The sequence below is a fragment of the Mus caroli genome, chromosome 9 (genome assembly GCF_900094665.2).
Source record: "Mus caroli chromosome 9, CAROLI_EIJ_v1.1, whole genome shotgun sequence".
Classification (NCBI taxonomy): Eukaryota; Metazoa; Chordata; class Mammalia; order Rodentia; family Muridae; genus Mus; species Mus caroli.
This window is the reverse complement of record NC_034578.1, coordinates 41,662,951-41,789,129: the sequence shown is the minus strand read 5'-3', so window position 1 is coordinate 41,789,129 and position 126,179 is coordinate 41,662,951. Positions and strand designations below refer to the sequence as shown.

At 45.9% G+C, this 126,179-nt stretch overlaps 4 protein-coding genes and 1 pseudogene across 15 annotated transcripts in view; 4 read left to right on the top strand and 1 right to left on the bottom strand.

Annotated features, from left to right (window-relative positions):
• Atp5mg (ATP synthase membrane subunit g) overlaps nucleotides 1–4,471 on the top strand; it is a 7,516-nt gene extending 3,045 nt beyond the window's left edge. The window contains exons 2-4 of one of the 2 annotated variants that reach the window (XM_021172335.2): nucleotides 2,848–2,925; nucleotides 3,022–3,104; nucleotides 4,274–4,471. In XM_021172335.2, the coding sequence (XP_021027994.1) occupies nucleotides 2,848–2,925; nucleotides 3,022–3,104; nucleotides 4,274–4,372 (260 nt within the window). In that variant the 3' untranslated portion in view covers nucleotides 4,373–4,471. Of the gene's footprint in view, nucleotides 1–2,847; nucleotides 3,105–4,273 lie in introns of both variants that reach the window. The other variant, XM_021172337.2, reaches the window with a different exon arrangement.
• A 14,972-nt stretch (nucleotides 4,472–19,443) lies between these two features.
• Nucleotides 19,444–19,561, bottom strand: LOC115032072 (annotated as a pseudogene).
• A 15,955-nt stretch (nucleotides 19,562–35,516) lies between these two features.
• Nucleotides 35,517–112,606, top strand: Kmt2a (lysine methyltransferase 2A). 4 transcript variants are annotated; one of them, XM_029481723.1, is made up of 36 exons: nucleotides 35,517–35,984; nucleotides 64,356–64,425; nucleotides 67,245–69,895; nucleotides 70,268–70,445; nucleotides 71,638–71,872; nucleotides 73,974–74,038; nucleotides 74,483–74,866; nucleotides 75,016–75,089; nucleotides 75,704–75,835; nucleotides 76,316–76,429; nucleotides 80,756–80,902; nucleotides 81,194–81,289; nucleotides 81,511–81,631; nucleotides 83,417–83,530; nucleotides 84,400–84,584; nucleotides 85,867–86,040; nucleotides 86,760–86,870; nucleotides 87,143–87,216; nucleotides 87,999–88,192; nucleotides 88,380–88,486; nucleotides 90,489–90,626; nucleotides 91,881–92,039; nucleotides 92,773–92,890; nucleotides 93,007–93,085; nucleotides 94,011–94,171; nucleotides 94,612–94,794; nucleotides 94,962–99,207; nucleotides 99,691–99,771; nucleotides 100,832–100,896; nucleotides 102,943–103,113; nucleotides 104,667–104,741; nucleotides 106,647–106,821; nucleotides 106,984–107,091; nucleotides 107,907–107,990; nucleotides 108,498–108,627; nucleotides 109,490–112,606. In XM_029481723.1, exons 1-36 carry the CDS (start codon nucleotides 35,556–35,558, stop codon nucleotides 109,763–109,765), a joined length of 11,904 nt encoding a protein of 3,967 aa, XP_029337583.1. In that variant the 5' UTR covers nucleotides 35,517–35,555; the 3' UTR covers nucleotides 109,766–112,606. The 4 variants fall into 4 exon arrangements, with proteins under 4 accessions (XP_029337583.1, XP_029337582.1, XP_021028093.2 ...); XM_029481722.1 differs by having other exon boundaries at nucleotides 83,417–83,539; nucleotides 88,002–88,192; XM_021172434.2 differs by having other exon boundaries at nucleotides 83,417–83,539.
• A 2,006-nt stretch (nucleotides 112,607–114,612) lies between these two features.
• Ttc36 (tetratricopeptide repeat domain 36) lies at nucleotides 114,613–117,984 on the top strand. The gene is made up of 3 exons (XM_021172431.2): nucleotides 114,613–114,981; nucleotides 115,891–116,079; nucleotides 117,648–117,984. Exons 1-3 carry the CDS (start codon nucleotides 114,873–114,875, stop codon nucleotides 117,908–117,910), a joined length of 561 nt encoding a protein of 186 aa, XP_021028090.1. The 5' UTR covers nucleotides 114,613–114,872; the 3' UTR covers nucleotides 117,911–117,984.
• A 78-nt stretch (nucleotides 117,985–118,062) lies between these two features.
• On the top strand, nucleotides 118,063–123,381 carry Tmem25 (transmembrane protein 25). Of its 8 annotated transcripts, none has more exons than XM_029481726.1 (9): nucleotides 118,063–118,200; nucleotides 118,622–118,715; nucleotides 118,947–119,258; nucleotides 120,532–120,822; nucleotides 121,019–121,150; nucleotides 121,434–121,464; nucleotides 121,636–121,736; nucleotides 121,869–121,955; nucleotides 122,108–123,381. In XM_029481726.1, the coding sequence occupies exons 2-9, from the start codon at nucleotides 118,646–118,648 to the stop codon at nucleotides 122,179–122,181; spliced, it is 1,098 nt and encodes a 365-aa protein (XP_029337586.1). In that variant the 5' UTR covers nucleotides 118,063–118,200; nucleotides 118,622–118,645; the 3' UTR covers nucleotides 122,182–123,381. The 8 variants fall into 8 exon arrangements, with proteins under 8 accessions (XP_029337586.1, XP_021027644.1, XP_029337588.1 ...); XM_021171985.2 differs by having other exon boundaries at nucleotides 118,619–118,715; nucleotides 122,108–123,379; XM_029481728.1 differs by having other exon boundaries at nucleotides 118,063–118,295; nucleotides 122,108–123,379.
• Nucleotides 123,382–126,179: the final 2,798 nt, after the last annotated feature.

The following is a 126,179-nucleotide window of genomic DNA, read 5'->3' as shown; positions in this document are numbered from 1 at the left end:
TTTGTAGACCAGGCTGGCCTCGAACTCAGAAATCCGCCTGCCTCTGCCTCCCGAGTGCTGGGATTAAAGGCGTGCGCCACCACGCCTGGCTTCCTGTTATTTTAATTGTACATTGCACTGGCTCTTTTACATTCACTTCATACTTGTATTTAATTCTGTGTCGTTTACTGCTGAGATTGTGCCCACCTTGGCAGTCTGTAGATCTTTTAAGTTGGTACCTCTGCCCCTTTGACATGTCTTCTTAGTTTTTGGTTCTACATGGTAAGTCATCTTTTTATCTTTTTTCTTTGCCCAGCCTTACTTAGCCTTGACCATTTATTTCTCCAAGGAGCCTTGGTTCCTTTTATTAAACAATGGAATTCACAAATTACCATCTAGGATCTGGGTTTGTTCCTTGCTGCTAGAGTCCATTTCAAAGTCCTCTCAGTGGACAGGTGTCTGAGTTTAGTTTCATTTGCTATGATAAAACACCATGACTGGGCTGGAGAGATGGCTCAGCAGTTAGGAGCACTGACTGCTCTTCCAGAGGTCCTGAGTTCAATTCCCAGCAACCACATGGTGGCTCACAAATGGGATCCGATGCCTTCTGGTGTGTCTGAGGACAGTGACGGTGTACCCACATATATATAAGATAAAGTCTTAAAACAAAAACAACAACAAAACCCACCATGACGAGAGGGAGGCAGTGTCGTGGGAGGAGTAGCATCCCCTGAGTGAGTTGGGTCCCCTCGCATCAGTCACAAAGGAAGAAAATGCACCACAGGCAGACCGGTAGGGCTTTTTCTCAATTCAGGTTCCTTTTTTGGTTTTTTGGTTTTTTGGTTTTGGTTGGTTGGTTTTCTGTGTGTGTGTGGTTTTTGTTTTGTTTTTGAAAGAGAATTTCTCTGTGTAGCATTGGCTGTCCTGGAATCACTCTGTAGACCAGGCTGGCCTTGAACTCAGAGATATGCCTGCCTGTCTCTGCCTCCTGGGCACCAGGATTAAAGATGAGCACCACCACTACCCAATCAGTTGAGTGAGGTTCCTTCTTACCAAGTGACTCTAGCTTTCATTAAGTTGACACAAAACTAGGGAGCACAGCAGGTATTCAGACATATATCTATAATTGCATGTTAGTCTATACATATAAATACTTGTTTCTAGGGCTGAAGAGATGGGTCAGTAGTTAAGAACTCTTGCTTAGGACCTAAATTCAGTTCTCTGCATGAGTGTGGTGGCTCACCACCACAGTTCAAGTTCCAGAGGATCTGGTGCCCTCTTCTGACTGCTGTGAGCACTACACACATACGGTGCATCAGACACAAAAGACAAAAATCTCTGTGAGTTTGTTTCTTTAAGATTTATTTTATATATGTGAGTGCACTGTTTCTGTCTTCAGACACACCAGAAGAGGGCATCCAATCCCATTACAGATGGTTGTGAGCCACCATGTGGTTGCTGGGGATTGAACTCAAAAAGACTTTTTCAGAGCAGTCAGACCTCCTTTTTTTCCCCTATATTTTATTTATTTGTGTTTAGAAGTTGCAGTTTTAGTACTATTAACGGAAAATACATAACAAAGCCTTCCTAAAAGTGAAAAAAATAATTATAAATGTTGGAAAAGTTGGCCTCATTAACATATTTGCAGAATTTTACTTACTACACACTCCTTTGGAACTCACTTATGACATTTTTACAGGTGTTATCACTCGAGTCTCTGCGTAGTGAGCACTTCAGCTCTTTACAGTCTCCCCGAGACTGTAAATAAATAAGCCAAATGGTGGCAGCAGAGGCAGGTAGATCTCTGTGAATTTAAGGCCAGCCTTGTCTACAGAATGAGTTCCAGGATGGACAGGGTTACAGAGAAACCTGTTTAGGAAAAAAAAAATGAATGCATGCATGCATTATTGTTTTTGTGCCCCCACTATATACATACATATAATTATAAAATCCAGCAGCATCCGATTCCTGCCCCCTCACCATACATCTCTGTTTCTATATTCGTTTCTGTCTCTGTCTGCTATAACTTCAGTCCAAGATCTTGTACATGTACTACCACTGAGCTACATCCCCAGACCCTGTGTTGAATTTGTTAATATATCTTCTGCTAAATTCATTGACTTAAAATAGTGACTACATCAAGGAATTTCAGTTTAAAAGCAATTCTTAAACTCACAGCCTCTGTCCTCAGTACTGGAGTTAAATTAAAGGCATGAGCCACCATAGTGCAGAATCTGATTTTGATTGTTCTTAACACTACATGTAAATTTTATTTGTATTGAGGGCACTGTTTGAAAGGGGAGCAGCTGTACTCTGGTAAGAGAGATTTAAGCCAGCACATATTGCTAAGGATACGAAAAAACGAACGGATACTAATTGGTGTAATTCCATCTGGACTTGTGGCCAATACTGTGATGAGCCTCAATCTTATTGTTAGAAGAATGCTATTCTACACAGCTTCTTCCCCTTTTGGACCCCTTCTCTTCAAAATCTGCTGTTTCTACAAAGGACAATACGCTTTTGTCTTTGTTTGCAAATCTAGCTATGAGTAACTTTACACTTAATTAGATTTGCCATTCAAAGGTGAATAACAGTACTAGCTGGCCACTAGTGAGTCCTGACATAATTAACAGCTTAGAGCTTCCTGCCTGGCTGAGTGTCCCTGTGACACAGGTGTTCTGCATCTTTAAAAGCTTCTTGTTACCAGGGAGCAGCAGCTCTGACTTTCACACTGGGTGCACATTCAGTCCATACAGTGAGTGGATGTGATACATGAATAAATATTTGTGTCCAGCCCACACATCTGCTTCTTTCCATCTCCAGTGAGTTCATCCTGGGGTTTCTGTTTTGTTTTGTTTTGTTTTCCAGCTGCCGTGACTTACTCGAAGCCTCGATTGGCCACATTTTGGCACTACGCCAAGGTTGAGCTGGTTCCCCCAACCCCTGGTGAAATCCCTACAGCTATTCAGAGTGTGAAAAAAATCATTCAAAGTGCTAAAACTGGTAGCTTCAAACACCTTACAGTTAAGGNCCCAACCCCTGGTGAAATCCCTACAGCTATTCAGAGTGTGAAAAAAATCATTCAAAGTGCTAAAACTGGTAGCTTCAAACACCTTACAGTTAAGGTAACTATGTGCTAAATGAAAAAGTATGTTTGTGATTGAAAAATATCTCCCTGGAAATATTTCCAGTTCTTTTGCTTAATATATATATTTTCCAATAAGGCAAAGTCCAACATAATGAGAGATTATCTTTTTTTGACTGCCAAGAAAAAATTTTCTTCTCTCATTTTGTCATCTGGATAGAAGTGATCCAGCTGTTGTTTGTCTTGGTCTAGTTGTGGTTGTAGAGCAAAAAGGTGAGTGAGAGCTGGGAACCTACCTCACTCTCCTTCCTGATGTCAGCAAGTATCTTATAATATGATACAGTTTTCCGGCTTTGTTTTCTTTTTAGTACTTGAATTATCTTCATTTCAGCTAATGACATCTAGAGTTATTAGGCAGAGCAAAAATGCCAAAATCTGGGTTTTCAGATTGCATGTAGATTAAATACCACAAGAGTTGAAACTTGACTTTTAAGTACACCGGATATCTAGTAACTGCTGTGGCCAGAGCCTTTGCCTGGGGAAGGGTAGCAGTCAGGAGACTTCATTAGCCTCTGGTCTACCTGAAGGAGGAAAATGACTTCCAAAAATGCTATTGTTGCTAGTAGTAAAAAGGTCCAGTTTGTTTATAGAAGGATTTTTTTTCCTAACTAGAATTTGTAATTCTGAGTTTGTGATTACATGAAACAGTGCTTCCTAGAACCATGTGTGGTTTGCTTTTGTTTTTCTTGTTGGTCAAGAATATGAAACGGATACTGAATATTTGGAAAAAATTAAACTAAATGATAGTGAAAGAGGGAAGAAGACAGAGCCCATCATCTTAGACAGAAGTATCTGTTCAGAGTGAAACCTTCCTATGAATGCCCCATCTAATATGTGAGCCACTTCCAGGATGTGGGGTGTTTTAGGACCCATAAAGTGTCTCATAAAATAATAATGAAAGGGTTAAGTCAGTTCAGGTCTTTAAAAAGCTCTTTGAAACAATTTATAAGCTCAGGTCCGTTTGCCTCACAAAATTGAAAGTTCAAGGCTCTCTGAATATCAGTAATTCCTAGCTTGGGCTAAAATTGTTCTGTAGTTTTAAATGGCCTCCTTACATTCTCTGAGAGAGAACAGTTTTAAATATGTGTTGGGTTTTTTGTTTGTTCATTTTTTAAAGTACCTTAAAGTTTCTGCTTTTTTCTTTTCCAGGAAGCTGTGCTGAATGGTTTGGTGGCCACTGAGGTGTGGATGTGGTTTTATATCGGAGAGATCATAGGCAAACGTGGCATTGTTGGCTATGATGTTTGAAGACCAATCTTAAACTTCTGATTTGAGTTCTTATTTGGATGTTCTTGGACCATGTGTAACGGGACTGCTGTCTGAATAAAATACTAGGTGTTGAAAACACTGCTGTGTTTTCTCTGTCAAATACTGCAGTCATAGTATTTCCTGAGAGTAAATTGAGTTGGCTTTGGCTTTGTTACATTGATACAGGTTTAAGTGTGTGTCTGTTTAACCTGCAGTTAGGAAAAACAGATGTGAATATATCAACCTGGTACATAAATACATGATGATTAAAATTTTAATTCAAAGGTTTAAATTCAAATCCAGGCAGTGGTCGTGGCATACACCTTTAATCCCAGCACTCAGGAAGCAGAGGCAGGTAATCTCTGAGTTTGAGGCCAGCCTGGTCAACAGAGCAAGTTCAGGACAGCTAGGGCTACACAGAGAAACTTTTGTCTCCTCCACCCACAAAACAAAACAAAAACAAAAACAAAATATGTCTGTAAGCCTAGAGGTTGGGAGGTAGAGTTGGAAGGCTCACTACATTTAAAGCTGACTTGATCTATCCACACAGTTTCAGGTCAGTAATGGTTTTACAATGGGAATACAAACTCTTATCTCTAAAAAAGAGAGAGAAGCCAAAACAGGTGTAGTGCATACACCCAGCAACAGAAAAGACTGATGGAAGATCACTTGAATCAAGGAGTTCAAGACCCGCCTGAATGTATAATGAATGGGACTTTGTCTCGAAAGGAAATATGGGGGAGGGGCAGGAGTTTAAGGCCAACTTGGGCTATGAGAGACCTTGTCTCATACACAGAAATTACAAAAAAAAGAAGATGGATTATTTTTCAGCAGTTGTGTAAAAATGTTGATGGTACGTCTCAAATTAAATATTTGCATCCTCAAGAAGGAAAGGGGTAGCATTCTCAGGTACATGATTATAACATCTTTGATAGTAGAGCAGGGTAAAAGAGCCATGTAACTGGCCCACACCTCTCATCCTAGCACTCAGGAGGCAGAGGAGAGGCAGGCAGGTCTCTGAGTTCAAAGCCATTCTGGTCTGCATATTCAGTTCCAGTATAGCCAGAACTACATAGACAGATCCTGTCTAATAATCTTGCCATTCGTCTGGTTTTGTGGTTCTTAGAGCTTTTCAAGATCCAGTAGCTAGTTAATGGTTACAGCGGTGTCATCCAAGGCTCTCACTGGGCTGAAATAAACAGTGATTAGCATCAGTTTGTCTTGTGGAGCGGCTCCTGAGGATGTTAGAAGAGGTACTGATCCAGTATTGCCACCGCCACAGACCCTGCAGTCTGGTTGGCTCAGGGGTGTGATTCTAACCATTCTTTATCTTTGCAGATGATGAGGTGGTTGTACATTTGTTAAAGTCATATGGTCCACAGTATAGTAGCGTTTAGTTTTTGTCCTTTTAATCCCACAATTGGAACACGGCTTCTATACCTTAATGAAGAAACTATAGCTCTTCTAGACATGAGCAGCAGGGTCTTTATGGAGACCGCTCCTCTTCTGAAATATAAAGAAGTGCTCAAAGGAGCACAAGTGATTAAGACTAAAACCTGTTTCTGGAAGTATACCACCATTTAAATTGCATAGCAAAGGACTGTAGAAATACTTCTATAACGATTTAGGTGGATTTCTTTTCCATGTAGTGCATGACTGTTAAAACTAACCAGGAGAAAAACATAACAGAGATAGGAATTTAGCCATGCCTGCTGTAACCTAAACTCCAGTGGTTTGTACTATGTAATGCTCCTTTTTAAAGCAACGGTCACACCAGAAGACAGTCTTCTCTACTATTTCCTCCTTCTCCACAACACCTCTGACTCACTGTGTCTGCGTTTTCCTAGATTACAGGAGCAGTGGGCTGCATGTAGTAATCCCTGCATTTCACCAGGCTTCTTGCCCCTGTAGCTTCCACACACCTTGCCTCCTAGTTTGGAGTTTCGTGGAATTTGTGAATACTGGTTGCTTGATTTTTGTTGTAGTTCAGGTGTTTATGTGAAGATCCAAGTATTTCCTAAGCATAGAAACCTGTTCAAGACTGTTCCCTGTTCTGAGAGCTCTGTCTGGTTTTAAGATGAGGACAGTGGAAGATAAAACTTGAAAGACGATAGCCCAGACTATGTTGAGAAGATGAATCAAAACAGGGTTTCTGGATATAACCCAAAGAAAACCTCAAGACTGAGGCCGGAGGTTCAAGAGTATGAGGCCAGTCTAGGTTACTTAGAGGATCCAAGAATGGAGTACGGTGTGGAACAACCACAAAGCTATTCTATGGAGGGAAAGACGTGTGCATGCCAGCAGGGAAAGTGAAACTGGATAGTCAAAGGTCAAGGCTTAAAGAGCAGGATCATCAGTTAAGAGCACTGGCTGTTCTTCCAGAGGACCCAGGTTCAATTCCCAACACCTACATAGCAGCTAACAATCATCTCTTTACAAGTTCCAGGGGATCTAATGCCCTCTTCTGGCCGCTGGACATAATGAACAGATACACAGGAAATGTAGGCAGAAACACTCATATACATTTAACTTAAGTATTGTGTGACAAACTTTTCATGGGGAGATGCAACACACATTTACTTACTGCAGATAGGAATTTCATGACAGACCCAAATAAAGATACCACTGAAGTCTAATAACTTAGTAAACCCCAAATTCTATTGGGGTTACTTATATGAGAAAAAAATGACTAAAAATGGCATCACCAAAGCCCACTGCATCATGGCTAACAGCTCAGAAAAGCTGGGGAACCTACAACATACTTTAACAGGTTGGTGTAAGTTGGTTGGTCTCATTTAGTCTGAAACTCTTCCAGGCAAGTGGTGGCCTGATCTAGGAGTCTTTGCAGTTCAGTTTCCTTCCCTCTGAGGGGCTCTCAGCTTTCATTATTATTAACTCTGGCAGGGAGAGGCCTAGTGAATCTGGTCAGTTTCAGGGACTTCCTGAAGCTATTTTAAGTTGTTTACCTTCCTGCATAAGGGGCTTCCCTGTAGGGTGCAGTGTTTCAATCTAGATAAAATTTCCACTACAAAAAAGCCAGGATCAGCCAGGCGTGGTGGCACAAGCCTTTAATCCCAGAGGCTGAGATAGGCAGATTTCTGAGTTTGAGGCTAGCCTGGTCTACAAAGTGAGTTCCAGGACAGCCAGGGCTACACAGAAAAACCCTGTCTCAAAAAACATTAAAAAAAAAAAAAGTCAGGATCATATTTGGTTATGTAGCAAGGAGACTGACATGAAAAGGTAACGCGCACACACACCTAAAATTTCTGTTATAGCGGGCATCCTGGAAGAACACTAGTATGTCTGAAGTGGTGGATAGGGGACACTGGTAAGATGATAGCCAGCATGTTGAGAAGAATATGAAGTATCTTTTATGCCATATTAAGAATTGCACTGCCTGGAACTGGGTATGATGGCTCACTTCTAATCCCAGCCCTCTCTAGGCAGAGGCAGGTAGATCTCTGAGTTTGAGGCCAGCCTGGTCTACAGAGTTTATTTCAAAACAACCAAAGCTACATAGTGAGACCCTGTCTCAAGAAAAAAAAAAAAAACAGAAAAGAGAGAAAGATTTGCACTGCTTGGTTATATACACTAGCAGGAAATGCTGAAGAGGCATAGGTGGCAGGATCATGACTTTGAAGCTAGCCTGGCTATACCATGGAGCCAGTAAGATGACTCTGTGAGTAAAGGTATTTGCCACCAAACCTGATGTCCAAGCCCTGAAATACACAGGGTTGAATGGGGAGAAGTAACTCCTGCAAGTTACCCCCTGACCTCATGTGCCCAGCCATACCCATCTGCCAACACGTTTTTGTTTTTTAAGAAAAAGGATTGAATAGGGACTAGAATGTAGCTCGGTTGATAGAATTCTTAACTAGCACACTCAAAGCCTTGGGCTCGATTCCCTGAATTGCATAAACCAGGCCTGTGGCCCATGGCCTGTAAATGTAGGCACTTGAGAGGTAGAGAGATCAGAAGTTTAAAGTCCTGCTTGGCTACATACAAAGTTTGAGACCAACCTGGGATGCATGACTCAAAACATTGAATTCAGTCAGGTGGGTGGCACTCTTGAGCCCATGGCTCAAGGCTGAGGGAGAAGGATCAAGAGCTGAAGGCCAGCTTAGGTTACCCAAGGGCTCAAGGCCAGTCTGAGCTACATGGTGAGACCCTTTTTCAGAGTGAAACTGTACTGTTGGGCTAAGAATGTAGTTTAGTGACAGTGCCTGCCTAGCAAACACAGCCGAGTTTGATCTCTAACACCAGAAAAAAGAAATCCCAGTATTTGAAGAACAGTAAAGACAAAATTATTAGAAGAAAGATTTTAACAAGCTGGAGTGGTGGTGCATGCCTCTTAGAAGACAGACATAAGTAGATCTCTGTGTGTTAAAGGCAGTCCTGGTCTATAAATTAAATTCCAGGGCTACATAGTGAGGCACTGTTTTTGTTTGTTTGGGGGTCTTGGTTTCTTGGGCTTTTTTATTTAAAAAAAAAAAAAGTAACAAGCAACACTGTGAGCAGGCAATTTCAGTTCTCTGTGACAAAAGGTAGGGTAGACAGCAGAGGGTGCGTGCCCCTTGTCTCCCAGTCTGTAAAGAGAAAACATGAGAGGGATGGTAGCTTCTGCAGTGCACACCAGTTACATCAGCAATGGTCACTCAGCAACACCTCCAAAAACAATGTCAGTAAACAGCAAAGGCTGTTTTGTTTTTGTTTTTTTTAAGTTGCCTTTTTTGGTTTTGCAGGCTTTTCTTTCATGTGTAGGAATGTTTTGCCTTCGTGTACTTATGTGCACCTAATGTGTGCCCCAGTGCTCAAGGAGGTTCAAAAGGAGCATCAGGTCTCCTGGAATTAGGGTTACAGATGGCTGGAGCCACCATCCTTGTGCATGGTACCAAATCCAGGTCCCCTATGGAATCAGCAAGTGATCTTTACTCCTGAGCCATCTCTCCATCCTCTGAACCTTTCATTATTTGAAGCTTAATATGAAGCCAGGCATGGTGCTGCACACATGTAATCCCAGCGGTTAGGAGGCAGAGGCCAGCCAGCTAGGAAATGAGACTGCTCGGACAGACGGACAAGGTTGGGTTACAGCTCAGTAGGAAAGAGCCTGCCTACTGTGAACCAGACCCTAGGTTTGATCGCCAGCACTCTCGAAAGAGACGGGGGGGGGGGGGGGGGGGGGGCGGGGGGGGAAGGGAGGGAGGGGTGTGAAGCTATTCGTGCTGTGTAGCCTCTACTTTGTGGTATCTCTTGTTTTCTTTGGGTAACAGACTGTTCTCACTTGGTCATCTCTTACACACCTATGTCTTCTGTGTATCCCTCACTCAATACATTCATTCATTTCTTCTTCTTGTTTTGTTATCATTTGGAGTTTTGTTTTCTTTTGTGGATGTTATTTTGTCTGTTAGATTATAGTCTCACTATATAGCCCAGGCTGGCATGGAGCTCACATTAATTCACCTCCCTCTGCTCCCGAGTGCTGGGATTAAAACTGTGTGCCACTGCTGCCCAGCTAGGGGTTTATTTTTTTTTTTTAAATACCCCCTTTGGGCAGTGGTAGCGCATGCCTTTTTTTTTTTTTTAAGATTTATTTATTGATTATATGTAAGTACACTGTAGCTGTCTTCAGACACTCCAGAAGAGGGAGTCAGATCTCTTTACGGATGGTTATGAGCCACCATGTGGTTGCTGGGATTTGAACTCTGGACCTTCGGAAGAGCAGTCGGGTGCTCTTACCCACTGAGCCATCTCACCAGCCCCCGGGATTTATATTTTTAAAGCACTTGTACTGGCCATCACAATTAGCCCTCCACTTTCTCTAAGGCATATCACATACAGGATTTACCCACCTAAAAGATCTAGTGCTGAGCAGGGGGAACAATGGGGGCTGGCTAGGACCTGTGGGGAAGGAGTGATGGAGCACACACAGGTGGAGTCCATGCAACAGTGCTGTGGTAGTCTGTGTCCCACCTTACCTCGGGATCCCCGTGCAGACAGCCCTGATGTGGATTCCCGCAGATCATCCTAAACTGCTTTCTTATAGTCTCAGCTCGGTTTGGTTCTACTCTCAAACCATGTTGATTTTCTCTTAGATAGTAACTTCCTAATCCTGAATACTGTAGAGCTTGGTGCGACTTCTTATTCCCTACTGTGTTGGCTTTTTACCTCTCCCAGGACTGTGATCACTCTTGCGATGCGTATCACCACAGCCTACCAGGGATAGGCTTTTCAGTGCGCCTACCTGCACCTGCTCCCCACACAAAAGGCTCCCACACTCATTAGAACACTCCATGCACGGCCCCTCACCATCCATCTGCGACCTTGCCTTAATCCCGTTTTGGCTACCAAATATCCTTTAGCCACACAGTTTCTAATCAGTTCTCATAAAAAAAAAAATCAGCTTTTAAATATCAGGTCTGTTACTCCCATGGTTGCCTACCAATCAGTCACCAGGTCACACTCCCTTTTATCTCTTGGCCATTTTTTCTCTTGGTTCACTGTCACTCTATAACACGGTGGTCCTCAACCTTCTAACACTGTGACGCTTTTATATACACAGTTCCCTCATGTGGTGACCCACAACCATAAAGTTCTTTTGTTGCCCCTTCATAACTGTAACTTTGCTTCTGGTATCAGTCATAATGTACATGTGATTGTGATATAGGATATCTGACCTGCGAGGCTCTGGGGGGCGAGACCCACAGGCTGAGAGCCACTGCTATAACACTACTCTGCAACATACATGCAGGCCATTGATTGCCAAAATTGCAGCATCACTGCCACTAAGGATCTTTGTAACAACTGCTTATTTTGTATGTGTGTGGGACACTTGTAGTGATCAGAGGACATGTGAGAGCTGATTCTTTCATAAGATATGGGTTCCAGGGATCAAACTTGGGTCCTCGGGCTTCAAGGCAAGCACCTTACCCGATAAGCAATCTTTCCAGCCCCCACCAAGGGTCTTAGAAATGTTAAGTTCCCAGTCCCATCTCAGTTCTCCAAACTCCCAACAACCAGCCTCCTACCTTTCGTTAGCACCGCTTCCTGTGTCCATGAAACCGGTATCCCTTCCTAGCTGCCTACCAGCCCAGCCCCCGAAAGGCACATCTGCGTTTATTTGAACACACACCGACCGACCATGAGCATTGATCCCCATAACCTTGACTTTCCCCTCACTTCCCAGACGTATTTACAGTCTCTAGTCTATGCTTATCATTCTTTGGAGCACACCTTCAACTTCCTTGCCTCTCACCATGGAAATTGCCAAAACCACATCCTTGGCTTACTCTTAAGTACTCTGTGCTTCACCCGTGAAGCTAAGTGAAGCTGGAGAAAACAACCCAGAGGACTAGTTTCATTTTATACTCGTAGTCAGAACCTTAAGACGGCACTCCATAAGACCTGCCAATCATATTGTAGTTCTTTTCCTTAGGCCATGATTATTTCTATCAACAGATGATCTTGCTTCCCACTTGACTAAGAAAATGTAAGCAGTTGGAGCGCTTCCACTTCAGAGACATCATCTGCACACCTACCCTGTTTGCACCCATATAAATATAGATGCAGGAGTGACTCAGCTGGCACCAGCTCGGGAGCAGTCTCAGCCTGCAGGCCTTCAGGAAGTGAGTCCCCCAGGCCTGCATCTCCCTCTGTGGCAGATTGCCAGCAAAGCCTGCTGTTTATCAGCCCAGGACCAAACACAGCAAGTGGTACACTTTGCCTGAACTAGCACCTCCAAGCACACAGAACTCACTTGTACAAACTGTGATGGGGAGAGTCCGCTTATCTATTCAGGATCCACATTTTATAAAAGCTTCTCCTCTTGCCCCTGGTCCTGGCCTCTTCTACCTGCCACATCTCTGTCTCCCTTTCTTCAGCTCATCACTTCTTTTGAGCAGTCTCTTCAAATTTTTCCGAACTGTATTCCTTGCCTTTAATGGGTGGCTGTACAGCCCACATCATTGTACTCTACTGCTACATTTACCTTTATTTCCCTCACTACGCTGCAAGTTGCTTAAGGAAAATATGGTGTCCAAGTCACCTTTGCAATCCTAGCCTATTCCATGATCTGGCTTATCTAGTAGGGTTTCAAAATAGGAGAAAAGCAAGCTCTACTTGCTGTGTTTGGTCCTGGGCTGATAAACAGCAGGCTTTGGTGGCAATCTGCCACAGAGGGAGATGTAGGCCTGGGGGACTCACTTCCTGAAGGCCTGCAGGCTGAGACTGCTCCCGAGCTGGTGCCAGCTGACTCACTCCTGCATCTGAACCTCCTGCGCTCAAACAGATTTGGATCCTGATTCATTGTGTTGCTCGGTGGCTGTTGGAGCAGAGATGCTTGTGCCTGAGGCTAGGAAGGAAGAGACAGGAGGTGGGCAGCTGAAGAGCCTTTACGGGAGACTTACGCAATAGACTCCTGAAAATCCCTGGAATGCTTCAGAAATGTACCATCTGAACTCTCTCCCTCGGACAAGCCTACAGTTCAGGGTACATCCTCTGTGAAAGCTGAAAGAACACCATAAACAGCGTGCTTTCCCTTACAGGGGTTTCAATAAGCAGCTCATAGATGAGTTTTGATAAGGATTATACCCTGGGCTTCTTGCATGAAGCAAAAAAAAAAAAAAGGTTATCTTCAGAAACTCCAATTCCAGTGTAGTCAAATCCAAAAGCAAAAGCAATTAAAATACTGTTGTGTGGTTTGGAATTACAGCTTGTAGTTAAAATAGCTACCATTTCCCCTAAGGACAGCCTGCATTTCTACCCCGATGTCACCTCACTCTGGGTCTCAAGAAGGTAGAGAACTCAACAGAAAAAGTTATTTAAGCCAAGCTTGATAGCACGCACTTATAATGCCAGGACTCCAAAAGCAGAGACAGGATTGTTCCAGCCAATCAACACAGTGCCTTCTAGGCCAGCAGGGCTGCATAGTAAGATCCTGCCTCAAGCAAAAATAAACAAGTGCTCTAAAACATCATCAATTAGAACACCATGGAAGAGTGGCCAACAAGTCTAGGGACACTCAAGAGTCGTGGAGAGCAAATGAAGGCACCAATGACTGAGCAGACAGGAGAGTGGGGCTTCCTCACTGCCTTACCATGAACCTCATTACAGCTTTGTCCTCTTAGTGTACATTGGTTTGTTATATAATACCCAAGTCACTACCACAGCCTACAACCGCAAGCTGATTTTCTTTCTCTTTCTCTCTCTCTCTCTCTCTCTCTCTCTCTCTCATTTTGTTTGTTTTTTGAGACAGGCTCTTACTATGTAACTCTGGTAACTCACTAAGTAGATCAGGCTGCCTCCTGCCTCTGCCATGTGCACCACCACATCTGGCAGCAAACAGATTTTCAGTTCTTGGATCCAAATTTCACCCCCACAGCACCGGAGGTAAATGCCAAAGCCACAAGGCCCTGGCTTTGGAGCCCTTAAGCTTGTTTGCCCAACCATAACCATCCAGCCCAACTGCCCCACAGCCACCCTTCCCAGGAGGAAGTGCCTCAAAGAACTAAGTAGTAACCGTCTCACAAGTTCTTGTGGGGAAAATCAGAAGACACAAATCAACAAGAAAATCCGTTCTTCCACTTCAAACATGTTAAACTCCCACGTTAAGGCAAAGGAGTCACATGTCATCCTTGCCTGACATCTCTGGCTGCCTTCTCTCCTCTCTGGGTGATGGTTACTACACTGGGAAGGACTGGAGTGGGGAGGGAGATGCCTTCCTTTCACATGTGAACCGCAGCCCACAGAGAGGATACCTGATGTCAGGTTGAGCCCGAGCAAGCAATAGCACACAACATGTGTCCTCTGTCCGAGCCCTGGGTAGCACAGTTTTCCCTCGGTCCTAAACAACTGGACAGGCTCTATGTTGGCAGAGAAGGCTCTGACCAGAGAAAAGAGTGAGGGAAAGAGAGGAAGACCTGAGCCTCAATAGTTTAGAAGTCCAAACAGCCTGCCATGGTTTAATGACCTCCTCTCTGCTCATATTTCAAAAGAGATTCTCCTTTGTTAATTTGCTTTTCTGTTTGTTGTGAGGGTCTCACTGTGTAGCCCTGGCTGGCCTGGAACTTGCTGTGTAGATGAGGCTGGCCTTGAAATAACAAAGATCTACTTGCTTTTGAGTGCTGGGATTAAACGTGTGTAACATCATTAAAACCTGACTCTGTTGTTGGTTTTTAAGTTTTATTTGTTTGTTTGTTTGTTTACTTATTTCCTTTTGTTTTCCAGATAGGGTTTGTCTGTGTTGCCCTGGCTATCCTGGAACTCGCTCAGTAGACCAGGCTGGCCTCGAACTTACAGAGATCCACCTGCCTCTGTCTCTCAAGTGCTGAGATCAAAGGAAATCGTGCCCCGCCATCGCCTGGCCTAATTTTTAGCTTTAATTGTTTTTACACTTATGTATTTAGTTACCACATATGTATGGATGTGTTTGAGTGTATGAGAGGGTGTATGTGGTATATGCACACGTGTGTGGGTATGGACGCCTGGGAATATTTGAAGGGCCCAGAAGAAGACCTGGAGTCCAGCTCTATCTCCGGTCACTTATTACCCTCAGAAAGGTTCTCTCACTGTACCTGGAGCTAGCTTGGCAGCTAGCAGATTCCAGCAATCCTCCTGTCTCTGACCCTTTCTCTATACTCTCTTCTCCCAGATTGAGGGTTACAGGTACATGACGACATGCTCAGCTCTGATGGGTTCTGGCTATGTCATGATACTCATGTCTTTATGCTTGCATAGTTACCCACAGCCTGTCCATTTAGATTTATTTTTTTAAATAAAAAAAAAGCATTTATCTCAGTTTTTTTTTTTTCTGAGACAGGGTCTCACTCTGTATCTCAAGCTACAGCTTTCTATGTAGATCAAGCTGGCCCCCAGTTTACAGTGATTCTCTTGCCTCTGTTTCATAGATGCTGAGTTTGCAAGCACAGGCCACCACACACACTCAGCTTTTTTTTTTTTTTTTTTTTTTTGGTTTTTTTTTTTTTTTTCGAGACAGGGTTTCTCTGTGTAGCCCTGGCTGTCCTGGCACTCACTTTGTAGACCAGGCTGGCCTCGAACTCAGAAATCCGCCTGCCTCTGCCTCCCGTGTGCTGGGATTAAAGGCGTGTGCCACCACGCCCGGCTCACACTCAGCTTTTTGTTGTCATTTGTCTTAGTGAGGGTTTCTATCGCTTCAACAAAATACCAAGACCAAAAAGCAAGTTGGGGAGGAAAGGATTTATTCGGCTTACCCTCCCAGATCATAGTCCATCACTGGAAGAAGTCAGGACAGGAACTCAAACAGGACAGGAACCTGGAGGCAGGAGCTGATATAGAAGCCTTGGAGGGCTGTTGCTTACTGGCTTGCTCAACATGGCTTGTTCAACCTGCTTTTTTATAGAACTGAGAACCACCAGTCCAAGGATGGCTCTACCCACAATGGTCTGGGCTCTCTTTCATCAGTCTATAAATGCCTTGCAGTTGGGTCCTATGGAGGCATTTTCTTCATGGAAGTTCCCCACCATCAGAAAACTCCAGCTGTGTCAAGCTGACCTAAGATACACATAAGCCAGTGCATCGTTGTCTAGAGATGGGTTTCTCAGTGTGTAGCCCGTGATGACCCACAGCAATCCTCCTCCCTCAGTCTCCCCTGAGATTACAGAAACAAGCCATCATACCTGGTGAAGCCTTAGAGACAGGGAGATAGCTCAATCAGTGAAGTGATCAGATGAAGCCTATAGTACTCAAAAGCCAGAATGCCAGGCGTGCTGTCACACACATTTGAACCCAGTAATGGAGAGACTGAGGTAGGCAGATCTCTGAATTTCAGGCCAGCTTCATCTACATAGAGTTTCAGATTGGCTAGGGCGACATAGACCTTGTCTCATAAGACAAATAAACAAATAACAATAGCAATAAAAACCATGACAATTAGGCCGGGCAGTGGTGGCGCACACCTTTAATCCCAGCACTTGGGAGGCAGAGGCAGGTGGATTTCTGAGTTCAAGACCAGCCTGGTCTACAGAGTGAGTTCCAGGATAGCCAGGGCTATACAGAGAAACCCTGTCTTGGAAAAAAAAAAAAACAACAACAACAAAAACATGACGATTTATAATCCTAGCACTGGAAAGACAGAGACAAGAAGACCCCTGTGACTCCCTGGCCAGCCAGCCTAGCCTACTTGGTTAGGTCAAGACCAGTGAGAGACCTTGTCCCAGAATTTGGTCGCTATTACTTATGATTTTGTCTATCTGGTGTTCTGTTTTTGTTTTTGTTTTTTGTTTTTGTTGTTTTGTTTTTTTGAGACAGGGTTTCTCTGTATAGCCCTGGAACTCACTCTGTAAACCAGGCTGACCTCAAACTCAGAAATCTGCCTGCCTCTGCCTTCCAAGTGCTGGGATTAAAGGCATGCGACACCACCGCCCAACTGTTTGTCTGTATTGTACTGTTTTGTACCAAAAAGATAAGTAGTGGGTATGTTTTTTTCAATTGTCTACTCCTGAATTTGTAAATTAAGTTATTTTGAGCTGACACATAAAAACGATAGGTATTTATAGAGTGCCATGTGATAGTTAAATATATGTATACACTATGCAGAGGTAGTAACTTTTTTATTTTATGTGTTTAGGCATTTTGCCTGCATGCATGTCTATGCATCACATGCATGGTTGGTACCAGCAGAGGCCAGCAGAGGGTCGAGGATCTCCTCGAACTAAAGCTCTGGACGGTTGTGAGCTTCCATGTGGGTGCAGGGGATCAAACTTCAATTCTCTGGAAAACAAGGGCTTTTAGCCATGGAGCCCACTTTCCAGCCAGACATACATTTTTTGTTTGTTGGTTGTTTTTTCGAGACAGGCTTTCTCTGTGTACCAGTCCTGCCTGACCTGGAATTTATTCTCTAGAGCTGGCCTCAAACTCACAGAGATCCACCTGTCTCTGCCTCCTGAGTACTAGAATTCAAGGCATGTGCCACTACACCCGGCTGAATGTTTTTAAAGTGGGCATTATACTATATATTCCAGAACATGTCAAGGGGCTGGGAATGTAGCCCTTTGAGCATGTGGGGACAATTGTGTTGTCCCTTGGTACTATGTTTAGTTAAGCAACGAAACCATGCCAAAGTACCTTTACCCAAGTGCTCTTGAGAACGATGGCTTTTGGAAACCCTTTCAGGCTGAAAAGGAAACAACCAAATCCTCCTTCAGTGGTCTTTTTTTAAATGACAAACTTCTAGTCACTCAATACTGACAGTGTTCCTTATGGACTACATCTTAGAACTCTAGAACTGGCAGCTTCTAATGCCTCTAAGAATGTCTGTCAATCAACAGGTTGTCCACCTAGCTAAGGGACAGCTCCCTGGAATTAAGACAGCAGAACCTAAGTTATAATTAACTTAGACTTCCTTCTCCTCTTGTACCTTGGCCATGACCTTAATCCTCACCTAGATTTTCCATCCCATCTACAGATAAAAATTTGTTCTGAATTAGATCAACTGAACTGCGGTCCCGGTAGCCTTAGAAAATTGGCTGGGTGGCTACAGGGAATCTTAGACCATACATTTAGACTTATTCATGACTTAACATAAACAGACAGACATCTTGTCTAGGGATAATGTTGTAGGGTAGCCCACGACTGCCTAAAACTCCAGCTCCAGGGGCATGTGATGACTCTGGCCTGTGTGACCACCCACTCTCATATTCACACACAGACACAGACACATCCACAATTAAATAAATATTTCAAAAGAAAACAAGTTGTGACTGAGGAGATCAGATAGGGTAGGGCATTAGACAAGTAGCAGTGGGCCACACTAACTGTCATTTAAATCTGACTTTGAATCCATCCAGCTGGAAACTGATCATTTCCAACGCCATTCACATTGTTTTTTTTATCCTCCATGCTCATCTTATTCCCCGCCCCTTTTAAACTCATATTAAAAACAAAGCAAACATTACTTGGTAAAGATATGTGAGCTTTGTTCAAGGTAATTTCTTGCACACGGAATGTTTCCAGTTCCTGGAACCACAGCAACGACACTACAAAGGAAGAATGGGCAGGGAAGATAGAGATATGAATGGCTTTGGAAGTGAGAAGTTTCCGGCTGAGTGGATTTAAAGTCAGATTTAAACGACGGTCAGCAGTCAGGAGCCCACTGCTACTCACTGAGAGCCCTCGAAGCCCTAGCCTATGAGATCTCCTCAGTCCCCACAGCTTAAAAAAAAATTACCTAAGTGTGTGTGTGTGTGTGTGGTGTATGTTGGTAGGTGTGTGTAGTATGGACACAAAGACCAGAGGAGAACATCGGCTGTCCTGCTTTCTCACTCTCCAGCTTATTCTCTTGAGATAGGGTCTCTCACTGAATCCGGAGCGAGGCTAGTAGCCAGCAAATTCTAGTGGTCCAGGTGTTCCAGCCCCCTATTGGGCTGGATTTTCAGGCCTATATGTAGCTATACCCAGCTTTCAGTGCTGGGGACTCTAACCCTGATCTCCATGCTTGTTCAGCGAATGCTCTCCCCCCCCCCCAGCCATCTACACAGACCCTTTGTAAGGATTTTTAAATTTTATTTATTGTTGTTGGGAGTGGGGTACACATATACCCTGATGTGGGGCGGGGCAGAGGACAGCTTTCAGATGTTGATTCTCTGCTTGTACCATGCATTCTGGGGCTAAGACTCACTAGTTTATTTAGTGCTGCATGGCAATGCCTTTACCACTGAGACATCTTGTCGGCCTCTGTTCTGAGTTCTGTAAGATTACCTAGCATGGTATGAGATGCATGCCTGTAATCCTAGTACTTGGGGCTATGGCAGGAGGATTGCTATGAGTTCAAGTTAGGTTTGGGCTACAGAATGAGTTCTAAGCCAGCCAGGAAAAGCTGAGATTCTGTGTCAAAGAACCAAAATAAATTTAAAAAAATAAAGGAAAAGTATGTTCCCTGGAAGGTTGCCAGGTTGCTTTCCATCTGCCAGGAATTGAACCTAGGGCCTTATGCTCTCTTATCAAGTGCTCTGTTACTGAGCTATGTCTCCCAGTGACAGCTGAACAATGTCTAAAACGGTGCAGCCCCGAGTCCAGGCATCTATTACACTGGGGTGGAGGTTCAGCAGTGGTTAGATGCTACAAAGCAGGCAACAATGCCTTAACTGTGTTATTAGACTCAGGGGCTTCTTCCATCTTTATAAAAGGTGGAAGAACTTCTTTCCTTTTATATGACACAGCTCCGTGTTTCCTATTTCTACGGGGCTTAAAGCCCAGTGGAAGAGATAGCAAAATAAGCAATCACAAGCCATACACAGTGCATGCTACGTCGAGGAGATCAACAACAGGAGTCTGCATTGCATGTGAGGGATGAACACCCAGGAGAGGCTGAGGAAGGCTGAGGTGTAGAAGCTAGAAGTCAGTCAAGGGGATACTAAGGGGTAATGAACGTATTAGACAGCAGGGATGGGCACTGAAGCAGGGTCAGATGGGAGAATCTGAACAGCAAGGCAGGGAGGACCACAGGGATGGATGTGTCATGGAGACAAAGGGCAAAAGAGACTTACATTAAATGATGAAGCATTTTAAAGATGCTAAGGAGAGTAAAGTGTTTGAAAGAGGCAAGAACTGCGGCCAGATTTCCATCTTCGGAAGCTCGATATCAGAGCAATTCTGAGCAACACTGTGGAGGGTGATGGTAGTGCAGGGCGGGGTGCCTAGGAGAGGAACAGCAGAGACAAATTAGAGCAAAGAAGCATTCAGTTTAGGGACAAACTGGAGAAGGTGCTCCACAAAGTACTGGGTAGGTGTGTCTGAAACTCAGAATGGCGTTTAGTGCTAGTATGTCATCTGGGGGAGTGGGTGGGACTGCTTGGGAAGAAATGCAAAGCCAAGTGAGTCCAGGGTTTGTTTATTGCTGTATCCCCAGCACCTGAAGCCTCCCTGGCAGTAGGAAGCATTTGGGGTTTGAATAAATGACTAAGATAATGAAAATAGAGGCAGTCTAAGAACATGGCTCTGAGAAACCACCATTTAGAGATGCAAAGAGGCTAGTGCAAGGGTTTCAGATCCAAGGAAGTGAAGGCTGAGTTCAATCCCCAGGACCCATATGGTGGAATCAATTCCCACAGGGTTGTCCTCTAACCAATATGCGCACGTGCACACACAACAATAAAAATGTAATTAAAAATAAAGAGAAGGAAATCACTGTTGTTTGAGCTGGCCATGGTAGACTACATTATAATCTTGGGAAGCTGAGACAAAATGACTGTAAATCCAAGGACATTCTTGGCTACATAGCAAGTACCAGGTCAGCCAAGGCTCTGAGGCCCCATCTCTAAAGACCCAGGTAAATACAATAATACAATAGAAAAGAAAACCCTGGTGTCTGGTGGTCATAGTCTCAGCAGAGGTGGCAGTGGCTATGGCTGGGAAGTATTTGGAAGGCTGTGACAGAGCAGAGGCTGTGAATTACAGCCCACTGTTTCCAGGAACTTGATCGTATCTTCATCTTTCCTCTTTGTTTTTGTTTCCTGTTTATTTTTTATTTTTTTGATTTTGAGATAGAGTCTTGCTCTGTATCTCAAGCTGGCTTTGAACTCATTATGTAACCTATCCTGGTCTCAAATTCCTGATCCTCCTTTCCAGCGCTGGATGACAGATGTGTTATCATCATGTCTGGTCCTCGCTTTTTCTTCAGTTTTTCTCCTCAAGTTTGGAGTTAGGCTTAACTCTCTTGTCTTTAAGTTTCTATTCAAAAAATGTTCTCTTCATTCTCATACTAATGTTCTGTCTTTTCTCTGTTAGTAAATGATAGTGTATAAAGATATCATAAGCCAGGCGAGGTGACACACGCCTTTAATCCCAGCACTCAGGAGGCAGAGGCAGGTGAGTTTCTGAGTTTGAGGCCAGCCTGGTCTACAAAGTGAGTTCCAGGACAGCCAGGGCTACACAGAGAAACCCTCTCTCTCTCTCTCTCTCTCTCTCTCTCTCACACACACACACACACACACCGATGTCAATTTATTTGCTTTTTAAAGATGCCTGAGCCTTTGTATTTATTTTATGTATAGGAGTTTTGCCTGCATGTACCGAGATGAACCATATAGATGCCTGGTGCCCACGAAGGCCAGAAGAGAGACCCAGATCCTCTGCAAGAGCAGCAAGTTTTCTTAACCAATGAGCCATCCCTCCAGCTCACTTACTCATTCTGTTATCTGTTCATCTCTGGTTCTACTCTTCCTCTCACTCCCTATATTTAATACTTCAGCAAGACTCACTCTAACTTCAAGGGCCTCCTGAATCCGGAGCTAGTGAGATAGCTCAGAGGTAAAGGCGCTTGGTGCGTTTTGCCTGATGACCTGGGATCTAAACCCTCGGACTCATATGGTGGCAACAAAAGGACTGAGTCCTCTAAGTTCTCATCTGACCTCCTCAAGCACGTGGTATGGCATGAACATACATGGATAAATAAATACATTAATTTTAAATTAATAAAACAGGGATGGCTGGTGAGATGGCTCAGTGGGTAAGAGCACCCAACTGCTCTTCCAAAGGTCCGGAGTTCAAATCCCAGCAACCACATGGTGGCTCACAACCATCCGTAACAAGATCTGACTCCCTCTTCTGGTGTGTCTGAAGACAGCTATAGTGTACTTACATATAATAAATAAATAAATCTTTAAAAAAAAAAACAGGGATGGAGAACTATTTTTGTGTTTTTGTTTTTGCTGTGTGGTTTTTTGTATTGAAGTCTTTTGTGTTCCTGAAGATGTCGGGAGTCATATCCAGCATCTGACACATGTTAGGCAAATACTTTACCACTAAGCCACACCCACCCACTTTCTTGATTCTTTTGTTTTTAGATTTTGCGTGTTGCATGTGTGCCTATTTGTTTGTATGTGTCTGCACAGACACCTGGAATCCAGAGGACAATCAGGTGCACTTCCTTAGGTAGCTAGAATCAAGTAGGCAGCTTGGCTCTAGAGATTGAACTCAGGTCCTTGAAGCTTATGTGACAAGCACTTTACCTGCGCTTCCATTTTTGTTTGTTTGTTTTGTTGTTGTTGTTGTTGTTGTTTTTGGAGTGTTTTTGGAGACAGGACCTTATTATATAACCTCGGGTCATCTGAAACTGAATATGCAGAGCAGTGTTGTGTAACAGTTTTCTTTGAGATTGAAACATTCCATCCTACAGGGAAGCTCTTTAAATAGGTAAACAACCTAAAGTAGTTTCAGGAAGTCCCTGAAACTGACCAGATTCACTAGGTCTGGTCCTGCCAGAGTAAGCTATAAAAGTTGAAGAGTCTGACATGAAGCTGAGCTTCAAAGAAGTCTCTCAGATAAACTGAGCTGCAAAGAAGGCTCTGAGGCCAGATCAACTACCCAGAAGAAGCAGCGACCAGCTGAGCTGCCTGGAAGAGGTGAAGACCAAAAGAGGCACCTAGAAAGAACACCCTCTAAACTGTTGAGCTGCCTGTAGGCTGTGGGTGTGCTCCAGGCTCCCAGATTTTGCTAGCTGTCACCCATGCTGCAGCAGGCTTGGGTGATGCAGCTGTCTGTTGAGGTTTGGTCTTTTGCTATGTATTGTAATACTAAATACTGGCCCCTATGGCCTGGTTGCCCTCAGTGATGAAAGAATCTGCCCATACACAAGTAATGCTATGTAATCTTGTCCCCTAAGTTATTCTTGATTGGTGAATACAGATGCCTACAGCCTACAGCTGGCAAAAGAGAGATAGGTGTGGTTTGGGTTCTGGGCTTGGGATCAGAGGAGGGACCATGAGGGAGCGGGAAGAAGGTGATAGAGGAGAGATGCCATGGGGTAGGTGAGCTATGAAAACTTGGCTGGCCAATTGGAGTTAAGAGCACCCCAGATGGAACATATCAAGTTATAACTCGGGATTATTGATAGGGAAGGAGACATAATAGCACAGTGGGTAGATATCTGCACAATGTTAGTGCTGATTAAGACTTATTATAAATATAAAAGTTGTGTGTCTTTTATCTGGGAACCGAATGATCAAAGGTGGGGTAGAACCCCTCCTATCTGAGATTAAATATTAAATACAACAGATTGGTGCCCATTTATTTTCCTATAAGTAATCCAAATAAAACTCATTGATTGACAAGTTGACTTTTGTGGTATATATCTACACTTAGGTCTGTTGTGGGCTACCTATCTGGCGTGAGAGGATGTGAGTCTCCCCAGGAGAAGTTCTGTCACATAACAGTCAGGCTGGTCTCTAAATTAAGGCTCTCCTTGTACCTCTACTTACTAAGTTCTGAGTTCACTGGTGTGTGCCACCAGGCCCAGTTTATCTCAGTGCTGAGGACTGAGCCCAGGGCTTCACTGTGCTAGGGAAGCACCTGGCCAACAGAAGGTTTCTCTAGCCCCTCTTTTGCCTGTTCTTGACAGCAGCCAGAATGATCCTTCAAATGCTGAGTCATAGCTGATCAACCTTCTCCTCAAAACTACACACCCTGGGCCTTGTACACGTGCTGGTTTGTGTTGGAATCCTCTTCTCTTTTTATTAAAGATTTATTTACTTTTTATTTATTTAAATTTATTTATTTATTTATTTATTTATTTATTTATTTATTTATTGGGTTTTCGAGACAGGGTTTCTCTATATAGCCCTGGCTGTCCTGGAACTCACTTTGTAGACCCGGATGGCCTCGAACTCAGAAACCCGCCTGCCTCTGCCTCCCGAGTGCTGGGATTAAAGGCGTGCACCACCACACCCGGCTTACTTTTTATTTATATGAGTACACTGCAGCTGTCTTCAGATACACACTAGAAGAGTGCATCAGATCCCGTTACATATGGTTGTGAGCCACCATGTGGTTGTTAGGAATAGAACTCAGGGCCTCTGGAAGAGCAGTCAGTGCTCTTAACCGCTGAGCCATCTCTGCAGTCTGGAATCCTCTTCTCTTAAAGCATCACTTGACTCAACTCTTCCTTTGCCCAAAGCCTGGCTATCCTTTCCAATGACTGTGGCACCTTGGCTTCTGCCAGCTCTCTAGTGTCTTTATCTCACCAACATAGCCCTCCTCTATAGCTGCTGACCTGTCTAGTTATTGCTTGCTTCCCTCCACTAGTCTGTGAACACTGGGAAGCAGACCTTCCAAGAACACCTCGCCTGGAGGAGCAGAGATAAAGATAACCAAGAAGCTATTCCTGCCCTTGAGGAACCCACTCTGGTGAGTCATGCGACCTAACAAGTAATTAGAATGGAAAGGCTTAAAGCATTTGGAAGCCAGAGGCCGAGACTCTAGGGAAAGGGGCTGTTTGAGATGACAGTTACTGATCTCTGCAGCCTGGGTAGTAGTTAAAGCCATGAGATCATCAGAAGAGAATGTAAGAAATGACAGGCACTCAGAGCCACCTGTGTCTAAGAGTGAAGGACAGAGAAATGGGCCCGGGTAGAACTATCTAGAAGATGGAGAAGAGACAGCTGAGCACAGCCACCCCTGACCAAGCGGCTAGATGGCCTTTTGGGAGCTGACTTTTTTATTTGTTCCAAGACTGGGTCTTGTAGCCCACCCAGGCTGGCCTAGAATTTGATGTTTCCTTGGCTGTCCTCAAACTTTTGGTCTTCCTGCCTCAGCATCCTGAATGCTAGGTTATAGGTGTCTGCCATCACAGTGAGCTAAACGGGCTCTATAAAATCTACTAACAGAGTTGGGGAAAGGTCAGTGCTAAAGCTATTGCCTAGTGTGCACATGGTCCTGGCTCATCAACAAAACCCAAAACCCTACCAAAAAATATACATCAAGGAGTCCCAACATTTCCTATGACAGTTATTACTATGAACATGTTATATAAAGCCATATATTAATTCTCATAAGAACCTAGGATTAGGTACTAAGATGACCTGGTTGCTTAGCAAAGGAGACCAGCTCACCTTCCCAAGTATATGCATCTACTAAGAAAATAAAAATCTGCTAGCAAGCCATGGTGTCATTTGTATTCCCAGCCCTTGGAGTCTGAGGCAGAAGGATCTTGAGTTTTTAGCTAGCCTGGAATATATAGGGAGTCCTTGTCTCAAACAGGAAAAATAAAACAAAACAGATTTGAACCCAGGCAATTTGAGCATGTAATGTTTTTGTTTGTTTGTTTGTTTTTTGTTTTGTTTTTGGGTTTTTGGTTTTTCGAGACAGGGTTTCTCTGTGTAGTCCTGGCTGTCCTGGAACTTACTCTGTAGACCAGGCTGGCCTTGAACTCAGAAATCCACTTGCCTCTGCCTCCCAAGTGCTGGGATTACAGGCATGTGCCACTACTGCCCGGCTGTTTGTTTGTTTTTTAACATTCTATTTATTTATTATTTTTTCAAGACAGGGTTTCTCTGTGTACCCCTGGCTAACCTGGAACTCACTTGGTAGACCAGGTCAACCTCAAACTCAAAGATCTGCCTTCCTCTGCCTCCCGAATGCAACAGCGTGTACTCATAACGCCATCTCTCCGTGATTTTTACCTATTTCACTAAACACCTATTGAGGGTCATGTCCTTGTTGTAACCTCTGAGTACAGCAGCTGGAAGCCCAGACCATCCATTCATGGAATTCCTCTCCTTAAGAGACGCTGACATTAAAGGAAGAAAATTCAGTCAGGTGAGATGACTCAGCGGAAGGACACCTGCTGTCAAGCCTGACAGCCAGGATCCCTGGGACCCACACGATGGGCGGAGATAACTGACTCCAGAAAGTTGTCCCTCTGACTTCTGCAGAAGCACATAATTTTAAAAAAATGTAATAAAAAAGTTTAAAATAAGCAAATCCATGGTGATAAGTGGAAAAAAAAATCAGCAGGCAGGTCTGTTGGTAGAGTGCTTGTGTGGCAGGCGTGAGGCCCTGAGAGGGACCCCCAGCACTGAGGAAAAACAGGGGTGGAGGTGTTCCCTGTAAGGAAGAGAGAGATGGAGACACATTTAGGAAAAAGAGATATGTCAAACTTTGTGGTGAGTAGGGAGAGACCTTGAAGGGGAAGGAGAGGGAGAGGACCTGCAGCAGGGGAATGTGAATTCTCAGTGGCCTGCCTTCTAGAAATAAGGCAGCATGATGAGAGCATTAGGGAGGGGATGGAGGCGGAAAGATCAGAACATTCAGGATCATCCTCCAAACCATAGTGAGACAGAGGCTAGCCTGGGCTATTTAAGCCTCAATTAGAAAGAGAAGGAGGAGGGGCACTGGAGAAAGAGCTAAGCAGTAAAGAAGCCTGGCTGCTTGCTCTTCCAGAGGACCTGGGTTTGATCCCAAGCATCCACATGCTGGCTCACAACCCTCTATAACTCCAGCCTTCTCCTAGCCTCTGTGGGCCCCAGGCAAATACTTGTGCAGACATACATTCAGGCAAAACACCTGGATACATAACTATTTTAAAGACAGAGAGACTGAGGAAAAATGCAGAAGGGCAGGGGATACAGTTCAGCGCTACCACAAGAAGCCCTGATCAGTCTCTAGCACTGTAAAAGGAAAGGGGCGGGGAAGAAGCAGTACATGGTATCCTGAACGGTAATGGTGTCCACTGAGGAGGGGACAATGAGCAGAGATACAAAAGAAGTGTGACAGTGAGCCAAGGGGGCTTCCGGTGGAAGAACACTCTAAACAGGGGGACAAGCAAGAGCAAAAGCCTTAAGGTATAAGTGAGGCTGACTGTTCTTGGAACTACAAGGAAGTCAAGTCAATAGGGGCAGAAGGTAGAGCTCTGGAGAGGCGGGAGATAAGGTCAGGGAGATAAGGGCTTCTGAGTTGTCTGAGAAGAAAGGACCGAGTGAAAAGGTCTGTGTGCTATAGTCACATCAGTTTAAAAGACATATATGCCCAGCACTCTGGAGGAAAAGGCAGGTAGATCTCTGTGAGTCAGAGGGCAGCCTGTTCTACATTGAGAGACCTCGTCTCAAGAAAATTATTACAAACAAGTGCATATTCATATATATTTACATATACACACATATTTGCATACTTACACGTGCACATGCAGTGTTAGAGGGAGAGCAGGAGAATATAAACCTTCCAAGTTTATGCCCTCTAACAATATTGTAAAGCTTTACCTTGTATATCTCAGTACAAGGTTACAGTAACCAAAACTTAGCTTAAAAAAAAAAAAAACTCCGTTGGAGAGATGGCTCAGTGGTTAGGAACACTTCCTGTGTTTGTCCCAGCACCTCCATGGCAGCTCACAACTATCCTTAACTCCAGTTCCAGGGGGTCCAAAGTTCTCTCCTGAATTTCTCTAGAAACAGGCATTGACATGATGATGCATATACGTATATGCAGGCAGAACAGGCATGCACAAAAAATAAGTCTAAAATAATAAAATAAAATTTTAAATAAACTCTTGAGGGGCAGCAAGATGGTTCGGTAGGTAAAACCACTTGTTAAGCCAGATTGACAACTTCCCAGAGTTCCCTGTGGTGGAAAGAAGCAGTGATTGCTAGACATCACCTTTCTGACTTCCCATATGTGATATGGCAGTATGTGCCTGCACTCTCACACACCTGCGCACACATGCAATAAAAAACAAAACATAAAATAATCTCTAGGGCTAAGGATGTGGCTCAGTTGGTAGAGGGCTTACCTCTCATGCAGGAGGCCGTAGGTCCCATCTCTCAAACTACATAAACCAGGCATGGTAGGGTATGCTTATAATTCCAGCACTGGGGCGGGATTGGGAGTTTAGTATTAGCCTCAGTGACATGGAGTGTTAAAAGCCAAGCAGGACTGTATGAAACTCTGTCTCAAAAACAAAGGCAGAATGCTGGAGAGGTGGTTCAATGGTTAAGAGCACTGACTGCTCTTCCAGCGGTCCTGAGTTCAATTCCCAGCAACCACATGGTGGCTCACAGCTATCTGTAATAGGATCTGATGCCCTTTTCTGGTGTGTCAGAAGACAGCTACATTGTACTCATATACATAAAAAACAAACAAAAATAGCCCTCTTAGCCAGGTGTTTGGAGGCTCCAGCTAAAGCCCCTTTCTTTCCTGTTACAGGTATGCCTCCTGAAAAAGATGCTTCCTTTTGCTCCTTCCTGCCTTCGTCACCAAGTCTGTCTTGAGCCTTGACATCCCTTGCAGCTCCTCCTACAGACATCACTTGTGTCTGTTCTTGAATACAATAATTACTCATGGCTTTGTGGTGCAATGGGTGTGCATTGACTTTACAATAAGCCTTTGTTTCTTCCTTATTCTTATTACATCAAAAATATTTATTTTTATTTTATGTGTATGAGTATTTTCCCTGACTGTATATATGTGTACCATGTGCCTGGTGCTCTAGGAGATCAGGAGAAGGTGTCAGGACCCGTGGGACTGAGAAACCTTTGTGAGCTACTGTGTGGACTAGAACTCCTAAGGAGAATCCTCAGAGGATCCGCTTCAGCATCTCTCTAAGCCGTCTCTCCAGCATCTTATGATTATAGTTTAAATGTATGTGTAGGTGTGTGCACAGGTGTAGAGATCAGAGGATAACTTGGGGGAGCTGATTCTCTTCTCCAACTTTGTGGGTCCTGGGGATTGAACTCAGGGAATCAGGATTGACAGCAAGCAGTTTTGCCTGCTGAGCCATCTTGCTTGCTCCTCCCACTACCTCATGAACACTTTCCACCTCTAGACTTGTTCTCAGTTCCTCCTATGTCTCTTCCTGCACTTTCCTCTACCCTTTCTCTTCTTCATTGGTCCATTTCTTTCTCTGTCTCCTGTGACTGGGTATTTTGGGTTCGCTTGTGCAGCAGACCATACCCGGGCCAATCGAAAGTCACCATGACTGTGACTTAGAGACATCTAGAAAGAGAGAGAAAGAAATCACTCAAGTACAGAATTTCCATTGAGCATCTTCACAGTAAAACAGTCATAAGCAAATAATAGCTACTCATCACTTTTCTCTCCTTGAAAATGTGAACTTTGATCACTGGTATAAATTTCAAATGGAGATAGTTTGACCCTGCCAGACTAGCAGATGCGATTGCCCGGATCCTCTGATAATACATCTGATGGTCCATCTCCTTGGATGACAACACAGTTTGGTGGGTAAGTGCACTTGCTTCCAAGAAAGAGAAAATCAGTGCCCACAAGTCATCCTCTGATGTCCATATACATGGCACGGCATGTGCCAGCCCATTCACATGCATGCACACAAACACATACAAAATCTATTAATAGATGTTTTAAAAACACCTCAATAAGGAAGATGACATGTTAAAGCCCTTTAGAGTGAGTCCCCAAATCTACGAGTGTGGATGGGAAAAACCATATACTTAGGAGACATTCATTGGACTTTATTGACTCTGTTTGACACAGCAGATGGAAGTAGGATAAATACATGGTTCCTGATGTTAGAAAGTTTTGTCTCCCAAATCAGTTAGACCTTGACTTGGAGCTGACTTACCCTAAATGTACGCCGCAAAGCCAGCTGCCATCTCTGCTAGATTCCGTAAAACATTTCCAGTGATAAATACAATTAGCTATGCCGAGGTCTTTTTCAAGTTAAGAAGTAAAAACTCAATGAACATGGGGATTGCAACTATTTACTCTCCTCCTCCTCTTCCCCCTCCTTCTCCCCCTCCTTCTTCTTCTCCTCCTCCCCCCTCCTCTTTTAATTTTTTTTCTTTTAAAGCTCAGGATTCTAGCCTTGAACTCAATGTGCAGACCAGACTGGCTTCACACTCTCTACCCATCCACAGCCTCTACCTTCCTAGTGCTGGGAATTCAGGTGTGCACCATACGTCCAGGTTGAACTGTTACCTCTGCATTATAAGGGCACCTTTATTAAAGAAGTTATAGATTTAGCCCTTTCTTTTCAGAAGAAAGCAATCCCAGTGATTATGAACAGTCCCCTGTTCTGTGATGACCTGGATATTTAAATGACTCCACTAGCTTCTTGTTTTAGTTCAAAGACCTTTGGGTCTACTGTACTGATGCACCATGTCTATTCGGAGCTCTTTTTGGAGAATGGAAATTGCAAGCACCAAAAGTGAGAAAAACCTGGGTGAAACACTGGGAAAGTTGAAGCAGAAGTTTGAGGAGAGCCTGGATTGTATGAAACCCTGTCTCAAAACACAGAAAAAAGGAGAAATCTGGGTACGCGAGCTTGCATGCGTGCGTACGTGTGTGTGTGTGTGTGTGTGTGTGTGTGTGTGTGTGTTGGGGGGTGTTGTTTCCATTTGAATAAAAAAGAAGATGCTTAGACTATATACTTTAACCTTCATAGGAATCTTGTGGAGTTGCTATTAATATTCTTATTTTTGCAAATGAGGAAACAGGCATATGGCTAGGTACCTGCAAATCAAGCCTAGGCTGGTGATTCTGAACCCATGTTAGTCACACCATGATACTGATTTGCAGTGAGGAGTCCTCAGGGTAGAGAAAAAGAGAGTCAACACCTAGGAGTCCCTTTGAAAGACATGTAGGTTTACTCATTTTATGTGGGAGTGCTTGCTTGAATCTATGTATGTGTTATCACTTGCATGTCTGCTGTTCATGGAGGTCAGATGGGGCACTGCATCTCCTGGAGCTGGAGTTAGGGTGGCTGTGAGCTATCATGTGGATGCTGAGAATAGAACCCAGGTCCTCTGCAAAAGCAACAATTGCTCTTAAGCTGTGAGCCAACCTCTCTGGCCCCCTTTAAAGCCAAAATAATTTATGAGTTCACAGAAACAGGCAAAATTTGGAGTTTCCTTCCTGAAAGTTTCCTTCTCTCATTTGAAAAAAAAAAAGTAAAATATGTGCATTTTTATTAGGTTAGCAAAGATCAAGAAGAAGGTTAGGACAAAGCTTTCAGAGAAGTTATGGAGAAAGAGGCCCTCTTCAGAATTGCTGATGGGAATATGAATTACTAGGATAACCTTTACTAGGGACAATTTGGTAATAGCTGCCAAAAATCACAAATGTCCATACTTGGAGTTCAGCAACTGCACTTCTGGGACTTCATACTAAAGGTATATCACACAAAGTGGTGTCCAAGGCTGTGCACCGTGTTATTGTGTGAAATTGAATAGAATGGCCGGGCACGGTGACTCACACCTATAACATGAGCATTCAACAGAGGTAAGAGGATTGCCTCAAGTTTGAGGTCAGGGTCTGGGCTACAGAGTGAGTTGCAGGAGACCTTGGGCTACACTGTGAAACACTGCTTTGTTTTGTTTTGATGAGATGATGGCTCAGTGGTTAAGAGCACTGGCTGCTCTTCCAGAGGACCCAGGTTTGATTCCCAGCACCCACCCATATGTAAACTCTCAATCATTTATAACTCCAGTCTAGGGGGAATTCTGCATCTTCTTGCATCTTCTTCTGACCTCCACAGCTACTGCTTGTAGGTAGTGCATAGACATACATGCAGGCAAAACACCCACCCACATAAAGTAAAAATAAAAAGATGAAGAGGAGGAGGAGGAGGAGGAGGAGGAAGAGGAGCAAGAGGAGGAGGGAGAGGAGGAGGAACAGGCCAGTCAGTAGATTGAAAGCCATATACATTTCCAGCGCATGTTTAAAAACTGTCCCCAAGTTTTTAAACACCCCCAAGAGTAACAAAAACAATTTCCCAGTTTTATTAAGTGGAACCACTGAGATGGCATATAAGACTTGACAGTCTTGTATTTATGGACAAAGTTCTCTATGAACTCACTTGTTTAGATATAGGTCATCTTTGGAAGTATTAACGTAACATTTGCTACCATGAAGGGAAGACAGAGATTGATGTCAGCAACGTGCTATCGTGCTATCTCAGAACCAAGGCAGTGGGGTTTTCAATTTCATTAACATTCTAACCATATGATGCCAGACATGCCTGCGATTCCAGTACTCGGGGACAGAAGCAGGAGGACCTTTTTAAGTTTGAGGCTAGGTTGGTTTACATAGCTCAGGACTAAACCAGTTAGACTCCATCTCAAAAAAAAAAAAAAAAAGAAAAAAGAAAAAAAAAGAAAGAAAGAAAAGGTGGGGTGTGTATGTTAGGGGACTGGAGAGAGAGTGCAGCAGCTAAGGGTGGGTGTGGCTCTTACAGCTCACTCAGGGCTGTTTCCCACCTGTGTCAGGTGGCGCCCAACTGCCTGTCACTCCAGTTCTAGAGGTTCTGATGTCCTCTCTTGTCCCCTGTGGTCACCTTGTGCTGTACATACAAACAAGGACACATAAATAAACACAAAGAATAGTTTTTTTTTTTTAAATAGGGAATGGGGATAGGGATGTAGAGAGCTTCTCATCTCGTAGTCACAAAACCCCGGGGCCTGATTGCCAGCAGTACATGAACACAGGCATGGTGGGACACACCTGTATTCCAAGCAGTCCAGAGGCAGAAAGTTCAGTGTCATCTTTGGCTGGGTAAGTTCAAGATCAGTCTCAAATAGCTAAGGCCATAGCTCCAAAGTAACTATTAAAAAAAATAGCCATATGACATATTGGTATTCAAGAGAAATGAGTTAAGATTTACAACCAAAAACTAAAGCACATGCACCTTACGGTACATGAGAAAGGTAAAAAAGAATCTCTCAGTGCCTCCCCCTCGGGGGGTGTGTGTGTCCCCTTAGGATCAAACCCAGGGCTTTCTTTCCAAACATTAGGCAAGCGCTCTCCCATTGAATGTCCCTCTGCCAAGATTGTCTTACTGGATTTTAGTGTTAGATCCCACTAAAGTTTCGGACCTATCCCTAAATATGTGGCCTAGGGCATTACTCTAAGACTCAGTTTCCCCACCTGTAAAATAAGGGTTATCTTCTATGATTAGTAAGAACTGAATGCACATAAAACATTTGGGAATCATAGAACGTACTCACTAAGAGCTAGTTATTTCTGCTCGAAAACATCCAGCCACAAACCAAATTCTGATCTATACCAGGTCGTTTTGCATCAGCCCCAGAGAGACCGACTAGATAATTTTCCAAGGAGTTCTCCCCGACTTCCCAGGCTCATGTCACATCCTGCAAATATTCTCCATTCTTGCTGCTGCCACCCACCCTGCAGACCTCCCACCTGTGCTAAATCAAGTGTGCTTGTAGGGAGAGGGTTACGCGGAATCTAACGGGTTTGTTTTCTCAAAGGTGGAGGGCGGGAAGAAATCCTGTTGACACAGTTATATAAAGCCTGTCACTCAGTCCCCTGCCTACTACCTCTGAAGGCCGTTATGCATATTAAAGAAGGGGGGCGGCAAATACAAAAGAAAAATAAACGAGAGAGAGTGAGAGAGGGAACAAATCAGGATGCTTGAGGGAATCCACGTGGTCGCCAATCTGTAACTGATCAGAGCAGCTATACTGAAGCAAAACCCCAGAGCCTAATGCAAAAATACATTGCAATAGAGAAACCGTCCACAATGGGGTGTGTTATGTCCTAAGCAGAGTCTTGGGGCTGCTGTTTAATACCCTTTCGCAGCTCCCATCCTCTCGGCGCCTAGTAAGCCACGAGAAGCAACAACGGAATCGGGTTGTGTGTGCGTAGTGTGAATGTGCGTTTTGCAAACCATCTGGGCTCCATCCTGCGTGGTTGGAACGATGATCGATCCCGGACGAGTTTGGGGAGTTAGGGCTTGACTATGTCTCCTCCCCTTCTCTGTTCCTTTCCTCGCTCCCCCCCACCTCCCCATTTTCTCCTCAGGCACAGACGTCTCTCCGTAGGAAGGACGTAGATTTTTCAGCACCAGGAGGCCGTGGACCTCTGGAGGCGTGCAGTACACCCTCCAGTGGGCTGGAGCTGGTTGCTACCTGCTTTACTAGGAACCACCCGGTCGTTCCCAAATCTGCCACCCCGGGAGGTCCTGGTTAGAGCAGCGCGGGGTACCGGTGCGGGAGACCTGGACGGCTGCATGACCTTCCTGCGAACTCCACCTCGGCTGGGGGTTGGGGGAGATGGAGGCTGCTCCGGGTCTGCAGGCAGTGTATCGATCCCTAAGCCTCAGCCAAGGCAAATTCTTCGGGCAGCAATCTCTCCCTCCCTCCTTGGCTTTTCCATCCCCGCAGGCTTCTAACGCCTCGCTGGAGGCGCCCTCTCCCATTTCCCCGCAATAAAGTAAATCCCGTGGATATTCACCCCACCATCAACCCCCGGCACTGCCCTATCCCTCTTCCCTCCCCCTCAGCTTGCTAACCATGAGTGCAGAGCTCGCCGGCGGCGGGCCCCTTCCATCCTGTGTATCATAATGCCCTACGCCAGGCTTCCCCCCCCCCCCCCCATCAGGCGAAATGTGCTGGCTAGCCCCCTCCCTCCGCGTGCATACATTAGGGTCTGCTTTGCATGCAGCGGCAGGCTGGAAGCGGAGGAAGAAGGGGCGGGGCGCCTTTGCCCGCCTCTTCCCTCCAGGCCCTGTCCGTTAGCCACCCAGTTTCAGCTCCGTTGTAACGCCAGGTCGTTTGAGGAGCGCACGCTGTGGCTCCAACGCCTGGACTGGGAAAATACACCCCAACTCCGGAGAAGGGCACGGAAGCCAGAAGCCCCTCACCTTCCTCCAGCGCACAGTGGAGCGAGGAGGTGGCAGAGGCCGACCACACGGTTGTGTGGATTTTGGAAAGAGCTCCAAGCGTGAAGATGGGAGGGGCTCCTTTTTTATTGGATTTTATTTTTTTAAGGCGCGTTCGCCGAGAGCCTTGCCATTTTTGCATAGAATCAATTGGGCGACGCTTGGGTTTTGCATGGAGTACAATGGAGCTTTCTGGATTCTAGAAGCGTTCTATAAGGGCTAAGCCCGCCGCTCTCCAAAGCGGAGGAGAAGGCTCGCTCCTCCGGGGACCCAGCAGCCGCGCCGCACTGGAAGCGGTTCTCCTGGGCCGCTCAAGTCCCTGCGCGTCCCGGGAACGTGTGTAATCGGCCTCTCGGCTCTCGGCTGCGGGCCACCCGCTCCCTCCGCCTCCATCCTCCCGCCGCCCTCGCCCCCTCCCCCCTCTCCCCGGAACCCGCCTCCGCTCCGGGCTCCAGGGCTTCCTTCCCCCCCCTCGTCTTCCCTGGCGCTGCCGCTCCCGGAGGGCGGGGCATGCACTTATCCAGGTTGCCGGGCCGGAGGAGCCGGGCCCGGGGCTCGGCATAGAGCAGCGGCCTCCGGGCGGCGGAGGCGGAGGCCAGGGGCTCATATGCAGATTGCAGGGCAGGCGGGCGCCACCCAGCGCTCGGCATAGCGGGCCGCGGGGTACGGCCATCTGGGCGGCGCCAGGCGGGTTAGGCAGGTTCCGGGGCCCGCCGCTCCCCCCCCTCCGCCTCCCCGCCCCCCTGTGTTGTCGCCTCTCCCTCTCGCTGCTTCACTTACGGGGCGAACATGGCGCACAGCTGTCGGTGGCGCTTCCCCGCCCGACCCGGGACCACCGGGGGCGGCGGCGGCGGGGGGCGCCGGGGCCTAGGGGGCGCCCCGCGGCAACGCGTCCCGGCCTTGCTGCTTCCCCCCGGGCCCCCGGCCGGCGGTGGCGGCCCCGGGGCGCCCCCCTCCCCCCCGGCGGTGGCGGCGGCGGCGGCGGCGGGAAGCAGCGGGGCTGGGGTTCCAGGGGGAGCGGCCGCCGCCTCAGCAGCCTCTTCGTCGTCCGCCTCGTCTTCGTCTTCGTCATCGTCCTCAGCCTCCTCAGGGCCGGCTCTGCTCCGGGTGGGCCCGGGATTCGACGCGGCGCTGCAGGTCTCGGCCGCCATCGGCACCAACCTGCGCCGGTTCCGGGCAGTGTTTGGGGAGAGCGGCGGGGGAGGCGGCAGCGGAGAGGTAAGGGGGCGAGGAACCCCAAGGTCCGGGGTCTCGACCCTCTGGAGAACCCCTCCCCTCCCCCATGCAGGTCTGAGGAGCATCCCAATTCTGGAAACATCCTGGGGTCCCTAACGCGGGGCAAATGGCCCTCCCATCTTAGGACCCCCGTTATGGGCTGCAGACCCCCCAGGCGCCCTTACCCGAGGGCTCAGACCCTTCTGGTTGAGGGCCTTTAGCCCCCGTCCCGCCTTCTTCCCCTGGACCCTTCCCCAAATCCCTTGGCACAGACCCCCTTGCGGGGGTTTCCCATCCCGGGACTGAACCCCTCCTCCCTTTCACAGATTACCTCATCCGAGCCAGATTCCTCCCTCCCTCTGCCAGAGACCTGATCCCGCCACATCTCCGCCTCCTTCCCTGGGCAGATGTGTTACTCCTAGGGCAGTCTTCCCCCTTGGACATCTCTCGGGTGGTGGCTTCATCCAGAGCCACGTTCTTATCCTGGCCCTTGGGAAATCCAGGTCCCTTCCTGCACCTTGCTTCTGAAAACCTGACCAACCCTCCCTCCCTCCCCAGCCAGGTCTTCACCTTGCCAGTCACTCCCCCTTGTCTCACCTCTACCACCTGCCCACTCCCACCTCCTGCACACCAGGCCTCCTCGTTCCGCCCTACCCCTCGGGGAAAGCTTTTTTTCTACCTAGTCGTTCTCATCTCTCCTGCGAAGATAACAGTGCTCTCCCCTGCGTTGTCTCTTTCCCCATCTTCCAGGGCTACGTTTCCTAGGCTGCTGGTGTCAGGGATTTACCTCCAACTCCACCCCTTTCCCTCCTTTAGAGGAAGGACCAGAGGTGTGTTCGAGGGAAAATGGTCCAGTGTCCCCCTAGGCTTGGAGCAGAGCTACTTTCTAGCATTCTCCTTGAGAGGAGCAGGGTTTCTCTCCAGCTCTTGAGAAAGGGGGCCCCCGGTGAGGGGTGATGTTTGTGGGGGGAACTAGGACTGCATCCTCCCAAGGGAAGCAGCTGCTCTCTTACCCCACCCACTGTGCCTGAGAGCTTGCAGCCTCTGGCCCTGGCTCCCTCCCGCCCTTCTCTTTTTTTCTCGTCATTTCATTATTGATCCACCTTTTCCTAGGCCAATCCTGGGTCTTGGAAGGGGGTGGAGGAAAGCCGGGTTGGGATGAGAGTAGATAAAAGGACAGTTTTGCCTTAGTGTGATGGCGTTGGTTGTTGATGCTTTGGGTTGGGAGAAAGAGGAGGATTATGAAGCCAAGTTAGTCTTTCTGCGATTCCTAGTGGGAGACTCAAGGTGGGCGAGGTAAAGGCTGAGAACCGGGATGCTCTGATGAACGGTATTCAGCCTTTTTCAGCGAAAAGGAAAGTTGCCATGGGAAGGGAAGTTGAGTTCAGGTTCAGTCAGTGTCGATGCGCATTTGTTTTCCATTGGATGCAGAAAGGGCAGTTTGAATCGCAGGGGAAGGGGGGGGGATGTGATGGGGGATTCTAGGAGGAGGAAGAGCAGCTGCCAGGGGCTGAAGTGAAGGGGGGTAGGGGTTTGCTGCTCTGGAGCGCTGTTGATTGAAACAGAAAGGGAAAGATAGCAACCAGCCGTTTCCTGCGTGCACTGCCGTTGGGGCACACAAAATATCCTGGGCAAACCCCTTGTGCCCCATTATGCCCCACATCCCTTTAGATTTAGCAAAGGCCTTGGACGAGGGGGGAATCCTAGGGACCCCTGCCTCTCCTTTCAAGGAGCTGGTCTTTTTTTTTTTTCTTTAAGTTTTTAGTCTTCCAGCCTCCTTTTAAAAATTGTTTCTAAGGCAGCTGGCTCAGGAGACTGACAACAACCGCCTCTGACAGAGTAAGGAGGACATGATGGGGGCGTGTTCCTTGCTATATAGCTTGCTAGCTCCAGCATCCTCTTTCCCTGCCTCTCTTCCCTCTGTCTCCACCCCCTTTTCCCAGCCTTCAGAAGGCAGCTGCAGTAAACAGGGTTGTTTGCGAGTATTGACTGGTTGCTGTAGATTATTGTTATGATTTTTGAAAGGCCAATTCTGTATTTTTTAAGCTGACAACACAGATCCCAGGTAGTTGGAGAACCAAAGGCCTCATACATGACATAAAGGCTAAGCCGGTCAGGTTACTTGCATGGAATTGGTGCTTAAATGTGAGTTGATTTTGCTTTTTTTTTTTCTTTAAAGGTACAGCAGCAAAACCAAACCAAACCACCACCTTACATCGACATATCATTCATCTGCATATTTTCAAAGCTGAGACTTGACTGGTTCTGTGTAGCATTCTGGTCCTGTGTCTGTCTGAGTAAACTAAGAAAGTCTGTTAGAAGTTGGTCTGCTTTAAGGGGATTCCTGAGCCGGCAGCATTCTGTTGCTTGGCATACTCATGCATTTTGTATTGAAGGACCATGTGTTCGAGTTCTAAATGTTCTTATCACATACTCAAAAGCAAAGCCGGCAGCTTCCAATCATAACTTTTCCAGAGACTGGTTAGGGAGAGAGAGAGGGACACCTGGATTCAGGGACCTAATGTCTGGGCATCAGAATATTTCATCTGTTGGCCTTTGACAGAGTACCAGTAAAGTTGTATTCAGGTACTAACAGTTTCTTCCCTGTTGGTGTTAGGAGAGGGTTGTGAGCTAGTTCTTTGGTTTGCCTTACTGGGAGTGAGGGGTGTAAAGCTTGGTCAGGAATTCCAGCTCCTACAAACGAGTGAGATCGAGTGTACTGGGGAGGTTGTCTCTTTAAAACCTGTGCTGGGTGGTAGTCACTGTTTTATCTCGAGCGGAGTGCTTGACTCCTTGCATCAGGTTCCAGTGTTACTATTTTTTTTTTCCTGAACTGGGCTTGAATGAGCTGTTGGTAAGCTTTCCGTCTGGTAGTTTGAAGCTGTCTAGCATGGGCCAAGAGTTATGTGTCATTCATGGTAAACCAGGGTGGCTTTCAGCAGAGAAGCCAAGTGTTTTGTGACATAGTCTTACACATCAGTGATAGTGTTCTACGGGACTTACTGCAGTCCGATACACTTACAGGATCCTAAAGGTTGCTGCTTAGAACTTGTTCATGCTTCTTAGGAAGTCTTGTCTGGCCTCTTGAAATGGTTACAGGACCCAGATGGATTCTAACCTCTTTAAATTGTGGTTTACTTTATGTGAATAATGACTCGGAGTTGCACATAATCAAAGCTAAGTTCTAACACTGCATGACGGCACTTCCAGATGCCCCTGTAGGAACCGTGCTGTCCACAGGAGGCCTGTCCTCCACTACCATTGGCTCTTTGCTCTCCTTGGATAGAAATCCCTCTGGTAACAACGACATGTGAGTCCTTGGGACTCCGTTCTGTTGTGATGAAGTGGTTTTCAAAATACATAGATGTTTGGGCGTTGTCCTGTGTGAGTTAGGAAGTGGATCTGAAGCCTTGCCTGTAGGACATAACACAAGTCCGAGTCCTGTGCTTTCTTTCCATGGTCTCCGTGATGTCAGCAGTAGCTGTCTCAGGTCCGTCTAAATAAACACAGCCAGGCAGCATCTTCTCTCGACTAGACTTTGTACTACCTTGACATAAATCTCAGAAGTCTTTTAGCAGCTCGCAGCCCTCATTGATTTCATATGCCTTTCCTAGCTCCTCTCAACACGTTAAAGGCGGTTTTCTCTTGATCTCAATGCTGTGCACTTTAATTCTATGTGATATTGAAGCGGAATTACAACATGGTGCATATTTGTTTTCATTTAAAGTTTCAGTGAAGCCCTGTGGCCTGGGGCAGGCTTTTAGATTGGGCTTAGAAAAGAGGGTAGTTCTCTATCTAGCTGGAAGGCAGCTGGAGAAGGTCTGTGATTTGTTTTTCCCTTACTAATTCTCGCCCCCCCCTCCCCCCGCCCCACTGTCTGCTAGCACGAACTGAACAGTTCAGATGTTTTGTTTGCTTGTTTTTGAGTCAGGGTCTTACTATGTAGACTAGGCTGGCCTTGAGTTTGTGGAGATCTGCCATTCATTATTTCCTGAGTGCTGGGATCAAAGGCATGTGCCACCACACCCAACTGGGAAGTTCACTTTTCACCTTAAATTTCTGATCTATAAATGAAGTTGTACTAAATAGCTCACAAACGTTTCTGTTAGATCATTTTACTCTCCTCCTCTTCTCCTTCTTGTTCTTTCTCTTCCTCTTCTTCCTCTTCCTCTACTTCTCATCATCATCATCACCATCACCATCATCATCACCATCATCAAGTCTGGTTCTTGCCCTATAGCCCTTGGCTGTTTTGGAATGCCTTATGAATGAAGGGCAGACTAGTCTTGGATTTGTCAGTCCTCTTGCCTTGGTGTCCCCCAAGTGGTGGGATCACAGGCATGTACCACCACACCTACACCAGAATTTCTTATTCTGAGTTTATTTCAAGAGCCAGAGTGAGACTCTTTGCTGCCTTTTAGTATCAGACTGTACACTTGCCCATTTCACTATCATTATTGTTAGGAGAAATTTCATCTTGGTGGGAAAGTTCTCATTATATGGAAAAACTGTAAGGGTTTTGCTGAGGTTGACAACAACCGTGGAGATTTCGTTGTGTTGGGATCTAGCTATGTTGTTTGTGGTGACCTTGAACTTCTAGGTTCAAGCAGTCCTGCCACTGCCTCTTAAATTACTCGGACGACAGACACCACCGTGTCTGACTTGAAGATCAACTTTGAAGTAAAATGCAGAGTACCTGTAGAACCCCGGTGTTATCTCCTTGTTTTCATGGCTGGAATTTTCTTACCTAAACAGAAACTATTTTCAGTGTGAATGATATGTATTTTGTTAAGTGTGTAAGTTCTTAAATGCAAGAAGACTGCAGATCATCAATGTATCTAGAAATCCAGAGCAATAATACCTCCTTTGAGTTAGTTGTCAGATCTCTCTCTCTCTCTCTCTCTCTCAGCCGTATACTATGTCTCCACTCTTTCCCAATTAAGCATCTCTGGGCACATGCTCCTGGAGGAAATGGTTCGTACTATAGTGAGCTCCCTTCTGACTTGAAGTTTGGAGAAGTGCTCCCATTTGGACTGCATTTCTCATCTCTGCTCACCTTGGAGCTGTCCTTCCAGAGAGCAGCTGTGCAGCCCGTGCCAGCCCTTACTCTGTGGCTGGAGGGGGTGGCAGCAGTACTTTTGCCTGCTCGGAGGCGTAACAGACTGCAACGCCTCTCTCTCTTTTGGAGACTCACTGTGTTTTAATTGTAGGTCTCCTAATTAAGATCTCTTTGTGCCTGCCCACATTCCTCTAGTGCTGGCACAGGGCATCAGCTCCCTTCTAGCACTTCACTGAAGGCCTTCAATCGGGCCTTTTGTGAGTGTCTTGTCTCCATTCTTCTGCAAGGTAGAGAGAGCCTAGTGGCCTGGGTTCTGAGGAAGGGGGAGCTTTGTGACTATCTCTGTCCTAGTGGGAACCTCTCTGAGGATTGCTGTGATGGACCCTTTTCTCTGTTTGCGTGTCATTTTCTGGGATTAGGAAAGGTTAAATTACTAATGAGTCTGGCATGATGCACCCACATTTCAACCTGATTCTTAACCCTCTAGGCACGAGTAGGAAGTAAATGCTAGAGTTCACTGGTATAAAGTACCGGTCTGTCTCATCAAGATTGGCTCATGAACTCTGAGGAATTAAGTGTGATCATGGATTAAATCGGAGACCTATGATTTTTTGTGGGCTGCTAAGTTGTAAGGAAAAATAATAAAATGAAACTACTGGTTGGCCCCAAATTGTACCAGATTTTGGAACAGATTGAGTAAAATAGCTTTGTTATTGGAATTAGCATTTTAAAAATTATATGTGTTGTATATGTACATGAAAGCCCATAGGAATATACATGTATACATGTTTTAGCATTTATGTGGAGGTCAGAGGATAACCTGTGGGACTTGATTCCTTTCCTCATGTGGGACCCAGGGATCAAACTCAGGTTTCCAGGTTTGGCACAGATTCCTTTACCTTCTGATCCATTTCATGGGCCTTGAATTATTATTATTATTTTTTTTTTCACTAAAATCGCTTGCTAATTGTAGGTGCCAGTATTTCTTGAGGTCAGGAACTAGCTGAGCTGAGCTTCAAGAATAGTTTTGCAATAAGCTAGAATAATTTCTGCAAAAGGTAGCTCAGCTTTGGTTTCCACTATACTGGTGCTCAAAATGTAGCCCGCCCTTTCTTAGGTCTCATGTAGCATGCTAGAGGACATGGGAAATCTTTATGAAGAAAAGGGATCTTAGCCCTTCACCTGGGCCCAGATGATTTCCCTGAACACATCTCTGCAAGGTGGGCAGACAGAGGGCCATTTTGTTCTTGCTGTTACTGTCTTTCCTTAGTGGTGAAGGCCCTAGAGGATCCTTTATGGCACGCTTTAAATAAGCTGCAGGCCTGTGCTCTTATACCTGAGTGGGTGGTTTTATGGCCTAATTCTCTAATTGCTGGCATTTATGACAGTGTGGATGCTACTGGCCCTGTGGCTGAGGTAGATTATACTGGGAATAGGGAGAGAGGGGGGGGCCCTTTGTTAGCTCTTCCTTTTCCTCTTCAGCAAGGTCTTTCAGAAGGCCCTGAGGAAAGACTCAGACACTAGAACTGAGAAAATGAATGGCTCCCCATAAAATGGTTCTTTATGTTTTAAAAGGGGAATGAGTTGCTTTTCTTGACCTATCCAAAGAAATCCATACCACCACTGTTAAATATTTCAGTGAGTTTTTTACCTTGTCAGGTTACACACCTCCTGGGAAGCCAACCATGAGGCTGAAGCCATTTTAAAGACCTGACTTGCAGTTGTAGACTTGGAGAAGAGTTCCCTTGCAGGGTTAACACATGGCGTCCTGGAGGCCTGGCTTGGTTTAACCTTCTACATTTAGAATATAGCAAGCACCCTATTAGATTTTAGTTTAACAGTGCTATCAATGTAGTAGTTAGTTGGCAGTTTTGTGCACAGCACATGAAAATTCCCCCTTCTTTGAAATGAGTAGTTGTTTTTCTATTTGACGAAGAGCCTGGAGGGATTTCCCCAGATGTATTACCTCTCATTCTTGCTGCAGCGAGACTGTATGAGGTATCAGGGGGTGGGGCTTAGCTCCCTGCTATTTGTTTCAGAATTGGAGTTCTTCCAGATATTTTATCTGTTTTCTTGCATCTCTGGTTTTTGTTTGTTGATGACTTTGGGCAGCCAGAACCTTTCTAACATCTGTACTGCCTGAGAGCTCTAGCCCTCACTGTCCACGGGCTGCAGTAGCATAGTCCCCTTCTCATTTGACTGCATCAAAGTAGCCATGGCTTTCTGACGCAAACAGGAGAGACCGTGAGTCGTGAGGAGTGCTTTTGGAGGGAATGTTTTCTTTGGGCTGGCTTCTGGACTTGTAAAAACTAGAGAAGTTAGCCACACATTCATAACAAATATCTCACTCCTAGAGCAATAAATATTGATAAGGTGCCTAAAATTAGCTTTTGTCCATTCATTAAAACAAACTAATTTTTAGATCAAACGCAGTACTGTCCCTAGATTATAAGCAGTAATTATAAGCAGTGAAATCTTGAGGCTAACAGCTCTTTAAGCTTGGTTAATGAGGAAATCCTTTTGTAATCTCTCTGGCTGCAGGTTTTTATTTGTGCATATATAAATGCCTTTACAAAGGGGATGGCAAATCTCATAGTCTAATCTGGACTAGTGTGAGATGATATAGCATAGTGATTAGGGGCTGATCGAACAGGGCTCTGGGTTTAGACTGCCTGGATTCAAATCTTAATTTAGCTCTGTATTAGCTGAATGACCTTGTAGAAAAGTTTAACTCCTTCAGGACTTAGTTTCTTCATTTGCAAATCAGGGGTAATCATGCTTCATATGACTATTTATTGTGAGGCTTAATTGAGACCGTGCATGCAAAGCACTTAGCACTCTGCTTAGCACATAGGGAGCCCTAGTTATTATTAGAATGAGAAATTGAACCAACAGGATGCCTGTGATCTTTTCATCATAACTGGATTGTTCTATTACTTTGTGGTATGTGTATATGTGTGCGCACACACAAACCTGTCTGAGTGCCCAGCCCTGACATGACAAACACTCTGTGTCCTGACTTCAGAATGTTACTGATTTTGCTTTGGGTTTCAAGTTACCTGTAAGCTAAGTGGAACCAAACCGAAGGACAGCTACCCATCTTGGTAACCGAAAGTATCATTGGTAGCCAAGGAAAACACAATCAGAGATAAGACCCAGAGAGAGGAGAAAGAGCAAGGGAGGTTGGCCCGAGCTGTGGACTGGTCCGGCCCAGGCAACTGCATAGGAGTTGCTGTCTTTGATCCTTATGACTAATTTTCTTGTCTCTCTGTAGCCCTGGCCATCCTGGAACTCACTCTGTAGACCAGGCTAGCCTCACAGAGTTCTGTCTGCTTTTGCTCCCCAAGTGCTGGAATTAAAGGTGTGCACCACTGTGCCTGGCTATAACTGATACTCCTAATCTTTTTATTAATGTCATCACTTGGTGGTTGCTTAATTGAAAACCAGGGTTATTTTATTTTTTGCTTATTTGCCTCCCAGCTTCAGATCCACTGGTCTGTAACTGATAACTCTTTTACATTTGTCTCCGAGTTTCAATTTGGACAGAATCAATATTGTTTGATCTAGAGAGATCAGTGCAACTAACAATTTAATTATAGAAGAGATCCTGAGTTGTAAGTTACAAATTCTGGGAGTGGAAACTTTTGAGAAATAATAAAAATAACTTCAAACAGTAAAGTCTAAGTTAAAGTTTTAAAATAATTAGTAGGAGCCAGGTGACGACCATGCATTTGGGAGCAGAAGCAGCCAGATCTCTCTGAGTTTAAGGCCAGCCTGGTCTACAGAGCAAGTTCCAGGACAGCCACGGCTACACAGAGGAACCCTGTCTTGAAACAAACAGAAAAGAAAATACAGTTCTGTAGTCTCTCTCTCCTCTCTCCCTCTCCCGCCCTCGTTTTTAGAACTGTTCTTATTTGGGGCTGGAGAGACGAATCCGCAGTTAAAAGCCTTTACTGCACTTGCAGGGAATGTGAGTTCTATTCCGAGCACCCACATGGTGCTTCACAACCATTCATAGCTCCAATTCCAGGGCACCTGACTTCCTCAGGCATCAGGCTTGCACACTGTGCTCAATCATGCATACGAACTCATGTATACACACACACACACACACACACACACACACACACACACACATACACACACACACATTTAAAAAATGTATTTCTTCCCGTATGAATGTTTTGCCTCCATGTTTGTATGGGCACTGGAGGCATTGCAGTACCTTCCAGAAGAGTGGATGGGATGCCCTGGAAGTGGAGTTAGCAAGTGTTGTGACTCACCATGTCAGTGCTGGGAAGAGAACGCAGATCCTCTGCAAGAACAGCAAGTGCTTGTAGCCCCTGAGCCATCCATCTTTAATCTGTCTAGCCCAGCAGTAACTCTTAAATGAGAACATGTTTGGACAGATGACGTGGCTCAGTAGATAAAAGGTGCTACACACTGAACTTGACGACCTGAGTTCTATTCCTACAATATACATGGTGGAAGGAGAGAACAGATTTCTGCTGGTTGTCTTCTCTGGTCTACAGAGTGAGTTCCAGGACAGCCAGGGCTATACAGATAAACCCTGTCTCAAAAAACAAACAAACAAACAAAACAAAATGCAGGTTGTCTTCTGACCTTCATACATAAACTGTGGCACATGTGCACCTGCACTTATGCACGCAGATCACATACACATTAAAAATAAATATAACAAACTTCTAAAGGAGGAAATGCTTACTGAAACACGGCATACCATCCTTTGCAGGGCCAGAGAGAATAGTTTCCCTTGAGTCATGTGCCTAGGAGGTGGCAGAGCTAAGATTCAAACTCTAATGTGTATCTCCCTCTGAGTTCACTCTTGTCTCCTTGTTGGGTGAAAGTCCTTTCCCTTCCACCGCCACCCACTGTGTGTCTGAGTCCTGTCCATTATGCGGTCCTAGTGTCTCTGCAGTCTGGCCTGCTGTTCAGTCCCGACTGTCTGGCTTATTATGTCTGTTATTGAGGACCGTTATGGTGTTCTCCTAATTAGCCACCCTTACTTTTCATTGCACACAGTGTGGCCAGTGTTTTCCTTGGATGGAGATAGGATCTGTTACTGTTTCTCTAAAGCCCTTGACTTCTCACAAACAGGTGGTTTTACATTCTCAGCCCTTTTTAGTTCACCTGGCCTGCAAGTCTACAATTTAAACTTATCTGATATGTATGCTTTCTCACTTCCTTGCTATCTTATATCCACATCGGATGGGGGACCGTTCATGTTCTCTCCGGCCCTAATGCCCTGCCTTGGTGCCCTTGCAAAGCCTCTTTACCTTCACTTCTTTACCTGCCTCTGGCTTATTCAACTCTGTGGTTCAACTCAGCTCTCTATATGGCAACTCTCTCATGAAACATTCACAGATACTGCTATTGAGTTGAAATTCAGTGTCTTCTTTTTAAAAAATTGTTGTACCTAACCCTCAAAGAGCTTACTTAGTCCAGGCTTCCTTTTGTTAGAGATACCATGAATTCATCTGTCTTTGCCCCAATAGTTTATGACTACCTGCCAAGGCTGGGTGGATTTCTAAGTCATTGCTTGTTTTACAGTGGTAACTTTTTTTTTTTTTAAAGATTTATTTTATTAATATATGTAAGTATACTGTAGCTGTCTTCAGACACTCCAGAAGAGGGAGTCAGATCTTGTTGTGGATGGTTGTGAGCCACCATGTGGTTGCTGGGAATTGAACTCTGGACCTTCGGAAGAGCAGTCGGGTGCTCTTACCCACTGAGCCATCTCACCAGCCCCAGTGGTAACTTTTTGTGTAAAGTGGATCAGTGAGTATTTATTGAACTCTTAGGGACACTTTGCAAGGATTTACTAAACTAGGAGAATGTGCACAGCTAGGTGATTTTGACTTTGTCTGGGGAGATGGCTCCATGGGTAAGAGTGTTTGCCCTTAGCATGCTCACATGAGGGTGTGAGCTGGGATGCCCATCACCCATGTAAAGCCAGTCATGGCTTCGTGTGCCTGGAACTCCAGTCCTGAGCTGGACAGGGACACGTGTATCCTAGGAGCTCACTGGCCAGTCAGCCTTGTCAGAAATGTTGAGTTCCAGGTCCAATGAGAGACCCTGTCTCAAGGTGGTAATGCAGAGTCCTCTGTATGTTCAAGCATGCACACCCCATACACATGTGCATACACACACATATTGCAGAGGAAAGTGTAAGAGCCCTCACAGGACCTGTTAATGAATCATTATTAATTACTATATGAGATAGTGTCTTGCTATGTAGCCCTAGCAACCACTACAACTATTAGGCACACGAGGCTGACCTCAGTCAAACTCAGGGATCCATCCACCGCTGCCTCCCATACAGGACTTCGTTTTAAAAGCACCCCAAGGCAGGGGTTTTGAAGTGGTGTTGGGGTACTCTGATTAGTCGGCATTATCTTTTATACAGATAGCATTTAGCACGGGCCATCTCCTTGCTTGGATGTTGTCTCCATTCCTAGGTTCTTTAGCTCTAAAGGGGTGAGGAGACCTTGGTGATGGTTGTGAGGAGACACAAAAGCTGATACTATAATTGGAAGTCAGGAAGGAGAGGTTGAACAAGTGAAGGGTTAAGGGATGACTTACAATTCTTCAAAAACTCTAGCTCCACTGGTACGGGAATAAGAGAAAATAGGTTTAAGCTGATAGGAGAGTGGCGTAGAAAGAAGAACTTGTTGCTAATGATGGTTGTCATAGTGATGGGAAAAGGTTACCAAAATAATCCTCTCCGGAGGTAAATTTTAAAAGCACAGTTCTGCCTACATATGTATAAAATGACCTCTCTCTACCTCCCCTTCCTGTGGATCGATAACTATAGCCTCACTCAGCTCCTTGAGGACATGGATTGGGTTTTATATATTTTAATATTCCTCAAGGGTGCCAGGGCCTCACTGGCTTCTCAAGAAGTATTTGATTTGGATTGTCAATTTATGACGATAATTAATTTTTGTAGTAAGCTTCCAGAGAAATGTCTTTATGGAATAATGTTTTTTTGTAGTGGTTTTATAGGAGAATAAAAACGTTTTAAAGTGAAGCTGAAAGACAAATCTTAGACATCAAAAAGAGCTGGGAGTAAGTAGACATGGTCCTCACACAGGAAGTAAGTTTCTGTCTATCTGTGGCTCCAGAAGCCCTGCATGTAAAGGGTTGTGGCAGGGCTTGCAAGTCGCTTCCAGTCTAACATCAACTTGCTTCATGTGAGTGAGTCTTATATAAACCTCTGACCCTTGGCTTTTGAGTCTGTGTGGAGGGTTTGCATCACTCAGAATGAAACCTTTTTAGATGTGTTGGGTTACAGAAAGCATTTCCTGTACAGTCAGACCGAGAGCTGTGAGTTGGGATTGTTCATCTAGATTACTAAAACTCTGGGCAGAATTAATACTCACACCAGGCGTCTTCCCGCCGCCAGGCCTCCATTGTGGTGTTAAACTGTTAGAATTTTTTAATTTAGCGCTGGGAATTGAGTATCATTGCCTTCTTCTGTTAAGTAGATTACTATTTAGTTTATTCTCTTAAGTTTCATCAGTTCCCTTTAACCAGCTATGCTCATACAGTTCTTAGAAGCCGGTTTACTGCAGGAATCCTGCGAGCGGCACCAAAGCAAGGGCGGGCCACTCCCTGGGGGCATGGTTGCTGCCATCAGAAACAGAGAACAAACTCAGACTTCACGTGTAGTTTTACAGTGCTAACCATGCTGGTCCTCACTCACAGAAGGAAGAAGACAGAAACATGGAATTCCCTCTTACTTTCTCTGTTCTTCTGTTCTGTTTTTGTTTTTGAGACCAGGCTGGCCTTGTATTCACAGAGATCTACCTGCTTTTGCCTCCCAAGTACTGGAATTATAGGCATGCCATACCCATTGGTCTGTTCATATTCTCTCTTTCCCTCCCTCCTTCTCCTCTTCCTCCTCCTCCATAATTTTATTTTTTGAAATTCACAGTGCATTCCAATTGCATTCTCTCTTCTTCTTGAAAGACTCCAGTATCAGAGCACTTTAACAAATACCAGGGACTTTCTTTAAAAAGTAGTTAATGCCATCTAATATGGGCTTCTCAGAACTTGATAGCAAGCTTCCAAACATGAAATAGTTATCAATAGACCATGAGTTCTCCGACTATATTATTTGACCATTATGTCCTAAAAGATAATGAATTGACAGAGACCTTGGAAGCCTTGTTGCTTTTTTAAATGGGATGTTCATGTTATTCTTCACACTGCCTTTGTGGTGAGATGGCCCTGTTTGTTTTAGAGGGAAGGAAGTTGTGGCTTTCTCAGTGATACCCAACTTGCTATTGGTCATTCAGTAGCCCATAGTCCTAAAAGGAAAGATGAAACTTGACTTTGCATCTTGATGAGAACAAACCAGGAGAGAACTGAACTCTTACAGGGGAAGCATGCACTTGAGAGCCAGGCATGACAGCTCTGCCTGCAGCCTCTGCACTTGGGAGGGCGAGTCAAGAGAATCGCTGCTTAGTGAGTAGCAGGCCATCCAGGACTACATCCCAAGACCTTTATCTCAGAAGGAAAAAAGAAAAAAAGAGGGAGGGAGGAGGGGAGCAAAAAACAAACAAACAAACAAACAAACACCCCTAAACTTGAATTAGGCTATAACTTAAATGAAGGTAACTGCTTCAAGGTGGTCAGGAGCCAAGTCCTCTTACAATGAGAAGAACCGTCATCCAAAGTGAACTTAGTGTTTGTTTACTATTCCAGCCCACAGATCTGGTTCCCTGAGAGAGGAGACTAACTCCCCCTGGTTGTGATTCTTAACAATTTTCTGCAGTGTGCCTGTTACTCGGGCTCATTTCTTTGTCTTTGATAAACAGATGAGCCAGTTGAGACTTGGAACCTGGGGAGGCTGGAAGAGTATTTGATTTCCTTGTTTTCCTGAGAAAAGTTCTCACCTACCCTTGAACTTGCTGTGTAACTGAGGACGGCCTTGAACTCCTGCCTCTCTTGCCTCTGCCTCCAGGTGCTGGAATTACAGGCCTGTACCCCATGCTCAGCCTTGATTATTTGTTTTTAATGATTCTGTGAAGTAATTTGGGTCACAGCCAAGGATCTGAATAGCCTACTGTCTGAGCTGCTGCGCAGCCCACTGGTTTGCTTTTAAAGACAGACGAGCTACGTTATGACTTCCTCTTTCTGAAGCAGGTTGGGTGAATTCACCTGGCTCATTTGCTTAGCTCTCTTGGGCATCTTTGTTTCTTGTTCTTGTTGACGTGGAGTGGGTTTGAAGGGCACTGTCTCCTCCTGTTAAGGTATATAGCAGTTATGGTCCTCGGGTGACAGTGGCTAGGTAGAACTGAATTAGAAGCTTGGAAACTAGAGTTCTTTTTTGTAGATTGAAAGTGTGGCCTCCTATTGTTACTGAAGAACAGTGTGTTACCGTCTTTGCACTCTTTAATCCTGGGTGACCTTTCCCTGTTAATGTTTTTTTTCAACAACAGTCGGAGATCATATGTAAAAGAGCTTCAGTCTCTTCCTCCCTGTGGTGCATTCAGACAGCCAACTGTCCCCTGGATGCACCTGCCATCAGAGAGAATCGGCTCTCACCCCTGCTGGCCACTTCACAAGACACTGATGTTAGTTCAGTTACTTTTTTTTCCTTTTCTTCTCTTTTTAAAGCAAGACTGTCATTATGAAAACTAGTAACAGAATTATTCCCAAGAACCATTCTGTTAACATTGGTTTTAAGAGCTTCAACCTTCAGATTGTCAATCCCCAAAGTATCTTGCAAAGTGCTATAATTATTTTAGTACTTACATTCATGTTATATTTTAAGATGAACTTTAAAAAAAGAACTTAGATAATAAGCCGGGGGGGGGGCGGAGGGGGGAGTAGCTTGTCAAGGGATGAGACTCCAGCACTTGTCACTGATTTCTCAGAAATTTGGGGATCCCAGGTTTTATACAAGGTGATAAACATTTAACTACTGAGTTATTGATTTGTTTTTATTTTGAAGCATGTTTTTGTTTGTTTGTTTTTTTGTTTGTTTGTTTTGTTTTAAAGACAGGATCTCATGTAACCCAGACTGGCCTGGAACTCTATGTAGGCCTGCCTGGCTTCTGCCTCCCGAGTGCTGGGATTGAAGGCGTCACCTCCACACCAGGAGACTGAACTCTTGATCCTCCTTGCTTCCGTAGTTAGCAGCCCATACCCCACACTGAGGCAGAATCTTCCTGGACTGCCTAGGCTTGCCTGTCTTCCTGCTTCAGCTTCCTAACTTACTGGGGTCACAACAGTTTCTGTGTTTATTTGACAGTTGGTTCTGTTATACTGGGCATAAAAATAGAGAAACTTAAAAACTATTCTCGAAGTGTTTGATAGTGTTTCCTTCTCAGTTTAAGGGAACTTGGCAATACTTCTACGCCACCTTCTCTAGTCAAATTGCTCCTTCCTCTGTACGGCCATTTTCCCCTTGAGCACTGGATTCCGGCCCTTCTCTCCTTAGTCAGCACCCCGACAGCCCCTCACCCAGTCCCAGTATGAAATCATCCATCTGAATACACCCCTCCTTTGAAATCACCCTGGCCTGTCCTTCTCCAGTCACTACTTGTGTTTGCCACCCCTTTACAGCAGAGCTCTTTAAAGTGTTGTGGCTGCTGTTGCCACTTTCTCAGGCTCCCTCAGCGACTGCATTTGGGCTTTATCCCCAAGCCTCAGCTTTCCTCAGGATCCCCCAGGGTCTGTGAATAGACCTTGTCTGATTAACCCCCTCCACAGTGTTTGAAGCACCCCCTTCTCTTTCCCCTGGCCTCCAACCCTCTGTCCTCACCAGCTATTAATTTCTGCTGTTCAGCATGGCTCTCTCTGCACTGAGTCTGCCTGGCTGTGGAGCACCCAGGAGCCCACCTTCTGCTGCCTTCTTTTCCCTTGTATGCTGAGAACTACTGCATAAAATTGAGTCTTCAATACTGGCTACTTTGTGGAGTTCCCAATTCTATAGCCAAGTGCATATTTGACCTTTTTATTTAGATAGTAGTAATAATTAATAATAACTTGGCTAACATTTATTGAATGTTTGTTGTGGGCCAGGCTATATTGTGATCCCTCGTGTGTGTTTCCTCACATGTTAGGCATTTGAAATCCTGTAAGTATTTCACATAAGCATCTCCCAAAAGTCTTGGGTCTTCCCCCCAAATCTTTGCTATTCTCATTCTGGTTTGGATCAAGTCTCCACGTAGTCAGCTGCTCAGGCCTAAAACTTCATAAGAGGTATACTTGATTTCTCTTCATTCCTATCTTAAATCTAAGCTCAGTAAATTCTCTATACTACGTCTAAAACATACCCCAATTCCCAGCTTCCTCTCGCCAGCGCTGCTACTGAAACCCCAGACTCTCCCTTGTCCTTTCCTGCCTGGACTCCCTCTTCCCCTGTCCTTACTGCTGCTCTTTCCTCACCGGAGTTTGTTCTTCACCCAGTTATTATGGATTCCAGTATCAGATATGTTACTCAAGTTAAACCTGGCAGTGTCTGCCATTGCTTATTGTGAACTGCAGTTCTTCAGCTATGGCCACAGGTGAGAGATGGCCTCTGGCCTAGAATGCTTTTCTTCTGCCTCTGGCTGCCACACTGTGTTGGTTGCTGTCTCTAGACTTTTGCACTTTTGTTGCTGGGCTGTCTGCGCCATCGAGGCCTTTGTGTTTAGATTTTCCTCATTTAGGTCCAACCAGCAAGTTTGTCTCTGCAAATGCCAGATGTTCTCTGTTGTAGTATACGAACAGCAGACAATGTATAAAGAGTAAAAGTTTATTTATTGGTTTTTCACACCTGTAATCCCAGCACTCAGGAGGCTGAAACAGGAAAATTGTTGTGAGTGTGAGACCAGCCTGGGCTACATAGTCAGCATGGGGCTGCAGAGTGAGACCTCTCTCAACAGAACAAAAGAGCCAGATGAGACAAGAGGATTGCCTGGACTTTATATTGAGACCCTGACTCAAAACAACAAACTTCAAATATTTAATGTAACTTTTGTTCTTTTGTACATTTGTATGATGTGTGTGCATGTATGCTTGCATGTACATGTGTAGGGACTAGAGGTCAACTGTGGGGGCTTAGAGGTCAACTGTGGGGGCTAGAGGTCAGTTGTGGGGGCTTAGAGGTCAACTGTGGAGGGCTAGAGATCAACTGTGGGGGGCTAGAGGTCAACTGTGGGGGGCTAGAGGTCAATTGTGGGGGGCTACAGGGCAACTGTGTGGGGGCTACAGGGCAACTGTGGGGACTAGAGGTCAACTGTGTTGGGGTTCAAGGTCAACAGTGGGGGCTAGAGGTCAACTGTGGGGGTCAGAGGTCAACTGTGGGGGGCCAGAGGTCAACTCTGTGAAGGCTAGAGGTCAACTCGGGGGGCTAGAGCTCAACTGTGGGTATTCCTTTTGCCACTATCCACCAGAGTTTGTTTTGTTTTTAAAAGAATTATTTATTTATTTTACCTATATGAGTACATTGTAGCTGTCTTCAGACCCAATAAACACAGCATGGGATCTGATTATGGATGGTTGTGGTCATCACGTGGTTGCTGGGGATTGAACTAGGACCTCTGGAAAAGCAGTCAGTGCTTTTACCACCGAACCATCTCTCCAGCCCTCTACCATGTTTTTTTTTTTTTTTTTTTTTTTGGTTTTTCGACCTCTACCATGTTTTTAAAGACAGGGACTTTAATGAAACCCAGTTTGCCTTTTCTCTAGACTGACTGGACAGTAAACTGGGATCTGCCTGTCTCTACTCTCACTGGTATTAAGGTTACAGATGCATACTGCCACACTGGGCTTTTATGTGGGTGCCCGGGGTTTGTACTATAGTCCTCATGGAGGGCACTGCACACCAAATGGACCTTTTCCTCTCCAGGTTGCTCTTGGTTTAGGTGTTTGTTACAGTAATAGGAAGCAAGCTAGGACATTTCCCATCAGTACTGGTTAGTGTTTGTCCATGTGACACAAACTAGTGACCTGGAAAAAAAGGAAACCTCTTGAGGAAGTGCCTCCATCAGATTGACCTGTAGGCATGGTCTGTAATTGCTAAATGGTGTAGAGGACCGGGGCCACTCTGGACAGACACCGTTACCCTAGGTGAATGGGTCTGGATAATATAGGAAACATCTTGAGTCAGCCAGTGAGAAGCGCGCCGGCCACCATGGTCTCTGCTTCTCTTGATGGAGGACTGTAATGTGTAAACCCAATGAATTTTTTCCCCCGAGTGGTTCTATCAGAGCAGGCTGCAGCAGCATCCATGTGTCTTCAGGGTCAGACAGTGCCTGGCAGCCTCTCAGTAACCACTTGCTGAGTGAATGCCTGCTGATCCCATTTGAGTTATGGCTGCTGGCTGCTTTCCTTTCTGCACTTCCCTTCCTGCTATAGTTCCTTATGTAGCATCATTGCTGAGCACTGTGCTCTTCACCGTGGTTGAGTTTTGCCTTTGTTTTTACTCTTGTCTTGTGCGGATGGGTGTTTGTCTCTCCTCAAAAGTAATTTTATTCATTTCCATGTTCCACTGTGTATGTGTATGTCGTTGCTGGGGACCAAACTGAGCCGTAGCATGCTGGGCAAGCAGTTTATCAATGAGCTGCAGCTTCCAGCTCCATTCCTATTTCCACACTATCACTGGCTTCCTCCTGCCTGTGTACTGCAAAAATGTCAGCTTTGCTATTCCACTGTACAACGTGAGTCGTTCAGTGTCCCATGGCCTTGTTTCCCTTCTCCCAGGCAAAGCTCGGTGGACTCACTCCCTCAGGATTGTTTACCAGCCTTGCTATTTTCTTTACTTTCTTTCCCTGGTAACCTGATCTAATACAGATTAAGCACTTCCATGTTCATCACATCAGATGTGTTTTCCTCAGGCCAGTGTTTCCAGTAGACAACAGAGAAAGACATTTCTAACTCAGATATCCGAGGCGTTCTGCCTTCCTATTCTTGGATGTCTGTCTTTGTTCTGTACACCCAATTTTAGTGACTGTCCCCAAACTAATCAGCCTAAGCCAGGCACCTGCAGCCTTCTGTTAACAACCTCCACATCAAAACCGAAGGTCAGGCTGGAAAGACTTGGTTGCTAAGGGCACAGACTGCTCAAAAGTTCTGATCCTAGCACCCATGTCTGATGGCTCACAACCACCTCGAACTCCAGCTCTAGGGGATCTGATGCCCTCCTCTCGTCTCTGTGGGCAAACCTCAGACACATACATAAAAAATTTAAAAACAGAATAAGAATGCTATAGAATGTTTGTGAAATTTGTCCCTTCTGCTCAACCCTCTGCCACTGTAGTCACTGGCTGTGTAAGCAATCTCAGAGTATATAATGTCACACACACCCAGAATACTAGCCTGGCTACATGAGATAAATAAAAAATAATAATAATGGGTGAACAGATGCAAGGACTTTCTCTGTCTAGCTTATCAAAAGGTGGGCAGCTTACTTACCACTGTGTCTCTGTCTTAATCACTCTTCTGTCCTGAAGAGACACCATGGCCAAGGCAGCTCTTATAAAAGAAAGCATTTAACTGGAGGCTTGCTTACAGTTTCCGGTGGTCCTTTGTCATCGCAGTGGGGCACATGGGAGGAGCATGTCAGCAGTCATGACACTGGAGCAGTGGCTGAGAGCTGCATCCTGACCTAATTGCCAAGAAAGCCTGGCTTCCCTTGGAATCCTCAAAGCTTGGCCCCAGTGACACACCTCCAAAAAGGCCACACCTCCTCATCCTTCTAATCCTTCTTAAATAAATAGTGCTGCTTCCTAATGACTCAGCATTCCCATCCTTCTAATCCTCCTCAAATAGTGCTGCTTCCTAATGACTCAGCATTCCCATCCTTCTAATCCTTCTCAAATAGTGCTGCTTCCTGATGACTCAGCATTCCCACCCTTCTAATCCTCCTCAAATAGTGCTGCTTCCTAATGACTCAGCATTCCCATCCTTCTAATCCTTCTCAAATAGTGCAGCTTCCTGATGACTCAGCATTCCCATCCTTCTAGTCTTCCTCAAATAGTGCTGCTTCCTGATGACTCAGCATTCCTGTTGAAACCAGCACAGTCTCTAAAAGTGTAACATGTTCAGAAAGGAGTTCTATGCAGTTTACAGAGTCGGAGGGTGGGTTATGTTTTCCATGTACATGCAGCCCGTGAGTACATGTAACTCATAGGCTTATTGTTACAGAGTTCTTTTCTGTTGGTTTGTTTAAACACTGGGACATTGACATGTTTTTTTTTTTTTTTCATTGATGTTTTAGTATGTAGTTATAGACAGTTACAGGAAGGAAAAAAAACAACCTAGGTTTCCTTGGGTAGCTCAAGCTGACCTCAGGCTCTGAGTTCTTGCCAAAATGCTGAGATTACAGAGTGCTGGGATTTCAGGTGTGTGCCGCCTGCCTGGAGACTCTCCAACCTGCAGAGAGAGCCTTTAAGATGCAGTCACATGTGCTAGAGGGTAATCTTTGAGCACTTGGAGTCCTGTCAGACCTATGATCTGCGTCCCACCTCCCCACCTTGCTCTCTGCCTCTGTGCTTTGGTTTATTTGCTGGGCCAGAAAAACACTTGGTCTCATTCGCAAACTTTATCCTATCCATCCTGTGTGCAGGATGAGATTTAAAAAAAAAAAAAACAAACAAAAAAAAACAAACCTAAAACATTACTTTCTTGGTTCTGGAAATTGAATTTAGGACTTTGTGTCTTATTTGTGTTAGTAAGCACTCTACTGTAGGGTGTCTCAGCCCTCCCCTCCCCCTAAACACAACTTCCAGCAGCATCATCAGAAATATCATATACTTCCTTTGAGACACTCCTCCCATTGGCCTGAAACTTATCAATTGGGCTAGAGTGGCTGGCCAGTAAGCTCCAAGTGTCCCTCTGTCTCTACTTCCCTAGCAGCGGGATTACAAATGTGTGTGTATGAAAGAGTTCATCACACTAAAGATTTAGTATATTCATTAGCATCTTAATTTTTATGGTGTCTCTGTTAAAAACTATGTTTTTCCAAAGCAGTCTTTATATTTTAATTTAACTTGTGTTTCTTTGATGTGTATGAGTGTTTTGCCTGCATGCAAGTATGTGAACCACATGTATGCCAGTGTCAGGTCCCCTGAAACTGGAGGTACAGGTGGTTGTGAGCTGCCATGTGGGTGCTCTCCAGCCCCTTTGGCCCCTTTCTGGAAGTTTTTAAGTACATCCTCCGTTATCGCCTGTGGCTACTTTTGCACACTGTAGATCATCACATGAACTCATTCCTCCATTAGAGCCAAAACCTTGGGTGCCTCTTGGTCAGCCTCTTCTCTTTCCTCTCCCTCAGCTTCAGATCACTTCTCTGCTCTCCCTTTAGATGCCACGAGTAAGCGAGTGCTCAGAGTACTTAAAGTTCAGCGTCTGGCTTACTGTGTGTAATGTCACTGAGAATGGCCAAATTTCCTACCTTTGAAAGGCAGACTGTAGATACGGGCCCTATCTTCCTTAATCATCTTCTGCTAATGAGGCCTGAGGGGCACACACTCGTTCAGCATATGAACCTGGTTCCTTCGCTGTGCACCCATTTAGGATGGGAGGGTTTCATGGTTCCATCTTTAGTTTTCTGACGCACGGTCATGCCATTTTTTTAAATAGCTGTTCTGGTTTACACACCACCTACTCTGCACAGAGAGAGGCTTAGTTTTCTTCCTTCCTCACCAGCTCTTGCTGTCATACTGGCCTCTCTAATAGCTGTAAACCGCTATCTCATTATGGCCTAACTTAGCCCCTATGCATTCCATGTATATGTTATTTTATTTGATTAAACCCAGAAGAACATGGTGCATGCTAAGTATATGCTCTACCACTGAGCTATACAGTCTCCAACCCCTGGTCCCTAAGGATTCTTTAGATTTTTTTTGTGTGAATGTGTGTGATACCTTGTATGTGTGTGATGTTTTGTGTCATATGTACACATACAGAGATCAGGGGACAGCCTTCAGGCCAGCTCTCTCATTTCACTGTTTGCATCCTGGAAACCAAACAGAGGCCATCGAGCTTGGCAGGAAACACCTTTACCTGCTAGGCCAGCTCATCACCCCAGCAAACACATTAAAAAGGAATCCCTTGGACTAAGCAGGCATGGTGCACACCCCTGTAGTCCTCGTGCACTGGAAGCTGAGGCAAAAGGATCATGAGTTTGGGGCCAATTTGGGTTACATAGCAAAGGCCCCGTCTAGGGAAAAGAAAAATCCCGTCTAATTAAGTACTAGTAATTATGAGTGTGAGTCTTTAAAATACAACAGAAAACCTTGGTATTTTATAGCAAGTAGCAAGAGACTCAGAGGGAATTGTGCCAACAGAAGTGATAGCTAACAGGAATAAATTCCCACAGGGGAGGTGTTACTCTTTTTAAAGTGTAGCTGCCAAAATATACAGCTTGCCTCCTGGGTGTTTTCGTCTCTTAGTTCTTGTGGCCTCCTCATCAGATTGAACCAAGTATAACGATGCCAACTTAGACCAACTTAGACGCCTGAAAGCAAGTGTCTCACAAAGTGAGTGTGTCAGGAGTGATTTTATTTTATTTTACTTTATTTTATTTTATTTTTTATTATTTTAAAGATTGTATTACAGGTAGTTGTGAACTGTCTAATGTGGGTGCTAGGAACTGAACTCTGGTCTTCTGGAAGACCATAATCACTCTTAACCTCTGAGCCACCTCTCCGACCCCTCAGGAAGGATTCTTTTCTACATGTTTAGTGGGCCCACAGACGCCTTGTGGCTGGCATCAGTCTCCCTCAAGCTGGAGTCATAGGCAAGTGTGAGCTGCCTTGGATGTGGATCCTGGGAATTGAACTCAGGTTCCCTGGAAGACCATTGCATGCTTCTGACCTCTAAGCCACTTCTCCAGCTCCACGGGGGTGATTTTGATACTATGTTCTTTGATTTTTTTTTTTTCTCATGGATTCAGTAAAGCTATTGTAATTGGAGGATTTTGAGTTTTCAGACATTTTAGAGACAGATGCTGAGAAACGGTTACTAAAAGGCACATGTGGGCTGTATAGCACGTATTAATGATGTAAGGTTCCCAGGAACCAGCAGGAGTAGAGAGTGAGTCATGATAGGCCTTGCCCATCTCAGGCCAGGGCTGACAGAGCCTGTTTAATAGAGATGTGTTGGGATGGTTGGTGGTGATGGCTTAGGTATTAGGAAGACCACCTGGTATCACAGGTGGGGTATTATCATTTGTGCTGTCGTTGTTCTTCCGAGACTGAGTGTCTTATGCAGAGTAGATGAGGATGGCCCCAAACTTCTGATCCTCCTGCCCCACGTCTAAGTGGGATGAGATACAGAGGTGTGTAATCACACTGCATCTTACGCCGTGCTGGGGGTCATGCTTGCTAGGCAGCTACTCTCCCCGCTGAGCTCCTTCCCTGTCACAGTAGAGATGTTTTCAATGTAGCTTTGGCGGCATTCCACCTTAGCTTGAGAAGTTAAGGATTCTAAGGAGGCGGTTTCCCCCCCCCCACACCCGCCCCCAACCTCCAGACTGGTAAATTGGGAAGCATTAAGAAAGGCACAGAAAACCGACTATTTTAATTGCTATAGGGAGAGGAAATGATTAAGTGTCTGAACAATGGCATTTCATAAGGCTGTTCCCGTACTTATGAACTGCCATGCCTGGTGGTTACAGAGGATCAGATCTCCGCTCTCGAGCCCTAAGAGACGCCATGTTGTAAGTGACGGGGTGGTAATGTTTTGGGAGAATTTTGAAATCTACTGAGTGTTTCTTACCCAGCGCATACTAACATAAGAGGAAGAATGAGCAGTTCCCAAATGTAAGCATGTTTTTATTCTGGACTATGAGTTAAGTCATATTTTGTTCTCACATTAACAAAACTTTGGTTTTTGGAAAGAAAGCTGAGGTTGTGCCTGCCCATCCTTGCCTTAGGTACTGCTTGGAAACAGGAATTGTCTAGTTTCCGACTTCTCATCTGGAATATAGCTCTGGGTAGGACACGTGTGTGGGTGGTTTAAAGAGACCCAGGAGATGAAGTACCACTTTGAAAAGTTTTCCTAGTCTTATATAATTCTGTGAGGCACAGATTTCCATGTAATTTTCTAAATGCTTTTACTAAGTTTTGTATGTAACATTATTAGCTGTAATATTATTTTGGGTTGAGGTTCTCTTGTGGGAAGTGTATTCTTACCACTACCAAAATAAAACAGTCTTTTTGAAATGCAGTCTCACTATGTAGAATTTATTTTTCTTTTTCAAAGATAGGGCCTTACAATGTAGGCCTGACTGGCCTCATTGTGCTGGTGCTGGGATTAAAGGCATTTCCCAACAAATAGAATGCATAAAGTATTCATGAGCCAGGGAGTTTAATAGTAAGAGTGTGCTTGGAAGGTCCTAACTAGCTGCCCTATAGTTATGGCTACGAGTAGTGAATTCTACTTAGGGGATGACATTGGATAACTTACTTTAACATAAAGCACCGGACACTAAATATGATTCAATATTATTTATAGAGCTCAACTTGACTAGGGGTTTTTCAATCTTGGAGCTAAGAAAACTGTTGAACTCTAAGCAGCCTAGCCTCCAGGAGCATCATTGACTTCGAGGGACAGGTTTCCGGCTCTTGCCTATACGTTGTCTAGGAATGCTGTGCTCCTCAGATGAGGCCCTGAGGAAGGAAGGGGTGTGTGTGTTGGCTGGGTATGGTGGCACACACTTTTAGTCCCAGCACTCAGGAGGAACTCTCTTGAGTTTAAGACCAGCCTGGCCTACAGAGTGAGATCCTGTGTCAAAACAAAACATCAAAGAAATAGAAAAGGAAAATTCGGTGTACTAAGTGGCCCTAGGACCCCTTGGCTATGTGCAGCACAGTATCTCCTGCTCAGAGTCTTCAGCTGGGCTTGTGCTGGGTGTGAGGGTGTGGCAGTGCCTGTGTTTGTGTGTGCACTGCCTTGATCTTTTGGGAAGCTAGGACTGCTACCACATTACATGGTCCTTGGTATCTGACTAAGGTGAGCAATGGAGCCAGCCAGCTGAGAAGCCAACTCGGATGGGAGTGTAGTGTACAGCGGTGAAGACTTCTTCTATAGCAGTCTCTACTGGTATTCTGCTGGGTATCTTGCTTAGGGCATTTTCAGCTTGGCTTCCCTTAAGTTCTTGGCTATTTTTAAAAATGTGTTTACTTAGGAATCTTAGTTAGTGTAGAATTTGAAGTTCAGAGTTGGAAGAGACTTTGACATAACAATGGCAGCCCTTGTCCTCATTAGGTGGTCTGGGTCACTGAAGAGTGTACTTTTACTTTAAAGCGTAGTCAAGAAATAAGTATATATTTCAAATGCAAAAAAAAAAAAAACCCAAAAAACAAAAAAACCCAAACAAACAAAACAACCAACCAACCAAATAAACGGTTCTTGGGTTGAAATATAGCCTTTAGGGGAAAGGGTCCGCACTGTGTGTTACTGGGTATCCTGGAACTCATTATGTAAACAAGGCTGGCCTCAAACTCTGCGTTAGCCTCCCAAGTGCTAGGATTAAGGGCATGTGCCACCATGCCAGCAGCACAGCCCTTTTGACTACACATTCTTTTCTTGTTCAAATCTTATTCTGAGACAAATGTTTCCTATCAGTTTAGAAAATACTTGGAAAAACTCTGAACATTGACAGTTGAATGACTGCCTGAGAGCTCAGTGGGGCCCGCACTGTCCTGTAGGACTTTACAGTTAGGAGTGTACAGACAGGCTTTGGGAACATTTGCAGTACCCATGGTGACCCACTACAGTTGCTGACAGTGAGCACTATGGTATTCATCTCTTTTCCATGAAAACAAATAAATATCTCACCTGTTCACGTATAGTTGCTTGCACTGAGCTTGGAGTATAAGACTCATGCAGTTAGGGGTGTGGCCTGCTGGGTGCATTTGGCAATATGCAGACACTGTGAAATACACGGATTGGCAGGGTGTTAGATGAGCCTGATGTAAACAAAGAACAGATGGACCAGAAGCTTGAAGGATCTGAAAATGGGTGTTTTGTGGCTTTAGTTGTAGAATAGATAGTTTTGTTCTGTGGGTACTTTATTTGAACCCTTCAATTATTTATAGGTTTAATTTAACTATTGTGGTATTGAAGAGATTACAACAGCAATAACTGCACTCACTTTAAACATAGGTTCCTTGATTGTTACCTGTTATGTGTGTGATCTTGGGCAGGTCATTTGGCTAGACTTTTGGTCTTCAACTACAACCCTAATAAAAGTAATAGGAATATGCATGTTGCTTTTAGAAGTGATTTTTATATAAATGGTCTGCTTCCCTTTCTCAGTGCTCAATAAGAAAAGAAATGGAGGGAGAAAGTGACTTGTCAACACTTACATAGCCTGAGAATAGCAGAGCTGAGTCCTAAAGGGTTTCTTTGTGTATCTCTGTCTGTTCTGGAGCTCGATCTGTAGACCAGGCTGGCCTTGAACTCATGGAAATTCACCTGCCTCTACCTGGGATTATCATCTTTCTCTCTTTTAAAATTTTTTTTTATTTCAAGTTTTTTTCTAATTAGATATTTTCTTCATTTACATTCCAAATGCTATCCCCTTTCTTAGTTTCCTCTCCGAAAGTCCCCTATACCCTCCTCCCGCCCTCATCTTTCTTTAAGTACTTCCTTCTTTATTTTATTTGTGTGTATATAGATATTTTGCCTGCACTTACGTTTGTGTACTGTGTACTGCTCTGGTGCTCTGAGAGGCTGAAGAGAGCATCAGACCCCTTGGAACTAAAGTTTTAGGTGGCTGAGTCACCGAGTGGGTGCTAGGAATGAAAACCGAGCCCAGGGGCTGGAGAGATGGCTCAGCGGTTAAGAGCACTGATTGCCCTTCCAGAGGTCCCCAGTTCAATTCCCAGCAACCACATGGTGGCTCACAACCACCCATAATGAGATCTGACGCCCTCTTCTGGTGTGTCTGAAGACAGCTATGGTGTACTCATATAAATAAAATAAATCTTTAACAAAGAGAGAGAGAGAGAGAGAGAGAGAGAGAGGAAGGAAGGAAGGAAGGAAGGAAGGAAGGAAGGAAGGAAGGAATGAAGAAAGAGAGAGAGAAAGAGAGAGAGAAAGAAAGAAAGAAAGAAAGAAAGAAAGAAAGAAAGAAAGAAAGAAAGAAAACTGAGCCCTCTAGAGATCAGCCACTGCTCCTAACAGATGAGACTTTTAAAATACCTTTTCACCTTAGTCTCAGAGGGAAAAATGCTGCCTACAGCCTTTAAGAGTTGAACTGCTGATTTGTCTAAAATGTTTCATGTGCTTGGTAAGTGGTTAAGGGCCTTGTTAGCACCTGGCTCTAGTTTTAAACTGAGGAAGAGCTCTTCAGTGGGAGTGCACTCCTGTTGTCCTGGCGCTGTCCACAGGAGGAAACTTTGGAGACTTTAAATGTTGGGACACAGCTGGGGATTTACCAGACTCTGGGATCGTGCTGTTTGTTTGTGGAATCTGAAATATTCTCTCCCCTCGCGCCTGCCCCCCCCCTCTGTTTCTCCCCCTCCCTCTCCTCCTCCCTCTCTCTGTCTTTCTAGAAAGAACTTTTTTCTGATTCAGTAAATTCATACAATCAGATGTTTCAATAGACTTTTTCTTGAGAACTTGTCCAAAATAGCCTAAATGATTCTTAGTATTTTTAAGGTAGGTTAAAAGTTAAAGGTAAGGAGAGTTTTTGCTTTTGTTTTCTCTAAGCAGAATTGGCAATAAGAGGTTTTCCTGTCACCGTGTGTGGTCAGTTTATGATTCCTGTTGCCATCACTACTGCCCACCATTACATCTCTTACCACAGGGCATTTTAAGGTGGTACCATAAAATGCACGTTGAGACTCTCCAATCTCAGATGTACAGAAATCACATCTGAATAGCTGCTCCTGCATTAAGGAGCTGACAGTTAAGGCACTTACAGTCTCTGATATTTAGCAGGCAAGAGACCATTATAGGGTTATGTTATTATTCCCTATATGTCTGTAGCTATAAGGACTTGTTATATTTGTGGCTGTGTATTTTTTATACTGATTTGCTTATTTGTATTAAAATTATCTTTGAAAGGTTTGGACCTGTATCTATAGTTTGAAATTCAGGACTATCCCTTATCTAATGCTCACCAGAGATAAGCTTTCTATGCGTTGTTGAGTGATTGCACAGCTACTATGTGTAATCTGTGTACTCTGTGACTGAGGCCGTGACTTTATAGACTGTTTGGATACTGATGACTGGGATGCACACACCAACTTTCCAATGCATTTGTTTCATCTAGGCCTTTCCTTTGGATTTATTCACATTTATGTTTTTGTTTCTGATTTTAAAATAATTTTCCTTTGTTGTAGGATGAGCAGTTCTTAGGTTTTGGCTCAGATGAAGAAGTCAGAGTGCGAAGCCCCACAAGGTCTCCTTCAGGTATGGCCAATGAAGCATGTGTCACAGATCTGCATTCTGTCTGTTAGGAGAGTGTGGCTTCCTCCTGCCTTGTTGTGAGTAAGGATGATTGCAGCCCAGGCTAGGAAACTGTGAGCTAGACTGGGCCGACTGGTTCCTGCTGCCTGTGCTTGTAAATTCTTCACTCTGTGTTCCTGGGTAATACTTGGGCATGGGAAGTAGGTTTCTACAGAATGATTTTGGGAAATTTGGTTAAATTTATTGTGTTCTATTCTGTAGTAGTATTTATGCTTGTGTGTGTGTGTGGGGGGGAGGAATTGGCTCTTGTTTTTTGGTAGATGAAATTTAATGTTTTATTGTCAAAGAACCAGAAACATGTTGACACTATATGATACCATTTTACCTAACCCTTAAAAGGCTGTACTAAAATAAAGAAACTGAAAATTATGCGGATGTTTCCAGTTATTAGCATTGTTTATCAGTGTTCTCAACAAAATTCTAGACCTACAAGCAGTTTCCTAAGATAGTCAGTGGACTTTACCTTTATTAGCTTGGATCACTGAGCTGGAGGAAAGACTTGAGGCTCTGTTGATGGGAAACCCACTCCTCATCTTGTCAGTATCTAGACTTCTAGTAAGGTTTTGTTTATGTGGATAAACAGACTAGTAAAATATTCTATTGTTAGATGTTTTTATTCTGTTTAGTTTGTGATGGTTGCTGACATTTGGGTCTCATTTGGAAGTCATTAAGTATTATGTAGTAATCCAATTAAACACCCAAGCTGATAACTTTTGTGTGCCCAGTGATGGTATTCCTGCCTGGTTACTGGTACCAGTCAGTATCTGAGGCCCTGTTTTTTAGATGGTAGCAGTGGTTTCTTTAAGAGATGATGGAATCTAAGTCTCTGTAGAAGATTCTTACTCTAACTCTTCATTTACAGTTGATAAAAATGAGGACAGGGCTTTGAGCCAGTGTGCGCCTCGAGTGTAAGAAGCTAGGCAGCCGAGTAAGGACCCTTCTCTGCTCTGCTTTTTCTACTTGCCTGTGAAAGCTTCTTTTAAAAAGTGATATAGAAGTGGTTTCAGGGTTGCTGAACGAGTCTGGCAGCCCCGTGAAATGCCCCACGGTGTTCAGGAGTCGAGTCTACAGCCTCAGGGAGGCTTTTCTGGCATCAGTTTACCTTAACTGTCGTGCTTGTTATCTGGCTATGTATTGCTTAGATGAAGTGTTATCTACTGTCTTATAGTCCAGTGCTTTGGTTATAATTAGTATACATTGAGAATTGATTTGTAAACTCTTAATCTGTTAAGGGGAATTGCCTATGCTACTTGGTAAGTACTGCACTTGTGTTTCAGGTTCAGCCACTGGACCTGGTGGGTTTCTGTTGTGTTGCCAAGCAGCTCCACAGCACAGATGTTCATAGTGTCGGAAAGCTCTTTTGATGCCTAGGAAGGGCGAGAAGGTTGTACTATATAACACTGAGAAGCTAAGGAAGAATTTAAAAAACAAACAAAAGCCAAACCATAGGGATTTTTTGGAGTCAGGGTCTTACTTTGTAGCCCAGGTTGGCATAGAACTCACTGAGTAGCCCTGGCAAGTCCTGGGGTCACAAGTGTAAGTGTGAGCCATCATGCCTGGCTGCTGGAGCCAGTTCTTAGTGCATTTTCAGTGCAAGCTGTTAGGTGTTAGGGGAAGTTGTGCTCCTTAGCTGTCTTCATAGTAGCAGGCTGGACATCTTTATAATTTTGGAGATTCCTGTGTGTAAGATCTCAATATGTAGCCCTGGCTAGAACTCCATAGGCAGACCAGGATGACCTTGAACTTGTGGGTAGTTTCCTGCCTCTGCCTCCTTAGTGTTGGGTTTCCAGGTGTGCTCCATCACACCTAGCTTTCTCTTTTATCTGAAATAGCAGTGATCTGTCTTCATAAATTGTTGATTTGACCTTCACATCAGCTGGGGCTAAATCTTTCTGTATCTTGGGACTAACTAGTTTGAGAAGCCTTAGCAAAGCATAGACTAAGGCGCACATCACACAAGCCACTGACTGCTTTTGTAAGCTCTCGTGCTCCGTGCTGGTGATTGTGCCGATGTCTTGTGAGTAGGCATTTTTCTGAAGTAAGCCTTTCTTAGTTTACTCTACCAGAACCAATTGAAAATACAGGATGCTAAGCTGCCCGGGAAGGCGCCTCTTTGCATGAAAATTGATATTGTTCAGATTTATTCAAAGTCAGTTACAGATTGAAGAGTTGGAATGTCCATTGTCATCTTGGTTGAGTTGGTGTTTTTCTTGTGTGTGCTTTTGTTTAGGTGTGGTTGCTCTGTTTTGTTTTGAGATCAGGTTTTTCTGTGTAGCTCAAGGCTAACCTCAGACTTGTCAGCCTTTCTGTCTTAGCCTCCTGAGCTCCATTCTCGGCTTTTGAAATATGTTCTGAACTGCCACTCTTTGTGAATGAACTGAACAATGTATTACAGATTTTAAAAAAATGGTTATTTTATTTATTTGTTTGTTTGTTTATTTATTTTTAATTTTAGAAAAGGAATAAAAATCTTGCTCATCTGAGGAGCAGAAATTTCTGTTTTCTAGGTCACTTCAATTGAAAACCTTATTTTGATTTTTATGTCAAAAAAGTAATTAGATTTTTTTTCAGGTGGGGTGTTACTGTGTCATTGAGGTAAATATTTGGTGAGAAGAAATTAAGCACAATTAAGATGTAGCATTGACTCAGTAGTCCCAATGAGCTCGCTACAAAATGGCCTGTGCTAAATTATATTCAGCTTATCTAAGACCTGAACTACACAGCTAAATATATGCTCTTCATTGTTTAATTTCCACACACAGTTAAAGCTAGTCCTCGAAAACCTCGCGGGAGACCTAGAAGTGGCTCTGACCGGAACCCAGCCATCCTCTCAGACCCGTCTGTGTTTTCCCCTCTAAACAAATCAGAGACCAAATCTGCAGATAAAATCAAGAAGAAAGATTCTAAGAGCATAGAAAAGAAGAGAGGAAGACCTCCTACCTTCCCTGGGGTAAAAATCAAAATCACACATGGAAAGGACATTGCAGAGTTAACACAAGGAAGCAGAGAGGATAGCCTGAAAAAAGTTAAACGGACCCCTTCTGCTATGTTCCAGCAAGCCACAAAGATTAAAAAGTTAAGAGCAGGTAAACTGTCTCCTCTCAAGTCTAAGTTTAAGACAGGGAAGCTCCAAATAGGAAGGAAGGGGGTGCAGATTGTAAGACGGCGAGGAAGGCCTCCATCCACAGAACGGATAAAGACCCCTTCAGGTCTTCTCATTAATTCTGAACTGGAAAAGCCTCAGAAGGTCCGGAAAGACAAGGAAGGAACACCCCCTCTCACAAAAGAAGATAAGACAGTTGTCAGACAAAGCCCTCGAAGGATTAAACCGGTCAGGATTATTCCTTCTTGTAAAAGGACAGATGCCACAATTGCTAAGCAACTCCTGCAGAGGGCAAAGAAGGGGGCGCAGAAGAAAATTGAGAAAGAAGCGGCTCAGCTGCAGGGAAGGAAGGTGAAGACGCAGGTCAAGAATATCCGACAGTTCATCATGCCTGTGGTCAGCGCCATCTCCTCCAGGATCATCAAGACTCCCCGACGGTTCATAGAGGACGAGGATTATGACCCTCCAATTAAGATCGCACGCCTAGAATCTACCCCAAACAGCAGATTCAGCGCCACGTCCTGTGGATCCTCTGAGAAGTCCAGTGCCGCCTCCCAGCACTCCTCTCAGATGTCTTCAGACTCCTCCCGATCCAGCAGCCCCAGTATCGATACCACCTCAGAATCTCAGGCCTCTGAAGAGATCCAGGCACTTCCCGAGGAGCGCAGTAATACCCCTGAAGTTCATACTCCACTGCCTATTTCCCAGTCCCCAGAAAATGAGAGTAATGATAGGAGAAGCAGACGGTATTCGATGTCTGAGAGAAGCTTTGGATCTAGAGCAACTAAAAAATTACCAACTCTACAAAGTGCCCCCCAGCAGCAGACCTCCTCCTCGCCACCTCCGCCTCTGCTCACCCCTCCCCCTCCACTGCAGCCAGCCTCCGGCATCTCTGACCACACACCTTGGCTTATGCCTCCCACCATCCCCTTAGCATCACCATTCCTGCCTGCTTCTGCTGCTCCCATGCAAGGGAAGCGGAAATCTATTTTGCGGGAGCCAACATTTAGGTGGACTTCTTTAAAACATTCGAGGTCAGAGCCACAGTACTTTTCCTCAGCAAAGTATGCCAAAGAAGGTCTGATTCGCAAACCAATATTTGATAACTTCCGACCCCCTCCGCTGACTCCCGAGGATGTCGGCTTTGCTTCTGGTTTTTCTGCATCTGGTACTGCCGCTTCGGCCCGGTTGTTTTCACCACTCCATTCTGGAACAAGGTTTGATATTCATAAAAGGAGCCCCATTCTGAGAGCTCCCAGATTTACTCCAAGTGAGGCACACTCTAGAATATTTGAGTCTGTGACCTTGCCTAGTAATCGGACTTCTTCTGGAGCGTCCTCTTCGGGAGTATCTAATAGAAAAAGGAAAAGGAAAGTGTTTAGTCCGATTCGGTCTGAACCAAGATCACCTTCTCACTCCATGAGGACAAGAAGCGGAAGGCTTAGCACCTCTGAGCTGTCACCTCTCACTCCCCCGTCTTCTGTCTCCTCCTCATTAAGCATTCCCGTTAGTCCTCTTGCCGCTAGTGCCTTAAACCCAACTTTTACTTTTCCTTCTCATTCCCTAACTCAGTCTGGGGAATCTACAGAGAAAAATCAGAGAGCAAGGAAGCAGACTAGTGCTCCGGCAGAGCCATTTTCGTCAAATAGCCCTGCTCTCTTCCCATGGTTCACCCCAGGCTCTCAGACCGAGAAGGGGAGAAAGAAAGACACAGCCCCGGAGGAGCTGTCCAAAGATCGCGATGCTGACAAGAGCGTGGAGAAGGACAAGAGTAGAGAGAGAGACCGGGAGAGAGAGAAGGAGAATAAGCGGGAATCAAGGAAAGAGAAAAGGAAAAAGGGCTCAGACATTCAGAGTAGCTCTGCTTTGTATCCTGTGGGTCGGGTTTCCAAAGAGAAGGTTGCTGGAGAAGATGTTGGCACTTCATCTTCTGCCAAAAAAGCAACAGGGCGGAAGAAGTCTTCGTCACTTGATTCTGGGGCTGATGTTGCTCCTGTGACTCTTGGGGACACAACAGCTGTCAAAGCCAAAATTCTTATAAAGAAAGGGAGAGGAAATCTGGAAAAAAACAACTTGGACCTCGGCCCAGCTGCCCCATCCCTGGAGAAGGAGAGAACCCCCTGCCTTTCCGCTCCTTCATCTAGCACTGTTAAACACTCCACTTCCTCCATAGGCTCCATGTTGGCTCAGGCAGACAAGCTTCCAATGACTGACAAGAGGGTTGCCAGCCTCCTAAAAAAGGCCAAAGCCCAGCTCTGCAAGATTGAGAAGAGTAAGAGTCTCAAACAGACTGACCAGCCCAAAGCACAGGTACTCTTTCCTGCCTCACATGTTAAAGCCAGGTTCATGGAGCCCCGTCTTGGGGCAGGTTTGGGTTAGGCTAAATGTTTGAGCTGCATCAATTATAGGAGCTAGGCGGCGGGGTGTATGTGCAGTGGTCCTTCAAGGACCTGGAGCATTGTAAGAAGTAGAAAATTATGTTCTACAGCAACATAGAAGGGACAATATAGGTAGGGTGGAGGAGTAGTTGGTTTCCATATAGCGACCTAACGGCTAGGATTAGTTCCGAGTTGTATGCTTTGCCGATAGATTATAATACATTGATCAGGTATACTTCGGCTTCATTTCGTTGTAATTGCAACATGCATGATTGTCTTAATTTGTGGCTTATTTCATACTCAGGGTCAAGAAAGTGATTCATCAGAAACCTCTGTTCGAGGACCCCGGATTAAACATGTCTGCAGAAGAGCTGCTGTGGCCCTTGGCCGCAAACGAGCTGTGTTTCCTGATGACATGCCCACCTTGAGTGCCTTACCGTGGGAAGAACGAGAAAAAATTTTGTCTTCCATGGGGAATGATGGTAAATCAGGGAGGGCGACCTTGGAGCTTCGCTGTCGTTCTGCAGGTGCTGGTGGGCTAGTCACAGTTCCTTAGACCAAACAACAGACCAAAGCCAGATAGCTGCAGGGCGTTAAGTATATAAAGATTTTGTCAGAGGAAGGGCCACAGAAAGAAAAGGTACCCAGGGAAGACTTGTAAGCCATCAGATGCTGATGCGAGTGTGAGTCCTGAAAGGGAAGAAGAATGGGCAAAGCCTTCCTAGACTGCTGTGCAGTAGAAGAAAGGCTTGACAAGGCTGTCAGTCATTTCTTCTCTCAGAAACAATACTGACATCTGTCTTGGCCACACTAAGAACCTGCCTGGAGGCAGCTGTGCTGAGCGTGACCTCTCTGTACCAGTGGTTGTCGGGACACAGCAGTTGGAGCCCTTGTCTTTTACACTTCCTGGAATAGAGGTCTATGAAGCACTCTATGAATTAGGCTTTCAACTGCTTCTCTGAATAAAACACCATGGTCAAAAGCAACCGGGGAGGAAAGGGTTAATTTCATCTTATAACTCTTAGGTACCACGGAGTCACTGAGGAAAGCCAGGGCAGGAACTGAAGCTGAGAGCCTGGAGGACCACTGCCTACTGCCTCGATCCTCTCGGCTGTTAGCCTCTATTTCTTATACAACTCAGGACCACCTGTCCAGGGGTGGCACCAGTCATGATGGGCTGGGCCCCGACTCATCAGTCGCTTCTCAAGAAAATGCCCTACAAACTAGTCTGCAGGCAGAGGCATGCTTTCAATTGAGGTTCCTCTTCCCAGATAACTGTGGCTTGTGTCACGTTGACAAAAACAAAACAACCACCAGGATAGGCATGTCCTCATGACTGCCACCTGACTCTGCAGTGCTGGGTGCCTTCTCCTGATGGTTAGTCATCTAGAGAGCTCCCAGAAGCTCTCAGCTTGCTCTTGACTTGCAGGCAAGGTGTTTTGTTTTCGCACTGAGATTTTTGCTTTCATCAAGCTATCGGTTGAAGGTGTTGAAAAGCATTTAGATAATTATTTTGAACACCTCTGAGTTCTGTGTATGACTATATTGTAAATTCTTCTGTTTTGACTAGCAATCCAGGTGAGGTTTAATGTATCTAATGATACAAAGGGACTCTGAGGGTTTCTCAAGGTGTTAGAAATTCCCTTGGAACTAAAGATACGGTTTTCTTAACAGACAAGTCATCAGTTGCTGGCTCAGAAGATGCTGAGCCTCTTGCTCCTCCCATCAAACCAATTAAGCCTGTCACCAGAAACAAGGCACCTCAGGAGCCCCCGGTGAAGAAAGGGCGGCGATCAAGGCGGTGCGGACAATGTCCTGGCTGCCAGGTGCCTGAGGACTGTGGCATTTGCACTAATTGCCTGGACAAGCCCAAGTTTGGTGGCCGCAATATAAAGAAGCAATGCTGCAAGTGAGTGAGTCTTCCTCTGAGGCAGTGACCTCATGGTTTGTCACACGGGGTGACAACCTGGTGTGCTTGCACTGACCTGCTGGGTCTCTAAGTTAGATGCGGAGTTCACGTTTGTAACGAGATAAGGTCCGAGCTGAGTAAGTATTCTGTAGCCATGCCGTCTAGTGTAGGAGAGTCTCAGTAATGGAAACGTGCTTCCTGTGGTTAGTTCATGTGGCACCTAGTGGCCACACGTGGCCGTTGAGTACTTGACAAGTGCTCAGTGTGACTGAAGAACTACATGTTTTAAAATAAGTTTTAATTTTTTAACTTTAAATAGCTGCATGGACTAGTGACTATTATATTAGTGTAGGTTTGAATAGTCTCTTCTTAAAGAAAGACCCTCAGTCAAGTATACATTTGACTTTCTGACTTTTTTTTTTTTTTTTTTGCTTTTTGAGACAGGGTTTCTCTTTGTAGTCCTGGCTGGCCTGGAACTCAGAAATCCGCCTGCCTCTGCCTCCCAAGTGCTAGGATTAAAGGCGTGCGCCACCACGCCCGGCTCCGACTTTCTGACTCTTTCAAAATATTTCCATTCATACGGGTTATTTTGTGGGTGGGGGTGGTCAGTGCTAGGGCTTGAACCCACACACATGCTAGTCCAGGGCTCTGCCATTGAGATACTCTCAGCCTGGCATAGGGAGGTTTTAAAGATATAAACTACTTTTTCAGTCAATTTTGGGGTACACTTTCTGCCATTTGGGATGATTTGTTTAAAATGTATTAGAATTATGTGAACAGTACTTCTGGCGACCAGGCTTCCTGAAAAGTGCCTGGCACTTTGATATTTACGAATGAGTGACATTAAAGTGATTAACATAAACTGTAGTTGAGAAATGCTCCATCATTCTCGCAGGGAATATGGTCTCTAGAAGACAGGAGGCAGTCCTAAGATGGGTGTGGGGGCTCATGCCTGTGACCCCAGCATAGGGAGCTTGAGGCAGGAAAACTGCTATGAGTTCAAGATTAACTTAGATTATACACTGAGACTATCTCAAAAAGACAAAATTCTGTGTTTTGGTTTCTGGATTTAAGCAGGAATTTCGGTTTGGGTATGTTAATGGCAAGTAGTAATTTAATTTGCATAATGTAAAAAAGGTGCCTAAGAGCAGGGCGTGGTGGCGCAAGCCTTTAATCCCAGCACTCGGGAGGCAGAGGCAGGCGGATTTCTGAGTTTGAGGCCAACCTGGTCTACAAAGTGAGATCCAGGACAGCCAGGGCTATACAGAGAAAAACCCTGTCTCGAAAAACCAAAAAATCAAAAAAGGTGCCTAAGCTACATTTTGAGGTGACAGTGTATTGAGTGTGAGCAAGGCATGTAGTTCACAGCGGACTTCCTGCCTTATACATGTGAGACCCGATGTTCACTCCCCAGTTCCAAAAATAGAACCTTTGTTTGGGGCCTGGAATTTATTCATTTGTGGAGTGATGAGGATGGATTTAGTACAGTTTGAATCAAATTAAGTTTAAATTTTGTAAAATTTAAACTATAGGGTAAAACATCATGAGATACACCTGTAATTTTCTAGTAGCAAAGGACTCAGTGAGTTTTAGTTACTGATGCGTGGACATGAATATTATATCTCATAAGAGAGCAGTAATTATTTGACAGTAAAAAATACTGATCATCATGTCTGGTGTCTACTCTGATGCCAGCACTTGAGAGGCAGAGGCAGGGGGATCAAGAGTTCAGGATCACTGCTACTGTATAGTGTAACCTGGGCTGTATGGGACACTGTCTCAAAGCAGGAAGGACAGAAGGCAGGCAGGAAGAGGGAGGGGTAATCTGTGTGGGGTACAAGTCCATATTAAATTACAAGAAATTTGAGTACCATTTCAAAGATTATATGACATTTGGTCCTTTTAGATCCTAAAGGTTGGTAAAGTTTTCAACCCAAGAATTTTAAAGGTTCAAACTAAACTGAACCCTAAGAAGTCCTTGTCCTGTCAAATGACCCTGGGTGGTGACCCACTGTTTTCTGCAGACACACAAGCAAGCATTTCTTTCATTTCTTCTCGTTTATATTCAGTTTGTCTTATGTTTTATCCTTTGTTACCCTAGGATGAGGAAATGTCAGAATCTGCAGTGGATGCCTTCCAAAGCCTCCCTTCAGAAGCAGACTAAAGGTAGTGGTGTGCGAGCTCCTTCCCGTGATGTCCCGTACCTTAATGTCATGCAGCCGTGTGCATTCAGTGTAAAGAGAATACTAGGTTTTTTTTGTTTGTGTTTTTCTTTTAAAGTACTGCTCTCTCCCGGGGAGTTGGTGGTTGTTGAAGCTGGATGATAGGTACATGGGGGTTCATTTGACTCTTTATTTTGGGGTATGTTTGAAATTTTCCATAATTAAGACACTTGTTTAAAATTCATGTAAAAATTATAGCTCTGCTCATTTGCTAGAACAATAAAATTTCCCTGTATTACCTGATCAACATGGCCTCAGCTTTGTGGAGACTGAGTACCTGCTTTGGCTGCAGGAGACTGGGACGAGACTCTTACAGAGCTCTTGTGCTTTTTCCTCCCATGGAAACTTTCCTCACTTATGCATTGATGATCATGTTTTGTTCTCCTAGCTGTGAAAAAGAAAGAGAAAAAGTCTAAGACCACTGAAAAGAAAGAGAGCAAAGAGAGCACTGTTGCGAAGAGCCCCTTGGAGCCTGTTCAGAAAGCTGCCCCGCCACCTCGGGAGGAGCCTGTCCCAAAGAAGAGCAGCAGCGAGCCTCCACCCCGAAAGCCTGTGGAAGAAAAGAGTGAAGAAGGGGGTGCCCCCGCGCCTGCCCCTGCGCCTGAACCCAAACAGGTCAGCGCGCCAGCATCCCGGAAGTCCAGCAAGCAGGTCTCCCAGCCAGCAGCAGTCGTCCCCCCTCAGCCTCCTAGCACAGCACCGCAGAAAAAAGAAGCTCCCAAGGCCATTCCAAGTGAGCCCAAGAAAAAGCAACCTCCACCCCCAGAACCAGGTGAGTGCCGGACAGTGGCAGAACAGAAAGCCGGATTGGTTGTGTCACCTTGAAGTCTAGAAGACAGTCTGTGTGGCCCTCTCACAGGCCAGTCAGTCTGAAAGTACTCATTCCCAGCATCTGACCAAAATCTCTTTTGAATCCTTTAGGGCCAGAGCAAAGCAAGCAGAAAAAAGTGGCCCCCCGCCCAAGTATCCCTGTAAAACAAAAACCAAAGGACAAGGTGAGCGGGCAGCTGGCTGCGCCTTTTTAGGGATGCATTTGTTCTGGTCTGTGCCGGGAACCTTGGCCCGAATGAAACTGTCCCCCTGCTTCTCTGGAGATGGCAGTGGGGTCTCCCAAAATCCAGGTGTAAGCTTTTGCCCCTCTTGGTTGGTTGGTGGTTTGTTTTCTGGTCTCTTAGCTTTGTTGACTTGCCTTCATTGTGGCCTGGTATGCTGTAGTCTAGCCGCAGCTTACTCTGACAGCATCTGGCATGGTTTCTGCCCTCTGTATACATGTTATCTATGTATATATGTTAATAACATTTGTCTACAAAAGCAGCCCGTACCTGTGCACACTGTTTCTGTTCTGGATGGAGACAGAATTTTAGACTTTTCTGAAGATTACATTTCCTCTATTTTGAGACAGGGTCGCACTCTGTACATCAAGCTGGCCTTGAACTTCCAGCATCCTCCTATTTCCCCATCCAGTGTGACCCATCACACTTAGCTCCCTCTCCTTCTATAGGATTCTTACTCTGAAAAATGTTTCCATGTCTAAAAATAGGCATTTGTATTCTCCCCTCTTGCAATATGAGGGCAAGTCATTGTTTTCTACATTCATCTTCTATCTCAGGAGAAGCCACCTCCAGTAAGTAAACAAGAGAATGCAGGCACTTTGAACATCCTCAACCCACTCTCGAATGGCATCAGTTCTAAGCAGAAAATCCCAGCAGATGGAGTCCACAGGATCAGAGTGGACTTTAAGGTAAAAGTCTTTAGTGATCATGCCTTTATTGAACATTATGACCTTTAAAGAAAAGGTGAGCGTTCAAAGGGAAACAGCGCCCACTAGAGGAATGAATAAGAACTCCAGCTAACAGGCAGGTTCAGGTACCTGAAAGCCTAGTTAGCCTGAGGCCCGTTTGTGAACTGGTGGGAAAGCACAGGCATCCTGAGCAGCATCCAGGAAGAGAATTATTTCAAACTCATGTTACCCGAATCAGCAAAGCACAGTGCATTCAGACTCGGTGTATCTTTGCAACTGTTTACATAGCGTCCCACCAGTAGTGGGCTTTCAACAGATAGTTTGCGTCTAAGTTTATAGTGCTTTAAAGCAGCGCTTGCTCATGTTTGGACTAGTGGCTGTGAATGCTCCTGGCATTCTGTGGACTCTGTGTTTCTGCTGTTTGTCCTGGTTTTGACACTTCGAAGCTTTCATAAGTGATCTTTGTCTCTTTCCCCACAGGAAGACTGTGAAGCAGAAAATGTGTGGGAGATGGGAGGCTTAGGGATCCTGACCTCTGTCCCCATAACACCCAGGGTAGTGTGCTTTCTCTGTGCCAGCAGTGGGCATGTAGAGGTAAGGCGCCTGCTTCTCTGTCCCCTCTGTGGTGATGCCACTGTGCTGTGCTCTTCTTGTTGGCAGTTAGCAGCTAGCTCTGTCTTCTGCTAAGCCGGCTACTTAGTGGTTTTTTTTTTTAAAGATTTCTTTATATTATGTATGTGAGTACACTGTCACTCTCTTCAGACGCACCAGAAGAGGGCATCGGATCTCATTGCGGATGGTTGTGAGCCACCTTGTGGTTGCTGGGAGTTGAACTCAGGACCTCTGGAAGAGCAGTCAGTGCTCTTAACTACTGAGCCATCTCTCCAGCCCCTGAGTATTTTTTTTAGATTTTAGAAATTTTAAGATGGAATCTAGTAGTAAATATTTTCATCTCTTTAATTTAGTCTTTATTATAGAGTTCTTACTTTGCTCTTAGAACAAAAAGGGTTGCTGTTGGTTTTTATATTGAATACCTATGAGTATAAAAAGCTCTTAGCAATTATTAAGAAGTAGAAAAATTAGCCAGGCATGGTGGCGCACGCCTTTAATCCCAGCACTTGGGAGGCAGAGGCAGGCAGATTTCTAAGTTCGAGGCCAGCCCGGTCTACAGAGTGAGTTCCAGGACAGCCAGAGCTACACAGAGAAACCTTGTCTCAAAAAACCAAAAAAAAAAAAAAAGTAGAAAAATACACAGCAGAAAATGTGCAAAAGAGAGATAGATTATTTAAAAATGACAAATAAGTCCATATGGTGGGATGGTCATTAGCCCCCAGTGACCAAGCACTGACAGTTAAAGAGGGATGCAGGTGCAGGTGTGCTGGCATTATTACCCTTAATCCAGCACTCAGATACAGAGACAGGTGGATATCTGTGAGTTCATGGCTAGCCTGGTCAACAAAGTGAGCTCTAAGACAATCAGAGCTGCAGAGAGAGACCATGAAACAACAACAACAAAAAATTGTACAGAAAGATTTCCCAATAGAAGAAATATAGTTAGTGGTCTTATCTTTTGGGTGAGTTGTTTGGAAATGGTGTTTATTTTATTTTTTTTAAGAATTACTATATATTATATATATAATTAATATATATGTGTGTGTATGTGTATGTATAAATGTATATGTATATGTATGTATGTATGTATGTATGTATGTATGTAACTGTAGCTATCTTCACACACACCAGAAGAGGGCATCATTACAAATGGTTATAAGTCACCTTGTGGTTGCTAGGAATTGAACTCAGGACCTCTGGAAGAGCAGTCAGTGCTCTTAACTGCTGAGCCATCTCTCCGGTCCAAATGGTGTTTACTTGTAGAATGGCGCATTCTTTAACCCTATTGCATGCTAGGTACTTATTTTTAAAGTAATTAGATAAATTGCCAGGTATGTATATATAATAAAATTATTATTTTGTGTGTGGATGATTTGGCTGCATGTCGTATGTGCACCATGTGCATGCCTACTGCCTTCAGGAGTCAGAAGAGGGATTGGATCCCCTGCTACTGGAGTTACAGACACTTGGGAGCCTATATTTGGGACCTGGGAATCAAACTTGGCTCCTGTGCAAGAGCAGTCTGTGTCCTTAGCCACTCAGCCATCTCTCTAGCTCCAGTATTTAAAACTCAAGAGTTTAAATTAGTGTAGAGCCCTGGCTAAAGACGTAGGGCTTGCATATAATGGCAAATGTGATAGTATAGTTTGATGTTAATAGACCCATAACATCACTGGTTAGAAATATCAGATTGCAAAATATCCATAAAGCATGATTATATTTGATTGGATGAATATTTTAAAGTATGTAGTCTCTGCATGCTGGCTTATATCCTTAGGAGTCTGAGGCAAAAAGATTGTTATTTGAGGTCAGCCTAAGGTACACAATGAGTCCCTGCATAGCTCAGTGGTAAAGCATTTGCCTCCCATGTGCAAGGTCTTGCCTTCAATCCCTAGCACAGACAACCACTGAGTTGCTCCCTGTATTCACTGTTTAAGAAGATAGTTTCTTAGAGCCTGTGTGAACCTAAGTGCTTTAAGTGCTAAGGCTGCTTCAGACATAACAGAGACTGAGACTATTCAGTCTGCAAATGCCTGGTGACTACTCCAAGTCTACCTTCATAATCAAGTGCTTTGCCTCCCAGCATGCCCCACCCACAAGGAAATGCTTTTTTTATACCTCAGTCTTCAGTTTCTATGAGTAAGCAGATTTGGAGGAGGAGGGCTGTGCATAGCAATCTCAGAATTCCTTATTTAAGAAAGTATTGGGAGCTGGTTGTTACAATGCACGCCTTTAGTACCAGCACTGGGGAGGCAAAGGCAGGCAGATGTCTGTGAGTTTGGGGCCAGCCTCATCTACAAAGTGGCATTCAGGACAGCCAGGGCTGCACAGACAAACCCTGCTTGCAAAACCATAAAATAAAAAGAAAATGGAGTGAAAGAGCCAACACATGACACAGCTTTCACCACCACATTCGGGAGGCAGAGGGTCCTTGGGAACTCCAGCCTAGCCAGAGCCACGTAGGAAGACCCTGACTAAAGGAAAGAGAGAATTGGGGCCGAGAGCAGCTCAGTGTGAAGAGACTGGCTGTGCTTCCGAGGACCCAGGTTCAGGTCCCACCCCACATCCGGTGGTTCACTGCAACTCCAGCTCAAGGGATCCAGTTCCAAGCCTGGCCTTTGCTGCTGTCCCACACACATTGAGGATAATACACATAAATAAAATTAGAAATAAGTCTTTAAAAAGAATCAGAGTGCCCAGCACAGTGTGCACTATACTACTACTAATTGTGACCACTGTTTGAGGAATTTTCCATTAAGTCTTTTTTATGGTAACATATTTTAGGCCAAGCTTATAGGAAAACATAAAAAACCTAGTACTCTTTGCCTAGATTCTCCAAATGTGAATAGAGGTCCTTTGTCTGTTTCTGCCTCTATGTATGTATTTTTCCAAAATACAACATGATTCCCAGTCTTTCAACTAAGATCAAGTGTAAAATAAGAAATGAAATGTATATACATATGTTATATGTTCTGTTTTCTCAAGACTGAGCAAGTTGCAAACAGAAGCCATTCTGCCTCTATGATAGGACACACTTGTGTAACCTCTGTATCGTCATCAAGATTAGGAAGCCAACACTGATACACGCTTGTACTTACTTGTAGGCCTCTTTAAGTCTGACCACTTGTCTTTGTAATAAAAACAGGGCGTTTCTTTGTTTGATCAGAAGAAAATTGAGGGTTGTTACATTTTTAAAACATTACTTTTATTATGTTTAATCACGTGTAGGTGTCTCTGTCTGGGAGTGTGTGTACATGAGCGCAGCATCCTCGGGGCCACAGGCCTAGGATTCTCAGGAATTGGAGCCACCCTGGGGTGCTAGCCATTAAACTTGGAGGTCCGTGGGAAGAGCAGTACTGGTGGTTGTATTTTTAAAAATCCTCTGCCAATATAAGATGTACTTTTAAATTAGAGCTGGGAAGTGTAGCTCATTCTCGCAATGTTTGAAGGAATTAAAACACACATGTTAACGCACCCTGTCTCCTCCCACCCACCTCCTCTTTGCACAGTTTTGTCTACACCTCTCTTGGGGTCTCTCTGCATTTACCACATTCTGTTTCCTCTTTTGAGGCAGAGAGCCTTCTGTGTGGCCCAGGCCAGTCTCTCACCTCAAACTCTCACCTCACTCCTTAGCCTCCCAAGTGCTGGAATCAGACGTGTGTTACACCATGCCCTGTTAAATCTTAGATTTTTTTGGTCATTTTTGATTCTGCTATTCCTATTTTGGTTGTCTGAACTCTGAGTTGCTCTTAAATAACTGCATAATTCTTTATGTCGAATTAAGTGTAGGTCAAGTATCTCTTATTTAAATACTTGAGACCAGAAATGTTTTAGGTATTTCCTTTTTGTTCTTTCTTTTCAAGTTTTAGGATATTTGCCTATACCTATACTTAAATAAATATTTGAGAGAGGCATAAAAATAAAATTTACTTTACTTCATGTATTGTTATACATATCTCAAAAGTAATCTTAGGCAATAGTTTTTTTGAGACAGGAACTCACTTTGTAGACCAGGCTGGCCTCAGATTCACAGAGTGCCACCTGCCTCTCTCTACTGCTGGGACCAAAGGTGTGCACCACCCTAGCCAGGCTATACTTCTGATAGTGTCAGCTATGAGACAGAATATGTGTCCATTGGATGAGGAGGTCATTGTACAGTTTTCTTCATGTGTGTCCTGTAAGATGCAAGACTCACGTTTGCTGCCCTGGGCTATCACAGGGGATGTCTAGGGCCCACAGGATGTATAGATGGTAGTTATTATTTCTCTGTGCACCCTTCCTACATGCTTTGTTCTCCTCCTGCTACAGTTTGTGTATTGCCAAGTGTGTTGTGAACCCTTCCACAAGTTTTGCTTAGAGGAGAATGAGCGCCCTCTGGAGGACCAGCTGGAAAACTGGTGTTGTCGCCGCTGCAAGTTTTGCCATGTGTGTGGAAGACAGCATCAGGCTACAAAGGTAGACCAAGTCCTGGCAGCAAGGGGTTTCCTTGTTCCCTCCCCCTCCCAGCCCCTTGTACTGGGAATTTGTGTCAATATATACTGTCTACTGACAGTTTTTCTGACTGAAGATAATTTTTTGATTTTTTTTCTTTTTTAATTTTTGGAAAGAAAATCCAAAATTAAGTAAAATCTGTGTGATAAATTCCCTTATTACTGAGTGGCTTTGGGGTGTGAACCTCTGTGTTTCCTGGCATGTCTTGGCGGGGAGGGTGGTGTAACCTGTGCTCTGGCTGTTGTCTCCCTACAGCAGTTGCTGGAGTGTAACAAGTGCCGAAACAGCTATCACCCCGAGTGCCTGGGACCAAACTACCCCACCAAACCCACGAAGAAAAAGAAAGTGTGGGTGGGTACACACACCGTGCTCCTTCCACAAGCATCGTGGTGGCTGGGTGAGGCTGGTGGCTTGTAGCAGGATACCCCTCCTTTAGTCTGCCAGCATGACGGCTGCTTCACAGTGATCTCAGTAAAGAAATCAGATCAGGAACAACTGCATCCCCAGGCTTTGAAATAACAGAAGACGCTAGCTCAAGAGATCCCTACTGAGTGCCTTTCATTCATTTCCAGATCTGCACCAAGTGTGTCCGCTGCAAGAGCTGTGGCTCCACCACTCCAGGCAAAGGGTGGGACGCACAGTGGTCTCACGATTTCTCACTGTGCCATGACTGTGCCAAACTCTTTGCTAAAGGTACCTAGTACTGAGTGACTGGTCCTGCTTAGTATTTGTGGGGACTTTGTGGAAGGACGTGGGACCCTCCTCACTGTGTCTCAGACGGGCTAGACACATGTTCTACTCCTGCCTTTTTATTTCTTGTTTGTTTTGTAGGTTTTTGTTTTGTTTTGTTTTAAGATGGGGTCTCTATGTGGCCCTGGTTATCCTTGAACTCGCTCTGTAGACCAGATTGACCTTTAAGTCACTGACATTCGCATGCGTCAGCCTCCCAAGTACAGAGGTGGAAAGTGCAGCCACCTCCTAGTGCTTCTTGCTTTTTTATTTACATAGACGGCAACTTGGACCATTTTTCTAATTAATATAGGGAGAATTATGGGGATGTTGTTACTGCTACTTAGAAACTACTCCAATAAAACAGTAGACCCAAAATGTGGTAAATACACACTTGATTTCAGAAATGAGTTCAGGTGGTATGTAAACATTTTATCTCAGTAATTACACCAGGAATCTGACCTTAACACAGGTCCGTAATCTGAGCAGGCAGGGTGCAGAGGCAAGAGTAGAAGGCCAGCCCTGGGAACTTAGTAATCCTGTCTCAGAATAGACAATGAAGGGGGAAAAGCCGGGGATGTAGCTCAGTTGAGTTCTTCGCTGTCGATTGCAAGGCCCAGGCCTCAGTCCTCAGCACTGCAGAAAATAACTGCTAAAACTGCAACTGCGCATCCAGCCCACAACTTTAATGACTTACAGTGCAGGTGACATGTTCCTGTCAGTCTCTTCTCCCACTCATCCTTCCCCCCTTCCTCCTTCCCACCGTTCTGTCATCACTTGGGTCGCTGTCCCGCTGTGCAGTCCACACTTCCTCTTCCTCCTCAGTGCAGAGACTGCAGGTGTGTGCCGCCACACTCCACATGCAGTGAGCAGCACTGCTTAAGGATGTTGATGAAATAGTGAACACTCTGGGGATGCACGGGCCGGTCAGACCTGCAGAGGCTGGCCTTAGAAAGCACTGGTCTGAGTTCTAATATGAAAGCTGTAAGAACAGGAATGGATGACAGTGAGGACGTCTGCTCGGAGGTGAGGCTGGGGAGAAGGTTTATTGTAGATACATATGAGGGAGAACAGCCAGAGGAAGAGTCCAGACTGGGCCATGGGGTGGGGGGCAGGGAGCGAGAGAGGGGAAAGGGCAGAGGCCAAGGGTGGAGGACTGAGAACTCAGTGGCTGGAACACAGGAGTGAGAAGCTGGGGAGGGCAGTGAAAGCAGCCCCTGTGGTAGAGAGGTTTGGGGTATGGGTGGGCAGGTGAGGATGATGCAGAGGAGCCACAGGTACTGAGTGGACCTTGCCCTGTGTTTCTTTGGGACCTGACACGGAAAAAAATTACAATTTACTGTTTCTTACCTCTGTATTGTTACCTCTTTAAAAGCCCAAACATTGTGTTTAAAAGATATGATATTTCTTTTGATTCCCACCACACACCTTGTAGTGCTGAGGCTGCGGTTAAATTCTTAATCCTCCTGCCTCTGCCTTACAGACTTGAGTTAGAGTTGTAGTCTGCTGCCCCCAGCCTCCATTGTGGCCCTCACAGATGTGTCTCAAGAGCCTTAGTGTCCGAAGCTGTCCTGTGAGCTCTGCAGCTCCCAGTTCTCTCAGTACCCCAGTGGGTGAGCGCCCTCTGGCTCTCTCCTCGTGCTCGCTACAGACTCCAGGAGACTGAGCTTTGATTAGGTTGGCACACATAAGCCAGAGGCGATGAGGACTTCGATGTGGGCCACAGCAGGCTGCAACCTTGGCTTTCAGGGAACTTCTGCCCTCTCTGTGACAAGTGCTACGATGACGATGACTACGAGAGCAAGATGATGCAGTGCGGGAAGTGTGACCGCTGGGTCCACTCCAAGTGCGAGAGTCTCTCAGGTACAGAAGGTTGGAGTCTTTTGTTGTTCTTAGTTTCTTTCTAGTGCTACAAGTCCAGCCACTGAGGGACCTAACACTGTGGGGCGTCACTGGGTTCTTTGTGGTTTAGTTTTCGGTCTCCAGAGTGAGCAGCTGCACCGTTTCTTTTCTTACTGCTGCGACCTGGTGTCGGGCTTTATTTGGCTCACAGTTCAGAGTACAGGCCATCATGGTAGGAGCGTTGTGATCTTGGCCTGTGGTGTAAGCTGGCTTCCTTCTTTAACTTTTTCATTCAGTTCAGGACCCTAGCCCATAGGGCCATATGCCACCCACAATGAGGGTGGGTTCCCCCTCCTCATTTCAGCCTCTCTGGAAACCTCCTCACAGACACAGCCAGGTGTATCTTCTGCGTGAGCCCAAATCCTATGAAGTTGATAGTGAAGAAGAACTGTTACAGCAGCAATGTATCATGTGTGCTCATTTCTCTTAAACAGTTCCCTTTCTGGGCACCAAACCCTGATGGGTCTCCAGACCTGTTGCTTACTATGTACTCATGAGTTTATGTTAATAATGTCCCCTTTCGGGGTCACAATGTGGGTATCCTGTAAGACGTGGTTCTCAACCTGTGGGTCACAACCTCTTTGGGGGTTGAAACAGTAACAAAATTCAGGTATGAAGTAGGGAGGAAAATAATTTTGTGGTTGAGGCGGTCACCACATGATTAGGAAACGTATTAAAGGATGGCAGCATAAGGAAGTTGAGAACCACTGCTGTCATACACCAGCTTAGCTCACATGCTGGCAGGTAGCTCTGTGAGTCAGCGGGATGCCCGCTCTTCTCCCTCTCCCGCCCGTCAAAGGCCCTCATCATTCTGGGTTTTGTTTTTCTAGATGAGATGTATGAGATTCTGTCCAACTTGCCAGAAAGTGTGGCCTACACTTGTGTGAACTGCACTGAGCGGCACCCCGCAGAGTGGAGACTGGCCCTGGAGAAGGAGCTGCAGGCGTCCCTCAAGCAGGTTCTCACGGCCCTGTTGAATTCTCGGACTACCAGTCACTTGCTGCGCTACCGTCAGGTGGGCAGAGGGTCTGTCTGTCTGTGCAGGGTGCTCGGTGGCTTCACCTCGGGATGAAATGAGGTGTTTCTGTTGGTTGCTCATCTTTGCTTCACTCCTCATTTACTTCGTATAGTTTCTTCTCTTCGTCAGAGCGTTAGGACATTCTTTAGAGCTAAGAGTAGGACCTTGGGGTTGGAGGGGATTGCTCAGTGGTTAAGAACATTTCCTGCTTTTACAGAGGACCCAGGTTTGATTCTCAGCTCACAGCAGTCTGTAACTTCAGTTCCAGAGGATCTATACCCTACACATTCCTGGGCACCAAGCCAAAAGGTGTTTGTTCTGGGTGTGCCAGAATACGCTTGTCATTCCAGCACTTGGGCGGCAGAGGCAGGACTCTTGCTGTGAGTTTGAGGTTTACATAGTAATTTCCCATCTCAAAAGGAAAGACAAAAGGGAAGTTTGAGCTTCATGTGCCAATATGGAGGGGGATTCAGTGAAGGGCTTCTTCAAGGGAGCAACCTGATCTTGGTGGCCTTTTAGGAAAAAACCTTACTGTGCCTCTCCAGCAAGGGCTGAGGAGGCTTGAGCCAGAGGGCAGCGAAGACAAGCAGCATGAAAACTTCTGTTGTCTTGTAGAAATTTATAAAGTGGTCATTGGCGACATAAGCAGTCCCGCTGCTTTATCTTTCAGATAAAGTGTGAAGAAGAGCTTTCAGAAGAGCAAGTGTGTCATCCTAGCACAGAGCTCAGTGCTGCTTTATCTTTCAGTATAAAGCTCCAACTTTTTGTTTTTCGAGACAGGGTTTCTCTGTATAGACCTGGCTGTCCTGGAACTCACTTTGTAGAACAGGCTGGCCTCGAACTCAGAAATCCACCTGCCTCTGCCTCCCAAGTGCTGGGATTAAAGGTGTGCGCCACCACCGCCCGGTGGGCTCTGACTTTCTTATCGTGTGTGTGTGTGTGTGTGTGTGTGTGTGTTGATGGCATACCCACTGAGCCATCTCTCTAGCAACTAAATTCCTAGTTTGGGTGTAGGAAAATTTTCGGCTGTCTGTTGAAAGGATTTGACAGAGTTTTGGCCTGTTTTTATTCCACCTTTACAGATGACTGAACACAACTCTCTTATGTTTACCTAGACAAGCTGTTAGAAAATAGGTCCATCTTTAACTCCTGTTTAAGAACTCTCTGGCATTTTCATGTTCTGTGTTGTGCCTAGAGCCATCTTACTAGTTTCAATAGAATGTGCACAGGTGACTCTTTCTTGGTGTGTGATGACAGAACCCCTCTTTCCCGGCAACAGGCTGCCAAGCCTCCAGACTTAAACCCTGAGACTGAGGAAAGCATACCTTCCCGAAGCTCCCCAGAGGGGCCAGACCCTCCCGTTCTTACTGAAGTCAGCAAGCAGGATGAACAGCAGCCGTTAGACCTCGAGGGGGTCAAGAAGAGAATGGACCAGGGCAGCTACGTATCTGTGGTATGTCTGGAGTACATGACCACTTGTCCAGTGTTTTTGTTTCAGCTTCCTTGGCTCTTTAGAAGTACAGCTGGGTATAAGTAAATTTCAGAATGATTCATACTGTATTTAGAGGTGTCATGTAGCTTCAGGGTCCCCAGAAGGGGAGTTATCTCAGTTGTATGTTCCAGAAGGGTGTTGATATGGTGGTATCTAAAATAATTATTTTAGTTGGCTTCCGTCTGAGTTACTTAAACTATTTTTATGTTACGAGGAAGCTCCAAACTACTTAGGGAAAAAGCTAACGTGAAGTTAATATGCCTCCCCTTTAAGCTTAGATCTGAATATTGTGTCTCCCTCTATTCATTTGTAGATAAATACCGTGACGTTTTTTATTTTAAGGATGCATAGGGAGGACTCATTTGCTGTGTCATTCTTACTTACTATTGAGTTGGTTCTTCATTTGAGTACAGATATAAAACCTTTGAGCTAGTATTGGGCACTTGCCATGACAGAGCCAGTCTCTTTGCACTCTTGCCTTATTAGCCTGGCAACTCTTGATTGCCTCGAGTTAATTGTGAACTGAACCCTCAAGGCCTCAGAGAGTAATTAGACTGTGTTAAAATAGGTTGTGGGTTTCCTGTTGGGCTCCTGTGCTGGGTCATGGTGGAGGGAGGAGAGGTGGCTTTGAGAACGTAGTACTATGCTATGAATTATTGATGTTTTATTTTTGTATACAGTTGGAGTTCAGCGATGATATTGTGAAGATCATTCAGGCAGCCATTAACTCAGATGGAGGGCAGCCAGAGATAAAAAAAGCCAACAGCATGGTCAAGTCTTTCTTTATTCGGGTGAATGAGATAAATAGTTCATGTTTTTAATGATCACTGTGTGTAACTGTCCTCTGAATTCCTTCTTTTCTTTGACTTGCTTTACACTGTGTTGAAAGCTTCTTGGCTTTATTTCTTTCCTCTGGTTCTTTGGGAGGAGGTTGGGGAGTTGGTAAGGTTACCAGCATAAGTGGGTCTTTGCCTTGGCCTGAGAATAGACACTGGTGTGTAGTTGTTCTATTTGGTTTCTACGTGAACCTTCTCATTTGCATTCTCTCTTTGTTTTCTTGTAGCAAATGGAGCGAGTTTTTCCGTGGTTCAGTGTCAAGAAGTCTAGATTTTGGGAGCCAAATAAAGTATCAAACAAGTAAGTGAGATCGGTCAGTGAGAAGCGGCCACCTCGCATTTGTAGATTTTAATATTAAAATCAACCAGCTGAAATGCCTGTTTTGTGCTGGTTTGAAAATGACAAATAACATTTGTGTTTGGCGTAGCCTGGGACTTTTTTGTGTTTGTTGTCTTGTTGAAATCCTAGTCTGACATGTGGCATATGAGCAGCATGTGCTAGAACAGTGTCATCGTGGCCATCGCATAATCAGGTTCTGGGTTACTTACTGCGGCCTCTGCCTCCTCCTGCTTTTGATTCTCGATTCGTACCCTTGAATTTTTATTCCAGTAACCTATTTTGATTTTTTTATTTGTAGAGTTAGTCATTGTTTCTGGGTGTTTAATTAAAAGTTATGCGTGTAGTCTTTCCCTGACTGGAGGAAGTACCGGGGAGTGAACCCAGACCCCATGGATTCTGCCACTGAGATCCATCCCCAGCTATAAATAAGAGTCTCATGTTAAGATTGTTGCTTAACTCACTCGAGCTAGTACTCACCTGTATTCCCTGCAGGTGGAAGACTAAAGCAGGATGAGGAATTCAGGGCCAGCCTGGGCTACATTGTGAGAGCTGTCCCAGACAGGATTGAAGTTTTTAAGATGTTAAGTAGAGTTAGGCAGTTTTCAGATTCTCTGACTAGTTCTTCCATTCTGTGAGTGGCATGGACGTGGGCGGGTTCTCCACCTGCTGCTGGCAGGAGCGACTGTTGCATGGCTTGGGCTCATAGGCACTCAGTAAGTACTTACTGACTCGATTGTTTCCAGCAGTGGGATGTTACCAAACGCAGTGCTTCCGCCTTCACTTGACCATAATTATGCTCAGTGGCAGGAGCGAGAGGAGAGCAGCCACACTGAGCAGCCTCCTCTAATGAAGAAAATCATTCCAGCTCCCAAACCCAAAGGACCCGGAGAGCCAGACTCGCCCACGCCGCTCCACCCGCCTACACCCCCGATCTTGAGTAAGTCAGTACATATCTAGATGCAAATGGCTGGCTTAGTGGATCTAAATTTAATATACTTGATCAGAAAATTTCAGATAACATAACACCTTTTTTAAGTGTCTATTTTATACACTACTCAAGCTAAATTCCCCCCTAGAAAACCATAGTCGTGCCAATTTTAACTACATATCTTTGGGATCCTAAGGTACTGATAGGAGTCGAGAAGACAGTCCAGAGCTGAATCCACCCCCAGGCATCGATGACAACCGACAGTGTGCACTGTGTCTGATGTACGGCGATGACAGTGCTAATGTAAGTACTTTGGGACGTGCAGTCCTGGTTAATAAGGATGTCACATGACCATGTTCTTGGCGTGCCAGTACTTGATGATTTTGATGAGTTTACTTCTAGTTTGTGGCACCTAGAGTCATTTTTGGTTTTGTTTTCATTTCAAGACAGGGTCTTACCATGTTGCCCAGGCTGGCTAAGAACTTTTGATCCTCCTGCCTCAGCCCCCTTAGTAGCTGGGAATATAGACAACTGGCACTGTGTTTGGCTTTAGAGATTTTCTTTTTTTTTTTTTGGTTTTTTCGAGACAGGGTTTCTCTGTGTAGCCCTAGCTGTCCTGGCACTCACTTTGTAGACCAGGCTGGCCTCGAACTCAGAAATCCGCCTGCCTCTGCCTCCCGAGTGCTGGGACTAAAGGCGTGCGCCACCACGCCCGGCCGAGATTTTCTTTTTAATTGTAGTTTTTTTTAAAATGTGGGTGAATGTTTTTCCCTGTGTGTATGTATGTGTACTAATGTGGAGGTTGGAAGAGGGCATGGGATCCTCTGGACCTGGAGTCACGGATGCTCATGAGCCACCACGTGGGCCCTGGAACCCAGCCCAGGCTCCTTACCAGCATCAAGTGCTCCTAACTACTGAGCCAGGTCTCCAGCCCCGGCTTAGAGAGGTTTGAGTAAATGGTTAGCTGATTCCAAAGGGGATTTGCTGTAAAGGGAGTTACTGATAACTAATCTTCAAAAATACATGAAGTCTTCATCAGACATAAGTTGTGTATACTGCAGCCTGTGTTTACTGTAAGTAGTAGAATAGCTAATAGCCCTGGTTCTGACAGACTGCCTGATGTCGGGCTGTACATTCTTGCCTGATAACGTCAGCAAGAGCTTGACCTCAACAGCCCTCAGTTCTGTCCTTAAAATGAAAATGATTTCTTTCTTTCTTTCTTTCTTTCTTTCTTTCTTTCTTTCTTTCTTTCTTCCTTTCTTCCTTTCTTCCTTTCTTCCTTTCTTCCTTTCTTCCTTTCTCTCTCTCTCTCTCTTTCTCTCTCTCTCTCTCTCTCTTTCTCTTTCTGTTTTTTTGTTTTGTTTTTCTTTTTTTCGAGACAGGGTTTCTCTGTGTAGCCCTGGCTGTCCTGGAACTCACTTTGTAGACCATGCTGGCCTTGAACTCAGAAATCTGCCTGCCTCTGCCTCCCAAGTGCTGGGATTAAAGGCGTGCCCAGCTGATCCCTTTTCTTGAAACACAATTTTTTGTTTGGTTGGTTTTGGTTTTGAGACAGGGTTCCTCTGTGTAGCCCTGGCTGTCCTTGAATCCACAGAGATCTACCTGCCTCTGCCTCCCTACAGGTGTGAGCCACTATATGTGGTTCATAAGTTGATTTTTCTTGGGGGAAAGCTGGGGATTTGAGACAGGGTTTCTCTGTGTATCCTTGGATATCCTGGAGCTCACTCTGAAGACCAGGCTGGCCTCAAACTCAAGAGTTCTGCCTGCCTCTGTCTTTTTAGTGCTGGGATGAAAGGTGTGCACCATCACTACCCAGCTAGAAAATGCTCTTAGCCCCTGGTCCATGTCTCCATTCCCACAAGGAGATAGTTTTTAACCTAGAGTGGTTATAAGGGTTAAATGAAAAAAATATATGTAAAGTTTTTATTTAATGGCTTTACACTGAGAACTTAAAATGCATCTTTTAGGGGTGTGGCAGGTATTAGAGTTTCTGTACACATGAAGCCCTGTGTCAGCCCACACTCATTGTGGGGAAAAGTTTTTAGTACAGTCTGGGAGAATTGAATTTCAAATACAGTTTTAAAGTAGTGCGCACATTTATGTAAACCTACCATATACTGTTCTTTTGTTTTCAGTAGAATTATAAAATATTTCCAGTTTATGGGGGAAAACTGAGAAAGAATATAGAAGAAACAGTGGAAAGTGGATTATGATTTAATCTCTAAAGAATTATAGTTTTTATTTCCTTGCAGTATCGTGTCTGAGGTCCAGCTAACATGAAGTCCTCTGATTTTATGTTCTTTAGGATGCTGGCCGTTTGCTGTACATTGGCCAAAATGAGTGGACACATGTGAACTGTGCTCTGTGGTCAGCAGAGGTGTTTGAGGATGATGACGGGTCACTGAAGAATGTGCATATGGCTGTGATTAGGGGCAAGCAGCTGGTAAGAATCACTGTGCACATTTATGAAGGAAACCCCCTCGTGCTTTTAGTCTCTTTCTGTGCCTGACGCAGCCTCACTGGCCTTTGACAGCACTGTCAGCGCACTCGCTGGTAAGGACTGGTATGTGCTGTGGGTCTGATCTTCGAAGAAGGAAAGAAAGCATCAGTTTAACATTAGCCCCGAGGCCGAGTTACATCAGCACTCTGCAGGTCAGAGGATAAACCCTTCGAGCACACGCGTCAGGGAAGATGGAGAGTGATGGGAGCAGCCGAGAGCAGTCACAGTGGTGTCGAAGGAGAAACATCTTAGAGCTTGAGTTTGACTGACTCTGAGGAGTCAGCAGGAGGAACAGAGTAGCACAAGCAAAGAAGGTGTGGGTGTAGGAAGACCAGATAGGAGAGCACAGACTGCCTAAGTGAGAGCAACAGCCAGGGCCTGCTGAATGGAATCCTTGATTTAGGGGATGTCGTAGTGAGCCGTGAAGCCTAATACTACAGAGCCTGTGAACTGGTTAGCTTTATGTCATCTGAGAGGAGAAATGCCTCCATAAGATAGATGCAGCTGCAGGGCATTTTCTCACTTACTGATGGATGGGGAGGGCCCAGCCCATTGTAGGTGGTACCATCCTGGGGCTGGTGGTCCTGGGCTTTGTAAGAAAGCAAGATGAGGACTGGGCTAGGTGGTGGCACATACCTTTAATCTCAGCACTCAGGAGGTAGAGGCAGGTGGAGGCCAGCCTGGTCTACAGAGTGAATTTCAGGACATCCAAGGCTATATGGCATGGGCATCGGGGTTTGTCCTATTAGAGTTCCTGCCCTTGCTTTTAGTGATGAACTGTTAGAAGGAAATGTGAGTGAAATAACCTTTTCCTCCCCAAGTTGCTTTAGTCACAGCAGTAGTAACCCTAAGACAACTAGTTTCTTACTAGTAAAACGTTAGTAAAACGAGTTGCCTTGGAATCTAACAGCTTTCTTGCAAGGATATGTTTTTTGACATTGTTCTTCAGAGTATCATGTCTAATAAATCAGCTATGTATTGTGGAAAGAAGTCTCAGTCCAAAGTCTAAATCCGGTTGTGATGTTTAAATTGTCTAGTTTCCGAGTTGTGTTTGTATTCTTTCCCTATAGCTCAGCGGGCTAGCAAGAGAGTGAGCACGGGATGCTCAGAAGGGAGACAGGGCAAGTCTAGAGAAAGATGACAGGGGTCTCAAAGTGCCTGCCAGTCTAAACAGGGCTGTTCCTTCCACTCTCACAGAGATGTGAATTCTGCCAGAAGCCAGGAGCCACTGTGGGTTGCTGCCTCACATCTTGCACCAGCAACTACCATTTCATGTGTTCCCGGGCCAAGAACTGTGTCTTTCTGGATGATAAAAAAGTGTATTGTCAGCGGCATCGGGATTTGATCAAAGGCGAGGTGAGAAGCTCAGCTGTTTGGTTGCTTCTGTTGGAGCTATTAATAACAGGCTCTATTATCTGAGAGCAGACTTAAGTTCACAGTAAAATTAGCAAAAGGCAGTGATTTACTGGCCTTGCCTCCACACTAACATAGCCTCTCCCACTAGAGTGGTCTATTTGCGGTATAGATGGTCTACGTGAATATGGACACATATGCGTTTCCCCAGAGTCAGCTTTTATATCAGGGTTCACTCTTGACATTGTACATCCTGTGGGTTCAGACAAATGTCTAATACTGTGTGTTCATCACTGTAGTCCATTTAAGTATTTTCACTTTTTTAAGAATTCTTTGTTCTGCCTGTTTTTTCTGTCTTTCCCCCTAAAAAGCACTGATTTTAAATTTTATTATTATTTTTGCTAGTATCTACAAGTACTTTTACCCTACATCCAAGCAGTTTTCTACTTCCGGGGTTTCTTGTGGTTGGAATCTTGCAGTTAGCAGCCTTTCTGCTTTGCTAGAAGGTCTGAAGATTCCTCCCCTTTTGAAATCTCTAAGAATTTAGGAGGGAAATACTAAAAATAGCAGGATGGTAAATGCGGTTTTGCCTTTTTCAGATGTATGAAGACATCATCTCCTTTAAGAAACGGAGGGTGGTAATGAAGCAGGAGGGTGATTTTCAGATGGGCCCTCTGCTTTGTCTGCAGAGGTTGGTATCTGTAGTCCACTAACATCAGCCTTGGGTTCCTTTAAGGTGGTTCCTGAGAATGGATTTGAAGTCTTTAGAAGAGTGTTTGTAGATTTTGAAGGAATCAGCTTGCGCAGGAAGTTCCTCAATGGCTTGGAACCAGAAAACATCCACATGATGATAGGTAGGACCCAGGCCTTCCTTAATAGGGAGGGTCTATTATCATTTTGCTTTTCCTGGTCCTTGGTTAGAAAATGATTCTCCTCACCATTTCTTCTAACCAGTTCTTTCCTTGGTTAGGCTCAATGACAATCGACTGTTTGGGAATTCTGAATGACCTCTCTGACTGTGAAGATAAACTCTTTCCTATTGGATACCAGTAAGTCCAGTAAAGACAGGGCATGGCAGCCTTAACAGTGTAGTCATTAATGTGGCGGTGGACTTGGTAGCTGCCTTTAACTATTGTAAACTCACTACATAGTTAGGCTCACGCAGGCTGTTTTAACGCTCACAGTCCCTGTGCCTCAGCGTCGTGAGAGCTGGGATTATAAGCTTGCATTACCCTGTCCAGCTGAAAGATTGTAGGTGTAGTATGGCTACATAGTGAGAGACCCTGTCTCAAAGCAAACAGTTTATAACCTGATATGTGAATTAAATTGTTGAAGTACTTGACAAGCTGACAATGTAAGATCCAGTCCCCCTCTAGAGCCTCTCATGGCTGTGTGCAGGCACTTGGGAGCGAAGCAGAGGCAGACGGATCTCTCTAAATTTCAGGCCAGCTAGAACCCCGGGAGATCCCTCGATCTCCCTCTTCAGAATCTCATTTTACAATGCATTCTCCAGTTCTGAATTCCAGCTCTCTTAACGCTTGTTTGTCCGGTAGTTCTTTGTACAAACATGAAGCAGTTATATTTCCCTTGTTGTGTAGGACTTTACTGACAATGAAGTGCCTTGTGTTTGAGCTGGTTTTAGAGTCTCACACTGTAAGGCATTAATCCCTTCACGGAAGGCAGTGACATAGTTACTGTTTTTCTTTTTCGGTGGTTTATTTTACTATAATTTTAATATTTTACTATTTCCGGTATCATCTTAAGAAGTCATACAGCTTTCTGAGAGCATAAGAAACATTGGGGGTGTCACGAAGTTTAAAACCACCACATTTTAACAATCTCTACCAAGAACCTAAGAAATAAAGCTGTGTTCTATGAGTTGAGGAAACCAGAGAACCCATGATGGGGAGAAATTTGGGAAATTAGATAGTTTGTACATATATCATCCATTGTGGTTTTGTTCCCATTTGCCAGGTGTTCTCGGGTGTACTGGAGCACCACAGATGCCCGGAAGCGCTGTGTGTACACATGCAAGATCATGGAGTGCCGTCCTCCTGTTGTAGAGCCGGATATCAACAGCACGGTTGAGCACGATGACAATAGAACCATTGCCCATAGCCCATCATCATTTATAGGTTAGTCCTAATCCCAGTAGGACTTGAACTTAAGTTTATGGCTATGCACTGGGATTGAAAAATGACAAAGTCATTTAATTTGGGACACCTCATTTGTTTCCAGTTAGATGTTTATCTAATAGCACTCTTTGTGTCTGTGTCTGTCTCTGTGTGTGTGTGTGTGTGTGTGTGTGTGTGTGTGTGTGTGTGTGTGTGTGTGTGTGAGAGAGAGAGAGAGAGAGAGAGAGAGAGAGAGAGAGAGAAGCATAGAATGTGACAGTAGACAACTTGTGGGACTTGGTTCTCTTTTTTTTCACCATGGGTTGCGGGGACTGACCTCAGATTTGAGCACTTTAACCCACTACAGCCCGCCAGCCCTGACAGCTAGTGGGCTTTATATTGGTTCATTTGTTAGCTATTTAAACTGAGCTCTTCCAGTTACACATTTTTATTTATCGTAGATGCATCGTGTAAGGACAGTCAAAACACAGCTGCAATTCTCAGTCCTCCGTCACCAGATCGGCCTCATTCACAGACCTCAGGCTCCTGTTATTATCATGTGATCTCGAAGGTCCCTAGGATTCGAACACCCAGCTACTCGCCTACACAGAGGTCCCCTGGCTGCCGCCCATTGCCTTCTGCAGGTAAAGGACTTGTTGACTCACTGACCATTCTCTTGGGCAACCTTAACTCTGTCACTTTTACTAACCAAAACGTTACCTATAAGCAGGTATATCCACATGGTTGAACCTAGTGACTTGGCACATTTTTTCTGTCCTTGATCGATTTTGTTTTTTTCTCCCTTGTTCAGGAAGTCCTACCCCAACCACTCATGAAATCGTCACAGTCGGTGACCCGTTACTGTCCTCTGGTCTTCGGAGCATTGGCTCTAGGCGTCACAGTACTTCTTCCTTGTCACCCCTGCGGTCCAAGCTCCGCATAATGTCTCCAGTGAGAACGGGGAGCGTTTACTCCAGGAGTAGTGTTTCCTCAGTCCCCAGCCTTGGGACTGCTACAGATCCCGAGTCCAGTGCCAAAGCATCGGATCGCGTAGGGCTGTTGAGTTCAAGTGCTAATCTCGGGCACAGCACGCCTCCCTCTTCAAACTCACAGAGGACAGTGGCCATTGGAGGCTCCAAAACCAGTCATCTGGATGGGTCGTCCCCCTCGGAAGTGAAGCGGTGTAGTGCTTCAGACTTGGTACCCAAAGGCTCCTTAGTAAAGGGAGAGAAAAACAGAACTTCAAGTTCCAAGAGCACAGATGGATCTGCACATAACACAGCTTACCCTGGAATTCCTAAACTGACACCACAGGTTCATAACGCAGCTCCTGGAGAACTAAACATTAGCAAAATTGGCAGTTTTGCTGAACCCTCTACAGTGCCCTTTTCTTCTAAGGATACAGTGTCCTACCCACAGCTCCACTTGAGGGGGCAAAGAAGTGACAGAGACCAGCACCTGGATCCTTCCCAGTCAGTAAAGCCCTCTCCAAATGAAGACGGTGAAATCAGAACCTTGAAGCTCCCTGGTGTGGGCCACAGGCCGTCCATTTTACACGAACACGTGGGGTCTGGTTCTAGAGACAGGAGACAGAAAGGGAAAAAGTCTTCTAAAGAGACTTGCAAAGAAAAGCACTCCAGTAAATCCTACTTGGAACCTGGCCAGGTGACAACCGGTGAGGAAGGAAACCTAAAGCCAGAGTTTGCTGATGAGGTGTTGACTCCTGGGTTTCTTGGGCAACGGCCATGTAATAATGTTTCCTCTGAGAAGATTGGGGATAAAGTCCTTCCTCTTTCAGGAGTCCCTAAAGGTCAGTCCACACAAGTGGAAGGATCTCCCAAGGACTTACAGGCACCCCGGAAGTGCTCCGTCAAAGTGACACCTCTGAAGATGGAAAGTGAGAATCAATCCAAAAACACCCAGAAAGAGAGTGGCCCTGGCTCCCCCGCACACATAGAGTCAGCGTGCCCAGCAGAGCCAGTCTCAGCCTCCAGAAGCCCAGGAGCTGGCCCAGGAGTTCAGCCGAGCCCCAACAATACCTTATCCCAAGATCCTCAAAGTAACAACTACCAGAATCTTCCAGAACAGGACAGAAACCTGATGATTCCAGATGGCCCCAAGCCTCAGGAGGATGGCTCTTTTAAAAGGCGGTACCCCCGGCGCAGTGCCCGTGCACGGTCTAACATGTTCTTTGGGCTCACCCCACTGTATGGAGTCAGGTCTTACGGTGAAGAAGACATTCCATTCTACAGCAATTCCACTGGGAAAAAGCGAGGGAAGAGGTCAGCAGAAGGCCAGGTAGACGGGGCCGACGACTTGAGCACTTCCGACGAAGATGACTTATACTATTACAACTTCACTCGGACCGTGATCTCCTCGGGAGGAGAGGAGCGGCTGGCCTCCCATAATTTATTTCGGGAGGAAGAACAGTGTGATCTTCCAAAAATTTCACAGCTGGATGGTGTGGATGATGGGACAGAGAGTGACACCAGTGTCACTGCCACAAGCAGGAAAAGCAACCAGATTCCAAAGAGAAATGGCAAAGAAAATGGAACAGAAAACTTAAAGATTGATCGACCTGAAGATGCTGGCGAGAAAGAGCATGTCATTAAGAGTGCTGTTGGCCACAAAAACGAGCCAAAGCTGGATAACTGCCACTCTGTAAGCAGAGTGAAAGCACAGGGCCAGGATTCCTTGGAAGCTCAGCTCAGCTCCCTGGAATCGAGCCGCAGAGTCCACACAAGCACCCCCTCAGACAAAAACTTACTGGATACTTACAACGCTGAGCTGCTGAAGTCCGACTCTGACAATAACAACAGCGATGACTGTGGGAACATCCTGCCTTCAGATATCATGGACTTTGTACTAAAGAATACTCCATCTATGCAGGCCCTGGGTGAGAGCCCGGAGTCGTCCTCCTCTGAGCTCTTGACTCTTGGTGAAGGACTGGGTCTTGACAGTAATAGGGAAAAGGATATAGGTCTTTTTGAAGTGTTTTCTCAGCAACTGCCAGCGACAGAGCCTGTGGACAGTAGTGTCTCCTCTTCCATCTCAGCAGAGGAGCAGTTTGAGCTGCCTCTTGAGCTGCCGTCTGACCTCTCTGTCCTGACCACCCGCAGTCCCACTGTCCCCAGCCAGAATCCCAGCAGACTGGCCGTAATCTCAGATTCAGGGGAGAAGCGAGTGACCATCACAGAAAAGTCAGTAGCCTCTTCCGAGGGTGACCCAGCCCTGCTGAGTCCAGGAGTAGACCCTGCTCCTGAAGGCCACATGACACCCGATCACTTCATCCAAGGACACATGGATGCAGACCATATCTCCAGCCCTCCCTGTGGCTCCGTGGAACAAGGCCATGGCAACAATCAGGATTTAACTAGAAACAGTGGCACTCCTGGCCTTCAGGTACCTGTTTCCCCCACTGTTCCCATCCAGAACCAGAAGTATGTGCCCAGTTCTACTGATAGCCCTGGCCCATCTCAGATCTCTAACGCAGCTGTCCAGACCACTCCACCCCACCTGAAACCAGCCACTGAGAAACTCATTGTTGTTAATCAGAACATGCAGCCACTTTATGTTCTCCAGACTCTTCCAAATGGAGTGACCCAAAAAATCCAGTTGACCTCTCCTGTTAGTTCTACACCCAGTGTGATGGAGACAAATACCTCGGTATTGGGGCCCATGGGAAGTGGGCTCACCCTGACCACAGGACTAAACCCAAGCTTGCCACCCTCTCCGTCTCTGTTCCCTCCTGCTAGCAAAGGATTGCTCTCTGTGCCTCACCACCAGCACCTACATTCCTTCCCCGCAGCTGCTCAAAGTAGCTTCCCTCCCAACATCAGCAGTCCTCCTTCAGGCCTGCTCATTGGGGTTCAGCCTCCTCCCGATCCCCAACTTCTGGGTTCAGAAGCCAACCAGAGGACAGACCTCACTACTACAGTGGCCACTCCATCCTCTGGACTCAAGAAAAGACCCATATCTCGTCTGCACACTCGAAAGAATAAAAAACTTGCTCCCTCTAGTGCCCCTTCAAATATTGCCCCTTCTGATGTGATTTCTAACATGACGCTGATTAACTTCACACCCTCCCAGCTTTCAAACCACCCCAGTCTGTTAGACTTGGGGTCACTTAACCCTTCATCTCACCGAACTGTCCCCAACATCATAAAAAGATCTAAATCTGGCATCATGTATTTTGAACAGGCACCCCTGTTACCACCACAGAGTGTGGGCGGAACCGCTGCCACAGCAGCGGGCTCATCAACGATAAGCCAGGATACTAGCCACCTGACATCTGGGCCTGTGTCTGCCTTGGCCTCCGGTTCGTCCGTCCTGAATGTGGTATCCATGCAAACTACAGCAAGCCCTACAAGTAGCACATCATCAGTCCCAGGTCATGTCACCTTAGCCAACCAGAGGTTGCTTGGGACCCCGGATATTGGCTCAATAAGCCATCTTCTAATCAAAGCCAGCCACCAGAGCCTGGGCATTCAGGACCAGCCTGTGGCTTTACCACCAAGTTCAGGAATGTTCCCCCAGCTGGGGTCATCACAGACTCCCTCTGCTGCTGCAATGACAGCAGCATCTAGTATATGTGTGCTCCCCTCTTCTCAGACTGCAGGCATGACAGCTGCATCCCCTCCTGGGGAGGCCGAAGAACACTATAAGCTACAGCGAGGAAACCAGCTCCTAGCTGGCAAAACCGGTACCCTGACGTCACAGCGGGACCGGGATCCCGATTCTGCTCTGGGGACCCAGCCGTCCAACTTCACCCAGACAGCAGAAGCTCCTAACGGTGTGAGGCTGGAGCAGAACAAGACTTTACCCTCAGCTAAGCAAGCCAGCTCCGCCTCTCCGGGGAGCTCCCCATCCTCTGGACAGCAGTCAGGAAGTTCCTCAGTGCCAGGTCCCACTAAACCAAAACCAAAAGCCAAACGGATTCAGCTGCCCCTAGACAAGGGGAGCGGCAAGAAGCACAAAGTTTCCCATTTGCGGACCAGTTCTGAAGCACACATTCCACACCGAGACGCCAACCCCAAGCCCCAGCCCTCAGTGACACGGTAAGTGATATGCAGCTTAATTCTGCAGCTGTGGGCTTGTGTGCTCTGGGTGTGACGCAGTGGCTCGTGGTGTTCGAGCGTTCTTGTCACTTAGGCTTTCGGTCATGATTGGTGGCGCTAAGACTAGCTTAGTGCACAGTTTGAAGGGAACTGCAGCACTGATTGCCCTTCGCTGTGATTTCAGACACAGTGCTCATCCTTGGTCCTGCTTCTGCTCTGCTGTGGTTCAGGGGGTAGAAGTGGGTGAGGGGGTGATAGTCCTGTCAGAGGGGCGAGGCCTCCTACTGTGGAGTGTCAAGGAGCCCTCCCTGTTTTAACAGCTCATTGGGAGTATACCATATATGAAGCATAGAGGACGCTTCCCTTTCCCTGTGCCGCTTACTAGCTTCTGTGACCATAGTTACTGTTGCAGGCTTTTGAACTTTATCTGTCCAATGTGTCTTTGCTGATAGTTGCTTGAAAAGATCCAGTTCTTTCTTGTAGGACTCCTAGAGCGGACAGGGAGCAGCAGGATGCAGCTGGAGTGGAACAGCCATCACAGAAGGAGTGTGGGCAGCCGGCAGGGTGAGCTGCACATGACTGTTTGCCACGTGTAGAGTAGGCTTCCTCCTGGTTTGCATTGGGTTTGTTGTCAAGCATGTTCTTGACAGGCATCACATGGTCCATACCATGTCTTTAATCCCAGAACCTGGGGAAGCTTAGGCAGGCTAACCTCTTAGCCACTGAGCCATCTCTCCAGCCCCATAGTTTGATTTTATTCTGCAGATATTTCTGTGTGTATTCTTTGTAAACGTGGACATACTTTTATATTACATGGGTGCTTGCTGTACTCACTGTTTTTGTTTTTGCACTTAATTAGTTTATATACCTCCCTGGGCTGACATGCATGTGTGCTGTGTTCCAAGTGTCTCTTTGCTGCTTCTAGTGCTGCTGTATGATCTACATTATGTAGTTGGCTTCATACATATTAGTATGTTCTTGGACTGTTTCGGGAGTTATTAAACTGGAAAAAGTGAAAATAGATGGTATACTGGCTGGTGCAGCTGAGCTGTGTTCTCAGTTAAGCCACCTAACTTAAATTGTATAGCACTGTCCTGAGAAGTGGCTTTGTAGTTTTCCTACTGTAAGATCAGGAGGAGAATTTCAGCGATACAGTCCACAGACGCAATCAGATACTTTTTGCCAACATTTGGAAAGAAATTTCATAAAGGATGGTCTTAAGGCTGGAGAAATGGCAAAGTAGTTAGGATGCTTCCAGTTCTAACAGGATTGATCTAGTTACATCTCCAGCTAACAGATTTAACCAATCCGTGCTCGGATCTAGTGCATCCCCAGCTGTTGTGGGCACCCACACAGTCACAGGACACCTACACACACTAAACATTTAAAAATCCGCTGATTCCTGAATCTCACAGTGGAAGGAACTGTTCAACACCTGGGCATACATACACACCCCAATAATAAATAACAAATTTTAAAGTGCTTTATAAGCATAAAGCTTATGTTCTTGGTAGTTGTTTTAAATAACTGATGGGGTAGATGGCAGATTGTGAACAGTTATTTTTATCTTCGAGTTGAAAACCAGCTGGCCTTGCCTCTCACGTCTGGTTGTATTTTCATTCAGACCAGTGGCTGCTCTTCCAGAGGTCCAGGCAACACAGAATCCAGCCAATGAGCAAGAAAATGCAGGTATGTGGTTGATTAATAGGTTATAGTAGAGAACTCTAAAGCCAGAAAAACTATGTAAAAATCATATGCTAGCTGAGCATGGCGGCGCACACTTGTAACCCCAGCACTTGGAAAGCTAAGACAGAATTGCGAGTCCAAGGTGAGACTGAGCTGCATAGTAGGCCTGAGGGCAGCCTGTGCTACATCACATAGTAGGCTCGAGGGCAGCCTGTGCTACACTACATAGTAGGCTCGAGGGCAGCCTGTGCTACACCACATAGTAGGCTCGAGGGCAGCCTGTGCTACANCACATAGTAGGCTCGAGGGCAGCCTGTGCTACACCACATAGTAGGCTCGAGGGCAGCCTGTGCTACACCGCATAGTAGGCTCGAGGGCAGCCTGTGCTACACCGCATAGTAGGCTCGAGGGCAGCCTGTGCTACACCACAGCCGAAAACGCAGAGAATCGCCTGCATTAACTCCTGGTAGTCTAGATAGGAGAAAAGCAGACTCAGTCTCAAGAGCTGAGCTGTGATGTGCAGTCGTAGGGTCCCAGCGGTCTTCAGTTGTGTTGTCTGTCATTGTCAAGGTCAGATCCTCTTGCTAAACTAAACTTAAGGACTGTGACATTTTTAGGTGGCTGGTGATAACATTTAGTTGTCTTTGGAGGTGTTTCTTATATCTGATGGCACCTCGGGGTAAATTCCCTTCTGGAAACCGGAGCACTCTCTTAGGTGTTTGGGATTTGATTCTAGACCCACATGCACCCACAGCTCTGCATGTGTGGCCTGGTGTAGTTTGGCCACTTTACAATTAGTATAGTACCCACAGAACCTGAGCTCAGGAGACAGAGGCAAGAAGGTTGGCACGAGTTTGAAGCCAACCTGGGCTACACTACATAGTAAAGTCCAAGCCAACCTTGACCTCAGAATGAGCTCTTGTCTTAGGAAAGCAAACAGATTGACCAAATAAATGATCATCAAACATGACTTCCCAGAAGAGAAAGGCTTAGGCTTGGGATTTGGGCTGTTACTGTATTCTGCTGACTGGACAGTTCCTCAAGCCCAAGGCCTCATTACAGGCAGGCATGGTAGCTGAGTAGTCTCCAGAATCAGTTAGGTTCAAATCTCATGTTTACTTTGCTGTGTGAGCATGGCTTTTACTTGGCCTGCTTCAGTTTCCCCGTGTTTTGTTCACATATTCATTCACTCACTCATTGCTTTGAATAAGGTCTCACTGTCTTGTCCTCATTGACCTAGAACTTTAGGGTAGCCCAGGCTAGCAGTGACCATCCTCCCTCTGCCTCGGAACAGTAGGATTACAGGCAGGCATCACCACACCCGGCTCGGTTCTTTTACCTTTAAAAGGGAGTCCAGCTGGGCTTGGTGTAGCTGCAGTACTTGGGAAGCAGAGACAGGCAGCATAGCCTGCACAGCAAGCCATGCTGGCTACGGGCTGAGCCCTTATCTCAAAAAGAGTCAATAATAACACCTACCTTAGTAGTTGTTAAGATTCCATGAGATACTGTGGGTGAAGTTCTAGAAGAGTATCTGAGGCATAATCAAGCTTCACACATAGGGAGGGGGATTTGTGTTTGCTTTGGTTTGGCTCCTATTAGGAGCAGTTATGTATGGGAAAATGACCACATTGTCATACCAGAAGCTCTGCTACAAAAAAGAAATCTATTAAATGCACCAGCACTCACACGTCCACACACACACACACACACCATTTTAGTACCCAGGGCAAGTTCTTGAGCCTCAGTGCTCTTACTGGTGATTTGGGATAGCACTGGATACAGCGTGTTCTTACAAATGGAGGTGGTGCTTGTAGAGCAAGTCTTTCCCAACCTTCCTAGTGCTGTGACCTTCATGGCTGTGGTCATAGCGGTAGTTTTGCTACTGTTGTGAATAGTAATGCACATATCTGTGTTTTTGCAGTGGTCTTGAGTGAGCCCTGTGAAAGGGTCGTTTGTTAGGATCCACAGGTTGAGAACTGCTGGTGTAGATCATTCTGCACATAGCACTTGGTGCACACTGGCTTTAGCAAAACCTTTTTTCCATTGTAGAACCTAAAGCAATGGAAGAAGAAGAGAGCGGTTTCAGCTCTCCTCTGATGCTCTGGCTCCAGCAAGAACAAAAGAGGAAAGAAAGCATTACTGAGAGGAAGCCCAAGAAAGGACTCGTTTTTGAAATTTCGAGTGATGATGGCTTTCAGATCTGTGCAGAAAGTATTGAAGGTGAGTGGCTTGTTAGGTCAGCCTTCCATCAGGCCCTGCTGCGGTTGCTCCTGTGCTCAGGGAAAGCTTGCCTTATTGAAGAACCACGATCATTCTTGACAAGTGCTAAGAGCTGCAGGTTGTGTGGCACACACTTAGAGCTGCTCTCTCAGCTCTTCTTGGTACCTCCTGCGGTGCCATCTCTCTTCTGTGGATTCTCCCACATGCTTTCTGAAGTGCTCCTGGCTGCCTGCTCGGTACCTGCCAGCTCCACCTGGTCTGCTCGTACAGCAGGGAAGCTCTCTATGCAAATGTTATGGTCCAGTTGCAGCCATGTAGGCCTGAGCTCTCAGGAAAGGCTGTGAGGTTCAGTGGGTGAGTTGGGGCTATCCGAAACCTGGGAAGAGGACCAAACAACAGAGCCACTTAAAAGGGGATCTGGAATTTGGTTTAGCCAGAGAGGAATGCAGGGAGCTTTTCACAAAGAGAATGAAATGGAACAAAGTTAGAAAAACTTTGGTTTTCAGTAGTATTGGATAGAAAATGACTTTGAACAGTGAAAGAAAAATTGGGAGGTGAATTGGGCACAAGTTGGCAAGAGAGTCTATAGTGACAGCCGATGAGACCTTTGACATACTTAGGAAGCTCCGTGGGAAAAGGAAGGAAGGAAGGGTGGACGGACATGGTAATGACATGGATATGAGTAGAGATAGAACAGTCAAAGATACTTGGACCTGGATGTGGCCTAAGCTGGGTGGTGGTGTCATATGCCTTTAATCCTAGCACTTGCAGGGGCAAGGCAGGTCTCTGAGTTCGAGACCAGCTTGGTTCCAGGAAAAGCAGGGCTTTCCTGTCTCAAAACCCTCTCTCTAAAAAACAAAACAAAGGAAGTGTGCATCCTAAAAAATACATAGACAAACACGTATGAAGATTTAGTAAGGCTGGGTGTGAACTGGGCATGCTAAAGCACCCTGCAATCCCACCACTCCAGAAGCAGAGCCAAGAAGATTGCCACACATTCAAGACCAGTTTGGGCAACACAGTGAATTCCAGGCTAGCCCGGACTATAGTATGAAACCTTGTCTCTATTAAAAATGAAAGAAAAAAGGATCATAATGATCTCTGTCCTTCTATATATTAACTGTTGTTGTTGTTGAGACGGGGTCTCACTGTGTACCTTCACTAGCCTGGAACTCACTGGAGATCAGACTGACTTCAAACTCACAGGGATCCATGGGCTTCTGCTTCCAGAGAGATGAGATTGAAGGCAAACTCTACACCCATCCCTGCTAACCTTTTAAAATACTAATTTTAAGGTTAGGAATGGTGATGCATCAAGGGACATGGGTACCCTGGGGATTCAGGAAGTATGAGTATCGTTGCTGCTCTGGCCCATGGTAAAAAGAAGCCTGCTGAACAATGTGCCTGGTCGCTTCTCACCAGATTGACTGAGGATAGCCGGGCACTGACATCAGCTGCAGAGTGATTCTCTGCACCAGGGACTGTGCTGATGCCAGTAAGACGTGATGACACAAATTCTCTCCCACCTACAGTTTTCTCCTGTTTCCTTTCAGATGCCTGGAAGTCACTGACAGATAAAGTCCAGGAGGCACGATCAAATGCCCGCCTGAAGCAGCTCTCATTTGCAGGTAACAGCTGATGCTGCTGTTATGTTGTTACAACCTCCAAATATTCTGACAGCTTGTTAGTGTAAGCTGCAGAATTGAATTTAAAAAAATAAGCAAACTATTTAAATAAATAATTCAGGGCTTAAGGATGTAACTCATACACCATCCAGTTTACCCATTTACATTCAGTTCAGTGGTTTTCAGTATATCTATCCACAGATGTGTGTTACTATCTTCTGACCTAAGCTCATGCCTGATCCTGGTGCCTGTGGATCGGCCTAGTCTGGATAGTTCACATAAGTGAATCTTGATCTGTGACTGTCTTCTTTCAGTCTGTGCTTCAGTCCTTCCTACACTAGGGCACGGGGCTCAGTGCTCATGCTCAGCTCCCGAGAGCGAGGCTCTCTAGCACCACAGTAGTAGGATTTATTTCTGTGTGCCACAGATATAAACTTCATGTTTGTTCGAGTTGTATATGATCCTAGCACAAACACAACCTTAAAACAGAGAGCTTATTCACAATAGACACCTTCATTCTGTATCTAATAATAATAATAATACCAGAAATTTTTTTTTTGCAATACTGGGGATTGAACCTAAGATGTCAGACATATTAGGCAAGTATTCCATACAGCCATATTCAGAGGCCTAAGAAGTCATATTTTAGTTGAAATATCATATACTTAATAACGATGTGTAGAACATCAGTGTTTGCAATTGCAGAAAGTATCATGACAGTGATTACAGAACCTCAACTACAGTGTCTTGTTTCTTTAAAATGCCTTTGCCGAGCATGGCGGTGCACACCTTTAATCCCAGCACTTGGGAGGCAGAGGCAGGCAGATTTCTGAGTTCAAGGCCAGCCTGATCTACAAAGTGAGTTCCATGACAGTCAAGGCTACACAGAGAAACCCTGTCTCCAAAAACCAAAAAAAAAAGAAAAGAAAAGAAAAGAAAAGAAAAGAAAAGAAAAATGCCTTTTAACCATCCATCCCCAAACATTTATACAAATGTGCATGTCTGCCTTCCTTCTAACCTATTCCACCCTAATCTCCTTCTGATCCTCGGACACCAGCTAGAAGAGAAAGAAGGTTAGAGGGGAAGGGGGCACAGACCTGTTCAAGCTTCTTCCTGCTGATTAGGGACAATGAGTTTCTTGGGGCAAGTCTAGTCTACACTGTCCAGATATCTCCAGTGTCTTCTCTCTTTGCTCATGAACACTTGACAGTCTACAACATCAGCAACCAGAAGCACCAGGGAAGCAGCATTTGCCTGCCTCTTCTGAGCACCTCGCACCCTTCTAGGGGCTCTAGGATTTATCTCCTCTCCAGAGTCCCCAGAATTCCATGCGTAAACTATCCACAGCTGGCAAACATCATGCCCCTCCTAGAGCTGTGAACACCGAAGCAGCCCCATATCTCACACCTGGGGTTAAGACAAAACATTCACATAACTTTTTGGTTTTGTTTTTTAAAGAACCAAAATTCTCACTAGAGAAATGTTCTCATAAAATAAATAGAAAATTGGAATGCTTGTCCCATTGTGAAGGTGAGGTGTATTGAGTTCTCAGAGCACTTACCTAGTACATACAAGGCTCTTGTTCAATCTTACAAAAAAAAGAAGGTTGTGTTTCTTACATTGGGTGGCCATTATGAGCATAAAATGAAGTGGCACATGGCACTTCTATACACTCAGCACACAGGGGTCAGGCCAGAGTGTGGCAAGAGCAATTTATGGTAACCATTCATCCATACTGACAGATGGGTCCGCCATTATTTCACTAGCATTCTAAGGCTAACTTCTCAAAGTCTGTTGTCCCTGAGCCCGGGTAGCCTCTGGCTGCTACCCTCTAACAACCATTTGTTGATGCTGTGCAACTTCCTGTCGGCTACACCGCTTACCGCCCTGGTGCCTCTCCTTCTGTAGGTGTGAACGGTTTGCGGATGCTGGGGATTCTCCATGATGCCGTTGTGTTTCTGATTGAGCAGCTGGCTGGGGCCAAGCACTGTCGGAATTACAAATTCCGTTTCCACAAACCAGAAGAGGCCAACGAACCCCCCTTGAACCCTCACGGCTCAGCCAGGGCTGAAGTCCACCTAAGGCAAGTTCCATTTTGTCTGACGAGCATTTGAGGTCCTGGCTTTACTATCTAATGACAGCTCGTGTCCTGCTTGCCCTCTGAGATCTTCAGTAGCAATGGCACCATCTTTACTCCTTTATTAGAACATTGCTCTAAAAACAAACCTTAATCTTTTGGCTCCAGGAAGTCAGCATTTGACATGTTTAACTTCCTGGCTTCTAAACATCGACAGCCCCCTGAGTACAACCCTAACGATGAGGAAGAGGAAGAGGTCCAGCTGAAATCCGCACGGTAAGGAATCCTACCCGGTCACCTGACACCTCACGCTCCGGCAGCTCTGCACTGAACAAGGGTTTAGTGTGATATACAGCAGACTGCTGCTTCTTCTTGTAGGCTGTGATGTGGAACAGTCATTAATATTTGTAAATTTGTTACTAGTCATCAGAGCTCCACTCTTCAGCTGGGCATGGTGCCACACACTTGTAATCCCAGCACTCAGGACTTAGAAGCAAGGGGATCTCAGGTTTAAGATCAGCCCCAGCGACGTTCTGAGCGTAAGTTAAAAGTCAGCCCGAGTTACATAAGACCCTGTCTCAAAGGAAACAAATAAAAAACCAAAAGAGTGTGGGGGCAGAGGTGGGTTGGCAGTTTCCTGGGTGATATTTGGAAGACCGAGTCACAGTTTACACTGAGGCAGCAGTAGCTGGCTAGTAACAAAAAACAGGAGATAGAAGAAATGTGAGTAATTGTAGGATGCATGTACTCTTTAACAGTAATCTATCCTAGCAGCTGTTTATGTGACACCAGTCACCATTGTCCTAAAAAGCCCTGTATTAATAGGGAGCTAGTCAGCATGGGCACATGCCTGTAGTCCCAGCACTCAGGAGGCTGAGGCAGGAGTGTGTTGCCTCAAGTTTGAGGTTAGCCTGGGTCACAAAGACCTCGTCTGGAGAAAACTCACAGTGATTTAGGTGAAGTGAGGGTTCAGGAGGCAGAGACAGAGGGTCCGAGGCACTCTTAGCTGAAAGTGAACAGTGTGCTCACTTTGCGGCACCCTCAACCCACTCCTCAGAACACTGAGTTCATAACATCATCCTCTCTCTTAGGAGGGCAACAAGCATGGATCTCCCAATGCCCATGAGGTTCCGGCACTTAAAGAAGACTTCTAAGGAGGCGGTTGGTGTCTACAGGTAGGGCTGTGGTTGTAGAATTTGAGAAAACTAATATTTTTCCAAATAAAGTGGACCAGATACTAGAGTGGCATGTCTCCTTCGGTTGTTGAGGTTTCTATAGATTTATTGCAGGGCATGTCCCACTCCTGTAGTACTTGGCGGAGTAGTCACTAGTGTTTAGTACTTTGTCAGTACAGTTCATAGTAATTCGAAAAATTTGTGTTTTGGAATCTGGAGAGATGGCTTGGCCATCAAAAACACTCCCTGCCCTTGCAGAGGACCTAAGCCTGGTTTCCAGCAGTTGTTGACTGCTGTCTGTAACTACAGTTCCTTCTGATCGCCACAGGCAGCAAGCATGTACATGGTACACATACATACATACATGCATGCAAAATACATATACATATAAAAAGTAAATCGAAACATTTTTTAAAAGGAAATTTGTGCCTGTTTTTTTTGTTTTGTTTTGTTTGTTTTGTTTTGTTTTGTTTGTTTGTTTGTTTGTTTTTTGTCTCCATGGCCTAGGTCTCCCATCCATGGTCGGGGTCTTTTCTGTAAGAGAAACATTGATGCAGGAGAGATGGTGATTGAATACGCTGGCAACGTCATCCGCTCCATCCAGACAGACAAGCGTGAGAAGTACTATGACAGCAAGGTGTGTGCCACAGCTCACTCCCTGGGTGCCTCTCTTTGCTGTAGGTAGGGGCCATCAAAGCTTAGCATGATCCTTGGATCTCAAGAGTAACAGGCGTTCACTTCAGAGGTGGGGAGCTGCTTCTGCTTCTGCCGCTGCTGGTGCTGGGCTGCTGCTGCTGTTGTTTGAAGGCGGACTTGAGTCCACAAAACCTTTTTAAAACATTGTACATATTTTGTGATGAGCCCATAACTGTTCTGGCCTCCTCTAAAGATTAGTAATACAGGAACACCTTGATAATTGGCCTGTGGATCCAGGATCAAAACGACATGGCTACAGTTTTCCTCCAGTCTGGGGCCTGGAATCTAGAACCCCCTTCTCAGCATGTTAAAAACAGGTATTCTGAGAAGTGTGTAAATTGTAGGAGAAACTTGGCTCCTCTGTGGCTATAGTAACATCGGAGCAGCAAAGCGAATGTTTTTAAACCTGAGTGATGACAAGTTCAGCCAGGTATGATAATGCCGTACGTGTCATCCATCATCTAAGCTAGCACGGGAATCCTCAGGTTCAAGGCCAGTCTGGGCTACATAGGGAAATCCTATGACAAACCCTAAGATGGCTCAGTGGGTTAAAGTGCCTGCTATCAAGCCTGGTTACCTGAATTATGTCCCCAGAACCCATGTGGTAGAAAGGGAGATCTGACACCCAAAAGTTATCCTCTGACCCTCACCCACGTCCCATAGCACTCGAAAGAAAGCATAAGTTCAGGGCTGGGAATGTGGCTCGGTGGTAGGCTGCTTGCCTGCTTAGCATTTGTAAGACTTTAGCTTTGTTTCAATAAAATCATAAGTAAATAAAATGGTTCCTTTTCCTTCGTGTGTAGGGCATTGGTTGCTACATGTTCCGAATTGATGACTCGGAGGTAGTGGATGCCACCATGCATGGAAATGCTGCACGCTTCATCAATCACTCTTGTGAGCCTAACTGCTACTCCCGGGTCATCAATATTGATGGGCAGAAGCACATTGTCATCTTCGCCATGCGTAAGATCTACCGGGGGGAGGAGCTCACCTATGACTATAAGTTCCCCATTGAGGACGCCAGCAACAAGCTACCCTGCAACTGTGGCGCCAAAAAATGCCGCAAGTTCCTGAACTAAAGCTGTTCATCTTCCTGTGATGGAGAACCAGGACCCAGGGCCACCCAAAGCCATGCTGAAGGACTTCCCAGCACCCAAGAGCTCCAAGGATTGAGCGGGCAGTTGAGGGTCCTCTGGCTGGTCCCTAGTGTCCTACTTACACATCATGTGATCATAGTCTTGGAGAGAGAAGGGTCTCAAAGAAAAGATCCCCAGATGGCTTTCTCCTGGGCCCTCTTTGATTGTTGAAAAACCTGAGAAACTGGTTCCTGGGAGAATTTGCCTGCAAGGAGCAGGTATAGGGTTCCTTACAGTGGGAGATGGGGTCTGAGCATGTCCTCAGAGAGCAGTGTGTCATCCTCATCTTAGCCCTCTCCCTAAAATCGACGGGTCAGACAAGACCCCAGATACAGGGTTGGTGAGATACCTGGTAGTTTGCCAGTTAGGCCAGTCCTGTGGCCATCTGTTGAACAAACAAGTGGCCTAGTGGTTTTCCCTACTATCTGCCCACTTAAGAGTTCACTTTGGTTGGGAGACAGGTTTCCTAGCACCTCCGGTGTCAAAAGGCTGTCTTGGGGTTGTGCCAATTAATTACCAAACATTGAGCCTGTGGCTGTAAGTGGGAGTGTTACCCTGTGAGCCTTACCGTAGCCAGTGACCTTTCTTGACGATAGGAGCGGCTCCCTCTCTATCCCTTCTCTTTACTCCCTCCTCCCCTCCTCCATCCTTCATCTGCTGCTTTCCCATTCTTTCTGGGTAGCGGGAGCTTGCCTCCCTGCTCAAGGGCATTCCCTACTTGGTATAGGAAGTGCCTACAGAAAGTCCCCCAAGCCCGTAAGCACTCCAGGTGGGGAAGTGGACAGAAGCCGTTGGCCATAACCAGACGGAATTTGGAGATCTCATAAAGCTCCATTGAGAGTTTTAAAGAGATGTATGTAGCAAGATTTTTTTAACAAGAGACTAAAGATTATTTAAATAGGATTTGAGTCATGCAGCAGCCTGAGTCCATACCCAGGATACGCCCATCCCCTTCCCAGGACGTGCTTACTCTCTTTCCCCTTTCTGAAGACATAGGAAGGTGAGTGTCTCAAAGGTCAGGGTCCAGCTGAAAGAACACTAATCAGATTTCAAGCCCCAAACTTGGGGGCCTAGAGCACATGTGCTAAGGGACCTCTGCCACCCCTGTGCAGCCCGAGGCTGAGCAAATGCAATGACACTACTGCCCTGGTTACTCCTTAGGGTGTGGACAGCCAGCAGCAAATGTTTCTTTCTTCCCCCAAGACAGAGTCTTGAACCTGTTAGATTAAGTCATTGGATTTTCCTCTGTTCTGTTTACAGTTTACTATTTAAGGTTTTATAATGTAAATATATTTTGTATATTTTTCTATTTGAAGCACTTCATAGGGAGAAGCACTTATGACGAGGCTATTTTTAAACCGCGGTATTATCCTAATTTAAAAGAAGATCGGTTTTTAATGATTTTTTATTTTCATAGGATGAAGTGAGAGAAAATATTCAGCTGTCCACACAAAGTCTGGTTTCCCTGCCCAGCTTCCCCCTGGAAAGTGTACTCCTTTCTGTTGTTCCGTGTGTAGCTCGTTTGTGCCTGTTAACATAAATGTTCCTTGGGTCTGCTCTTTATAGTAACTGAAAAAGAAGGTCACCCACTCCGTTAGGCCACAGCCCTCCAGGGCCAAGGACTGAGGGTACAGAACCTTAGCACACCAGTGTCTCCTCCTCTTTGCTGCATTGCCCCCTCCCTCTGGATCAGCCCCAGAGTGGGAAGCAGCAGGCTCCGTCTCGCTCCCCTTTCTCTTTCTGAGTTGGCAACCAAGGAGCTGCAACTTGACATTCGCCATCACATCTGCCTCATCCGTCACCTCCTTTCCTTCTCTGCCCACCAAGCCCTTGTACCTGCAGAGAACCCACTGACCGCCTCCTGCCCTCTCAGGGCAGCTTGTTGAACCTGAAGCACAGTATGACCACTCACGATCAAGCAGATCTCTGCACCTGCCACAAGGTTTCAGGGTAGCGTAGTCCGAGTGGAGGGCAGGGCACCCTTTCTCTTATGGAAGTCAGCAAAGCAATATGATGCAGCCCAGAACTCTCTGCCAGGACTCGTGGCTCTGCTGTGCCTTCCATCCTGGGCTCCCTTTCCTTCCGTGACCTTAAGAACTTTGTCTGGTGGCTTTGCTGGAACATTGTCACTGTTTCCACTGTGGGAAGCCCAGCACTGTGGCCAGGATGGCAGAGATTTCCTTGTCATCATGGAGAAGTGCCAGCAGGGGACTGGGGAAAAGCACTCTACCCAGACCTCACCTCTCACCCTCCTTTGCCCATGAACAAGACACAGTGGCCCAAGGGGTTCCACTAGCGTCTGGTTTCCTTTCTTATTGCACTGTGTGAGGTTTTTTTGTAAATCCTTGTATTCCTATTTTTTTTTTATGAAAAAATGTAAGCTGCATTTGTTACTGAAAGATTAAATGCACTGATGGGTCATGCGTTCATCCTGAGAGACCCAAAGGCCAGTCAGAGGGTGGGGGGAACTCAGCTAACAGACCTAGTCACTGCCCTGCTAGGCCATGCTGTACTGTGAGCCCCCTCCTCATCCTCTTCCCACAACCCCAATCCCTGAGGATGGGGGGGACCCACCTTTCCTCCTCCTCCAGCTGGTTTGCCTTGCCCTCCCACTCACTGTCAACCACAGAAACGAGAAATTCCTCTTTCAGCTCAGCCTTGAGTCCATTGCCAAAATTCAGCATACCTGCCAGCAACTTGGGGGATAAGCCAGAGTATCCCCACAAGCGGGAGAGAAGGCAACAAAACCGAAGGCACAGCTGTCTCCAAAACACATCTGCTTTGTTTTCAAAGTGACCAAGAGAACCTCCGCACAAAAGTGCAGGTTGAGGACTTTGCGCTGGGTCATTCCCAAGAATCCCCCAAGGGACAACCCACCGCCTCAGGAGTGACGGCTGCGGACCTCAAGGGTTCTCGGAGAGCCAGCTCACTTCCGGCTTTGCTGCTAGAACCTGTTGTGGCTGCGTTTCCTGGTGGCCAGTGACAACTGTGTAACCAGAATAGCTGCATGGCGCTGACCCTTTGGTCGGAACTTGGTCCCTGGGCTCCCTCAGTGCTGCCCATGTCCAGCACAACCCCTCCCTGTTTTTAAACCAATCACAATTAAGAAGGAAGCCCTGGCACTTCTTAGGTTTTCAACCCAAACTCCTTTTTCAGGACCCAGCTCACCTCTGTCCAACCCCGGCCAATCCAATAAGCACCATGCAGCAACCTTGATTTAAAAAAAGAAGAAAAGAAGAAAAAAAACTTAAAATAAAATAAAATTAAAAAAATACAACACACATACACAAAAAAATCTTTTAATGAATGTATCTTTCTAAAGGACTGACGCTCAATCAAATACCTGAAAATACTAGAGGTCACAGCCTCATCTGATGTTAACTTTTATTGGATTTGGGATTCTTTTTCATAGAAACCAAGTTGTTTTTTGTTGTTGTTGTTGTTGTTGTTGTTTTTTAAGGAAAAGCGGGTCATTGCAAAGGGCTGGGTGTAATTTTACGTTTCCTTTCCTTCATTTTAAAGCAATACAAAGTTATTGAACAGATAGTTTTGTGCCGAATCATGAATACCAGTCAAGTCTCACACTCTGAAAACTTGCAACCTTTTTGTTTGTTTGTTTTGGTTTTCAAATAAATATAAATATATATATATAGGAACTAATATAGGAATGCACCATTGTAACAAAGCCTAGTTCAGTCCATGGCTTTTACTTCTCTTAACACTATAGATAAGGATTGTGCTACAGTTGCTAGTGGGGCAGGAAAATGTCAGGCTCCCGGTGACAGTGACGGTGGTGCTGACTCCACATACGGATGACAGACGCCCGCCTGTCCCGAGAGGAGCGTGCAGAGCAGATCTGCTGTCACCTGGCTTCTTCCTGCCTGTGGACGTTGCCAGTCGGTACCTGTACTCCTCGTCTACTTCCGGTTATGAATGTTGGGGTCACCACCTGCATCTAGGGGAAAATTGTGTTCTGTGCTTTCTGGTATCTTGTTCTGGGGTACACTAGTTCTGTCTTTCAACCAAGAAAAAAAATAGACTTGTGGTGTTTCTTTTCTTGAACTTTAACAGTCTCCTTAGCAAATACAGGTAGTTGAATAATTGTTTCATGAGCTGAACAGTGTGGCAAGCTTCATTTCTAGAATAAGACATTTCTCTACAGCTGTGTCATGTACAATGGATCTTTTGGGGGGGGGGTTGTTTGTTTTGTTTGCTTCCCTTTTTTTCCTTGTGTTCTTCCAAGCTTCTGGTTAGAGACAAAGTGGGGGGGGGGAGGAAAACGTGTCTGAAGCCCATCAGTGTTAACTCCCTGAGACAGGGATGAAGGAAAATACTTTAATATTCAAAAAATAATAATGCTGAAAGCTCTCTACGAAAGACTGAATGTAAAAGTAAAAAGTGTACATAGTTGTAAAAACAAAAAAAGGAGTTTTTAAACATGTTTATTTTCTATGCACTTTTTTTTATTTAAGTGATAGTTTAATTAATAAACATGTCAAGTTTATTGCTGCACTCTGCTGAGCTTCCTTTGGCCTTGGGGGTGGAGTGGGGGAGGGAGGGGCTTGTCAATGGGTTACCTAATGCCTTCCAGCCTCCCTTCTTTAAAATAGAATCACTCGACCAGTCCCTTGTCTGGAGTGACCTTCAGTGAGCACTGAAGTGTAGCCAGGACCTCAGGTTCTGGGTAGAAGGGCTGTGTTACTGTTTGCCTAACTCGTTTAATAGGAGGTTAAGTAGTGCTTTTTAAACAGACTGTAATAAAGGGAAAGCAGAGCTTCCATCTCTGCTCCACCTTAAACCTGAAACAAGATTTGTTTATTCTGTGTTGGGGGTGGGGGTGCAGTTGGGAAATACTGAAAAACCACCCTGCCAGGTCAGTAACCCTGGCCACTGAGGCTGGACTAAGGATTGGAAGGCACACCTCTGTACCTGAGGCGGTCCCCAAACAGAACCTCCTCCATTCACAGCATCTGCCAGCTGGAGGCTCTACCCTGTCCCCACCATCTTCCTTCACCCCGAGTTACCACTTGGGCCCTAGGGGCTGGGTATCATGGGGACTCCAAATGATCAGGCAGTGTTGCAGGCCATCTTCAACCCCGATACCCCCTTTGGAGATATCGTTGGATTGGACCTGGAAGAAGCAGAGGAGGGAAATGAAGGTGAGCCTTTGACATTGGTGTCTACCCCTCCATAGGCTGCCTGGCAGGCCCCTGAGATTTCCTACAGGACATGGTGAGGCCGGAACCCTCGTTCTACCCTTGCAGGTTATTTCAGGGACTGGAGTCTGAGAGGTCCTCTGAATTTCAAAGTGTGGTTCAGGTGTTGGCAGGGGTGGATCTCCCAAGAGTTTCTCTCTGTCATTCAGTCCCATACCTCTAAGCCTACCACTAAAATCTTCCATGACCCAAGCTTATCTGCTGGCTTAAGTCAACCCCTGAAATATTTGACATTTTGAACATCACACCCACCGTCTCCACAGCAAGGATGGGAGGCAAACAGGGTGGGATGGTGGCTCGGTTGGCCCATCCTGACAGCAGGCAGAGCTTCGTTTGTTACACATTGTTATAAACTAGACATGGAGGCTAGCTCTTCCAGGGGAACAGCATGGCCCATTGCCTAATAATGAAGATGTTTGGGGCTTTGTTTCTGCAGGAGGTAAGCCTTAGCCTTACTGAAGCTTTAGAGTGAGAAACTGAAAAACATCTAGAGTCATTTTCATGACCTGGGATGGGTTTGGTGGCCTTTGTATCCGAGTGTGTAAAGCAAAATGAGAAGAAGCCAAAAAGCTGAAGAACCCGGTTCAGATCTAAGCTTTACACCCTGGGCCTGTGGTCTAGAGTGAGTCACCACTGAACAAGTTGTTGAGCTTCTCTTAGCCAAGGAGAACCACCCAGTGCCTCTTTCTCGGGTCTCTTAGCAATGTTAGAGCCCGGTTTTACTGACCTCAGCTACTATCTCTGACTGCACCCACACCTGGTCAGCTCGTTTGGGGGTCAGAATGCCAAAGCCCAAGGCGACTTTCCGTTTTCTTCCCTACCATACACATGCCTGTTTTTCCCCTGGTGCAGATGGAGTTTTCCCTCAAGCACAGTTGGAGCCCTCTAAGGCCCTGGAGTTGCAGGGAGTGAGGGCAGCAGAAGCTGGAGACCTCCACACAGCACTGGAGAAGTTTGGCCAAGCCATTAACCTGCTACCTGACAGAGCCTCTGCCTACAACAACCGAGCCCAAGCCCGGCGGCTCCAGGGGGATGTAGCAGGTGAGGGGAAGACACCAGAGATCCTCCACAGAAAGGACCCCTCCCATGAAGAGCAGAGATGAGTTGGTTGTGGGTGGAGAGCAGAGAAACAGACACTAAACTCCCTGACATCTATGTTCTTACCTATAAAATCCAAGACAGTATGGGTCCTACTAGCTTCATGAGACTATATGAGAATCAAGAGGCTGCATTCTGCTCATAGACTTAATAAGAGCCTTCTAGGCAGCAGTAGGCTTTAAGTGCAGGGCATGAGGATAAAACGTTTGTATAGCAGTTACTGGGAACTAGGCATTATGCACACAACTAGGTTGTCGTAACAATCCTTATGACCCCCCACCCCACCCCAGAGGGTATGTATTGTCATTTCATCATAGAGACGAAGAAAAGGAAGAAGGCAGAGGTTGAGTAGCTTCCTCGTCATCCTCCAGCCAAGAAGTGGCTGAGCTAGAATAGGAACCCAGGTGGCAGGGCTTAACAACCATGAGACTACTCTCCAGGGGGCTCATCATTAGGTAACAGCAGGCAAATCTGAGAGAAAGTGGCTCAGGACTAGGAGTTGGAGGCCAGGCCATAGGTAAGACTAGCTGGTGGGGTGTTCCTAGAACCTACACTGGAGAATTTGGACCCCATCCTAATGACAGGAGGCTTGTCTGCCATAGGTTGTTGTTGACAACCTACAGATGGCAAGCCTGGAGATGCAGAGGTAACTCCACTTGTAGAGGCTTGGATTCCTGCAGACTAGCTGTGAAGAGGGAAACGGAGCTGGTCCCAGAGCTGCTCAGTCTGCACTCCCAACCTGGACCTCTGAGGGAAACTCAGCCTTTCTCCACGATGGTGCTGAGCAATGCAAGGGCCCTGGCAGCCTCTTTAGGAAACTGGAGAATATGAATAGAGACAGGGTCCAAAGAAAGCAGCCCATGGACCTAACAGAAACCCTAAGCTGGGTGCCTGAGGTTCCGGCATGAGTTCTGAAACTCAATCCAAGTACATTCCTCTGAGAATCACAAAAATAAAACAGTACAGTCAGCTCTGGCTCCACGACCTTCTTCCAATGAAATTAGATACAGAGTAATGAAGACCGTGGAGATAATGAAGGAGAAAAATGGGGAACGTGCCGCTTTCATAGTCTGCATTGGAAAAGAGGAGACTGACTATAGCAGGAAACAGTTCTGTTAGCTAATGAGATTTCTTGAACTCTAGGGTTCAAAGTGGGCCACCAAACACACAGTAGGTGCTAGGCTCCACTTGTGTGAACTACAACTATTTGATAATTGATGGATTCACTAACACAATGGCCAAATCCTCTAGAAAACATTCACGTTTGGGTGCATTAATGTTAGAACATACCAGGAACAAGGCCAGGGAGAGCCTTGGACTTTGATCTCAGCTCTGCCCGTGGGCGGCCCACAAGCCAGTTGTAGCAACCCTTCATCTCGGGTTAGAAATAATCCCTCGTGGTTCAAAAATCTGCTGCACGAAGGAGGGGATGGGCTGCTCCGCAGGTGGGCGGGGGGATCGGTTGCCCACACCGGGCTGACCTGCGCCGCCCTCTCCCCGTCGGCCTGCAGGCGCCCTGGAGGACTTGGAGCGCGCGGTGACATTGAGCGGCGGCCGGGGTCGCGCCGCCCGCCAGAGCTTCGTGCAGCGCGGGCTGCTGGCGAGATTTCAGGGCCGGGACGACGACGCCCGCAGGGACTTCGAGAAGGCTGCGCGACTGGGCAGCCCGTTCGCACGGCGCCAGCTAGTGCTGCTCAACCCGTACGCCGCGCTGTGCAACCGCATGCTGGCCGACATGATGGGGCAGCTGCGCGCGCCCAGCAACGGGCGCTGAACGTGGCCGGCCGAATGATGGAGGGGGGACCCTGACCCAACCAGGACCCAATAAAACTTCCGGGACTCTCTTGACTGCGTCTGCTCTGTGTCCGCCTGCTTACTAACCAGTCTCATAGTGGAGGCCGTGGCGGGGGTAGGTAGGAGGCGGGACAGGGCGGGGCTGGAACGGCCACCTGCCCTTGCTCGGGCAGCGATTGGTCCTGCCTGGCGCGGGCCCCGCCCTTGCAGCGGACTGCGGAGCTCAGCCTTCTTGAGCAATTGCTGGGGCTCACTCTGGGAGGGAGCCAGGTGAGCTGCCCCAAAGCAGGATGCTCCAGAGACCCTCGGATCCGCGACGCTCTCTTGCTAGGCCCAAGTCCACCTGAGCAGCCGAGATTGGAAAAGTGGTGCATGGCGAGATATGGGAGGGAGAGCCAAGGCCAGCGAGGAGTGAATCGGGTCAAGAGAAGGACGATCGTTTGGGGGGAAGGGGAAGGGCGCCTGCGCGTGTCTGTCTATCTGTCTGTCTGTGGTCATCTACTGTCAGCGCTGGCCTCTATGCCCGCACAGAGACGAAGTGTTGCCATAGGGTCTCTTCCTTTGGGTCTTGCTGATTGTGTCTATTTGTGCCCGTGTCTTGGCCACTGTGGGCCAGTCTACATCAGTGCATGCATGGTAAATTATTGCAGGAATTGTTAGGCCTACATGGCTGGTACTCTTCTCTCAGCAGCCTGGAGGCCGGTCCCTGATCACCATGGAATTGCCTCTAAGCCAAGCTACCCTCCGGCACACACTGCTGCTCCTTCCTGCCCTCTTAAGTTCAGGTACACCCCAGTTCATCCTTTGGCCAGACCCTGCTTGCTTGTATCTCCTCTCAAGATACCCACTCCAGTCTCCAGGGCTGGGTTCCCCTATCCCTACTTCCCTACCATAAGTCTATGCAGATCCTGGTCAGAGAAACCAGCTGCCCTGTCTCTTGGCCTGCTGCCTCTCTGTAACTGGACCTCACTGTGGTCTCTCCAAGTGCCTCCCAGCGGCTGCCTGCTGTGTTCCAGGTCAAGGGGAGCTGGCACCTCAAATTGATGGTCAGACCTGGGCTGAGAGAGCGCTTAGGGAGAATGAGCACCATGCCTTCACCTGTCGGGTTGCAGGAGGTTCTGCCACTCCCCGATTAGCCTGGTACCTGGATGGACAGCTACAGGAGGCCACCACCTCCCGACTGCTGAATGTGGGCGGGGATGCCTTCTCTGGAGGAACCAGCACTTTCACTGTTACTGCACAGCGCTCCCAACATGAGCTTAACTGCTCCCTGCAGGACCCAGGGAGTGGCCGGCCAGCCAATGCCTCTGTCATCCTCAATGTGCAATGTAAGTATTCCTGAGACAGTCTTACTACATTGCCTAGGCTGGACTCAAACTTGCCAATCCCCTGCCTCGGCCTCCAGAGTGCTGAGATTACTCATACGCATGACACATTTAGCTTTAACAGGACATTCATAAACACGATATGAGGGAATTTCTATTTTCATCCCTATTTTACAAATGAGAAATTGAGGCACAAGTTAAGTAGCTGCCCAACATTTTGAGATTTAATTGCCCAACAATTAAGGAGTAGGTTCAGGATGCAAATCTAGACCTTTGTCTGGCTCTCTAGTCTTTTTATTTTTATACTTTGAGACTTTTTCCAGGGGTAACTTTGAGCTTCTGATCGTCTTGCTTCTGCCTCCCCAGTGCAGAGACCATAGGGTTATGTGGTATGAGGACCGAACCCAGGACCTTTCTCATGATTGGCAAGCACTCTACCAACTGAGCTATATTCCCAGCCCAGGTTTTTAAATTTTAGACAGTCTTACTATTTATCCAAGAGCAGCCCCAAACTGGAAATCCCCCTGTCTCTGCTTCCACTGAGCTACATCCCCAGTAGTTTTCTATTCTTTTTTCTTATTCTGGTTTTTCAAGACAGGGTTTCTCTATATAAAAGTCCTGACTGTCCTGGAAATTTTGTGGACCTAGAAGCTTTGTAGATCTTGAACTCACAGAGATCCTCCTGCCTGTGCCTCCTGAGCAGCACTGGAATTAAAAATGTGTACCATTGCCGGGTGTGGGGGCGCACGCCTTTAATCCCAGCACTCTGGAGGCAGAGGCAGGTGGATTTCTGAGTTCGAGGCCAGCCTGGTCTACAAAGTGAGATCCAGGACAGCCAGGGCTACACAGAGAAACCCTGTCTCGAAAAATCAAAAACAAAACAAAACAAATAAAGTGTACCATCACTGCCTGGCAAAACCTTGTATATAGATATAGATATATAGATTAATGTAGGAGTGCTCTGTCTGCATGTACATCTGCATGCCAGAAGAGGACATCAGATCTCATCACGGGTGGTTGTGAGCCACCATATGGTTGCTGGGAATTGAACTCAGTACCTTCGCAGTCAGTGCTCTTTACCCTCTGAGCCATCTCTCCAGCCTGGCTGTCTACTCTTAATCACTGTGAATTGATGCTGTACCAGGAGACCCTGCTACCTGTTCCTTAATGTTTTTTTCTGAGAGAGGCTCAGACCCTTTCTCCCATCCATATTTGGGAAGAAAGGGCCAGAGTAGAGGGTTGTAATGAAAGCAGATTATTCTCTGCTCTACTCTAGTCAAACCAGAGATTGCCCAGGTTGGAGCCAAATACCAGGAAGCTCAGGGCCCAGGCCTTCTGGTTGTCCTGTTTGCCCTAGTACGGGCCAACCCACCTGCTAATGTCACCTGGATTGACCAGGATGGGCCAGTGACTGTCAATGCCTCTGACTTCCTGGTGCTGGATGCTCAGAACTATCCCTGGCTCACCAACCACACTGTGCAGCTGCAGCTCCGGAGCTTGGCACACAACCTCTCGGTGGTGGCCACCAATGACGTGGGTGTCACCAGCGCTTCTCTTCCAGCTCCAGGTGAGCAACTAACATGGCAGACCCTCAGGTGGGTGCAGGGGTCCTGGAATGGAAAGGAAAGACTGGTGGCCCTGGGGGTAGATCCTGTGAATGAGCTATCCCCAGCCACCATGGGCAAGGAGAGAGTAGTTGGACATGTGGCATGTCAGGGTCAGGCTACTGCTCATGTGGAAACTAACAAGAGAACAATCTGCAGGGCTCCTGGCCACACGGATAGAAGTGCCACTGCTGGGCATCGTTGTGGCTGGAGGACTTGCCTTGGGCACTCTAGTGGGGTTCAGTACCTTGGTGGCCTGCCTGGTCTGCAGGAAAGAGAAGAAAACAAAAGGTAGGGCCAGAGGCAGTGGAGGTCAAGGGTGGAGAAGAGTATCAGTGAAGTTGGAGGGTGAGCGGCAGAGGTGCAGGCAGAGGTGGGTAGGGAGAGGCCATGGGCGAGACTGCATGCCTCGCAGGAAGCAGGGACGGGCGCTGGAAAGCGATCTCTGGTCCCAGGGCCAGGACTGGGTATTTGATAGACTCTTAGCTCAGTGGTCTTGAGTCTGAAAGGGCAGGGGGCAGAGCCCAGGATGGGAGGTCACACTGACTCTGTGACATGGTTTCTTTGTCCTCAGGCCCCTCCCGGCGTCCTTCTCTGATATCTAGGTAATGTTTCCTGGGGCTGGGCAGATGGGCCGAACTAAAGTACAAATCACTGAATTTTAAAGTAAAGGACAGTTGGCAACCTGGGATTTCTAGGAGGTCTGGCTTGAGCCTCAAAGCAGACTACCTACCTGCTAGTACCAGGGTCTATCTTAGCTTTTGTCTATCCTGTAGTGACTCCAATAACCTGAAACTGAATAATGTGCGCCTGCCACGGGAGAACATGTCCCTCCCATCCAACCTTCAGCTCAATGACCTCACTCCAGATCTCAGAGGTACCCAGACCAGTTCTCTGCCTGTGCTTAATGCTCAGAACTTTTAAGAAAGAGATACCCTGGTTCTTAGGAGGAGACAAATCCCACTAGACAAAACCCTGTCCTGGGCACCACTCCATTTGTCACCCACAGGGAAAGCAACAGAGCGGCCAATGGCTCAGCATAGCAGCCGTCCAGAGCTTCTAGAAGCCGAGCCTGGTGGCCTCCTCACCAGCCGAGGTAATGAGCAGAGATCTCCTGTTCTCCCCCACCTCCTCTTCCCATTCCCTGTGCTTGTTATACCCAAGGCCCCTGAGTGCTGCCAACAGAAGAGACTTCCCCAAGCTCCAGAGAACCAGGGTTCCTAATCTCCTGGCATCTCTGACCCACAGGTTTCATCCGTCTCCCGATGTTGGGCTACATCTACCGGGTGTCCAGTGTAAGCAGTGATGAGATTTGGCTCTGAGCTTGATGGTGAGGCATGAGGCCCAGGTGACCTGTGGACTCCCCCAGAGTGCCCACCCTGGTGTCTCCTTCAAGCTTTCCTCTGCCTGTCCCTGTTGTGACCATGAAGAAACCATGTCACTGCCATCTGGCCCGCCTGGCAAGGATACCCTGTGGGTCATGCATGTGTATTTCTTTGCACTCTAACCTGCAAGGCATGGGTACCCTTGGCAGACCCCTGGTCGGAACTAGCCCCTTGCACTCACTGAGTTTGGGGCCCTGCATGTGATAACCTGGTCCAGGCACACAGAACCCTGGCCAGGTGCGTTCAGGTGTCACCCAACATCTAAGAGATGGGCCTATTATATGTCCTACCCTAGTATCCTCTGCACCTTGTGCACATAGGCAGAGAAATGCCTATGTGGGGGACAGGAGGGTCCCTGCACAACTCAGATGTCCTTCCTATGCTATGCAGCTTTGTTCCCTCAGGGAAAACTTAGCCCCTGCTCTATGTATACAACCAAACTGCTCTTTGCTCAGGAACCAGCCCCTTGCCCAGGGGCCTGGCCAAGCACAAATAAGTCCCTTTTGCTGCATATCTTTCTACCCTTTTGTCCCCGCCTCCTCTTGGGTATCATCGGTCATACCCTAGAACTTCTTCACTGGGCATTAGACCCCCCATTGGCTGGGGCCTGCAGGTGCCAGCTTTTGGTGTTAGCACAAGATGAGCAAGAAGAGGTGACCGATGGGCTGGCTCCCAGGATGACATGTAGCTCTGCATCATTTTGTACAAGTGTCTGCATTTTAAGCACATTCCCCAGAAGAGAGGAAGGCCCAGGGCCTTCTTGGGTTCCCCATGTTTGGCCTTCCGCAATTCACTGTGAGTGTTCTGAGCACTGAGGATTGGTGGTTTCCCTCTCCGCATGTCTCTCCCACCATGCAGCCTTATTCTCCACCAAACCTGGCTGCCCCATCCTATTCTTTAGGGGATGGTCACAGTGGTATATAATCCAACAGTGCCAGAAGCTTTAGGGGGGGACAGAGAAAGCAGGAGCCCACTGAGCTCCAAAGAGCTCATACTTTTTAAAAAGCAACCTGAAAATGACTGGCGAACATCAGAGTGCGGAGTCTATTTTCCCTTCTTCATATCTTGTTTTGTAATTTTTCTCATGTTACTGGTTAGGTCAGTGCTACACACACAGTAAACTCCTTTGACCAAAGACAGAAGTGTTTGTTCATTTCTTCAAACTTTACTTGTGTTTGTTTTTTGAGACTCATGTAGTCTAGGCTAGCCATGAATTCAGCACTGGACAGAGACAATGTGATCTTATCTTCCTGCAGTCACTTCCTGCTGGGATTATAGCCATGTACTACCACCCTGTGTTTCCACGTATGCTTTCAATGAACCCCACGTCCTCTGCAGGGCCTGCTGTGTGCCACACAAGTGCTTTGCCAGTGCATAAACACTAGCCTTTCCTCCTCCTCTTTCTTTTCTTTTTTTTTTTTCTTTTTTTGACATTTTAAGCAGATTTATTCACAAAGTAGCAAGAGGATAATGCCCTGTACAAAATACAACAGATTCAAACAGGAAAAAAAAAAGTTTTATGGACCCCTTCATGAATTTCCACATCACATTATCCTTGTGTAAGGACCATGTCAGTCTTCTCTGTATTAAATGTTTTCGATCACACAGCAGGGACCTGAGTACCCGCCAGGAGCAGCAGTTCAGTATCTGTTAGTCTAATGTGGATTAGTAGTGACCATAAGAGCGGTAGCTACAGCGGTCTGTTCCCTGGAGCCCTGACGGAGCGATCACTGCACACTTCCACTCCCCATAAGGCAAACTCTAACGCTAATGGTGAGAAAGCAGAGAGCCTGGCCTAGTGTCAGAATGAGGCAGCAACACAGCCTCAAGCCTGACGTGGTCACAGCTGGTTTGAGTTTATAAGACTCATGAACAGTCTGTGTGTGTTGATCAGGCTGACAGTGGAGCCTTCCCCGCAATCCATTGTGACACCACTTTCTCCCTGTCAGTACACAGCTCCGTTACCCATTCAGTTGCTTAAGCCTAAAATATCTCAGTGTCATCCTTGGTTCTCTTAGCGGGTCTATCACAGAGGAGGGAATACTGAAGGACCAAACACAGAGGCCTTGCTGGGTTCCCCCCACTCCCACCCCACAGCATCTTAGCAATCTTTGGGTCTTTGGATCACAGTCTTTGGGTCTGGTTTTATTTCTACTTATTTGTCCTGAAGTCAATCAAGCCTGTGCAATGAGGTCCCCATAAAAATTCCAAGGGCAGGGCTCAGAGCTTCCACATGGACAGAGGAAAATTAGGAAAATTCCTCATTCTTGTGCGGCTGGGTCCCGATTCCTGGTCTGCATTTTGTCTGTCATGGGAGGTGAGGAGGTGGGAGAGGAAGCAACAACTTTGCTCAAAGTCCCTGCAGTGGTAGGTGAGGCTCTGCAACCCTCCTCTGCCCTCAGCATCATCTGGCCACAGCCCCCTCCTAGATACTAACCTTTAAACTACCATGCTCCACTGTGTGTGTGCCCGTATGCGTGTGTGTGTGTGCGTGTTCATGCAAGTGCACGTGGCTTACAGAACACAAGTTTTGGTAGTTCTCTCCTTCCACCATGTGGGTCCCAGGGATTGAACTCAGGTGGCCAAGCTTTGTGACAAGCACCTTTACCTGCTGTGCCATCTTGTCAGTTCCTTCCCCATACTTTTGTCACCAAATTGTTGTTGTTAAAAGTCCTTGGTTAAAAAACATCCAGAATGGGGCTGGAGAGATGGCTCAGCAGTTCAGAGCACTGGCTGCTCTTCCAGAGGTCCTGAGTTCAATTCCCAGCAACCACATGGTGGCTCACAACCATCTGCAATGGGATCTGATGCTCTCTTCTGGTGTGTGTGAAGACAGCGACAAAAACCCAACAAAAGTCTAGAACGGTTTCATGTTTCCTGGCTGGGAACCAGTTGATACCACTCCAAATTGCTCCTGAATCTCTCCTCCACTTCCACCCCACTTAAGCAGCTCCTCCAAACACTGTCACAGCCGTGCTCCCCGGAGTCACACACTCTTGCCTGTGCCTCCCAACCACAGGCGTTCCCACAACCTGCTCCTCGGAGTTCTACATATTGCAGAACCCAGAGAAACACTTTTCTCAATTTTTCATGAAAGATGGTCAAAGAATGCAGGTGAAGGGGTGAACAGTGGGCATGGTGGCTCAGGCCTGTAATCCTAGTACCCAGAGGCAAAAGGTGATAATGAATTCGTGCTAGCCTGAGCTTCATAGTGAACTGTAGACCACTCTAGGCTGTACAGAGAACCAGTCTAAAATAAAGACGATTATTTTAAAATTCACAAAGATATGTAAGATGCATGCCACCTTTTGGGAACCTCCCTGCATCTGACTGTCTGAAAACTCTCCAAGGCCTGACCTTTTAAGTTTCCATGGAGACATCACACGAAGGAACAGCCGAAACCTGGACCACTATGCTGGCATGTGACTGGGCAAAAATGGTCTGATCTAATGCTGTGGCTTGGGTGGGATGCCAAGTGAGGTCTGGAAATTACTGTTTGCTTCCTTGCTGGTAAGGGGCAAGCGCCCATCTAAATGAGGGTCTTGGTCTATTATCCAAATAGGTCAACAAATTTAAGAATAAACTGGGTTTGCTGAATATGCCTATAGGCCTGGTACCTGGGAGGTAGAGGTGGAGGCAGGAAGATCAGGCCTTCAAGACCAGCCTGCACAGACAGTTCAAAGCCAAGCTGGGTTACAGGAGATGCTGTCTCACAACACAAACAAAAGTAAAATAAAAGAATGTAAGATTGTAGGAGCAGATGTCCATGATTGCCTTGGGGAAGATTCGGGGTTGTGGGCTGCTTGGGGAGAAAGGGAGGTGAAAGAAGGGCAGAAGGAAGCCGGGCGTGGTGGCGCACGCCTTTAATCCCAGCACTCGGGAGGCAGAGGCAGGCGGATTTCTGAGTTCAAGGCCAGCTTGGTCTACAAAGTGAG

Coding starts and splice junctions, on each gene's coding strand:
- Kmt2a (XM_021172434.2), top strand. CDS start 35,556: ATGGCGCACAGCTGTCGGTGGCGCTTCCCCGCCCGACCCGGGACCACC. Junction 74,039..74,482: donor CCTTCAGAAGCAGACTAAAG/GTAGTGGTGTGC, acceptor TTGTTCTCCTAG/CTGTGAAAAAGAAAGAGAAA. Junction 99,772..100,831: donor GAGTGTGGGCAGCCGGCAGG/GTGAGCTGCACA, acceptor ATTTTCATTCAG/ACCAGTGGCTGCTCTTCCAG.
- Ttc36 (XM_021172431.2), top strand. CDS start 114,873: ATGGGGACTCCAAATGATCAGGCAGTGTTGCAGGCCATCTTCAACCCC. Junction 114,982..115,890: donor AGCAGAGGAGGGAAATGAAG/GTGAGCCTTTGA, acceptor CCCCTGGTGCAG/ATGGAGTTTTCCCTCAAGCA. Junction 116,080..117,647: donor GCTCCAGGGGGATGTAGCAG/GTGAGGGGAAGA, acceptor GTCGGCCTGCAG/GCGCCCTGGAGGACTTGGAG.
- Tmem25 (XM_029481725.1), top strand. CDS start 118,303: ATGGCGAGATATGGGAGGGAGAGCCAAGGCCAGCGAGGAGTGAATCGG. Junction 119,259..120,531: donor TGTCATCCTCAATGTGCAAT/GTAAGTATTCCT, acceptor GCTCTACTCTAG/TCAAACCAGAGATTGCCCAG. Junction 121,465..121,635: donor CGTCCTTCTCTGATATCTAG/GTAATGTTTCCT, acceptor TCTATCCTGTAG/TGACTCCAATAACCTGAAAC.